The 121,896-nt window shown below is 44.4% G+C and overlaps 2 protein-coding genes across 6 annotated transcripts; both read right to left on the minus strand.

Annotated features, from left to right (window-relative positions):
* Window positions 1-70,577: 70,577 nt before the first annotated feature.
* tmem229b (transmembrane protein 229B) lies at window positions 70,578-81,049 on the minus strand. Of its 3 annotated transcripts, none has more exons than XM_069710686.1 (3): window positions 80,715-81,049; window positions 79,899-80,320; window positions 70,578-71,536 (listed from the first exon to the last, which is right to left on the minus strand). In XM_069710686.1, exon 3 carries the CDS (start codon window positions 71,493-71,495, stop codon window positions 70,590-70,592), a length of 906 nt encoding a protein of 301 aa, XP_069566787.1. In that variant the 5' UTR covers window positions 71,496-71,536; window positions 79,899-80,320; window positions 80,715-81,049; the 3' UTR covers window positions 70,578-70,589. The 3 variants fall into 3 exon arrangements, with proteins under 3 accessions (XP_069566787.1, XP_069566790.1, XP_069566788.1); XM_069710689.1 differs by having other exon boundaries at window positions 79,899-80,035; window positions 80,125-81,049; XM_069710687.1 differs by having other exon boundaries at window positions 79,899-80,038; window positions 80,125-81,049.
* Window positions 81,050-82,049: 1,000 nt separating this feature from the next.
* mta1 (metastasis associated 1) lies at window positions 82,050-118,438 on the minus strand. 3 transcript variants are annotated; one of them, XM_069710671.1, is made up of 19 exons: window positions 118,322-118,438; window positions 108,849-108,916; window positions 105,988-106,081; window positions 97,836-97,886; window positions 96,780-96,906; window positions 95,210-95,273; window positions 94,788-94,905; window positions 93,669-93,771; window positions 92,629-92,728; window positions 92,045-92,233; window positions 90,225-90,299; window positions 89,706-89,764; window positions 89,038-89,369; window positions 87,475-87,626; window positions 87,079-87,268; window positions 86,838-86,927; window positions 86,134-86,289; window positions 83,598-83,747; window positions 82,050-82,738 (listed from the first exon to the last, which is right to left on the minus strand). In XM_069710671.1, exons 1-18 carry the CDS (start codon window positions 118,347-118,349, stop codon window positions 83,638-83,640), a joined length of 2,106 nt encoding a protein of 701 aa, XP_069566772.1. In that variant the 5' UTR covers window positions 118,350-118,438; the 3' UTR covers window positions 82,050-82,738; window positions 83,598-83,637. The 3 variants fall into 3 exon arrangements, with proteins under 3 accessions (XP_069566772.1, XP_069566771.1, XP_069566773.1); XM_069710670.1 differs by having other exon boundaries at window positions 82,050-82,741; XM_069710672.1 differs by lacking the exon at window positions 97,836-97,886 and having other exon boundaries at window positions 82,050-82,741.
* Window positions 118,439-121,896: the final 3,458 nt, after the last annotated feature.

Genomic DNA, 121,896 nt, shown 5'->3' on the forward strand with positions numbered 1-121,896 from the left:
GCAGTCAAGGGTATTGACCTGGGGACAACCAAAGTCTGATTGAGCAGGTTTGGTTACACAAAGACTCGGCACCCCTGGTTTCAGTTGAAATATTGATTAGAGCGTGCTGTAACGTAAATTTTCCACGAATTTTGGGGGGGAAAAAGTGATTTGCCGAGGTTACGACCTGATCGGTGATCGCAAGGTTACATCGATAAGTGTGTGAGAGGATATTCCTAGTGAGAGCGGGATAAACAGTTGAGTCAGACATTGTTAGACTGTCGGATTATCAATTTATATAACAGTCCTCGGTCAGTTTTATATATTTTTCCATGGAGATTAAAAGTAGATACCGATCTCTATTTTGACCATACAAGCAGAGTGGTGTTTGATTTCAGTAACAACACATTGCAGCCTTCCCCTTCATACACTCCACTCAACATCCGCACTCTAGACACTTCCGTCCGTGTTTATATTCTCTCAGATTGCAAAAAAGAAAAAAAGGGAGCTGGGACAGGAACTCCCTTCCCTCCATACAATGGTGGGTGCTGACCCGTCACAGCTGACCCTTGTTGCTCTATTCTGGAGAACCTGGGCCTTGTACATTCTTGTCTTGTTCCTCTCGCTGCTTCCCTCCTTCCCTCACCACTCTACCCCCACCGACCCAGCTCATCTCTGAACAAGCTGCCAGCCTGCCGAGAACCTCGTTTCACTTCAACTACATCTGTGCGTTCCAGTAAGTTGGCGGGAAACGGCGGCGAACGATCGCTTCTCTTCATATTCTCAGGTTAACCCGCGACTTCATTCTGCCTCTTTTTTTTTTTTTTTAAAGTTAAACATCCCACAACATGTGCACAAGAAGAAACTGAAAATCAACAAACAGTCACAACATACCACTAATAAAAATAAAGCAACAATCAAACTTGGCAGCAGAAGCCACTTTAAAAAAGAAAAGGCATGTAGCTTTTAAGTAATTGCTGATGCAGGTCGCTCCTATATGTGCACTCGTGGTTTATGTTTCAGAGAGCAGAGATGCTCTGTTTGGGGTCGTCGAGACCACAGACCCTCTTTAATAGCTCAAAAACATAATAAACATTGTTTGTTTATCGCCCCGATACTTTTATGAGAATTGCTAATAAGCCTTGTACGCTTTATATTAACTGCTTTTATGCACTGCTACCCTTTCCAAAAAAGTAAATAAGTCCATTAGGATTAATGTTACCGGATGCTGGAGTTTGTTCATTATAAATCTCTCAGCGAGTGACCCCGAACATGATTAACATCACAACCTCCAATATATAGAATAACATATTGTATATTTCTTCGTCGGTCAATGACTTTTTGGCAAACAAAATTATTTGTATTTGTTCCTGCAGAGCCTGCATGACATAAAACATGAAATATTTTCCTTTTTTGGTGAATGCCAAGTTTAAAGGCAAAGGAAAGGGCTACCACTGAAAACTGCTCTCTGTTTTAATAGGATCAGAAAAGAAGAAAAACATATTTAAAGCAGAGACTTCTCAAGTTAAACCAGGTGAGTGTGACTCGCGTGCAGCTTTCTTTTCTTTCAGAGGAACTTAATGTACTTGGAGTTTGAAGCACATGAAAGAGGGCTGTTTCCTGTTTGTGTGGTGCGTGCATTGAGGCACCTTGAGATGAAGCACCAGGAAGTGGGTTTCTGAACCTCCGAAGGTGGCGGATGGAGGGGGTCGTCTGCTCTTTGATATGTGGCGAAAAAAGAAAAGAACAGAAAAGAGAAAACTTCCATTACTTCATCACATTTAACAGCAGGTTACTTTCCAATATGGAGACGGTGCAGTCAGTGACACGGGTCAAGTTTGCGGCTTTTTCGCTGCTTCCTGCACAACAGAATAAAAAAAAAATTAAAAAAAAAGAAGCATGTAGTTCTGCTCCCGGTGCCTAGTTTTTATTCAACTTTAACCTGTGAGGTTGAGCAAGAAATTGTCGCAGCATGTCCACTTTGTAATTGTGTTATGAAAGCAAGGTTTACCTCTGCGTTTGAGACAGAGGTGAGCAAATAGTGCTGATGTGCTAACTGTCCCCTTATCTAGTCACAGATGAGCGGTATACCCGTAGCCCTGCATGCATGCATGTGTGCGTGTGTTGCTGCAGTATGACAGGTGTTGTTGGCAGGATAATTAATCATCAAACAAAAGCTGAGATCAACATTGAGCAAGGAGGTTAAGTTAGGCGGGAGTCAGAGGTTGCTTTATCGGTGGAAAATAGTTACTTCACTCAGACACGCATACCAGAGCTCAGAGGAGATATCTTCTGTGTGTGTGTGGTGAGATTATAATTTAATGAGGACCAAAAGGCCGTGTTGGTCAGTTTAGGAAATGCTTTCTTGCAGCTTGGTACCACTGATGTGTCATATGAAGCTACAACCAGCAGCTAGTTAGCTTAGTTTAGCATAAAGATCGGAAACAAGGAGAAAAAGCTTGACTGAAGTCTGTCCAAAAGTAATAAAATATGCCTCGCAGCACCTCCGAAGCGCTAATCAACACATTATATATCAATCTTTTTAAAAAAAAAAAAAAAAGTGTAAAAAAAATAGTAACACTGACATTTGTTTTGCTAAAACCCGACTGGTGAGTCAAACACCAAACTGTGACAAACCAAATGTGACAGTAAAGAATGAAGTCCCATTCTGACATCTACCTTGATTTAAAGGTTTTTGACTTACAGCAGCATATGATCACTATGCAGGGTTGGCTTCGGTTTCTTGCTTCAAAAAAAAAAAAAAAAAAAGACCTGAAATAGACTCGTGTCTGTTACGGTGCTCCGACCTTTGACCTCGCGGTTACAGGACAGACTCATGACCCTGACACTGCTACTAAGGGTCCCTTCTTTGCTTATGTAGAGTGAAAATACACCTTCCTCCTCTCTGTCTGTACTCACTTCTAACTCTGCGTTTGATTTGTGGGGAGGTAGAGCTTTGTTTTCCTAAATACTGAAATTCTTAAGTTAATTATGGGGATGTGTTTCATAATTTGTGTTAACAAGGGGCCTCCTCACTCCAGCTCTAATCCCTTCCTGACTATTATCAGCCTGTAGCCTATGTATTTTCACTGTTTGGGAAGTTTACCGTCTGAATACAAAACAATACAGATTACTGGCATTGAGTGGCAGAGAAAGTGGAACACCCAGTACTTAAATCTTTGAAAAACAATTTTGTTAACTTTGCCTTGAGCCAAAATACAGTTAAATGGGCCTCTAAAACAATCGTACTGTAGTTTATCATTATCAATGACATCACATTTTTCCCCTGCATACATGTTTTGAGTAAAATATCCGGTCTGATAATCCTTACGCTGCTTCAATTTCCATGTATGTTACACTTCATGCAGTTTTCTCTGGGAGGACTTTATCTGTGTAGGTTTACGGCCATATGTGTCACTGACCGCAGATCATCAAAGACAACACTCGCAAACACACACTGTTCCAGTGGGTTTAATCCGGGCGCCATTATCTGGACGAGTGAGTGAGGCCGTGACACACTGCTTACCGAGTAATGACCACTAGCGCGGCCCGGATCCAGTGTCTTTTCTTCCCCCCCCCGTGCTAAGTGGCAACCCTTGACCTGCCAAAAGAAAGGAAGAGAAAACACACGTGTTGAGCAGAGGAGCAGAGAGGTGAGGAGGCTTCAGAGGAGAGCGCCGGTGACGGCCGTCTGACAGGTTGTGGAAACACACCCTTCCACTCCTCAGTGTGACAGAAAAACAAACACAAAGCCACTAAATTCTCTCGGAGCCCCGCGCTAATGGACAAGCGATGACTCTTTCCTAACGAGACGCGCCGGCCAATGGGAGAGCCCGTCCCGAACCCGACACTGTTGTGCTTTGGGTTTCTGGTCCACTGGGCCGAGTGAGTCACTGCCTCAGTTCTCCTGAGTGCTGAACCACTTAACTCTTCCCGTCTCGTGACTTCCAACATCGTGGCCCGACGGGAGGAAAGTGGCCTCCATTAGCGGAACAACGCCGGCGCTGCATTTTGACCCAACTGCACGAGCTGCGACCTTACAGAACAATTCCAGATTATTACAACTCTGTTCTTACTTTTCTAGTTTTGGCCTTCGTTTCCGTGAGCTAACATTGTGCTCACGAAAGCCACAGTAGAGATCTGGGAACATCACTGCGACACGGCTCATCAGGCAGGTTGGAAACAAGCCTACAGTAAAGCCTGATTATCTAAACCAGTGGTTCCCAAACTTCTCTGCTCATTACGCCTGAATACAAAGCTTACTTGTTACCCGTCGTCACAGCTCGGTGTCGATTTGTTAAGAGCAGTGCCCTTAAAGACTAAAACACTTAGATGCCTCTTCAGGTAAACTACACCATATTTCTGCAGAAAAAAGGTAAATAGTTGAGAAAAAGGTGTCTTATACTCCTGTACTGACAGCTTGTTGGAATAGACTGTCTTTATTTGGAGTTAAAAAAAAAAAACAGTAACTGTGACTGAGATGTTGATGATAAACCAATAGTGTGCTGAAAAAACTGTGTCAGCGTAATGAGCAGCATTCAAAGTTATATCTGTCCGTTTGCGTGGGTAGTTTGGGTAAAAAAAAAAAAAAAAAAAGTAAGATAACCCAGCTAACCAGGTTGTTATTTTACAACCCGTGTTATCGACTGTTTCCTGCTCTTCTTTTAATTTAAATGTCTTTTTGTTTAATAAACTGAGGGAGTAAAAACGCTAATATCCCTCGTTGCGGTAGAGAATATGACAACAACAATAAAACAAATTTTTTTTAAAAGTGTGATTTCCTTTGTGATTTCCAAGCGTTTCACACACACACACACACACACACACACACACACACACACACACACACACACACACACACACACACACACACACACACACACACACACACGCAGACTGAAACAGATGCTGCCGTACAGTACGTACAGTACTGTATCACACGGATGAGAGGCTACACGGGTTACTTGCATCAGCCTCAGTCTGTAATGCATATTAGTGAATGAGGCTAGATCTGAAGCTACCGAACCATGCTCAAGCTAAAAGCAGCACGCCCCCACCCCCTCCTCCCTCCTCCCACATGATTCTCAGTTGTGTTTTGCAGCATCTGTTTCCTCTGGTGGCGGCAGCCTTGGAAAACAATCTCATTTTCACTTCTTCAATTGCGGTTTTCAGTATCTTCACCAGCTCACTGCTGAATTATGTGACCCAGGCACACTGCAAACACCCATCGCACTCCTAGATATAAACACACTCGCACACCCTCGCCGCCTACAGACAGGCACTGGACAGTGATACAGCCCACACAGTTGACTAACCAGCTGCTCTGAGTCACTCAGGCCTTTTGGAGGTAAAAGCAGACAGAAGATGACATCAGTGATAGCTTTACAGGAAGTTCTCGCTCTCTTGTATCGAGGCCAAGTCTGCGCAACACACCGGCGATCATCTGCGCTCTAACACTCCACGCACTCGCATGTTGAAGAAAATGATGAAATAGTGACAAGATAAGGTACAGGTTACTTTGGGGTTACAAAAAGTTTTAAAAAAAACAAACAAAAAAAACAAAAACAAAAACAAACAAACAACAACAAAAAACAGAGTGGACTCAAGTCACCCTCTTGCAATATAACCATGGCTGTATCATTTTTCTGTTTGAGTTGTAAACAAGCCCTAGATATCTGGCCTTGGGAGGTTAGGGAATAGTTAAAAGTGAACTCTGTCTCTCTCTCTCTGGTTCTGTGTGTATTTCACAATGATCTGCTGGCTGAGGCTCAGAGAGACAAAGATAAGAACTGACTGTGAGAAACCACAGATCTCACACCCACTCACTAGGAAAGAGTACACACAGGGACATGCACGTACACATGTACACACACACACACACGCACGCGCACACACGCACGCGCACGCACGCACAGACAGAACGGTTGACACTGGGTTCCCTCAGGAACGTCCGTGGGGCTTCTCATGATTTGAGGAATTTTGCTGTAAAAACACGACACATTGTTTGGAAGTGTCTGACTGCCGCTCACATTTCTCCTGGCAAAGTCTTTCATCGCGATAAGGCCCGAGCTGAAACCTGTCAAGCTCGCTCCTGTCCCGTGCTCACCCTCGAGCCTCACCTGCTAACCTGCCGCGACACGCACTCGCACAGGTAGAGAGGAAAAAAGGATTAGAGCGTAACTCTACACGCAGGCCTTGAGTAATGGCGGTGTCAGGATATTACTACATCAACAGTGACAGACAGAGTGTGCCCACAGTGTGCCGTTTCTGTCTGAGACCGTTTGTCAAATCCGTCAGACAGTGACAAACACTTAAATCAAATGACATTTATTATTACTAAAGAGGTGAAATTAAGGTCCGAGATCTCTTTCACCTAAAAAAAAAAATATGGCATTAAACTTCAGAATTTAAAGCTCTGAGATTTCATCAAAAAAAAATGTCTTGGCTTCGACTAATGTTTGGAAACTTTTGCAAGACAGAATATTACATTGGAAAAGTTGAATTCATGAGCAGTAAAAACAGCCTTATTCAGGTCAGTACACCGGGGTTTTATATGCTGCTACTGCCTTACTTGTTTTGGTATGACTGCTCCATGACTGTTATCTAATGTTACCTAACGTGGATATTACTGTATAACTGACATTACTAAGCGAGACTGTTAACGGCGTTAAGACTCCTCCCTGCTCTTAACGACTCTCACACAATGTTTGGCATGATGCAGACGAACATCGCCGTGTATTTTTGTCACTCATCCTCAACTCGCACACATACATTCATCCACAATTTAACCTGCCACGTAATCACATAGAACTGCTCTACACGGCTTGCTAATGGGCTTTAGTGGCAAGCAGAGCGATATAATGGGCCAGAGGTGTGTTTTTTGGCACTTGACTTATGAGAAACTTGTTTACTTTTCCAAACAAGTAAGCTCGAGTCCTCTAGAGATTCAAATCGCACTTCAGTTTTTAAAGTCACAGTAACTTTTGAGTGATCGTGCATACGCATATTTTGTTTCCTGCAAAACGTCACATTACAGAAGCTAAACATCTCTACCTGCCTTTTCAATGTTACTTTAAAAGACGCTGACCGTTAAGTCTTAGCCTCATAAAATCCCAGAACAACAGGAGCATGCCCTCAAGGAGTTGAGTTAAAACTGGTTTTGACACAAAAACAGCTTGGCTTAGGTCGTCTTCTGCCCAAGAAGAAAACCCAAACCTCCTGCACAAAAGCTCTGCGCTGGGAAACAATAAATTTGTTCTCTGAAGGAAACCCATCTGGGTTTTACACTCCGAGAATCAGGCATCATTGTTATCAGAGACACAGAATAACAGGCGAGAAGTGGCGGGTGGGGGGGCATGATGAGGTAGAGCAGGCTGGAGGCCCAGAGGAAGGCCGCAGCACAATGCGAGGCAAAGGAGCTCTCGATAAATCACCGGCCCTAACTGATTCCCCACCTGTGTCCGCCGTCTTCCCAGAGACACGGAGTCACACCAGCAGCTGCCTCGCTGCGGAAAATCCTCATATTTTCAGACACGCAGTCACACAATCAGGAGATTTAGATATCAAACGCCAGCAATGAGTAGAAGAAGCCTTTGACGGAGAAATTCTTATTTTTTTTGCCCAGGAGTTTGCAGCTGGACAAACTCATGCTTTGCACACCAAGCGATCAAACAACACAGCCATTCTTTTTGATTAGAAGGCTCTGAACAATAGCTAGTCTTAAAAAGGGCATTGTGGTCAGAGCAAAACCAAAAGAAACCCCAATATCACATTTCACAGTAAGACTGTGCCATTCAGATTTGTAATGCTTCCTGGTAAAAGGTTGTAGAGTTTCTGGAGGTGACACATAGTGTCTGTGTGTGTGTGTGTGTGTGTGTGTGTGTGTGTGTGTGTGTGTGTGTGTGTGTGTGTGTGTGTGTGTGTGTGTGTGTGTGTGTGTGTGTGTGTGTGTGTGTGTGTGTGTGTGTGTGTGTGTGTGTGTGTATAAACACATCCGAATGTGTATGAGCATATATACACATACAAATCTGTATGTGCATGTGTGCTGAGGGGAGGGGAGGGAGGGAGGGCCGGGGGGTAGGGGGGATGTTTACTTGGGCAGCCTCTCAGAGAGCGTCTCCTGGCCGGTTCCCACTTCCTGCCCCTGCGCCTGGAGCAGCAGCCTGTCTAGTCAGCCACCTCGGGCTGACAGCGAGACCACATGCTAAAAGACTTATTGGCCTACTTTAGAAGACCTGTGTGTGTGGGGGGGGAGGGGGGGAGGAGGGAAGAGGGAGGGGGGGGGGGGACTATAGGCCTGCTCTGGGTGAGGCTGGAACAGTTTTTTGAAGGGAGAGATTGGGGGGTCTTATGGGGTGTCTGATTTTTTTTTTTTTTTTAATAAAGCTCTCAGGCCTGCCTCCCCTCTCTCCCTGCTTTTCCTCTGAGTGCTTACAGCTGCGAGGAGGACGGAGAAGGGGAGGGAGGGGGGGGAGGGGGCGGCACAGCGGAACAGAGCGAACAGGCTCAGCATAGAGAGGGCCCTTCATGAAGTCACATCTGGACCTTTCCCAGAGAACTCAATGGAGCGGAGAGGCTAATGAAAGTCTTAAGTTATGTAATTGAGCTCTTCCATGTGCACCAGACGGTAATGTTGGCTTGATCCGCGGCACAGGATGTTAGTGAAAAAAATCCTATGGACGTTTATGCCCCCCCCCCCCTCCCCCCTCACAAAGGCCCGACAAATTCGGCCGGGCTCATGTTGCTACTGTCATGCCTGTAGCAGCTCACGAAACACAGAATCTGGAAGTACTGGAGTTTGCAGGCCCATACATGGAGGCGCTGCAGTGAGAGACTTGGCCCGTGAGGCATAACAAACAGGGTTTGGCATTTACTGCTACTAAAAAGACCTACTTAGGGGTTGATTGGCCCGTGTTGTTTTGCTGCTAGTTAGGCCTCCACTGTCCAGCAGCAGTGGAAAAAAAAAAAAAAAAAAAAATTCACTGAATTATGAACATCGAGTACAACGCACAATTAAATGTGGTGTACAATGATTCCTTTTGAACCTTGTTCAAAGTGTAAATGACTGCGATGTAACTCTGAGCCTTACAGTTTATGACAAACACATGTCTGCTGGTGTATTGTTATGCTTCGCAGTGACTTGAGTAGAAAAGGCTGTAAAATAATAAGCTGCCTGGCTGTTTGTGAGCGGGACTGGGCAAGGAAAGAGCTGCACTGTGGGATTACATGGTGAGAGGTGGAGTGATGAATGTTAGAGGACACGCATACACGGCACGAGAAAAAGAAAAATGTATAAAATGTGTGTATGCTTGTGTGCGTTTCCATATGTCTGCTGGGCGTTACAGTCAGATTGAATGAGGGCTCCTGTATCAGTCGCAGCTTTGATTTACCTTCCGCAGCCTAAGGGGAGAAGAAAGAGAAGCAGCCGAAGCAGAGGAGACACTCCTGAAATGAACACCTTGGTAAAACCTGCCGCTGTATAAAGTGTCAGCTGGGCCTCTCCGTGGCGGGATGCCAAACCCGGAGCCTGCTATCACCTCCACCACCACACCAGTGCGCCCCCCATTAATAAAACGGAGAAGAATAACAGTGAGAGGGGAAGATCGTCCGGAGTGATGATACATTACCTGCCAATTAGACGAAGGGCGGAGGCAATGGGGGGAGGGGGGGGATGCCGACCATATGGGAGGCTATGCGAGAGGCCACCTGACCCAAAGGGGTGGGGGCCCCTACAACTCTCACATCAACACCCTTCGCCAGACTGGACCCGTTTGAAGTCTTACATAATGCTCCCACTACCAGCGTCTTTCTCCTCTCTCTCTCTCTCTCTCTGCAGTCTTTTCCTACATCGCCTCCTCTTGCCCTCCGCTTTCCACTCCGAGACCACAGCCACAACGACGGGGCTCCCGGCCAAGACAAACACAGCCCAGAATCAAATCAATTTGGAGAAGTTATGGTGCAACTATTACAGCGTCACGCGCCGCCGACAAGCCGCATGAGACGGTCGCCCTCCTGAGTGTGCGAAGGATGAAGACCGTTACACATCTGTAACTGAAGCGATCAGACACACGAGAGACATAACAGCGGCGGCCGCTGACAAAGTCCTTCTTCATGCATCTTTTATATAACATGCTTTGGTAATCCCGATGATTATTCCTTGGAAGCTTCTCAGTGGAATCAAGCATGCCGTGACGCAGATCTCTTATGCTCAGTTATTACGGGGGCCTTTCGTTGCGTTTCTCAACGCTTCAAAAGATTTCCAGACACTTCCTGTTGAGAAGGAGCAACGTTTTGTAGAATCACCTTTTGAGAAATACGTTTATATGCTTTCTTGGAATGATTTAGATGAGAAGATCAATATTACGAATATGTGTCCATAAAATATGAAGTTGCAGCCAGCAGGTAGTTAGCTTAGCATTAAGACAGGAAACGGGGGGGGGGCTAGCCTGTCTCTGTCCAGTAATAAAATCCCTACCAGCACCTCTAAAGCTCATTAATGAACACATTATATTTCCTTTGTTTAATCTACTGCTGTGTATTGAGTACTCTTGGCTGGGTACAGTGACTGAAGTCTCGAGTCAATAAAAAAACAGCTTGTCCTTTGTACACTGTTTTCATCAAGGATTTAACAAACCAGATATCACATGTTTGTTAGTGAGCTTTAGAGGCGCTGCACAGTTCTGAACTTTGGACGGAGCCGGGCTTTCTGTTTCTTGTCTTTAAGTGTGCCGACTTGTGCCGGACACAAAGATTAGTTTGACTGTACAAATGAATCGTGAACTTGACCTAATTCTAGCTGTGGGCCGTACATGATAACCAGCAAAGCATGCGGATGTGAGTGGTATTGAACTTCTCGTAGTAAAGTGAATACGATTATTTAACAAAATCTACTTCCTATACACACACACACACACACACACACACACACACACACACCGTGTCCACTGCCTCAACCTGGCCAGTGTATAGGAGCGGCTCCTGGCCAGGTCCACTCGGATCCAGCAGCAGCGGCTCGGTGGAAACACTGACTCACCTCAACTCTACCGCCTCACAGCTGGCTGATGGGGAAAATAAAAAAAATTAAAATGACATTTTATTTCTAAAACACCTTTATTGTTACCACATAAAACATAAAAGAGCTAAAACAAACTTGCGAGAACACCGATTTCGCAGTCCCAGAGGAATAAATCTTGCACCTTGCACAAACAAGGCCCAGAAAGTAACTACTGCCGCGGCACCCAAGTCTCCATAAAAGAGAAAGAAGGAGAGACGGAGAGCTGTATCGTTAACGTGGTTGGACCCCTGGGAGACTGCTGGCCCATCATAAGCCTCTTATTAGACGACTCTCCTCAGAACTTGTGGTCTAATCTTATAAAACTCTGAACACCCGCTCCCTGTGTGCTCTACCGCTGGCTTATTAGTCACCGCTCTGTTTTTGGTGCTCCGCTGTGGCAAATGGACTTCAACTTCAGACTCACTTAGAAAAAAAAAAAAAAAAACTGCTGCTTCAACAGAGCCCCTTCTGAATTATGGTGGAAAAGCACCGGGCGAGGAGGTGTTGAGGTGTTGTTAGAGTGACACAGATTTTTTCACACTGTTCTGTGCCGTTGCTGAAAGCTGAAATTTTCATCAGTCCCACCTTGCACCAAGTCATACACGCCACCGCGCTTAAAGTGAAGTCATACTCATCAAATAGACGTAGGATCTCGTACATTGACGTTTCTAAATCTCTGTAAATTGTGTGGTTTCTTATTCTTTGTGCATTCGCGTTACAGGTCAGAGGTCTCCAGCTTTGTACCATAATTTTTCTTTCAACCAGAAACAAATTGTAACAGAAGCTCATGATGCTTTTTATTACATTTTTCTTGCCTCTCCCAGAGAAACAGGAACGAGCAGTGCTAAAGGAAGTCAGCGAATGACACCAACAGCAATAGCTATGGTGAAAGAGGCCGCTCTCAAAATAAGAGAATTTAACTGTTAGTTTCAGATCCTGTAAGCAATGTCAAACAAACAATTTGAAAGCGCTGATGTTAGCATGAAGAAGTAAACAGAGGCAAAGGACCATAGAAGGATATGTAACTGTGTTTCCCTCTAATCATGATATTTTAGAGCATTTGCGGGGGCCAGTGCGGAGTGGGTATGAGCATGAAGGTTGTTTTGTTCTGCAGATGGCGCCTTTGTCTCAGCTCAGCATATACGTCAACATAAACTTCATCCATATCCATTTATTTACATTTTCACCTCATGCTGGAAGGCAGCAGGAGCGGTAAAGGGAAGTTTTGCACGACAAAAGGCTTTGCAAGATCACAAAATGCAGATTTGTTTCGTGTTACTTCAAGGAATGGTTTAGCATGTTGGGAGCAGAAGCGATTAGCCGAGCTTACCATAAAAGACGGGGGAAACGGCAGGAGAGAGAGCCTATCCCTCTCCAAAGTTATAAAAAAAAAAAAAAAAAAGAATCGGCTCACTAAATAACACACTGCCTTTTAAATGAACAGAACGATTATGTCCATCTTGGTGGTACGGGGAGGTTTCAGGCAAACCAGCAGAGATGCCGCACAGAAGAACAGGACAAACTGCTTTTTGTCTGAACTTGCCGCACACAACTGTATCTAAAAATCACAAACGGATATTCTTCATTGGGAATATTTTTTAAGCCTTTATTTTGATAACAGTGGAGCTCAACAGGAAATGCGGGGAAAGATAGCAGGGGGATGACACGGGTTTTCAACCAAGGGACTCACTAACCACTAGATATCTGGTCACCGACAAAAGGACATTCTTACTCGCACATAAGATACAAAATATTCATTGGTGAAGTTTATAAGGGCCTTTGGTCATGTTTGTGTACCATGGACCGAGTCAGACCAGCTGCATCTCCCTCCTTCCAGTCTTTTTGCTAAATTAAGCTAACCATGTAGCAGCTTTAGGCCCATAATAAACACATGGATACGAGTGGTATCGATCTTCTTCCCTTTTCTCAGAAACTTGTTGAATAAGCACATTTTCCTGAATGTCGAAATATGCCTCTAACTGGAGAAGATAAATTAACCTGTTTCATGTTGTTTTTGTGATCAAAAACTCAAAGTAGCTTGAGCTGTTCAATCACTGTTCACAATGTCGCTGTGCAGTGACAGCTATATAAGGCGAGACGCTTTAATATGCTGTGTAGCTAAAGGGGACTCCACACATAGAAACAGAAAGGACTTGATACAAGTCAGAAAAAGGATCATCAAGCCTCAGTGTCCCTGCAACCCCCCCCCCCCAACACACACACACCTCCCACCCCCCCGTGTTCGCTCTCCAGCCCAGGATTTGGTGTGAATCGGAGTTCCAGCAGCTGTGTCCAGGCCTGCAGAGACCTCTTGGTCTCCAGGCCAAGTTCCATGTCCGCTCTGATTGTAGCAGGAGAACAATGCAAGCCATTGTGGCACAGCGAGCGGAGTCTCGGCGGCAGTTTTCTCAATCATCTCTCTCGAACACTCTCATTCAGCACGCACACATATGGACACACAAAAAAGTGCTGGAACGGACTATTGCACTGAGAGAACCACGTAAAGGTAAAAATGTGTGCTGTTTTTTTTGTTGTTTTTTTTCTCTCTTTTGGAGCAAGTATGAAATATGGTTGACTGGGTCCCTGGTGCTCCGGCAGCCTGCCAAGACTTGAAGCAGGCAGTTGAAATTCATCACAGTTAGACAGATACACACACACACCCAGTCACATCGTCATTGCAGGAGACCTCAGGCCACAGGGGAAGAACAATCTGACATGCCACACAACGAGGCTCCCTGCAATTAGGCAGTCACTTCATCACACTACAAACTTCTCTCTTTCCATCTCTTTTTTTTCTCTCTCTCTCTCTCTCTCTCTCTTTCACACACACACACCCAAACAAACACACAAAGGTGTAATCAGTCACAAACACTCTGCCAAACTCAAAACTGTTATTATCTGTCATTAGGGACGGACACACACACACACACACACACACACACACACACACACACACACACACACACAGAGAGAGAGAGAGAGAGAGAGAGATAGAAACACGCTTCGTAGCCGTACGTTCTCCTAAGCAAACACAGCCGAGCCTCGTGCTACCAGACAGCAGGTTCCAGAAGAGAAGTGCAAGAATATGCCGAGTCCTCGCAAAGACAGTCGTAACTAGTTATAAATAGAGACGAGACGCCGTTATGTTGCGTCGCATACGTGCCGTGAGATGATCACTCATAACCTCGGCGACCCACGACCTTTGACCTCTTACCCTGGGGGTTCAGTGGACATGCTGAGAGTCAATGATGTCCAGAGGGCTACGAAGGAGTGTTACCTTTTATATGGTCTGTGTTAATGTCCCCCCCCTCCCCACCCTCCGACTTCCTTGAACTCATCTTGAGTTCCACTATTTTGCATGTGTTGAACATGCAAACTGATACACATAAGGACATTTCAACACACGCTTAAAGGCATGTAAGTATGTACTTAAGTATAGACAGACAGATCATGTCCCTTACATTTAGTGTAACCTTACAGTGTGACCAAAGCATTCAACGAGTCGCCGAGAAGACCGTTTATGGTCGCGGGAGCAAAACGTGTCAGTGATTAACTTGTTTCCATGAGTTGTTTATCATTTTTATTCCACAGACTACAAGATAAAATGTTTTTAGATTAGATCAGAGTCATTTTACAGATTTGTTTTGAATCCTTTTTTTAATTGGTGCCATCTGTTTCACTACAGCACAATACTTACCAAGGAAATGAGCTTGACTTTCTTCTTCCTTCTGTTTTTAGTTGTTGGTTTTCTTTTAGATATTGATAGATTAAAATAATTATAAAACAACTGCATTTTTTCAATTCAAAACTTTGTTTTTGTCCCCATTTGTGACTGGAGTCTCTGCTCCATCATCCACATGTGGCTACAACTGCACAACACATCAACCAAGAGGCTCACGGTGTGAACACGGGGTCAGAGCTCATGCGGTGATTGGCCAATAACGGGAATGCAATACGCAGGGCCTGAGCGTCACTGAAGATTTGTTACCCTTAAAGTCAGAGCATCCCCTACAAAACAGATCCCAGTTCTGCAGTGTGGCTGAGATAACTGAAAAGGAGTTCAACCCGGGTTTAGAGGATGTTTTCGGTTTCGTTGAAGTAGTATGAGGGTGGGATGGCGCAGGCGGGCCTGGTCAGACGTGGAATAAACGGATCAAAGATAACCGACACTGTGTAAGTGAATCACGCCGGTAACTGGATTTTGAGAGATGATTTGAGATTAGCTACACCATATGTCATTTTCCTCCGGAGCGTGGTGCGTGTGACATGCTGGAAGTAATTTGGGAGGGTGGGGGAGAGGGGGGGGGGGGCAACTGAGGCACAGGTCATGGCCAGGTGTCTAATAGTTGACTAACCTGACTGACAGTGAAATTAAGGAACTTTATCATATTATTTGATGCAGCTAATCAAGTTTTATTTGCATCTGAAGTACATATGAAGTTTATACTGCAGATGTAACATAACGTGGGATGTGTATGGGGGTCTCAAAATCTTGCTTGTCATGACCCCCAAAAGGGACCTAAAACTTACTAAGTCGACTGGAGTCTAAATATTGGCACTGTAATTCACTGTATCTCAACTTTAAACTGTACTCAAACTGTTTCACAACAAAATCGCGTTAAGGCTCACACACCACATTCGATCCAAGCTACGTTTGGATCTGTACAGCGCCGGAGTGCGAGTACTCTGACGCACCAAACATCTTAATTATAAATCAATCACAACTGAATTTATACAGCTCGCGGAATGTTTGGCGCCGGTAAAGGCCGCAGATGTTTTGCTCATCTGCTTCTTAAACGTCCTGTCTCAAAACAAACCATCTCGGTAGAACATAAGCAAAGTGGGGGAGAGTAAAGCCAGAGGAAGATGCCAGAAGAGATAAACAAATGCAATTCAACTTGACATCAGTTCTGTGTGTAGCGAGAGGTGTAAACATGCAGACGCAAACAGACAACACCGATTGATTTGCGAGAGCGAGAACAAGGTGTGAAAACTCACTATGTAAATTATAAGAGCGTGTGCGTGTGTGTGTGTGTGTGTGTGTGTGCGTGTGTGTGTGTGTGTGTAAGATACTGAGAATAATATGATGTTCAGAACTCACAGCCACACACTAAGTTCAGGCTGCAGTGTGTGTGTTTGTGTTTCCAACCTTAACACAACTGATTCCTTTCTATATAAATGTATCAAAGTTCTCCACTGTGAAACGGTATAAGAGGAAGTGACGGTAGGTTGAACCTGCCTGTGGGGTGTTCTCAACGACAACACCTCATGCCAGTGTCTCCTTTCACTCTTCTAATCTGTGTAGTTGCCATCAAAGAGACCGGAGCTGCCGGGCCGAGGCTGCTGGGACGGGCCCAGCCCTGCCTGCAGTGCATATACACCCTGAGCTATTTCTCCTGGCCTGGAAAAGGTGGTTTGGTTGCAGGCAGGCTGCTACAGGCCTGCATCTGGGATCAGGATGGTGGGAGACGTGGAGCAACTCCTGCCCGTGTGCTTTCGGTGCGTTATTGTATGTTTGCAGAGAGTGAAACAGATTTAAAAAGGGCAGACGTGTTGCGGCACGCCGCCGGGATCTGCCGTGTTCGTTTCGGTGTGTAAAGACTGTAAAGTAATCTTTATATAACACCTCTGGAAATAGAGCAGGACTTTACATAGAGAAAGAATGCGTCAACATGCAAAGAATAAAAGAAAAAGAAAAAATAATAGCATGTTGACACACAAACAAGAAAGTAAAAGCATATACAATACTTAAAAGTTAATAATAAATGTATAAACACATCTACAAGCCATTTCCGAAAATGTTTAGCCAAGTATATAACGTTTTGGGGAAATATGTGTCTCTAAAGGCTTAGAGACGAAGGAACTACTCATTAAGGATAGTTGGTAAAATAATGTAGCGGGGGAGCTAACGGTTAACCAGCCAGGCAGTCTTCACAGATTTGTGAAATGTAAAAATTTGTTTTAATATTCACTCTCCTCGTGTTAGTTTTCATGATTATTCTTCTTTTTCATAAAGACTTACTGAAGGAGGAAAAAAGGTTACAAGCTAACTAGCTCGCTAACTGACAGGACAATGAATTTATGCATCTTAGTTTTAAAAATGTGTTTATACCAATCAACTCGTGCAAACCATGTCTCTTTTATAAAACAGTTCATACTCAGAGGTCAACAGAGTTTAAATAAAGGTGGCTGGTAAAACGGAGCTATTAAACAACATTGGGGTCCACCATTTGGAGCTCACCACTGCAGAGAGAGAGAGATTGCCATTTGCTAACAGCACAAATCTGTGGGTCAAAGTTCAGCATTGTTGAACTCGAGGCAAGAAATTCACTTAACCATCGGACATGGATGGACCTCATTCTATCCATTCCATTCATCCATTATCTATACTCTGACCAGGGTCACAGTGGGACACCAGTATGAACTGAATGTAACCAGGCCTTAAGGATCCTTGGACTTGACCTACATCTTCAGCAATAATTTGTATATATTAAAGGACATGCTGTACTAGTAATGAATAAAATCTTAATATCTCTTCTGAAATAGATTAAATAGGTATCCAGTGGAAAGGTGTCACAGTCGGCGTGACAAGTGTTCCTCGTGGACTGATTTTGTACCACCTGAAGTCTTAAAGTTTTGCTTGGTTCCAACAGGAATGCAGTAAATTATAGCAGTCAAGAGGAAGATGATTTACATCAGGCTTTCTGGAGAAATTGGGTCAAAAGAGCTGAAGAATATTACAGGGCAGTGTTTTTCTTACCGAATACACCTTATCAGTAAAGCCATAACTTTCCCAGGATGACTCGGTGGCATGACACAGTGTAACCTCTGCCAAAAAAACAAAACAAAAAAACTAATAAAAAAACTTCACCACGAGGTGCATTTAGCAGCTCTTCTAATGTCACACAATCCTCCTCAGAGGTTTACAGTTGTCATGTTCAAATTTCCATTTTTCTTTTACGACTTCTCATTCATGCAGGCTTAAAAGTAGAATGTGGAAGTTGATCTTTGAAGTTGGAAACACAAGTTGACAAAATAGCTTCACCGCAAAGTCTATTTAGTAGCTGTGTTGGAGCTTTCAACCATATCATACAATCATGATTGGATAAAAAAAATAAAATTAAAATTGTAACTTCCATAGACAGCATTTCTCCCTTTTTGAACCACTATTGAAACATTACGCCTCAGTGTTTAAACTCAAAGATAACGAATAGAAGATCTGGAGTGTAGCTTTTAACATGTGAAGGGAAAGACTGATGATATTAACAACAACAAAAAATACAGTTTTGATACAAATTTTTGGAAACAACTGACGCAAATCTCTGTAAACAAGCTAAAAATAATTTGCAGTCAGAGTCAGAGCTTCCTGCCTTGCCTGGAGGTGATTTTGCAATGCGGCCTTGCATCACCCTGTGACAGGTTTGATGAGAGTTGATGGACGCGATTGCACTTTATGCTTCAGGTCCTCTTGGTGTGACAGGGCTATATACTCGGGTGTGACCAGACATGCTGAAGCTCATGAAAAATAACCTGGTGATTACTTTATTGGCCGTTTAACACAGCGGATAGGATTTGTAAATGCACACAACACAGCAATTCTTTCATAAAGGGCCCAACAGGGACTTCTAACCCTGCAGGTGTCTAAAACCAGATGATGAGTTCAAGTGCATACCGGTGGTAATCGACCTATTTACCACAGGTGCTGTACCTCAAAGAGAGTGAATTCAATTGTAGATACTGTGCATCAAAGCTCAATACTGTCACTTGTAGAAGTATGTGTAGCATGTTTACATTAGAAAAGAACATCATGTGCAGTTGGGTGTGTTGGTCTGTGTCATTTTCTCCCTTACAAAAGCATCTCTGATAACATTGAGACATTATTGAGTTACAGGTATCTGCACTTGATGCCAATTTTTTAGGACTCTTTTCTCAATGTGTGAAAGTTTAGCATGAAATCAAAATCTGTCACTCAAACAGTACTACCATGAATGACTCAAAACTAAAATAGTCTATTTAAAGGCTGGCAGATAACTACAAAATATTGTACATATGACTATCATTAATATACTACATTAATTTCTCATGTTTTGCAAACTCCATGGCACTATGTAACTTAGGTCGAGTGGGTATGTCACACATCAACGACTATGGTGTCTTCAGCTGGCTAGAAGAAGCAGCTAGTTCAGTAATCTGAGTACGAATATCACGGCAGAAGTGAAAAGACCAAAGAGGACGTTGATGGACGAAGAAAAAGACGGTGACCAAGCTGGAATGTAAATCTCGAGAGCTTTGCGGAATAAAAGAATGCAAGACAGATGCTGAGCCTGCTCAGCACCTTCTTACCGTCAGACAAATAAGAAATATTTAATGCCTTGTTACTTCAATGAAATGTATGCAAAGTATTGTATTATGACTATAATACAATATATGAAGTTATGGATTGAGGTTAAAAACAGCTCCCAAAATATCACCTTCCATTTTCTCGCTCTATTTACTCCCTTAAAAAGGTAAGTCTGAGTGATTCACTTATCTAGGTTACAGTTAATCACCCCGAGCTAGTTACGGGAGTTGTTCTCCGTTTTATTTTTGAGAGGGCGTTGCTCTTTTCAAAGAAATGATAACTCAAGCCATTACAAAGGTGTTTCAGTGCAGAAACAGGCCTGTGTGCGCTTCCTTTTATTTGGACATAATAGAAAAGTCAATCAACCGGTGAAGGCCACAAGGTTTTAGGGGAGGAGGAGCCTGCGAGGGTTTCTCCCAGGGGGTGGACATGTTCAGGCAGGGAGATTTTATGAGCTTGTCACATCTGACCTGATTGCTAAACAAAATAACAGTTTCCACGCCCAAGGGCTCCTATTGTACCTGGTGTGCCCTGTATCTGGTTGACAGTGTGTGTTGTGGATCTCTCTGGTGGCTACATTTTTTTTCAGTCAGGGTCAAGGGGGCTCTGAAAAGAGAAAGAAGCAGCAGCCCCCCCCCCTCTCTCTCTCACACACACACACACACACACACACACACACACACACACACACACACACACACACACACACACACACACACACACACACACACACACACACACACACACACACACACACCCCTTCTTCCACACCCCATTCCAGTTTCTTACAGTAAATGTGTGGTTAACCAGAAAAGCTGTTTGGAGGGGGCAGAGCAAATCTTGAGGGAAGTGTTTTTGGTAAGTTCGAGGGGCATTGTGGATTTGTTCAGGCCAAACCCGTGACTTGCCCGCTGATGGGATGATTATTATGATTGAGTTTTGTGCATTTGTGTCGGTATAATGCACACATGTTGCCTCTCTTATTTTTTTTATTTATTTATTTTTTTTTACCTTTGGCGATACACAAGCTCAGATATCCCTGGCCAAAAGTCAACTGCTGTGGTGAGACTGAAGAGAGAAGAGAGAAGAGAGAAGGGAAAAAAGGGAAGGAGGTGGGTGGAAAAAGATAGAAGGCCAAAAAAAACGAGTCTGTGAATGAAAGAAACAGATAGGGAGAGAAGAGGAGCGAATGACAGAAACAGCACAAGAGAGCAGGGGAGGGGGGAGGGGGAAGGGAGGGGAGGAGAGGAGAGGAGGAGGGAGTGACTGAGCATTGCTTTTCAAGAGCAGAGAGAACAAAGGCTCCTTTGTGTGCAGTGCTGAGAGAGTGAAGTGGAGCCAGGGCTTAGGGAGTGTTTAACAGTGTACACCGACTGCATTCCTGCAATGTGATTACAAGACGCTTTTAATTTATACTCAGGAAATGGACTTAACTCTTCCCTCTCCTTGCATTTCCTTACACTCTACCTGTCTCTGGTTCCCTTCTGTTGTGCTTATTTAAGTGTTTTAATGAGCTCAGTTGGATCCAGTCCTTTAAACTGTACAGTATGTGTGCTTTTCATTTGTTTTTAGTAACTCTGCACATTATATTTCATTTTATGTGCATACAAGTGCACCAATACAGAATATATTGTGTTTTAAACAGTGATACAGGAGTAAGTGAGGTGATTTTAACAACCTTAAAGTTATTGAAGGTGCCCTGTGCAGTTATGCTGACAATCAGTACTACTCATCTTATTTTGGGGTCTAAAAAGTATCTAGAACACATTCCCTTTCTCGTAGCACATTTGCAGAGTCATTTTTTTCACATTGTTTATGTTCAATGTTTTCAGTCTGTAGCAGTCCTGCTGCGTGCGAGAATGGAGCAGGGGGATGCTTTAACCCCACGAGTAAATATTCTAAGCTACAATGCTTAATCATAAACAGCACCTGAGTAACACATGTTTTTGTGAGCAGTGTTACTGGTGCATATGCAATTTCCTGACAGACCTGAAACTTGAGCAGAGAGCACATCAAATTTTATGTCAAATTTCTTGGAAGGAGAAAAAAGTCTCAGGCAGCCAAATCTGGTGAGAAGAGGTGGTGGGGAGCTACGATTGTGCTGTTGAGGGCGAGAAACTTGTGCAGAAGCCTCAGAACTTCAAGGTAGAGCTCGGTATTGATAGTCTGACCCTGGGGGACGAATTCACTGAGCTCAAAATCGCAAATATCAAAGAAAAGCCGTGGTTTTGCTCCTGATACGCCCCCTGTAGCCTCAGACAGTGACATTCAGCCTTTCTTGGAACATGAATGAAAACCGGGCTCTATTCTACTTTCTGAATTTTTTTCAAGGGTCTCCATTTGGCAATTTTCCAAGTCTGACCAGTGCAGTCTGCTCATGTCAATGGCGAAAACGCACCTGTACCTCAGGTGCCGTTTTAGATCAAGCAACATAAAATAAAATTCTCACTCATGTGAGAGTTATAGCTTCCCCCTGCGCCGCCGCACTGCACATGACAGTGTTGTGCTCACTTTGGCGAAACAACAGAAGCAGTCTCAGAACTTTTTGATTACTTTTTTTTTTAGATATGTCAAAGAGCTGAAAAACAACCTTTTCTGCTCCAGACCTAAAAAATACCAAGGCATTGTTTTCAACCACAGTGCCTCTAACATACCTCCATTATCCAATTTAGCAAATGACATTTGGGCCTCACAGTCTCCTGACTTGGCTTGCCCAGTCAGAAGGACCTGCTGAAAAAAGGTGGAACAAGAGTGGGGGAAGGAGAACCCGGAGGATCTGGAGGCCATGGGTCAGGGCACATGGACGCCAACCTCTGGCCAACTGCTGAACGAGATCCAGTCTGTGTCTGGAAGTGATCATCACAGCTGCTTGTTATCAGGAGGAAACATCTGATCTCAGGTCATCTGCTCCACTCCTCCTCCTCCTCCTCATCCTCCCCAACTCTCCTTCTCCGACTTGCAGTGAAGTGAAGACAAAAGTGCAGTCTCAGTGTGTCCTCCTTACATGAGCCTGGCCACTAACTGCTTCTTTTACAGCACACTTCCTCTCCTTTGTTTTTGTTATTCCACCCCTTACCCCTAACTCCATCACACCCACCACCCAACTGTATTCACACATTCAAATGTAAGATAAAACTCCTGCTCTGCAACCTCACATTTTCTCCCTGCTCTAAATCCTCCTCCTCACTGTGTGATTTACTTCTCTCTCTCTCTCTCTCTCTCTCTCTCTCTCTCTCTCTCTCTCTCTCTCTCTCTCTCTCTCTCTCTCTCTCTCGACATCTTTCCTCAGACCTCCTTCCAGTAATGAGGCTCAGCATTGTCCACCTCGCTCTCAATCTTCCATCAAACGCAGTAAGAAAAAAAATATATATTTCACTGAGGGTAAAGAAAACCAGGGGTGGGCTGAGAAATAGAATGCATGAAACAAGAAAAGAAAAGTTTTTGAAAACTCTCTTAAAAGCAGGACAGGCCAGCTCCCACCCACCACCAGATTAGCTTCTTAGAAAGACGATATAAAGATTTAATTAGCCAACCGTTTCTGCATGGCTCACTCTTCGCTCTCCTTTTTTTTTTTCTTTTATCTGTATTTCAATATGCCCACTCTGCATTTTCCAGACCACCTCGAAACCTTAACTCCATAGTTTGTGTGTGTGTGTGTGTGTGTGTGTGTGTGTGTGTGTGTGTGTGTGTGTGTGTGTGTGTGTGTGTGTGTGTGTTCTTTTCTTTTCCTTAATCAGAAATGCAGGTCTGCAGTGAAAGGAAGGGCGAAAGGGTGAGACGGGTGAGGAGGGAAAGCGTTTCGAATTGGGACGGAGGGTGACGGGTGTTACAGTATATTGTCCGTCAAAAACACGACATTGTTTTATATTCAGCAGGGATTAAGCAGCCTATCAACAAGTCTTGAGTGCATGAAGAACCACATGCGGAGCTTATGCTTGTGCCGTGAGGCGCATGAGCAGTTTTATGCGTTTGTAGCCTGTATACTTGCATACAAATGCAGATATATTAGAAAATGCATCCGTTTCTATCCGTTTTTCTTAATCCATTCAACCTCACTGATGTTTAACATGGAACTCCTGTGCTAGTCTTGGGGAGTCCGTCGTATATAGATTATTGCTCACAGTTTCAGTTGTGATTATAGTCATAGCATTAAGGTTCACGAGGTCCGCTCCGAAGGGCGGACCAATCGACGACCAGTGGAGGTGGAGGTGCGATGACACTGAAGTTAAGTGTCTGAAAATGTTCAGCCAACAATGATCTTGGCGGTAGTCGAGTTTCGGCACTTACGGTAGTAAATGGTCTGAGTCCATAACAATGCAGTGACTGGAAACACTCCTCAAATGGAGCCAGTCCCATAGATTCAGTGAATTGGAAGTTTGAACATTCTGTGAGAGAGGAGTTAGAACTAAGTGAACCTCTGCAGCTTACTCCTCATCTTTTCTTGGGGCTAATGGCTCGAGGTTACACTGTCCGCTACTGGCAAAACGCGCCACAATCAAGCAATCAAGTTGAATTGTGGGAAATATAGGCACCAGGTTTTGACAAGAAAGAACAACGTACCATGACAACGGTTTACTTCATGATGATCTCGAGCCCCGGTGGAGTTTTAACTTATATGAACATAAGAGGGTATCGTTCAAGATTTTTGACCATATTACGAGCGTTTTTCCTCGCTGGGAAAATCTCTGGAAAGCCTCTAATATAGGCAATAAAGTACATTTTAATCATCTTAGTTCTCAGTTTTGGTGCCAGCTGGAGAGCGCACAACTTCCCGGCAAAATCTGAAATGCTGCCGAGGTTGGAGGTGATGGAGGAGAAAAGAGTGGAGTGCAAAAACAGAGCGCCAAAAAAAAGAGCTGGACAAGTGTGGAGGAAAAGCTCAGTGAGCCCGAGGGCTTGTTTTGTCAGTTGAAGAGAGACAGAGTGAGGGAGAAAGAAGAGCAAAGCAGTGGGTGACTAAAGGCGGGAGGAAGGCGGAGAGGAGGGAGGTATGGGGAAAGTTAGTCTGTATGAAATCCTTTTTTTTTTTTTTTTTTTCTTTTCCACTTTACATCAAAGCTGAGCCTGGCAATAGAATTAAAAGAGGCAATCTGCATTTCCATAGGCTCCTCCTGACCCTGTCACCTCCCTTCAGCACCACCTCTTCTTCCTCCTCCTCCTCCAGCCCACCTTCATTATCCTCCCTGTACCTCTCCGCCAACCACCAACCACTCACACAGCAGGACCATTGTCACCCACTCGCACCGCTCTGCCCAACCGTAACCTCGTCCTGAACCACATCTTCGCCGACCTTCTCCTCCTCTGCCGCCCTTCACAAGTTTTCCAAAGAACTAACGTAATATTAATGATTCTCATAAGATCCCCCCAAAAAAACGGATTAAAAAAAAAAAAAAAAAGTATACGGCTGTGTGTAATGAAGTGGATATTGCTGTTCATTAAACTCTGGAGAAAAGTTCCTTTTTTCTGCTTGATGCCTCCAGGAAGGTCATGGGTCAAGTTCAGTTACAGAACAGTCTCTCTGCAGCTGGAGGAAACTTGCACACAAGGGCACATGAGCAATACCGGCACATCATGTGCGTCAACGCCATTCTCCTATTCGCCACCGATGAGTGTATTTACTGGAACATGAACACACTAAGTACATAATGGAAGGATTTTCCCCCCAGTACCTCGTCTAATACGTCAGTTAATGACCAAATTTCTGCAAAACTGATTTCCCAATCAAACTGACCTGTACTTTGTGTATAGTGCTAATTAGAAAATGTCAGCAAGCTCAATTGCAAGCCTATAATGATCATATCATACAACATTATACATGCCAAAGATCCACCTGTTAGCATTGTTGTTGTCAACATGGTAGCATGTCGCTAAAAACCATTCTGCAGAGCCTAGATTTGGGTTGAAATAGAAGACTTTCGTCACCACAATTACAATAGTAAACAAGGCCCTAAGGAAATAGTCAAGAGTTAAAAGTCAATTTGAAAAAGGAAACCAACAACAGTTTCACATTTTAAAGTCCAATGTTTTGTTGACCCATCCATCCACTCCGACCGCCTACCTGTGCAGACTAAATTCTACTCATCTCTCTGTTGGTTCCATAATAACTAGTACAGCCAGTCCAGGGCAATGTCACAATGAAACGTAAATAATACATTGCAAAATACAATTGAACCCTTTTTAAATGGTAAAATTTGTCAACGTCTGTAAAATGCTTTCTCCTTTGTCTAACAGCTTTAACACTAGATCATCTAGCTGATAATATCTAGAATCCTTATCTGTTTAAGTTTAAGATTAACTTCATTTGGAGTCGCTCCCATCAGGCACTCAGAATAACTGTTTTAACAGTTAAGCTCTCTTATTGTGCCGCATGCAAATAATTTGTTTTTGAAGTTTGACAACACTGGAACAGTTGGACAGGTTCGTCAGGTTAGGGAACCTGATCGACACTGTTCAATAGGAGCAGTCTCTACAACAACACACAGTCCTCTATACCAGTAAATATAATAACAATTGTACTCACTCCTCTGAATATATGAAAGACTTCAGCTTTAAAGGGGGTGTTTTGTTGCTTCTGAGGGAAAAGAAATCACTATGAAATTATATATTTTTGCTTGTTTATTGGCCAAACATATACTACACGTGTTTGTTTTGACTACCGTTGGATGGTATTGTTTTGTTTGTTTTGTTGTAGTTGATACAGTGGTTTCTATGGATCCAGGTCATTATTTTTGCTCCTCTGCCAGCTGTGCAGTGCCAATGAGTTTAGTTGCATGTTAGTGTTTTTCTGATCAAAATCAGTTCCAATTTTCTGACTCAAAATCCTCTGAGAAGAATCTCTTGGCCACAGATTCACCTGCAGTGGCCAATGAGACATCTACATCAAAGTTAATTTTATAATGTAGCAGAAACACAATTAGAGTGACTAAGAGTCCTTCTGTAGATGGTATAATATATTGCATAAGTGTCACAAATGTTTTAGCCAGAGCCCAAATTAAACTTTAAGATTTGAATGCATACACAAGTACTTTATTATTCAGCTACTATACACTATTACTGCAATCTTTTAATTTAACTTTCCACAGACATAATGTAGGGTATGATACAAAAACACAGCTACTATCTTTGTTTGCACCTTTGTTCCGGAAGCAGTGGGCCTCCCACACACCACACGTCTATCACTGTCTGCTCTTTCGTTGTCTATAGGTGAAGTAAACCCACTGGCACATCTAAAAAGGTCAAACCACTAATGGAGAACATTTTTTAGAAGCTGATGGTCACAGCCAAAATAAAAGGTTTCCATGCTCACCGCTGGTGAGCTGAACCTTGAAGGAACTTTCCCTTAAAAGACGGGCCAGACTAGCCGTGATGCGTGGGGTATACCCTACGCTGTGGTCGGCTAGTGTGGTGTGGTCGGAAAAATTGAGGACAAATAGGCATCCTGCTTTACGGTGAGCTGTAAATGGACAATAATTGTGTCATCACCTGACAAACCAGTGAGCCCAGATCCTATGTTTACAGAATGGCACAGAGCAGCTGTTTATGACTCAGTTTGGCACCTCATGGTCCAATTATCCATCTTTCACCTTTATATTGACAAGGTAAGCAGCTAATTGGCACAATGCGATTGTACCGTGTTTTAAGCGGTATGGGAACATATTGTTTAATTACTTTAGTGACTTTATTGACAGATGATGAGTCATCTCAAAAAACAAGGCTGTTATAGCTTATTTGTCATGCCATATTGCAACATTGTCCTTTTATCACCAGCTGAATTCTACTCCAGCCCCTTTTAACTGCTCGTATATTTTAAAAATCATATTTTGTATGTTTTGTTCTGAATAAACAATCATAAATGAACTACTTTTGAAATGCTTTGTGATAAAAAAAATCGAAGGCACTTCTCCAAGTTCCTGGCCAAACAACTTGGTAGGAAAAGCATGAGACCTTTAACCCAATTAAAAGTATTTTTTCAATTATATTTTGGTTCCAGATTTACATCTTTAAATCTCTTATCGTCTTCCTTTGAAATCCGGAGGAACACAGCTTACACACATTAAACCCACCCTCCCCGTAACCACCTCTCTGTTTAGACAATAGCAGGATTTGGAAGATACGGGTGCACTCGTCCAGATTTCACGCTTCCTCGGTCACAGTGGAGAGGTGCTGACCCCGGCACTGCTGCGCAAGCACTCGAGATACTGCGCCCAGTTCAACACGGCCCTAAAGATATGAAACACCCTGCTGTGTACAAGACTTCTGTTCCCCCCCCCCCTTGTCTTTCTGTTCGTCCTGGTTTCTTTCTTTTCTCCCTATATTTACAGTGTATTCAATTCTCAGCCATCGCTCAAGCTACTGACACTGGAATGTGTTGGTTGACATCAATCTGACTTCAGGTAAAATGCTATTCAAATTCATCTAGGCGAAGTTTTAATTTGGCACCAACAATATGCATGTGGTTATGGTTATGGTTATTATTAGCTAGAAGAAAAAAAAGGTCAACCGTTGTTTTGTTTCCCCTTGTATGCAATCATGAATTAGAAATAACCACTTTGTACATTTCCACACGAGCAGTCCACCACCATAACAGGCTTAAAGGACAGTTAGAATGGTTTAAAATGACATGAAATACTGGTGTCTTCAATAAAACCACCGCAGTTGTTGAGTTGCCTTTTAGCAATTCAGCATTTGGAGCCTTTGTTTATTTACCACAACACTGATCACAGCTCTAATGACAAAAAAAAAATCAAGAGCGACGGAGGTTTTACCAACAGAGCAAAATGGGGGATTGCCAAAGCTCACATAAACCAGAAGTCTTTTGTAACATAAGACTCAAAAGCTCATGTTTATTTCTTCGTCGCAACAAAAGCCCAAAATACAAATTGTCCCCTTCCAAAGAGACAAAACAGCCACATGCATTGTATTTAGGGAAATCTGAGGGAACTGGGAATGAATAATGGATCATTTTAAAGTACCCTCATGCGACCCAGATGAAGAAAATAGGACATTTTTACTTGTTGTTTAGATGAGACTGCATCTAAACTACATGAATACCTGACAGCTCAGGTGCCAGATGAGCTCTAAGAATAGAACTTGTCTTAATAAATACGAGAGCATTCTGGGTGTGTCCCGTTTTGACCTTGGCTTTGACTCCATTGGTTGAAGTGTTCCAATCCCCTTTATCGTACGAGCCCAGACAGAGGCCCGGAAGTTTAATGGTAGAGTCACATCAAAACAAGGCTGAACTTGAAGTCTAATTCACGCCTCCCTCACACCACCACACACACACCTCATGTTTATAATTTCTCTCGAGTGATGAGACACGAAAAACCTTTTTCTATTTTGACTCTAAGGCACGTGATTGTGGTCATTAAGTAGTTGAAGCAATTTTACAAAATGCAGACAGAGCCCCAGATGGGATTTTACTCGCTAAAATTTAAAGTAAACTGAAATATGAAGAACATGCTCACAATATTTGACATTGTACTGGTAAGCTTGACAATGTGATGCTTAATCACTTTAAAGCAAATTCATATCACAAAATGGGTCAAATGACCCTGTAAAAAGTGAAAAATTTCACTCTTAGTCATAAATTCACACTTTATTTTCACCTGACTGAAGTTCCTGAGTGGTTTAGCCTCATTTAGCTCATTGTTTTGGTTTGGTGGCCCACAGCTTTACTTTAACAAAGTTAAAAGAACAGTTAACACAGGGTTTACATTCAACATGGGGCCAGAAACATAACTCCAAATCAATTCTTCTGTTGGTCCGAGTGTGATGTGGTCGGAAAAAATATAATCTTTAGACTTTATATAGCTACATGCTATGATATTAATAACTACTTGGTAAACATTAGAGCATTAAGCAGGTGCAAAGACAGATATTCGCCTCAGAAATTGGTGAAAACAAAGCTAAAAGGAAGTGAATACTGAATTTACATTCATTAAGTCCATATGCTAATATTGCTGTTTGCTACCATGTAACCACAACAACTATATTTAATAGCTCATTTTGCTGCAGCCCAGTGGACAAAAACATTCAGGTAATGCATGCTTAAGGTCTTAAAAGTTATAAAATTAGTTCTGCTTGTGACCTTAAATGGAAAGTCAAAAAGCAAATATATAATACCACACGGTTCCAAGGCGGTACTGAAACTACTCCCACTCGTTCTCACTTTACTCTTTTGTCCTTTTCTTATTTCTCAGTTTCACTAGACACGTTTTCATCAAAAGGCCACACCACAGGAGACAATATGTTACTGTCCCCGTGAAAGCCACCACAGTGGTAGCACCAGCATCCTTCAAACACTCCCTCCAATACTGTCATCTCTTCAGGAAATAGACGAGGCATCGGATTGTCCGGTGGATGATAAATGTATTAATAGTTACTGGTTTTTTTTTCTAAAAGTTTCAAACTCAACCCGACCCAGAATTATTTCTATCCACCAGAGAACACAAAAATCATCAGACTGGAGTGATGTTAGTTTCAGCCTGTAGCAACACTGTATAAATCAATGTCCTCGGCACACCTGGGAGTAATTTGCAAGCAATGTGGGCTCTGATGAATCCGGAACACAGATTTAGATTTAATAATCTAAATTGGAGGGATTACACGAGTGGAAAGACAAGTGCGCCTCCTCGCCTGGCTTCGCCCCATCTTTGTTTAACCGCCCCACTGCTGCCACCTTCATCATCGCCGTCCCCTTCCTCCCCACACTCTGCTGACCCGGTGACCTCTCCCCCACATCACTCACGGGTCATCAGTAAGAAGAAAGAGGGATTTAACGGCTAACTTGGCCCGGGAAGGCCCGTGGAGGCGGGGGCCGAGCACGTCTCAGAAAAATTCCAATCTTCAGCTGACCCCCTTCCCCCTCCCCCCCACCCCCCTTTCCCTCTCCAACTGCGCTTTTCTGTTCCCAATGAGCAGCAGAGAGAAAACATCTCCCCTCGTTTTTTTGGGGTTGATTATCGGGGCTGGAGAGCACGTCTGTCAGGACTCCACTGATGAGGAACAGAGACGCCAGCTCTCTCAACGCACGATCTGGTAGAGGCATGGCAAATGATCTGTGAGGAAAAAAATAACTTCAAGGAACAGTTTGACGTTTTGGAAAAAAATATGCTTATTCACTTTCTTGCTGAGAGTAAGATTAGAAGATTGATACCAGTCTCATGTCTGTTCGGTGGACATGTAAGTGGAGCCAGAGGCTGGTTTGCTTAGCAAAAAGACTGGAGACAGGGGGAGCAGCCAGACTGGCTCTGTCCATTGGTAGCAAAAACCTACCAGCAACTCTGTAGCTCAACAAGCACAATGGTATACTGTATCTTGTTTCATGAATATGTACATAAACAGCATTCAGTATCCATCAGATTCCTTAAACTGATTATGTCTGGGTGTCAATATTCAATACATTTATGGCACCAAGGATCCTATTGCAAAATGTCTTGACATCCGATAAAAAAATTTGAGATTTAGGCTCACCCAAAGTCAAATTTCATTGTTTTAAAATGCATAACTTTTGCTATATTTACACACGAGTACAATTCATTACCGTCAGTGAGCTAATTTAGCATTTCCAGCATTTCGTGTCTCCTCTGCTCACAGCACGCTGGCTGGCGTCTACCACTACCCTGCATGTGAGGCGTTTAGGTGACATTGGTAAATTGTAGCTACAGGAATCAACCTAGGTTTCACTTTTCCCCTCGAAACTGCATCAAATCTTAAAATTTGTGCAGTAATGTGTAATAATTTAAAATGGATATTAAGAAATTGGTCTTAAAGTCAAAGTGTTTGTACTGGAATCTAAAATCTTAAATTTTTTTTTTTTAAATACTCTGCCCTACACCAGAAAACTAATTTCATCTGCTTTGCCAGTCTCGGCAAACATGGCGCAACAGTATTCTGACACAACACAAACACTTTTGTAAGTAATAACAGAATTCATAGGATCACAATATTCGGTCGACTACGGCCAAAAAGTCTATGTAAGCTCCCTGTAAAACCACAACTTGTTGTTTTTACGCTTCATGTTATGTGTAGGTGAAACAGAGAAGATACACAAGAGTGAACTTTGGAAGTATTGCTATACATGGATAGACCGGTTAGCTACATCCTCCTGTTAGTTTTACCATGGAGACATGAGGGAGGGTTATTTATCTATTCGTCTAACTCTCAGCAAGAAAGTAAATAAGCCTATTTCAAATCAACAAGTGACTTTACAATGCTGCCTGCGCAAAATAAGGATTTAAGGAGTGAAATTATGTTTTGTTTTCTACGAAAAGGGACTAAAAGATTAAAGGATCAAGCAGGAAATCACAAATGCAATCCCATCTTTTCTCTAAAGAGCCCCATATCGTCCATTGAGAGGGAAAGTCATTGGAGGGTGTTTGTTCCCATCCAGGGCTCCTCAACTCACTGCTTCACTTCTGAAGCGGTTTTGGCGAGGCCAAGGGTGTGTGTGTGTGGGGGGGGGGGTTTGCCTCGAGGCAGGGGAGGGATGGAGAAAGGGGCTAGTAGAATTATTCCAGCTTGATCAATAACGCTATTAAACACTAATGCATTCGGTGGAGGCAGACTCAATTTGATTGTGAAGCTTTATTTGAACATGGCAGGAAGCAGCAGCAGCAGAATCACATCAAAGAGAGGCTTTGTGAGGAGAGGACCAGATTAGGGCCTCTGACGCAAAGATGGGCCCAGCCAAGAGGAGGCCATGAATACGTGCACGCACGCACGCACGCACGCACACATCAAGCAAAACGGCCACAGCACACAAGCCAACACACTGCGAAGGCATTCAATTCGGTTCCACATTTTCCGTTCGCTTTCATTGGAAGTCTACACGCACAGCGATGCAGAAGCACATGCGCACGCACATTCAGCTGCACACCAACACACACAACAGCCATGTTTGTTACAAAAGATGGAGAACGGAGTCAGAAATTACGGCTAAAGAACTAGTTTGACATTTTGTCAAATGCGCTTGTCTTTCTTCAAGTTAGATGAGAGGATCAATACGACTCTCTGCCGCCAGCGGCAGCTAATTTGAATTTAGCATAAAGACTGGAAGGAGGAGGAAACCGCGAGCCTTGCTCTGTCAAAAAGTTAAAAAGAATCCTCTAAAGCTCACAAATTGCATCTTTTGCACATAACTCATTTCAGCTGTCAATCTCTTGGCTCAAGCGTCACATAAACGGTATATAAGATAGAGAGAGCAGCAGCGATGTTCTTATTTAACTCGCAGAAAAACATATTGAACTGTTTATTTTATTTCAGGGCCAACATTTACGGTAAGATTAATGATTCCAATTAAGCTGCCAATTAATCATTTAGTCTATGAAATGTCAGAAAACTATATATATAAAAAGTAAAATAAAAAAATGCAATAAGTAATTCTCCAGAGCCTAAGGGGACGTCTTCAAACGTCGTGTCATTCTCACTTTTAAGAACCATGAAACAAGCAAATGTTTGGCTTTCGCGCTACGAAGAATCATTAAAACAATTATGCCATTATCAAAATAGTTACAAATTGCTGAATCAACAGATATCTTCTCTCGTAAAAGTCATGGCAATAACTGCAAAGTTCTCGCCCAAAACGACACAAACGTCGCTCCGCAGCGCCCCCCCCTACTTGCAAAATGTGTCTCCCTGTGACTTCTTTAAAAATGAAGTTCAAGCTAAAAGGTTTTGACCCCGTGGATGAGATCGAGTGCAAAACGCAGATTGATGCTTCACGCACGTCCAGAGCAAAACTCCCAGGAAGAGTTGTGAGCGTGGCGTCTCTAAAGCTGTTGCCCACTGCCATCTGTTCTAAGAATCACGGCAGCAAAGCTGCGTGGGCGAGATGTACTGTAACATGGAGGCATTCAGCCACGCCAAGTTCTCAAAATTGGGAAATACCTTTCGGTACCAAAACGTTCAGTCTGGCAGTGACGGGTACATTTCTGTAGAATCTGGCAGATTGTTGTCATTTGATTTGCATCCGTCGCGCCAGCGAAACTGCGCGGGGAGAAATAGAAAAGGTCGACTGGAGAGGTCTAGAAAGCGCCCAGCAGGGCTAAAAATACAAAATGTTAATGTGACTAAAAACGAATCTTCAACAAAAACAAAACATTAACTATCCGCTCCCCCCCCTCCCTCCCCCAACCTCCTTCTTTTACGATGCCCTGCTTCCTAATAAACTTTTGTGGTGTTTGGAATCCATTAGGAGCAATATCCCACTTCTCAAAACATCCTGGCTCATTCTGGAGGAGACGGGGAGCCTCGGGAGGGGAGGGCCTCAAATTTCCATTTCTATTGAAGGCAGACTGAGGGGGATTTGAGCGGGGCTGCAGAGACACAGAGGGCACGGTCCGATAGTGAAGAGAAAGAATGTCATAAGAGAGGATCTCCAGTGGTGGGGACACGCTGCTAGCATAAAATGTTCTTTGAAAAGAAGCTATTTTGTACAATAGAATAGTTTTTCAGTAAACTGATGCCATATTTATTTGATTGTTTGGGTTTTCTCCCTTTGAAAACACGTAAAATTACTAAATTCGAAACACACTAGGCTGATCTAAACTATTAAAGGACCAGATTGAGCTTTTGACATGTTTTTTAACTCCTACATACGAGGCCGTACTGTTTTATTGACAAGCTTGTTGCAAAGAGAGACACTTGGATCACACAAACGCCAAACTGCGAGAAGTCTTAGAGCCTAAAAAGCAAAAGATCAAACTAACAGGAGCCACATGGAACTTTGAAATGTTCCTCAAATAAAACAAATGAACCATGGAGGTGTTGAAGCAGTCGTTCAGTTGGTGGTCATAAATCTGTTTCGCACCAGTTAGCTGAGGAGCTTTTTGTTTTTGAAGTGTCGTGGCTGTTGTGTTTCTTTGGTAAAAGGACATTGAAAAGTGTCTGATTTCTTTCCTCACGTGATGATTTGGGTTTTTATCAGAACAAAAACAACTATAACTCGGTGCTAAGGTCACGGCATTAAATAAAGCTGCTCCCTCCGAACAATCGAACAATGCTTGAAAGAACTCTTACTTTCCATTCTTCCCTTCATTACCCCCCTCCCTCCCCCGGCCTTTAAATTTACAGGTATTGTGAGGTACTGTCTTAGCTGCTCTTAGTCATATGTATTCCCATCGTATCAGTTCTCGTGGGTGTTATCCAGCTCCAAACAAACCTTTAATCCAATTCAGATAGCAGGCACTCAAGTGTCGCAACAATTGTTCCTACTGTGTGAAAGTAAGCCACTATCTAAAAAAACACAAGAGCTGCAAGACAAATGAGTGGCGGAGTGCCAGCGGTGGGAGGTGCAGGGGCGACGGGCCTGAGATTACAGACAAAGCCGGAGTAAACAGTGCCGTCAGATAAAAAGCACTGCCGGGTACTCTTAACAATAGTTCTTTCCTGGCAGGGAGCGACAACAAAGCGCCTTCCTGTATGCGCGCCCTCCTTGCATGCGCCCTCACTTCCTGTGGATGCTGGGACATGTGGCCCGCCGCAGACGCAGCAGCACCGGCCGACCCTACATGCCATCGACCTTTGACCCCTGCGCCGCCGCTTTCTCACACACGACATTGGAAACGGTGGTAGAAGTACGAGTAATAGTAAACTGTTGTGGTGGCAACATTCAGAAGAATCTTTTTTTTTTTTTCAGTAAATAAAGCATTATGTACATTTATGTGTCCTCTGTTTGGTTAGTTTTAGATTAAGAAAAGCATTTTGGTGAAGGATTACACTAAACGTTAAATACTACTTAAAGTTTTTCTTTTTCAAACTAAGACCATGAGCTTTCTCTTACCTTTACCAACTGCTGTGATTAAACATAAACCATAGACTATATAAAAATGGACATAGCTTGCGAAGGAGCTTAACCTGCAATACCACTTACAGTCACCAGGGGCTGGCCCCCAACAACAACAAAAAAAAAAACATTTCAAAAATGGACAAATTCTCTCATGAAATACAAAGTTCTGGTGGTCCTTCTGAAAATAATTCCATCATTACTTGATGAGGCCAATATCATCAGACGTTGTTCTCATTCCCACTTCCACTCACTGAATCCCGCTTCGCTCAGCTCCCTTCAAAACAGCACAAACATCTCAAGGAGCAAACAGCTATCTAGAGAAGAACTTAAGAGTTCAAAGTGGTTAACCGATTCATCATGTTTGCCTTGCTTTCATAAGTTCTGGCAGCACACAGTCAGCTGGAGAAAAAGCATATTTCTGTATGGCACATCTCTATGGACACCAGAAAGCCTCTTTCCCTCTAAAGCATGACTATAAATGACGTTTGTGTGCTCCGCGCTTTTATGATTTGAGCCGGGAAGGGGGCTGAGGATCATAAAAAGAAAAGAGAAAAGGAGAACACAGGACTTGTGGGTAATTGCGGCGCAGAGTGGTGGGAGAGGGAGCGTATGGGAAAGACTCGGAGGCCAGATGTGTGAGGAATGTTCTGGCTGCTGCTGCAGCGTGCAGAGGTGGGTGGATGGATGGATGGATGGATGGATGGTGGTGGTGGGGGGGGGGGGGAAGGGTACCAGTCGAATTACACAGCCTGCAGATCGTTAAGGAGCTGTCAAGCCTCCAGCGCTCTACTGTGAATTTCACATCATCTCCCAACCAGCTCCACCCTCACCTCTCTGCCTGGCAGTGGAAAGTAAGCACATTTACTCAGCCTCTGCCGGTATGAGGAATTGAACCGGCGACCTTTTTTGGTCTCAACCTTCAGGCCGTGGCTGCCCCCGTTTTGGTCAAATTGCTCCTGCACGATGGATTACCCTGAAACTTTGACCTCGCGTTCATGACCCCAAAGGATGAATCCTAGGTCGTGGTCATCTCCCGCCACCACGAGCTTGATACTTGAAATGTCTCAACAGGTACGGATAGCTGTGTTATTGTGCACATGTTAACACGCTAACCTAAAGCAGTGATGACTGTGCCTGCTAATCCTCAGCATGGTAGCATTGTCATTGTGAGTACGCTAGCATGCTGACGCTAGTATTTAGCTCAAAGCATCACTGTGTCCAACTCCCATCGATCATGATCCCTCGGATATATTTTGTGAACCCTCGGAAGGGGGGCCCGACCTTTAGGTTGGGAACCACTGGAGTAAACTACCTAGTTAGCAACTAACAGGGGCATATTTGTCTGCAGAAAGGGGCACTTTGTCTTTTGTTAATTGAAATACATTTAGCTGATAATACATCTGCACTTCTCCTCCAGTGGGATTTTGTACTTTTACTTCAATAAACGATCCAAATGCTTCTTCCACCGCCGCAGACAGCTGCATCACCGCAGGCAGTCCCACCGTGATCAATCTGGAGCCACAAGAAGCTGGGCATGTACTCACACGGGCTACCCACAATGCACCTGGAGAGCTCAACCTGCGTCACAGGCAGATAGTCTCTTTAAGAAAATAAAATAAAAAGCACGCCCTCCATCTGCTTCTCATCATCCTCATCCATCTCCTCTTCCTCCTCCTCCTCCCCCCGCCCCCACTACTCCTGTCATCCAGACTCTTTTCTTCTCCCTCCTCTCCGTTTCATGCTCTGCCTCACCAACTCATCCAACCCTTCCATACCACTGTAACCTCTGGAGCTGTGGCATGAATAAATAGGCCACAACAGCTGGGTCTGCCTCCTGACCAGGACCACCCCTCCAGACTTGACCGACAACACTCCCCCCCCCCCCCGCGGCGGCAACCACCGCCACCTCTCCGAGTCTGTGCCCACATGTGTAACAGACAGAGCTCCTTATGACTGGCTTTGTTTACGTAAATGGTATATTAGGGTGCGGATAGTTTTTTGTTTTAATTCTTTGAAATTAATTACCTGAGCTTTTGATAAACGAGAGCAAAGTCTGAGCTTGTAAAAGATTTGTTTACAGCTGCAGAGTTTAAACAAAACAACAACAAAAAAAGATCCGGGTTTTGAGTTATGACGGCTCTACAAAAATCTATTTTCCATGTTCCTTCTCGAGAGCTTCAGGACCATACACAAATATACCCAAAACGTACATGGTTCCAATAAATTCCTGATTACGCCTTTAAGTCGAGAGCGTGTTGTTTGTTCAGCTGCCGAGGGCCTCGGAGAGAAACCCGGGGAGGCCGCGGAGAATTCATACCTTCCATTCATCACAGAGGACGGGGGAGTGGTGGTGGGGGGGGGAGGCTGCGGGTGTGTGAGGGGGTCGTAAGGGGGGCCGTGGAAGGTAAAGAAAGAGCGAGGAAATGAAGAGACAAGAGTGTGTGTTTTTTTTTCTGCTCTGCTGAGTAAGGAGAGAGGTGAGCTCAGCTTTCTGACAGCTGGGCTGTGAAACCTCTGCTCGGATGATCGACGGCTCGGGCCTCCTTCGTGTGACCGTTCTGCTGCGAGTCACCTTTGCGGCAGCCGGCGAGTTCAGTTGTTCACTCAGGAGAGAACCATTTGTGTCATTTCTATTTCTAAGAAACTATTCAGCGATCCACTACTTACAACAAATACAAACAATTCTGGTTTCAACACAGCTTCAAAAGAAGACTTCCACATTTTGGCGAATATCCTTAAGTAAATACGAAACCTCAGTGTGCAGGCCGTTTCCCCTCGTTTCCCGTCCTTATGCTAAGCTAAGCTAACCAGCTGCTACGGCAGTAGCTTCATATTCACCTGACTTCGCGTGACAATTGTATCAATCTTCTCAACAAACTCTCGGCCAGAAAGCAAACAAAAGTGCGGCGCTGAAGGCGCTTGGAGTTTAAAGACAAGAAGCACGTGCGCAACGGCCAGCTTTACTCGCAATGTTGGTCAAAACGACAGCTTCCAGCACCTCCTCCTCAGAACCGGTTTGTTCTAAATGGACAAATGCAACTACCTAACCTTAAAAAAATTTGCAATTGTAAGTTTATTTTCCGTCAATGAATTTCCATTTTTTTCACCAGTAGCTAAAGTTAAATATCAAAACAAATGTCCCCGGCCTCTTTTGACAGATTCCACCAGAACTGACAGGAACCAGAAACCTGCGCGGCCTGAGTAACGTCTGGTCATGCAGTCATATTAATGTGAAGACATGCATGGGCCGTCTGGGTATTAATGGAAAAAACACGTAGTGACCTTTACAGCCTCTCTTTCAGCTGTTATCACCTCCTAGTGTGGTATGTTGCTGTCAAAGATGTCGGCCAATAAAAAAAAACAATAAAGTAGGTGAAAATGCACAGGAGAGGAAGATGACTAAATATTAATAAACCTCACGTAACTGTATCCTTACTGTCACTTTGAGTCAACCTGAGATGCATCTCCACTCCCACTTCCCCAGTCATGTCCGATCCTTGCTTCATCCTGTCGTTACTCACTCCTCTTGCGCCAGGGCCGCTACATAACTCGTCTCATCAGCACTTCTCACTTCCTCAAAACCTTGGCAACGAAAAACACGGCGGGATGGCTGACTTCGGATCAGGAAGAGCACAACCACTGCGGTCAAGGAATAATCCCAACCTCGTGAACCACGCTGTGCACAGAACAGCTGTGAGCCCTGCTGATTCAACATAATACTAACACTTTTTTTTTTTTTTTTTCGTCCTTTTTACCATCTGACCACGTTTGGAGTAAAAATATTTTGACATAATCACATTTTCTATCACACCAGCGCCGGTCGGAGCCGAGCCGAGGCCGAGGACGAAGGAACCGGGACAGGAAAAATAAGGAAAGGGCGGGAAAACAAAAAAAAAAACACGCGGTCGAGGTTGTTTTGAGAGCCCCAATCGTTTATTACCCTCGATTTTCAGGAGCTGAAATTTCAGCCTCTCTGTGAGGAGAAACTTGAACCGGTGGTCCAGCTGTCCACAGCCTGCCAACATTGAGTAAAACCTCCACCGCACACGCTCTCCCAGACCCATTCTCCCACCCTCAATCCTCCTCCCCTCGCCCGGCCAGGTAATCAATGGGCAGCGCACACCCAAACACAACACGGCTGTGAGAGGGCTCAGGACGAGCTGTTGTGACAAGGAGGCCTCACAAACAAATCTGTCACTTGGCGGGGCGCTCATGTTCCCGGCTGTATGTTTTATGTTGTATATCCTGTTCTCGCTCTGAAGCAAAAAAAAACACACACAGGAGGTCAAACGGTTTCAAGCATTTCCTTTCTTTCCGTTCTGGTTGCTGTCCTGTGAAACAGACCAATAAATGTATTCTTCTTCTTCTTCTAAAACAAAGCAGAACAACAAAGTTCCAACTTGCAGATTGTTAAACTCTTTCTGGAAAAGATCTACATAAAACCAGCTTTGTTTAATAAGGTGATCGTGATCTGCTCGCCCAGAAACAACTTTCTTTTCTCCCCTGTATCTACCAGACAGCGAAGGAAGGCCACTCCGACCGCAGAGTGACTCATTATCGAAGCCTCTGTCACACACTGGGAATTAGTGACCTTGGGCACCGGACAATGAGGAGTTGTCTTCACTACTTGTCTTATCAGTCTCCTTTGGCAGGCAGTCTGTATCTAGGAGACTTATCAGGCTAAACTCTCCCACAGCCTCCTACAACTCGCCTCAGCTCAGACACAAGGAAAAATATGCTGCCATGGCAACGTGGAGCTTAGCGTTGATCTGGGATCTTAAATTTATGGTACAGTAAATCAGATCAACTACACCCTTTCATGTGTTACTGTATTTATCTTCCAACACCTTCCAACAATACTTCTTTTTTTTTTTTTTAACTAGTAAAGGTTACTCAAAACTGCACCTGTATGTGCTCTGTCTTTTTAATTTACAGATGAATTTTGTCATGCAGGTGGTGTTTTGGTCTTCCTGAGAACAGCATGTACTTTCCTTCAAACCAAACGTTACGGAGATGAAGGACGTATGTGCAATTGGCTTATGAATGTGAATATGCCCAAGATTAAGGCCGCGTTTGCTGATTTATTTGGCCCATAGGGGGCAGCGCAGCAATTTAGAAACTCAACACTGTTTTCTTATAGCTTTAAAAGTTGTTACGATAAACATATGCCTCGTCACACATTCATAAAGTATTAATTTAAAGTTTTTGAGTTGTCATTTTGTCCAATTCAGAGTTTATTTTTAGATTTGGATGGGTCTTCACTAACTCCTAATGGAAATGCGTAACTCTTTGCTGTAAGCGGCAACCAACAGTGACGTCACCCATTGGTTTGTGAACGGCCTTTATGAACCCTTGAGTTCGGATATTAGCCGATGCCATCTTGGTAGCTTGGAGCGGTTTGAAGCCAGAAGTGACCATATTAGGACGAGCCGTGTCGGAAGCGAGAATGACGGGATTATTTACAGATTGACCCCCAGAAAACTAATAACAAATTGTGACTTTAGCTAATAACACCCTGAGAACAACCTCTACTGGCACTCGGTGGTATTGCAGCTTAATGCACTTCCGCATCGGCCGAATTTTTCAGACCCGGAAGCTACGTCCCCTTTTAAACAGTTTATGTGTTAATCAGCTAGTTGCAAAGTTTTGTTTGGTCTGGGCTGCTCGCTGACAGAGTGGAAGTATCACATTACTCAACAAACCCAAATGTTTCATTTGTAAGGAGATACATTCAAAAGCTTTGTCCTGCTTATGAGATACACAATTTTAATTAGAAACATATCTAAAACTAACTGTGAAACAACCTTTAAGACATACAATGAAGGTGTTCTCACAAAAATATGCTGCTGTCATTTGCCCAACTAAGAGCATTATGGTATCATCAACACAATGGTATTTAATGCTGTATGTGATATATTACGCATATGTCCCGGGTGTTGTTGTTAGTGACGCTTGTATCGAGTGATCAACAAGTGCCAGAACAGGGTGAGGGGCGGAAGAGGGCACCGGGGAGGAGGAACAGGGTTCATGGGCCAGCAGATGTTTCAGCTTTTGGGTTTTGGCTAGAAAAGGGCAATTAAGAGCTGCTCTTAATGAGGCTGGCAGCCACCCCATAAACTGTCTGGTTCAGCGAAAGAGTTGCTCATTAGACGGAACTGCCCAGAAAAACGCCCCCATCGCCTCCAACCCCACTGGAACAGGAAGTAATGGCTCAGACATTTGAAAAATTGTATACGAGCATCGAACAAAGTTGCATTATGTTACATTTGGCTTTTGGCTTACCAGCTGACACTAAGTGTGTGTGTGTGTGTGTGTGTGTGTGTGTGTGTGTGTGTGTGTGTGTGTGTGTGTGTGTGTGTGTGTGTGTGTGTGTGTGTGTGTGTGTGTGTGTGTGTGTGTGTGTGTGTGTGTGTCCTTGTGTGCCGGCATGTTTGTTGTGCGCCAGGCCAAGTGTGGTAATGATGCACATTTTCCATGAGGTAGCGGCATACTGCGTACCTCCAGCATAAAACGCCCAGAACATTACCGATGAGAGCGGCAACATTAAATACCGAGCGACCCAAAAATAGTCCCAAGCCATGATCCTCGCATCTTGTTTTCCCACCCTCAATTTCTGTGCAACATAAATTTCTAATTTAACTAATAAAGAGTAAAAAACCAGAACAAGGACTCCGGAGACTCGCACAGAGCTCACAGCTGCTTTCATCAGTCAGACACAAATACAGACACCGAGTCTGTTTCCTCCAGTACACAGACAGACAGACAGACAGACAGACAGAGACAGACAGACAGACAGACAGACAGACAGACAGACACACACACACACACACACACACACACACACACACACACACACACACACACACACACACACACACACACACTTAAAAATCATTGCTTGAAAGTACATCTACTTAAGTACTGTTGCAAGTACAAATTGTAGGTTCCTTATTTGAGTTCATTTCATGCTCCTTTGTACTTCCAAACCATCAAAATTATGGGGGAAATATTGTCGTTAGTTTACCAGTGTAGATTTTGGACTGCTTATATACAATGATGCATTCTTATATATATATATATATATAAACTACTCTAAAGGGTATAAAAAATAAAGCTGAATTGACAGAAATTTGACCTGATTAACTGTCAATTTGATCCAAAAAGGTTAAACATCTCATTGTTCCACCTTCTCAAAAGTGAGGATTTGATGTTTTCCTTTGATTTAAATTACAGTACAAACAAAACAAGCAATGAAGGTGTCACTTTAATTCTTTGCAGTAGTCGTGCACAGTTCTCCTTACTTTCTAAAGTTTTATAAACCGAACAATCAACTGATTAATTGAGAAAATAATCAGTAGGTTAATCTTCCCCTTCCACCACTGAGGGATTCTCCACTCTCACGCTATCTGGCGTGGCCAGTCCCCGGACCGGTCTGGCACCAGGAGCACTTGGCACAACGCTCCCTATTGAGTCTTGACAAAAACTAGGTCATTTGCAAAGCTCTCGCTGGACACGTGCAGAGGAAAGAAAATAAACGGGGGAGATGAATGGGAGCTCGACTGGAGGTGGACGAGCTTCCTGCGCAGGGCCACGGAGGGATGCTGACGGAGAGGTTAAGATAATGCAAGGCTGTGATAACGCATTGCTGTTTTCGGTTATTCGCTATCGAGATTCCCATCCTTCCGATATACAGAATATCTATATCTGATATACTGTTTTCATTGCTCCACGTTGTGCATGTGATGTGGCTGTTCCACGTTTCCTCCGGCTGGGTTCAATATACATTTAGCTCACCCTATAAATAATGCAGGAATTCCAAATCCCATATATTTAATGCACCCTCCCTTCATCTCTACTGTCATTGCAAGCAGGCCCCGCTCAATGTCTGATAGCAATTAAGCTTTAAAGAACTTTGTAAACAAAAAAAAGTCACATCGCACATGACCTATTGTTCGCATCACATCTCTGAAGTCCACAACAAGTTTGCGGCACACATGTTGTTGTCGTCACCGTGAAGACGGGGCTTCTAGAACTGTCTGGTGAAAACCAGCCGTGCAGGAAGTGAGAACAAAAACACTCAGATGTGAGACAGGAAATCAGGTGACTGCAGTTTTAATTGCCCCACGCCCCACCACCACCAGATTCATTAGCGCCAAACCAAGCAGCACAAAAATGCTCACATTCACACCTGAAGGAGGCATATTTCCCCTCAGTGAGAACGCAGAAGTTCTCAGTCAACGGTCCGTAGAAGTTCTAGAATCGATCCCTGCCCCCCCACATCCTTTCTTCAACGTGAGCCCGAAGCGTATGTCTGCCAGATGTCCGAAGCAAAAGAGGAGGGATATGAAAGGGTTGAAGACTGCCAGAGGTGTCTTATATCGGAGGAATTATTATCCTAACGATATAACATAACACATGCCGTCAGTCAGTCCCTCCAGGAGCAACAGCCCTGATCTGTATTAGAGCCTCGTCCCTTTCACTGAGCTGACCTTTTGGATAAGTGGGAGGGAAAAAGGCGACGAGAACGGTTTTCCCTTTTTCCCATTCTGGTTTACCTTTAGACTGTACTAGGAAGTAGAAAGAGTCACATCTGTCTTATTTCTTCACGTACACAGTAGTATCTATAATTGGGCCTCCAGACAGCTCTCTACCTGAATAGGTGGTTGGATGCAAGCTATTTAGATGCATATTGATTTATTTTCTATTTTAACTGTACTTAGTTCAATTTCAGCCATTTTATTTGTTTATATTATTGTTCAATGTTCCTTTATATGTGAAACGCTGCATTTAATGTTCTTGCTTTAAAGCACTTTGTGCTGCATTTCTTGTGTGAAAGGTGCTATACAATTCAAGTTTATTATTATTATTATTATTATTATTATAGATAGATGTAGACAGAGAGGCAGACAAATAGACAGATCAGCACAGTGGCTCGAGAAAAGGCTTCCATTAATACCCCACCGAGCTAACATGGGCAGGTGAAGTCAAATAAAAACGCCTGAAATCTGGTCTCCAGCTTTTGTAAGTTCTTGTAAACTATATACATGTAGGAGAAACTCGATCCGGCGACTCGGCTGGAGTTGTACCATGTAGCACACATGTATACAGACCCTGCTAGATGGATATCTACCCCTCAGCCCCTGGAGCATTGCAGTGAATAGATGAGGAGGAGGGTAGACAGTACCTGACATTTACTTAGTACCACGGGATAGACAGGCCATTGTCTTTGCTGAAATGAGAAACTCGGCCGCAGAAGGGTGAGCGCGGGAGAAAGAGGGCGGTGTCAGACAACCTGATATCAATCTAAATGAAATAATAGCAAGTGCTCTGATGTGGATATCTGGGATATCGAGACTTTTATACCCCCATTGTCAAACTCTTTTCCCGACCTTGGGAAGGGTAGAGACACAAAGAGGGTGAACTCCGGTGCGCACACTCACTTTCTCTGCCTCGGAAAGGAGATGACACATGTCAAGGTACACAAAACTCTCTCGAACCTGAAACGCCTGTGGATGTGACCACAGACGGAGATTTCAGAAATGGGTTGCACTTCTGATTGTCTGTTGATGGCCAATACGAAGGTGAACAGCCAAGAAAGAGACAAACAGCACATATGGCAGGCAGAAACAAACACACACAAGTTGAAGTCCAAGCCAACAGCACAAGCTGTCTCTGGATTACTTCTCCCGCGTCTGTGCAGTCGGCCAGACCAACCGGGCTTCCACAAAAACAACGCGAAGCACTCAGCATCCATCAGACCAAAAAGAGGAAGGGAAAGAAGAAGTCGAGTGCTGGTGAAAGGAAGTGAGACTGAGGCCAGCGAAACATCTGCTCCAGATCCTTTTTAGTGGAGGCCGTCCTCCTTCTTGCGTAGCGTTTTGTTTGTCCGTGAGTCGGGAACACATGCCAAACACACACGTACAAAGAGATGTGCGCACACAGAGGGAGAAGTTCGTAAGTCAATAGAACATGGCTCCATATCTTATTGGGCCTCGTTTTAGCAGCTTCGTCCGGCTGAATAATAAACAGCTCCTACGCAAATCAATGTTATCTTTTCACTCATGAGGGTGGAAGGAGCGAGCCGAAAGAGCCAAAAAGAACAAAAAGGAAGAGAGGAACAAAAAGGAGGAGAGAGGGGGGAAAAAAACACAAAAAAAAAAAAAGGAGGGAAGAGGAGAATGAAAAGCCCCCTTCTGACTCGCAGTGACCCACATACATTTGCCCAGCTTTTCTGGGGCTCGCTCTCTCTTGGCAACCGGCAGCCGCTGAGAAAGAATCCCAGCGTTCAGCCAAAGGCAAAGCCCATGTGAGGGGAGGGGAGGGGTGGATGGCAGAGGGAAAGGGAGAGAGATGTGGACGGGTGGACACAGACCCCTCCCTCTCCTCCTCCTCCTCCTCCTCCTCCTCTTGAATGCCTGTTGCTCCTGGCGACCGGCGCTCAATGGATTCCTCTAGATTCAAGAGGCTGAACACGCACAGACTGCAGCAGTGGAAGATAGAGCCACAGTAAAAGCGTAAAAACACTAATACAACCAAGTAGATATCCTCCAAGTGAACACAAAGAAACTCCGTTGAAGAATTAAAGAGTTATTATCAGCAAAATGTACTTCAAGGTTAAAAAGTGAAAACGAGCTATCTAGTAAACTGCTTCTCAAGACGGACACATTATTACATAGATTGTTAAATTGCTAATTGTTTCACCACCCGACAGGATATACTGGCAGGTAATGTAATTCAAATAGAGCCCAATATAGGGGTCGGGCCCCTTTTAGTGATCAGAAGATAAATCTTGAGAGGTTGTGAGATGGTACCGAGGCAGGAAAGAATTAAAATCTAAAGTTATGCCACACAAATTTACATCTAGATACGAGCACCTGAGAATACATAACTTGGCATGGCTGCTGCTGATTGGTTAACCTGATTAACTCAGAATATAGTAAACTGGAAATTATATTTGTATTGATTTCATTTGATTTATCTACTCTACCATTTAATGTTTGTCTGACATTTAATATTAGTGTTTTTTTTCTTTTGTTAGGTTGATGGGGGGTGATAACTGTTCAATGTGTTATTTTCCATTCAAATTCAAGTAGTTCATATCAAACTGTTCTCTTGGCTTTCTTTGTGATAATAATCTTCATGTTTAAGCTTTGATTATGTAGTGTATTTTATGAAATTATCATATATGTTCCTAATAAATCTTGATTTGCAAAGTAATTACAGCTGTCGGGTAAATATAGTGAAGTATAAACACAATATTTCTCTCTGAGTGGAAGGAAAAAGTAGCATAAAATGGAAATACTCGAGTAAAATGCATCAAATTTGTATTCGAGTACAATACTTGAGTAAAGTGAGAGAGATGAACTCTTTCAATCCATTGACGGGTGGAAAAGTGAACCTCAAGCTCTAGTTTCATAATTTATAAACAGTTGTGGAGCAGCTTTCGACACCTACAGTAAATTTGTCTGTCTCCAGATTTTTCTGATCCAAAGAGTGTAAAAAGAGACACGACTGAATTATTTTGGCACACTGGTTTTTCTCGGTGCAGAGCAGCAGCTGCAATCAGCGACCCCACTGAAAGGAGACCAGTAGAAGGTTTTAATAGGGCGTTTGATTGGGGCGTCCAGGCTTGTAGCCTAATGATGGATGAATGCGGAGCCTTCTAAGCAACAGTGACATAATCAGAGAGCTGTAGGTCAGCTAGTGACAGCTGAGTGACTGTGGCCGAGCGGGAGAAAGAGCCCTTTCAGCCCCAAAGCTCACGGTCGCCGATCCAAGTTCATTAGCAGTCAGACCGGCTGCGCGGCCTGCTGCAGGCTTCTCCTAGCGACACATGACTGACGCGCACACGCACACATCGGCAAAGCACTGACACACTGAACGTCACATAACAGGCAGCTTTTTCTTCTCGATAGTGAATCCGTTTTTGTTCTTAACGGTCCACGGCTGTGATTTCTCTCCCCTCCGCTCGCCTTTTTAACGGCTCTGGCAGAGCGTTTTATCTATAAACAATAAAAGGTTGGGGCTAAAACATTTCTCTCTGGTTTGGCCCCCTTCACTACTAATCATCTATACACTCTCCCCCTCTTTTCCTGCCATTAAGCTACGACGGAGCCAAACCCGCAGCCCAGCCAAAGAACCTGATAGTCGTGGAACCCATGCAGCCCCCCCCTCCTTCCCCCTCCTCCCCCCCGCCCCTACCTTGGAATGCATTTCTGCTGCTCTGCACTTTTCACCATCCAGCAGGGAATGGATGCACCCCCCCCCCCCGCCCCCCTCAAAAAAAAAAAAAAAGAAACACCCGTACCCACCCTCTCAGACACAAACACACCACCACTTGCTTTTTTGGAGCAATTACCCTACAAATCTGGTCGGGCCTCCAGTGTACTTGCCTACACAAACTCACTGACACAGTCGGGGAGAGCAAATAAGTACATTTTACTCATTTATATTCATCCGACAGCGGTAATTATTTAGTTTGCGGATTCAATTTTTATTTATTTATTTCATTTATATTAAAGATTAAAGCAGTTATTTCCAACCTTTTCTGACCCTTTACAAAATCACTGAGACACCTAATCTTGTTTGCAAAAGACTTTTCCAACTGCTCAAACAATGCAATATTTCCAAAAAGAGAAAAGAGTTTCCTCTCCCATGAATCATCTCCCGCGCTGTCAGATTCATGTCATGACCTACAGACGGGCTTGACCCACTGCAGTTTTAAAAACACTGGGTTGAACTACTTATTTTCCACAATAATATATTAATACTTATATTTAAGTCGAGGACCCCGAGTGCTTTTCCCACTAATACTGACTCCAAATATCAGGCTTTGGTAGCTCACATTTAACATCAACAGGCTCGCACAAACACGCACGGAGAGCCACAAACACTCACACCCTTCTCCTCATAAACCACCACAACTGAACAGAGACAAATTCCTCCCTCATCACACTGTTTCGGCTTCTCTAAACCGCTGCGGCAATCAGGGAGAGAATGAAAGAAAGAAAAAATAATGACCGCTTGGGCCCAAACAGTCGTCCCGGCCCGTTCAACCTCGGCATGTGATCTTGTGTTTCTAAGTCAACACGACGTGAAGACCACTCCACCTCGCCAACAACCCACACAGACACGCATGTACAGTCGCACATCCTCCTCTGGTGTATTTTTTCACCCCCTGGTTTGATTCATCGCTCCTAAACGTGCTGTGCTCGAGTCACTTCTTCCATGCCGACCCCACACCTTTCACCAGTGGGCCCGCAAACACGTTCAGCAATTTGGTTTGCAGTGGAGGCGTTTGTGCTGAAAGTAATTCAGCTGTGCAATCTGTCTGTGCTCTGAGACTAAAGAACGAGAAAGCAGAGGATGAAGCAAAATGACAGTGAAGCCCCCCCCCCCCCACCAGTTCCTGTGGGAACTATTCTACTGCCCCCTGGTGGCGTAAACACACAATCCTCGTCTCTTATTGACCCCACAAATACAAAGCACACACCTCTTCCCCACGTGACGGTCCCACCGTGCCCGTTTCACTCATTCCCTCTGTGATGGCTCAAATTATACACCGCTGTACACATTCTGTAATTACAGAGACCCTAACGTGGACACCTCACACAGAAAGACAAGCTTGCCCACGTAGTCAAGGGAGCCTCCGTGTCCTCGTGTGACGAAGGCCCTCCACACCCTGCCACGCTATACTCTTCACATGTACTCGCCTGCAGCGCAGCAGACTATTTCGTAAAGGCATCAACTGGGTTACGACCTGATTTAGAGACATCATGAATGTGGAGGCAAAGAAAAATGACACCTGAGACTGCTCCCCCACCCCGGGGCCCGCCATTGTCCTCTGTGTGTGTGTGTGTGTGTGTGTGTGTGTGTGTGTGTGTGTGTGCGCGCAAAAATGTCAAGACTTTGCCTAGAAATGTTTTCAATATTCACAGCTTCAGTTTGTCACATTCTTGACGTCACTGTGGCTCAACCCAACTTTTATTTTGCAAAGGTGAGATGGTAAGTTTCATCCACTCCCTGTGTTGCAGACAGTCCCAAATAAGGCCGATGTCTTTCTCAAATCTTTTTATTGATTTTACAAATATACTGAACAACAAACAAAACTACCTCCAGGAAGCTGGGATAGACAATACAATTAGTTGACAGAATCTGGCCTCTCATTAATCTGCAGCACATCATTTAGATTCTCTGCTCTGAGTGGACAGCGGTTTATGGACCTACCTGCGTACAACATGTAGTAGTTTGTAGCTCATTTGTTGGCCCGTTAGCCGTAGGTATATAACTTTCAATATTAACTTATCTCACTATTGGTCATTCATACAACATTTTTCCTGCACTGCAGTTGCACAGGGCCTCCAGCATGACTATATACTTTCAGACATAACTCACAAAACACTGGAAAGGACTGTTTGAGTCTCCATGCATAGGTGTATGTCTGTCCACGTGCCAACGCTTCCAGGCTTAAACAATGATAAAATGAGCCACATGGGTGTGTGGGTTTTTATACTCTGCTGATTTTTTTTCTGTGGGCCCATAACCACTGTGGGGTCTGCAGTTGACTGTGTTATGGGCTCTGGCTGCAGTACCGGGAACATAATAGTCTCATTGACTCAATCAGCAGCTCGGACCTGCCAGCCTGCCAAGCTTTGTGAGCAGAGCTGCGGAGTGAGCGTTATTGTAAAAAAGCCTTTTAAAAGTGCTATTAAGCCACATTAGGTGTGTGTGAGAGGTGATGGTGGTTTTTTTTTTTGTATAAGAGGGATGTTGTTTTTACACATTGGAAAGGAGGTGGTACATTGTGAAGTATTTTAGTTGTTTTATAAAGGCAAGACAATTCTCAGCAATTTTGCTGACAGACTCGATGGAAAAATAAATCACGGCATTTCATGGTTCCCTTTCCTGTGTGGTCGTTTGGTTTCTGCTGATGTTTCTCACGAAGAAAAAAATAAATCAAAGCAACAGCCATTCCTTACTATGCGAATCAATGTCTTAAATCTGTTGCTGCCTGGTCACATGTTAGGTGCATTTACATCTCTCATGTAAAAACATGTTTACACTAGTTTGTGCATCCACATCAGCTAATATTTGCTCATCTTCATCTGCCTGATAGGTGTGTTTTAGATTATTACAATAAAAGTAGGAAAGGAAATCAAGTAATTGTCCTGAACTATGGTTTAATGTAGCTACAATATCAGTTTAACTTGAGATCAGGGTAAACCACACCCATCTGATGGCGGTGAGACACCAAGCCGAGAGCAAAGAACGAGTTGATTAAAACGGTTCCGTCATCTCATGTTTTCTATTAAAAGCTGCTCTTAAACACACCCAGTAAGGCTGCTGCCAACATGCACTGCCAAACCAGTCAGTACTCAAATCAGGTGCGTACTGTGACTTTTTGCTCTATGTTTTCCCCTCAGTAACCTATTTAGTGATGACATACAAGAGGAAATTTACAGGTGTTAGCAAAAAAAAAAAAAATTAAGGAGAAATTAAACTAGCTGGTTGAAATCAATGAAGAAAACAGAGTCCTCTCTGCTCAATAAAATGGTATTCAATCTCATGGCCTTTGCCAATCAAAGACGCACCTTCATTGCGGATTACTCTTTTATTTTTACCTCTCGAGTGTCCTAATGTGGCATCAAAAATCATCAGTTGTAAAATGTCCCTGACAATGTCAACTGTAATGAAGTGTTTATCATAGTTCTGACCAACAAGTAGCGATGATGCAATCAAAAGAAAATCCATCAATCTAGATGTCCCGTTATTCATTAGCATGAATGTAAAATGATTTAAGTATGTGCACTTACAGTATCCGTGAGCTTGTTGTGTTTATGTGGGTCACATTCTGAGAGACTGATAAGATGGTCCGACACACACACTATGACTCAAAAAGCACAGCCACAACAAAACTATCAGGACAAAACATCAAGCACATCGTACCAGACTTTACATGAGAATGACCTATGATTCATATCATCACACTCATAAAACGTCTAGTAGTTAATGTGAGGGAGATAATACACTCATATATTGTTCTTTCCGAGACCTGCTGTTGCTTTGTGGCAGTAAGGTCGGACAAATATACTCTAAGCTGGTGGAGATCAAAGAATAATGACCAAAACTGAAACTGATCATCTCTTTGAAAGTACTTTGTGACAACAATTTGTGTGGCACCAGAGTGACAAAGACAGATTGAACTCAATCAAAGAGAGAGACATTCACATCAAAGGGAGCTTATAACAGAGCAGCTCTGAGTTAAGTTGGCAGGTGCCATTCAAAAAGTGTGTAGCAAATACATCAACCAGTACTACAATCAAAAACTGTACATGATGTAAACTCCTGATTTATTTGGAGTTAATCATTTACTAGTACTTTGTAGACCTTTTATAAGCCATCATTGTAGCTGTGAATAACCTTTTCATATCGGACATCCGATAAAAGTCCTTCAATTAATTTATTAACTACGGCACATACAGGCTTTGTAAATTGACAATAATAATGTCTAACTGTAGAATTGGTGGTTTTTAGACTTTTTAAATGAGTTGTTAACATTTAACAGCACAGAAGCAGGGTTTTTAATGAAGGAAAAGATCCCAAACTATTCAGAATGACTGAACAGCATCAGAGATTTTTACCATACTAGCAATCCAAAGGTTGTTTCTTATTAATGAATTATAGCTGATCAATAAAGCATTTCCAAATGATTGATAAACCATTAATAAAGCCACTAGTTAAAATGCTTAAACCATTTACAGAGGTCTGGCTCGAAGGCATGTAGTAGGACAGTTGTCATTAATCGACGTACGTGGTCAAATGCTGCAGGTAACCATGGCAACCATAGTACTTTTTCTTAACATAAAGCTACATTTATAATTAACTACCAACTGGATTAGTGCCTACATGTTTTCTCAATTAGAGGATTAACAGAAAAATAGTAAATAACAATTTTAATAATGATTGTGTTCAAGTCAATAAACAAAAACAAATTCCAAACATTTGATGTTTCCAACTTGGAAAATGGGGAACCAAGACGTCATCTCATAGGCTCAAGAAATGTACGAGAGCATGTGATGCGATGTTTTGCTATTTTATAAACTAAACAAGGAATGAATTAAATTGCAAAAATGGGAAAGACAGAAGAAAGACATTTTAAGGGGATTATTCTGCAAACTGCCTGAAAGAAACTAAATGGGACCACAAGCAGAACATAAGTTACATGTCTCCTTATAGGACACGATGTGTTTCACCGTTTCCCTGTTTTGCTTGTGTAAGTAAAAATATATCAAAATGTTTATCTGCGCTGTATTTACCTGATGATGTAACATTAGCCATCATAAATTACAGGTCTTATCAAACAAAGTATATCTGCAGCAGCAAAACCCCATGGTATACTGAAGTGATTAATGGCGCGCGTCATTTATGAATTGAATCTTTCAACTTGTAGGCAGATGGAAGTGTGTTATGTCTTTGAAAAATTTATACTCTCAATTAATCACAAATATACTAAAGCACATTCTTAAATTAATAATTTTCTGTCAACTGGAAACCACATTTTGCTTCTTTGTTATCTGGAGTTTAAAGATAACGAAGAAGCCGACTACCTGCCACTCAGTCCACTTCACAAAAACTGTCGTGTCACAAGACACCGGCGATTTCTCACACATCCAGCGGCCACCTTGACAAGGACAGGTGCAGCTTTTAGTCCCCAGACCCAGACATGTGGCCGGTTATGTCAGACAAGCGTCTTTTCTCTCCCTCTTCACCTTATCTGCTCAAACAGTCACTTCACCGTTTATCTGCATCTTTAACAGCCCTTAACATTTCACATCTGCTCCGACAAACTCCCATAAACACTATCGAAGGCTTTCCAGATCAAAGTCAAACCCCTGCCGTTGGTCTGAATAAACAGTGCGAGAAGACTTTGGCCTGAATGAGTTAACGGTGAACTGAGGTTAAAGTACGCCAGACTAAAGTACCTGGAATATCAGAGGGAAAAAAAAACTTCCAACCCACGGAAACTAATGTATCATCAACCTCTATTAACCCAGTCTTTGTTGTCAGCGGGAAGCGTTTGTGCCGGGTTTGAAACAAGGAAAAGAGATCTTCCTGAGGGAGCGTATACGAGACGGCTTGAGTTGCATGAATTCTGCACGAGTGTAAACTGATCACTGAAACATTTATCGACGCTATACGGTCCGGCCCGAGTGAGCACATGTGAATTTCTTTAGATGATACTGAGACTTTGGAATTAACTTACAGAGGCTCTCGCTCGTCCCCACTGATGAGGCCACACACTCAGAGCACGCCACACACCGAACACACGGACAGCGATCATCGCAGGGGTTCCCAGGTTCAGGAGGGGTCCAGATGGGCCGGAGGGGTGGGGGGGGAGAGGGTTGAACGCTCAGATGGACCACATTCTTGAGAAAATGTAAACCTGCCAGGGGACATTTTTTTCAGATATGGGTGGTCTGCGTCCGAGTAATGTGGAACAGGCGAGGACGCGGAGAAGCACCAACTGTCGGCGGGCTGCGGTGAGCGGACATCAAAGGGCGTCGGGCGTCCTGTGGAAAGCGACCCGCGGACCAGTCTGTCGCCCTCGGCCGCCCCCGGCCCCCCAGGATCACAGCCGCGCTGTCAAAAGATCTGCTTCACATCGTCCCAGAGGACGAGCGCTCCGAAACACGCACATTCCCAGCATCCCACATTCCCAGTCAAGGTCGCATTGTGACACAAGCTGGACAGGACTCACAGTCTGTTCCGAGAGAGTGTGAACTCCCCTCACACTGTGACCCCGTGACCTTTGTAGCACCAGTCTGGCCTTGTCCTTTAACAGCTGCAGGGGACCAATCAAATCCTCCTCCAACGTCTAACAGTTATAGAGCTAATCGTCATTAAAAAAAAACAAAAAAAACGACTTAAAGGATAGGTTCACGTAATTTCAAGTATTTCTTAAAACACAGCTGACATGCGTTTTAAGCCGTTTTTGGTTGTTATTGTTGGAAGACTCCAGCAAGTTCAAGAAAAGGTGAATAAACTGTCTGCTCATATCGCGGTGACAGAAAAGGCCTTCGCACTTTAAGAACGAGACAAGAGGAACCTTCCCTCCGTCACTCGTATCTCAAAGTGAATGAAAGACAGTGAAACACGCATATACGAGGGTGAGCAGAATTAAACAGCCTGATCGTGGGCGTCGGTCATCAGTTTGTCCAATTCTTTGCAGTGTTTTCTACAGGATGCGAATTTACCTGTGGCTGTAGGTGGCGCGGCGTGTGACCGATGTGCACGCAGAGATTCAAGCACTTTAAAGGGGAGAGTGTAACTGCTTTTTTTTTTTTTTGGAGCTACAATTGGAAGATTTCTGCTAAACGCCTCACAATGAGGCCATCGGTTGACGGTGCTAGCTTGGCGGCGGCGCACAGAGAAGCTCCTCTTACCTATTCAGTTACAGTGTGGCTAAAAGTTAGTTAGCTTGAAAAAGAGTGAAATACAGCGTTCTAATTTAAGATTTGAAACCAATTGATTTTATCTACCTGGAGAAATGGGAGAAATATTGCATTGCGAAATCTAATGGCATTCCCGTAAACCTCAGCTGTTCTTTGGTTAGAGCTTACGAGCAAATGTTGGCGTGCAAAACTGAGATGGTGAACATGGTAAATAAACCTGCCCAGCAAAAAGAGTTGTCAATCTTTTTTTTCTTAACGAAAAACAAAAAAGAAAAGATCAATTAATCAACTTCAATTTTTGCAAAAAAAGTATAATATCGTACTGTGTCTGAATTGCATCACTAAATCAAACACTCAGTCAATTGGGGGATTTTGTCGAAACAAAAAGACAGCCGCCTTATCTTTTATAGTTAAGCAGAAGGATTGGAATTAAAATAATAAATCAATGGGAGCTTCTTCTCACTGACACAAGTTTTACTCTCTACTGAGGTTCCATTGACAATTTGTGGCCGACATGAGAACAGGATTCCCCGCAATCAGCATTACCGCTTGGTCCTGCTGGTTTTTTTCAGTCATTGTCTAGACCTGGTAGTCTTGGCTCCATGTGAGCCTGACCAAGTTGTTTTCCAGGGAAATTAAAGAATGAGGTCAGTTGATGAACTCACAGACAATGAGACAGACCTGCTTACTCATGCCGGCCTTCGACAGGCATTCACACAACTCACTCGGTGCTGCTGCTGCTGCTGCTGCTGCTGCTAAAAGCCCCAAACCTGCAAATCCAGTTTGCACAACCTATTTTCCATCTGTATCACTTGAAAGGCGTGCGCGTGCGTGTTTTGTGTGTTTGTGTGCGCGCTGTTTGCCTGTGTGTGTGTGTCTCCGCCTGCTTCTATGATTGACAGCCTGAGCAAACATTAAAAGGCTCCTTGTGAGAGCTAATGAAAGGTTACAGGGTGTGTGTTTGTGTGTCTACAGACAGATATCAATCACTAACCTGAAGCATGCTGACTAAGAGAGGTGGAAAACAGCTCAGGAGAAACAAAAGGGGAGCCCTCAGGTAGAATTGCCACTGTTACATCACAATAACGGTGAACTCGGTGTACTGTCTGGCCACTGGGTCTCAACCAATTAGTGAGCTGGATGGAGTGAAGGGCCTGCCAAGATGATGGATGAGGATTAAAGACTATTAGGAACTGGCATCGCTTTAGGGAAGAAAAAAAAAAAAAAAAAAAAAAGAACTACACCACATGCTCACCTCACAGGTCAGATCATGCCTCACTTATTTCTGTTTGCTGTGAGCTCTGAGATTTACTAGCATTTCCCACTCTTACTCTGCAGTATGTGTAAGATAAAATGTCAGTGCTAAAATGAATTATCCAAGATTACTAAGTAATTTTCCCAATTCTAATAAGAAATATATTTTTATGGCATTGAACCTTTAATGGTTGTGGTAGCAGGGGGAAGCAAAGAGCGTCCTCGTCTTTTTAGTATGCTGTATTTATATAATGTCACCTGTAACACCAGAAATAGTAAAAGTACTGTCGTGAAGTTATGCTGGGATGTCCGACTTATGTTTGCTCTGAATTCCTGGGGTACGGATAAATACAGACATCATACAAATTTGAATAGTTTAAAAAGATATGTTTTCCCTTGTTTTTACCGGTGCCTGGGAGTGATGCAATGTCACTGCCAGAAAGTGGCGCTAATGCACCTGGGAGCTGTTTTCCAATTAAGCATCAAAAGAAGGAGAAGACGAACGCGTTTCAACAACGTGTTGGCAAAGCAACGACTACACGAGCGTTCAAAAAGTTCTCCGTGTGGAAATGAGGTGCAGCGCAAACTCTACCAGGTAAAACCAGCACATCGTACGTCTTCCGCCATGAGAGCAAAGCACAATCAACATGTCATAAGAAGTAAAAAAATAAATAAATAACTCTCGTTTTGTCGACCAACAGTCCAAAACCCAAAGATCATCAAATTGACATCGACGGCAGAGTACATGAAACATAACGCTACGACCAAGGGATGTTAAGGGGAGGGGGTGCCACGGTGTAAAGCCGATGTGCATGCGGAGACTCGCGCGCTTTAGAGGGGCAGAGTGTGTAACTCATCTGTCTGCAGCTGCAGTTTACCGACGTCTAAATTGTTCCCAAAACACCTCGCATGCAAGCCATCCGTCGACGCCAGCTGAGCAGCGCGCAGAGGCCAAAAGTGAGATGGCGTGAAGGCTGGGTAGGCAGCCCAAATAAGGCCTCCGTACTGAAAACGCTGCGGCGCGCAGAGCCGACGCCGAGCAGCCGTTTTCGCAGCCGTTCCCGTTTTTCATTAGGTCGCGGAGCCGTTTGTCAAGATTACGCCACTTACAGAGGACTTCGATTAGCCGCTGCGAGAATCTGCGCTCGTGTCCGTTTCGACTTTGCACGCGCTTCATTTCGCGCTCCGGATGTGATCCGGGCGGCGCCCGACGTCTCGCGTTCCGATCCGACGACGCCGAGTGCAACCCGTTCGAGGGCTCTTTACGAGGACACCTGAGCTCGGGCCATTCGTCATAATTACACCTGACATTGGAAACTTCTCCCGTCACACAGAAACCGGCTCCTATCGGGCAGCTCGTGCGCCGGTCACCTGCGAGCAATCACTCATCCGCCTTCTCCTATTCCACGAAACACACACTTTTAGACGCAGAGTGCCCGGGTCCCCGGTCCACAGAGGGGCCATTCTAATCGCCAGATGCTGGCGTGCAAAGCAGCAAGCCGAGGACTGTTTTCATAATGACAAGAGAGATTTGTAGAACGGGGAGGGGGGGGGGGGTTGTTGTGGAGAGTAGACATGATGTAAAATAACTTAACTGCTTCATAAAATGCAGGGGAGGAGGAGGAGGAGGGAGGAGGTCAAGGCGAGGAGTGGGGACGAGGGGGGTTGTGGGGGGGGCAGGGGTTTATAGGAAGGAGAAGCTCCCATGAGGAGAGCTGAGGACCACAGTCGGACTACACAAACCACGCCGAGCTCTGCGCCAAAGTCAACACGAGCAGACCAAACAGACCGAACAGGTCGAGCAGATGCTGTTTTAGCTGTTGCCAAATTCTGCAATTTTCTTTTTCTTTTTTGCTGCTTGACCCTCTTTGGTTTTTGGACTTTGCATTTTTCACCCTTATACTTTAACCTCCTATTTCACATTTACAGGCAGTATAACATATGACAGAAAGGGTTTAGTACAAGACATTACAACGTAGTTAGAAACACGAGTGTTTATTATCGTACGAAGCAGCTACGATTTATTAAATCTACAATGCATGCATCCCCGGTGAATAAAAATTTTACAATAGCAAATCATGACCGTAATCATACTTAATGACACATAAACGCTTCAGGTTAACAGTTCCATTCAAACATACTTAAAAATGTTCTTCTCACAACTATATTAATGTGCAATGAAACTGTTTTCAATTGCTCGTAAATGCTAATGTTTGGCGGGGGTGGGGTGGGGTGGGGGTGGTGGTGGTGGGAGGGGGAGGAGGGCTACAATAAAAGATTGCCCGCTTTCGGGTTCCTACGGGGAGGTACAGTCATTACACGAGCATTAAGCCCCACAGCGTTGCAAGTTGCATGTCAAATAAAGTCGTGCTCTCTCGTGAAGAACATTTGTACCGACAAGCTCAGCGCTGGCCCGGTGCCAGGCGGAGTACGAGCTCTCCGTCCGCGGCTCCAATCGCCGTGAGAGGAGGAATAATCCGCAGCGGGGGCAGCGGAGCTCACGGGTGGCTCTCCGCAGAGGTCACCGGGTCGCCCGCAGCTTTACGTCGCACCTTGGAAATATCAGCCGCGAGTCCACACATCAAAGCGGCTCTATAAATAAACGCTGACTGTGCCCTCTCTCTGCTTTCCGCCTCGGAGAGGCTCGGAGAGGGTGAACGCGGGGGTACGGCTGGCGGAGGAGCGGTCGGGTGGGGGGGTGGTGGGGTGTCTGCGCCACAGAATTGACCCGGGCCGGAAATCGGCCTGTTTTTCTTGGCTCTCTAATGGTGTGTGTACGTGTGTGTGTGTGTGTGTGTGTGTGGTGGAGGGGGGTGGGGGGGGGGGGGGGGAGCTTTTTCAAAACGGAGCAAATGGTTGAAAAAACAAAAGCTATGAATGTGCAGCATATTTCGTAGTCACACGTCATCGCGCAGCACACCTGCACAAACAGCAGCCGCACCGAGGCCGCCTATCAGCAGTTCGTTTCAGCACGCAGTTATTTATAGTTGGGCTAGCGCACGTTCGCGTGTAAAAAGAAAAATAAAGCTTCAACACGGGGCAAAAACGAAAAGAAGACGCTGGTCCGGGCGAGAGACGCTGCGCTCGCCTTCGCGGATGAAGGCGTGAGCCGAGGTGTCAGGAATAGCGCGGTCGACGTGTTGATGCACAGCGAGGGGCTACTCAGTGTCAAAGTGGGATGGGAAGGATCGCTGGGAATAAGCACAATGCACGGAATAGTTTGTCCAAGAAATGGCTCCAAATGACTCGTACAGTTACGGCATGATTGTTTACAGATATATCGGCATAACCAAACATCAAAGTTCATCTTTACCGTAATGATTGTTTGGTGACGGGTCTCAAAACAAAAAAGTCTGGCAAACCCCGGTCTCGGGTTTAAGATCGCACGGTGACAAAACAATCGCGGTTTTAATGTAAATGTTAATGGTTCTTGTTGCTGAATAATTATTTTTAATACTGTGGTTTTATGGATATTCATTTTCAGGATGGGAGCACTGTAATTTTCATGCTTTTATGATTAAATTAAAATCAACTTTAAGCCTTGAATCTTGATTTAAAATGTAACCACAGCTGTCAAATGAATGTAGTTCAATTAAAAAAAATTTTTTTTTAAATTTAAAAAAAAAATGTTGAATATATTCCTGTAAAACGTAGTAGAGTTGAAGTAGCATGACACCGAGACATTCATGTAGGGTTAAAGTGCCTCAACATGGAATTCAAGCACTTCATTAAATGGACTGAGCTGCCCTTCATCACTGTGCCTGTACTGTCTCCACAGCTGGAGCAATACAACTATAAGTTCTATATCAAAAGCCCCATCAGGGGTTATTACACCTGGGGAGTAAAAAAAAAAAAAAAAAAAAAAACAAGCCATGGCTGCTTAGAGCCATTTTGGAGGCAACAAGCCAACAAGAGGAAACAGAAAACCAAAAACACAGCAGCATGCACACGCACACACTCAGCCACGGTCACTCAGCCTAATGGCACCCTGGAGCGCCTCAAGAGGCCTGTCGGACCCGGCCGCCGCCGCCACCACCGCCGCTTGGAACCTCCGCACGGAAAACACAAACACTTCCTTCTGCAGGCGAGTCATTCTCCCACCGTTGGGAAAGCATGATGGGGCGGATTAAGACGCTGCTTACGCAACACGAAGCCCTTGCGACACAGCCCCGGGGGATGAGTAGTGCCTGTTAAGATTCTTATCTTGGGCCAGTTTGAATTTTAAAATATTATGTATGCAGAAAGACACGCGAGTGTTTGTTGGTTTAAACAGGCAGGTGATGTGACGGTAATGTCGTTAAATACAGTTAAGTTGTAACTAGGAAATGGCAGTTTGCTTGTACCTGAAGCTAATTTCTTACCGGCACTAAGGCCCGACCTTCATCACACACACACACACACACACACACACACACACACACACACACACACACACACACACACACACACACACACACACACACACACACACACACACACACACACGGAGACAGGGAAGAGCGGGAAGAAGGGAACTGTACACCTCTTCCACCATTTCCTTTCAATAATAGTTCACGCTATAATTGTAATCACCTATAGCCTCAACAATGTGTCATTCTTCACTCAGTTTGGACTATTATTCAAACTTGAATAGTCTATACAGCAACGCTAGCAGGTCTGAGAGGCTGCCAAGATAAGAGTATTTCCTAAAAAGCAAAAAAAAAACAAAAAAAACATTCAACCTTATGCTGTGGCAAAAGGAAAAGATGGAAGGGATCACAAAGTCAATGGGATTCCTCTTTCTGGGAACTATGAATGTTTGAACCAAATTCCGTGCCAGTCCATCAAGTATATGTTGAGATATTTCACTGGATAAATTGAATGGTATGCCAAGACTTTTGGCTTCAGAACACACACATGCAGGAAAGAATTACACAAAAATGACTTCACGTAAACATTAAATCATTGAGTTTGTCCAATGATTGGTCTCAAAACATTCTCTTGGAAGGAAATGGAAAATGCCAACGCTCCAGAACTGTTAGAGGGTCGATCACAGTTAAAAGTACCACATCTGAAGTGCCATCTTTTAATGCTAACAGGCATAAAGAAACCAGTTGCTGCATCCTAAGTGGCCAAATAAGTGTCTACGGTCACGTTTGATGGGGAGAAGAAGTGAGAATAAAACGCTCAATTCAAAAGGAGCCAGCATAACAGAGCCAGGCTCTCCAGTTGGATCCCATCAAAAACCAAACTATGATGACGTTAGAATGTGCTAAGTGCATGGATACCACTTCAAAGTCGGGAACCGGGACGGGCCGGAGCGCCAGTACAGTGCGGCGTCTGTTTGAAGCTTAGCGGACCATGTTAAGACACAACGCAGACTGGGGCCCTTGGGCCTGCTGGACTGAAGGCAAGCTGGCATCGGTTATGTTGGACAAATAAGACACTGATCAGTGCCCAAGAACCTGGTTCTAAAAAGGCCAAATGGAAAACGAAGCTGAACTTGAGATTAAGCAGGGATGACACGCGCGCGCGCGCGCACACACACACACACACACACACACACAAAGTAAAGGAGCATACTCACAGAGGCAAGGATGGATGTTGAACGCGCACCCGAACGAAGTTCACGCTCCTTCTGCAACCGTATCCCCCGGACCACATAAGAGGCAGCGGCAGCATTCATTTTAATAACCGCTGTTATTTTCTCTCCTTCCAGCAGCTGTTACCATAATTCATGCTCTGCTGCGTACCTGGAGAGAAGAGCTGCTGTTGACAGGCCCGGACACACCGAACAGAGGAGCAACACAAGGGAAGGGTCAAGAGGGATAATCAGTGGGACACAAAGTCTTCCTGGTTTTTTTTTTTTAGGTTTTGTTTTTTTTACTTTAGTGCCAATTAAGAGACACTCTGCGTTAACTCCTAGATTCAAACTGCTGCTGATGTGAATGTTTAAAGTATCACCAGCAAAATGCACTGATCGTCAGTGTGCGAGAAGCATTTTACCGGACTGGTTGAAGGAGAACTCGTTTGGTAGTTTCCAACCGGTGTTAAAAGAACTGACGCGAAGTAGAAATACGCAACTCTAAAAAATAAAATACTGTTCGTAAAGTTCAGCACTCAAACTACTGCACAAGAAAGATTATGTAGCTCCTGTTACATTATCAACAATACATTGCAAGACAGATTATTTATGTTGTAATGTTCTAGACTTTGCGCAGTAATGCTTTTTGTTCAATAGAAAACACCTGCATCGCATTTCAACACTTGTGTTTTATACGTGAACCCTTAATCTGAAAAATAACTCTCAAGATTTGTCAAATGAATGGAAATACAGTACCGAAAAATACGATATCCGTTACTGAAATGTGATGGAGTAGAAGAATTACGAAGCATAAAATCATAATAATGCAAACTGTGCTTTTACACAGTACTCGAGGAGGAGTTTTTAAGCTCCTTTTCATTTCTGTTCTCAACTTGACTTCAGGGGATAAATGCAAGATGAATTATTCATATCCTGCCTTTTTTTTAAAAGGATTATAAAAACTTAAGACGTTGTAAACCACCGCTTTTAATCACTAACAATCCACTGTTTGTTTGTTTTTTTGTTTGTTTGTTGTTTTTTTTTATAAGATTCTCATTGCTATTTGATATGAGAGTAATGAAAGTCTTCTTTGAAGAGTGGGAATAACAGCAAAGGTACGGGGACCGGACGCGTTTAATTGTGGATTCGTTGTTTTCTACCGTTGTGTCGTTGTAACGCGCCGCCGCTCTGCTGGCGCTGACGTAGGTGGGAAGCACGTGGGGTCGGAAAGTTTGGTTGCGCTCATAGAAAGTGGCGCTTTCAACTGCGCAAGTTTCTGTCGAAGTCAATGAACTGAAAGCCTCGTCGCGAAGCGCACGTTTGTGTTAAGCGAGTGCGGGTATCATGTTCAGTTTCGTACCTCTGTTTGAGTATTTCCTCCTCAAGGTGTTCGGGCTACAGGTGTCGCGGACGCGCGCAGGTCGGACCGCCGAATTGAACGTTCTGGGAGGAACCAAGTGGCTTGAGTGAGGAGGGGTGAGCTGTTTATTCAAAGTTCAAATTTGAGACGTTTGGCGTTGTATGCGGAGTCTGAAACCAAACTCTGATAAGATTGTACATTTATTGAGAAATATGTTCATGTAAATATTTGTATGTATGCCATTGGCTTGTTCGTTTTTATCAAGTTTTGTGGCTCAGGCTACCCTGTGGAGTGACAGGTGTTGGTTTTTTTTTTTTTTTTTTGGGGGGGGGGGGGGGGGGTTAGTCAAGAGCAGTCTATAACAAGTTGCCAAGTAAAGTTAGGAATCATGAGTGATTCATTTAGTTTCTTTATTGTTTTGTTTGTTTGTTGGTTGATCAAGTCCCGTGTTTTTCCTGAGCGTTGCATTGTGGGTGAATAAACACCCCCATCCCCTCTCTGCCTCCAGCCTCCTACTTTAATCTAGCTGCTGTCCGAACCAATGAGCTTTGAGTAACCGCAGTAGGTGAAAAGGAAAATACACCAGAGTACAAGTATGAAGTAGCACAAAATGGAAACACTCGAGTAAAGCAAAGTTATTCCAAATTGTTAAGTAAATTAAAAAAATTTTTTTAAAAAACAACCTATCAACACTATAAAGGAGCATGGTAATACAGATGCAAACATTTGACTATTATCTGATACACTGAAATACAGGCTGTTATCAAATGAATTTATAAGAGTTGGTTTAGATATGAAAAACAGTGTGCAGAGAACTGGGCAGGGCAGCGGAACAATTGTTCTTCTTGGCAGGTTCTCCCTTGACCCGAGGCCTCGAGCCGTTGTGGTTGAATGCTGCCTGGTTATGAAAACACTTTTCACCGGAGCGCTCCGCTGATAGGTTGCGTAAATCGGATCGACCTGCAACAGGTTCAAGGAGCAGCTTTGTAGCCGTGAAGTTGTTTACGTTGCATATCCCTCCTAACTCCTCTGAATCAGAGTTTTAGCGTGCAACAATGCTCGGCAACACCTCACCGAAAGGGTTCGGTAATAACACTTTATCTTCGGTGGTTAAAACTGCAGATTTATATTGCCTTGGAGTCAGCCACGATAGCTCCACCTTTAACACACTTCCAACAATTACTCCTGAAATAAAATACATGTAAAGCACCGTGGGAAAGCGGTGTTCCTCCGCGTTATGCAAAGCCTGGCAGGAGTTAAGCCGTGACGGTTAACAAAACGGCGTGTTTCTCGGGCGCTTTCAGACGGCCACAGGTTCAAACTGTCAACATCAAATATGCACAAACCTGCTGCCTGTTGTGGTTTTACACGGGACCACTGCCAGATCTAATTTTACTAACTGGCAAGCCGAGAGGCGAGAACGAGGTCTCTCCCAAACATGGACGGTTTTCATTCAGGATCTGTCATCTCATAGCTCCTCTGAAGCTGCATCTCCAGGACTCAGGAGTGTCTCATTTCACATGCCGTGAGACAGGAAACGGATCACGAGGAGCTCTGTTTTAAAAGTGACCTCGAGAGAATATACCCGGGAAGAAGGAAGGGTTGCTTTCTGGGGCGAGTAAAGGCCATTCTGGACCAAAAAAAATAAAATAAAAACAGTCGCCTAAAGTGAGACTATGTCTTCGACTGCCTGTCTGGTGACAGTACAGTCGGGTCGAGAAGAAGAAGAAGAAGAAGAAGGAGAAGAGTGAGTGATCAACAAGCTGTTCTTCCTGCCCCTGCCGCTCTAAGCTTGACTGCAGGACGACCCGACTGCCAAGCTGCCTACACGGGAGGAAAAAGTGACTAAAAAAGGCCCGAGGTTTTCCAGCAGGATCTCAGCTAAAGACGGAGACTCTGTCCAAAGCTGTGAAGGCATGAATGTGCTTCGGCAAAGGCCTGACGCATTCGCTCATTCACACGTCAAACAAGTTTCCCCTCAATGGAGAGCTCTTTCTTCGCTGGCTCGGACTCAGTGGAAATGCAAATGTTAAAGTCTTGCCGTGATTTGATGGAACTGTTCGTTTTGTCAGCTCGCCCTCCTGACCAAACCTCCGCACCACCTCCGCCGCCGCCGCCGCCGCCCTCACTGACGCTCAGTAAACGCACCATGACGCTGTCGTTCGCCCAGTGCCAACCTTACCTCCGGCTTCAAAAAACACAATATCATCACCTCGCATATGCGCGCGCGCGCGCGCGCACGCACACACACACACACACACACAGTCAGGTTACATAATTCAGTATCACAAATCAAACGACTGCCGGGTCACATGGAAGAGAACCTAACGAACAGATGTCTACTTTAGATCGGCAGCTGCAATCTGAGAAATGTGGCAACCTTCATTTATCTAGACTCACTTTTCACACTAATTATTATGCACACTTTTATCGTGCACAATCAACAATAAATCCCCTTGGGATCTTGGACATGAAGCCGATAAAATCACATCAGCGTTACAACCTCGAGCAGTCACACGAGTTAATATTTGATAATGTCACTTCATGATATTGAACTCCCCCATAAACGCTCATATAGCCGGGCTCGGTGACCTCGTGGTTCCTCTCAGGGTGAATTGTAAGAAGCCCTTTTGTAAAACCTCACTTGGACATCTTTATCTGTTTCAGGGGAATCTTAATCCCAGAACATAAAAGTATATTTATGACCGGGATCATTTACATCTCTAGATGAATCCCTTGTGGGTTTTTTTTTTTTTTTTTTGGATCACTGTTTGTTTCTTGTACAGTTATGTACATACTTTCTTGAGTTTTGTGTAATTCAAAGTCCCATCTAGCTATATATACCGTGCCTTATGGCATATTACAAATAAACAATAACAATAATATATATACACAGGCTTTCCCCCAGCCATTTCGATATCTCAATACATTTTAAATAAACTTGAAATCAGCCCACACAGAGCAGAAGAAGAGGAAGCAGCTTCCAAAACGTCCTTTTTATGCCAAATGTTGCGTCACAATTTTTGATTTTTAAAAAGATTATCAGTCTATTTAAAGTGTTTTGGTTTCCCCCTCCACATGGAGTTCCAGTGTGGCTAAGGCATTTGAAGCTGCTGAGGATATTCCACATTAATCCCGGGACTTTAATCCATTTATACTTCCTGTTAAGCAAACTCTAAACCTGAGAACAATGAAGTCACACAAGAAATTGCCGGTGAAACTCAAGCTCGACAAACAGTCGGCCGTGCGCATGTGAGCGACGCGACACGCTCTCCAAACAGGCCCCTTCAAAATCTGCCCCAGGGAGGACACTCGTCATCCGCCGTGCACAGATTGCAGGTTGCGAAGCTCCATATTTGGAGTGCGAGTGACTTGATTGGAGGAAGCGGGATGAAGCCACATTGCCGAAGGGTGCCAAATGAGGCCGGGCCGGCGGACACACCCGCACACAGGTAGGTATGGGTTGCCGCTTAGTGGCCTGGCCCGGGGGCCGCCGGGGGACCCGCAGCTGATTAATGGGATCTGACGAGACACGTCGAGGACCCAGATTCTCACTACCTGCTGAAGGTGTGGCAGCGAGAGAGGAGGAGGTGGAACATTCTGGCTTCAGGCCTTTTTTTTTCTTTTTTTTTTTACAAGCTAATAGACATCTTTCACCGCTGAGTTATATAAATGTAAAAAAAAAAAAAAAAAAAAAAGTAATTTTATACTAAATTTATATAATCCTCAACTCACAGTCAGACCTAAGTACGTGACAGGTTCAAACTAAAGAAGGAGCGAACTCTTTATGTTGACTGGAAGGGGGGCATGTTATTTCATATAAAAATCTTGCAACTGTGCAGCATACAAAGTTATATTTTAAGCCAATCTTTGTCCTGTTGCCTGGAAAGCTCAGTCATAAAAACAAGGCGCTCGACCAAACTAATCTTCAAATGCCGACTGCTGTCTCAGGTTCGACCCGTGTTGTCAAAACTGTGTCTTTGTTGGTGAAATGGAGCCATCGTGTGGTTGAATTCGTGTACAGCAGGCTGAGGAGCCGAGACCGATGACGTCCTTTTTGTGTACCAACAAACAACACATCCGCCACATTGCCTATCGGGAATCTTTTAAACAAGCAGGAGGATTACATTCACATATAAATGGGTCCAAAGCATAATGTTGGTCCTCATAGTGTTAGTATTAGTAGAAATGTTTTTGGTCATGAGGTTCCGTTGGTGGAAATGTTTGCTGATTCATCACTCCCGATTCAGATAGAAATATTTCAACAGCTCTTGATGTATTGTCGTGAACTTTTGCACTGACTTCGGTAATCACCTGACTTTTTCACGACCGTAACCAGTTGATATATTTGATTTATAAAGTTGATATTTGTGTTTATGGTTAGTTATTGTTGATTAGCCGTTTGAAGAAACCAAGAGGGTTGCTTAAAAATACTCAAACGTTATTCTGATGGTATTTTAGTATCATCAGAGACTTTCTTAAATCATCTGGATTGAAAGCAAAAACAGGTTAAAGGGACAGACCAGGAAACAAATTCAACTGTCTTTTAACTTAATTTTCAAAATGATCTTTTTGTGAAAGTTATTACCTACATGTGAGGAAATTGGGCTATTTCATCATACAGATACACAATGTGAAAGTTATAACTATGAAAAATACCAGTATCGGTTCAGTGATATTATTTCTTTGGGTAAAATATATGTGAGTACCAAATTAAAAAAAAAATTCTTGCTTCCAAAAGTAATGCAGGTTTGTCAAAGCTGACGTACTGCTCCCAGTAAAGAACTAATGTGGCTGACTTAAAAAAAAAAAAATCCAATACAAAAATAATTTCACTTAACAAAAACACACAAACGGAAACGGATGGGATTATTTTTAGAGTTTTATCCGTAGACAGAAATATTTTTTTTTTAAAAAGACCTCCATACACATTTCAAATAAATACATTTAATCCAAAAAAATGTATAAGTCATACGCAAACATAATCAAAGTGAGTGATATACAGTACAGTCAGTTCACTAAAAACCTGTACATTTTTTATTAAAAAAATAAATAAAAATAAAAAAAACACTACGGTAAGGAGGGGATAATAATCATCAGGAGAAAAAAAAAAAAAAAAAAACTGAGTTTGGAGGAGAGGGTTTTTTTTAAAAATTTTTTAACATGCACACTCAAGGTAAAAATACCAGAGAATCATTTCTTGTTTTAACATACTGTACATGCACATACACATACAGAGCCCCTCGTCTCTGTACAACACGCAATACACACTCACCTAATACTCGGTCGCTCACATATTGCAGTAGAATACATTTAGTTTTGCATGTTCTTTGTGTCATCGAAGCAGTAGAATTGGATAAAGACATTAGCTGCATACCAGTTTCATGTAGTTTAGTGGAATTTTTTTTTCTTTCTTTTTTAAGAGCAAAAGGTCGTCATTGTCGGGTCGGAAAGCCTCTATTGCTTTTAAAGCCTGTTAGTGCATGTATGAAATTGTAATTCAAATTAAAAAAAAAAAATGTTGGGAGGGAAAACCCACACAACAGTGTTGTTTTTCCTCGACCTTCGTGAGTTTGTGTACAGTTGTATACTTGGGACGTATTCGCCACTGTTCAAAGTATCCACTGGGTGGCAGCACTGCGTCTGTGATTGTTGAACAGCCTCTGGACGTGCAGGGGGGAAGGGCGGGGGAGACGGGAGGTGGGGGGGGGGGGCGCCGCATTTCACCCCGCAGCCACACCGGTGAAGGTCACACCTTTACTCAGTCCTGCAAAGTCATCGAAACACGGATTTGTGTGTAATTTTGTGCTTTTTAAAAATAAAAATAAAACTTTTTTTCATTTTTTTATATTAATTGCGAAAATTCATCTATCGTCGGCACAAAAATGGAAACTTCTCAGCGACCGTGTTTGCATTTCACGTGTGCTTCCTAATCCTCCGGTACATTCACCGATGTGGAAAGAAGGGACGCGTCCGGCCTGTTTCGCGGTCGAACCAGAAAGCACCGCATCTGCCGAGTCAGGCTGGAAACACTGCTGTCGCCTCATTGATGTGTTCCAGTATAGTCCTTCGTCTTTCAGCCGCCACATAAAAGGACTCAAAAGGATCCATACAGAGAGTCGCAACGGGGTTATTCTGGGCGTTGCCCCTCGCTCGGAGAACCGCGTGTCCGGATGTTGACCTGACAATACCTGAAGTTTTGGTTTGGAGCATTTTAGACCGCTTTGCATCCCTGTCTGTCTCACAGGGCAAAAGTTCAGTATAACAACATAGAGATCGTCATTTGTAACTCACAGATCATTAACGTAGGAAAAAAAAAACAACCAAAAAAACAACAACAACAACAAAAAAACAGCATCAAGTTCCATTTTGGCTAAAATGTGTAAATGTGCTGCACACTTCCTCTCCTTCACTTCTCAAAACAAAACACAAGCCAGCAGGGTGAAGAAAAATAAACCGAAACGGGAATAATCCTTGAGAAAATAGTCTCTTGTGGACAAACTGTGCCGTGTGAATTTTGAAGTTTGTTCGTGGAAATGTATTTTCATGTAAAAAAAAACAACAACAACAAAAAAACTCACATTTGCAAGCCCCGGCTACTTCCGATTCACCTCTCGCTGAAAAATGGCTCCTGCTGTAAAACCCTTTTTTAATTTTTTTTTTTTTATTATTGTGTGGCAACACTTTCACAGCAGAAAAAAAACCAAAAACAAAACCCAGATAGAAAATACAACAAAACTGTGTTCCCGCAGGTAAATCACGTCATTTGAGTGAGAATTAAAGAAACGAGGCTTGCGTGACCTTGGCATATCCGAGACTACATCGAAGCACACAGATGGACATGCAGACAGTGATTCACAATTATTATTATTATCATCATTTTTTTTTGATACGTCATTAACTCCATGTTGACGGTCACGACTAATAATCATGACCGTCAACACAAAGGTGTCCCTGCTATCACGGTAAATGGACTGCATTTATTTAGCGCCCCATAAACACACACGCGCTCACACACCGACGGCGGAGAAGCTAACCATGCAAGGCCACGACCTGCTCACCGGGAGCAGCTCGGGTTCCCACGTCTTTGCTCAAAAGGACACTTCGACGTGCTTTTTCAAGGAGGAGAAAAAAAAACGGCCATCGACCCTGAAATCCAGCCGACCGATTCAGGAGACGCCCGCGGCGTGGCCGCCGGACGAGCTCGGTAACAATCTACAGTATACCGGAAGACGATTTTATTTTAATCATGCATTATTATTATTATTATTATTATTTTTTTCAGGCATTGTGGGTATTCACTAACCGCAGAGAAGAAACATTCTTCGTGACGCGAGCGGACACGCGGCGCTTCGCTTCTGGGTGGACGGTTTGATCTGAAAGAGCCTTTTGTAGCTACCTTACTACAGTACTTGGAATAATATTAAAGGACACTATGTACAGTTTAAAATTTCATAACCGCAGCTACTTTTTTTTTATTTTTATTTTTTTTATTATGACTTCTATGCAGCAAGCGTTCTGCTTTCCTATTGACTGATGTGCCCTTGAACAGAGACGCTGCTCTGAATGTTCAATCATAAGACAATAACACCGGTCGTTGCAATTGTTTTTTTTTTTTTTTTTTTTTTTTTAAATCCCCAGGTGTTTGAAGTCTGTGGGACAGGAGAGACGGAAAGTCTAATCCTGGTCATTCGAGACCTCCTTTAAGGTCCTGTCCCACGAGGGAATGGGTGAGTGCGTTATGAGATGCGGTAAAACAGCAGTGGCGTGGAGTTACCGTCCCCCCCCCCCCCCGGTGTTAACGGCGGAGGACACGGCGAGCGATTTGAAGCCCAAAAGTCGGGCGTTTTGCTTTTTTCCGGCCGTTCTGACACCCGTTACAACCTCTGCGCGCCGACCCGGTCGACAACGGGAAGGACCGGCGCGGCGTGACGAGTCGGCTCGGTGGAGGGTCGGAGAGGCGCGAAGCGGGGGCGCGATCGGGCCGGTTCCGGATCGCGTCCCCGCCGCCCGCGCCCGGACCCGCTCCTTCCTTCAGAGGTAGCCGTTGGCGTCGTTTCCCGCCCACGTGCTCCTCTCCCGCCTCCTCGCGCCACCCAAAGTCCCCCGGCGGCGGCGCGGCGGAAGAGGAAGAGGAAGAGGAGGCGGCGCCGCCGCCGCCTCCTCCCCCGCCCGCCCGATGGTTGGTCCGGCCGTCCTCGGGCCCCTCGTGGAAGCGCAGCCGCAGCGTCTTGCGGATGACCAGGCGCTCCACGATGAAGGAGGCGCAGAACCAGGGCACGGCGTACTCGGCCGTGATCAGCCCCATGAAGTTGTAGCGGAACCCGGAGTAGTCCCAGGGGCAGGCGTCGAACTGCCGCAGCAGCAGCCCCGTGCCCAGCTCCCACAGGTACGTCCACAGCGTGTAGATGGTGCAGCGCAGCAGCACGGGGCAGCGGCCGCGCAGCGCCAGGTACATGCGCTCCACGGTGAGGATGCAGGTGCCGTAGATGAAGAGCGCCCACACGCTGGTCACGCCGGGGAACTTCCAGTTGCGGTGGACCGCGAACTCCCAGGCGGCGGTGAACATCACCTCGCAGAAGTAGCCGTGGATGGCGTAGAGGTACCAGCGCGACAGCGCCGTCAGCGGGAGGGGTGCGGGGGGGAGGAGGAGGAGGAGGGGGGCGGAGGGGGCCCCCTCCTCCGGGGATCCCGAGCTGACCATCCCGCTCGCCGATTTGACGTCCGAAGGAGCACGATGCGGATCTGCGGCGAGACACAGAGAAAGGAACGTGCGGGGGGGGTGGGGGGGGGGGGGGGTGGACACACACGTTTAGCAGCTCGTCGGCTACTGAAGGATCGATCGAACGCCGTTTCGTGAAGTGTCGGCAATTTTTGTTACGAGACCCCCGACAACTCGGCTGCGTTGACACCGGCCCCCCCCCCCCCCACCCCAAACGGACCTTTAACTTAACAGCTAATGCGAGCTGAACGTCCGTCCCCCACCCCGCTTCACCTTTAAAGCGTCCGGGGCTGAACGAAGCGCCTGGTGGCGCTTTCATTGCAGAAGAAGAAGAAGAAGAAGCCAGTGGGAAGCGTGTTTTGTCACCGTTAGCGCTAACCGCAGCCGCCGGTCAGTCGGTCTCTGCGTCTTTGTCAGCAGATCCGTTTTCAAACAGCCGTCCATTCATCCATTATCTATACCGGCTTTATCCCGAACGGGGTCGAAGCGGGTGGGGTGAGGGAGGGGCGGGGGGGTTGGAGCCCGTCCCAGCTGACTTCGGGCGATTTAGAATCGCCAATCAATCTAACGCGCGTGTGTTTTTGTTGTTGCTGTTGTTGTTTTTGTTTTGGATGGCGGGAGGAAGCCGGCACGGGGAGAACGCGCGAGGGTCGTTTTTTGTCCCCCCCCCCCCCCCGAACCTCGGCGGGGCGCTGGCTTCAAGCGAAATCATTTAGACCCAGAGCGAGATGGCAGTCGAAGAGGTGCAACGTCAACACGCTCGCGCATCTCCCGAGTACGCAACGAGGTTAAAAAAAGAAAAAAGAAAAAAAAAAAAAAGAAGACGACCGGCACGTTCCCGCGACGTGAAAAGGAGAGCTCCCGCTCCAGCGTCGCGACGGGCTTATTCCTCCGAGCGGCGTACGATCGTTCGGCACTAAATCCCCCGGGACCGAAAATCTCGGAAGCATTACCAACTTTAATTGCAAATACGGCGCCGGAGCCGTAGTTGAATTGAGGACGAGGCGGCGAACCGCTCGAATGGCAGCGGAAAGATTAAATTGGGGACACCGGCGGGCTGCGGAGCGCTTATGGCTCGAAGGCCTTCCCTCCTCCGGTCGGTGCCGTTTACCGACCGACCGACCGACCGAGGGGGGGGTTTTCTTATGTAAGGTATAGCTTTATCATCTGACTGCCTACATCATGTGCTTTCTTTTTTTTCCAAATCCTGCAGCTTGACAAAACACACACACACACACACACCGGCAACGATTTACACAATGGATCGTAACCGCCGTGTAAAAACACCAGTGCGGAGAGAGGTTAGGAGTACAAAAGCTCGTTTGAAGAACAAAAGCCGATTTTTTTTTTTTTTTTTTTTTTGGGGGGGGGGGCTCTTTTTTTGTCTTCAAAAGGCTGGCTGGGGGCCCAGAGTGGGTCCACGGGGATTAGCACATTTCTCCCAAAACAAGGAACAAGGGTTTCATGTGAGGAACTGGGCCACAGCGATGGACCAGCTGACCTCCCTCAAACCCCCCCTGTACCAACTCTTCACCGTCGCCTCGGGGAAACTCTCCTTCTCGCGTATCCAAGCAGGACTGGGTCAAACGCTTTTTAAAAAAAAAAATTTTGAATACTGTGAGGGAAATGCTTCAACGTTCAGCCGGAACATCGAAGATTTCTGCGGGGCCAAATCGCAACATGACGGGTCAGTTCAGGGCCCTCGACGCGGTCCCGACAGCGGAGCTTTACAACATCATACAGGAGAACCCGACGATCCCCACGTGAGCGACAGCTGGAAGGGGAAAAAAAAACAACAACAAAACAAACAACAACAAAAAACTCCCCTTTAACGGGAAGAAACCTTCGACAGAACCGGGCCGTTAAGAAAAAGATGGCCGTTACGAGAGAGCGAGCTCAACCGACTCTCCCCGGTGACATTTATGATTGTAAAAAAAAAAAAAAAAGTAATAACATTCATGAGAAAATGAAGGAACGTGGAAAATCTCGGGTTCCTCCTCGCGGCTGAAGCTTAACAGCCTGCGTACCAACGTGAGAGTGCGGGTGATCTTCTCATCGGACTCTCCGCACGATGAAACGGTTCTCCCAAAACATCGAACTGTTCCTTTAAATGGACCGCAAAAGAATATTTTGGGTTTGTATTTTTTTCCCCCCTCTCGCCCGAGGATCACATGCCTTCCTTCTCTCCCCACACCTCTTTTTTTTTTCTTCTTTTCTTTCTTTCACTGTTTCCATATTGTATAGATTTCCGTTTTTACTACGCTCAATATGCATCTTGTTTTTTTTTGTGTTTTTTTGTGTGTGGTATTTTCAGAGCGTACATCAGAAACCACATCACCCCTCCCCCCTTCCTCCCTGAGAAGTTTGACAGCCTGATCTTTACAATGTGTTTTACATTGTCGACGCACACTTAGAAAATCCCTTTTATTGACTTTAATCGAAGTGACTTGGCGCGTAAAGTGTCAGGCGTGTTTTCAGAGCCGTTGCGAGAGAGAAAAGTGATAAATGAGATTCTATCAAAAACAGACGGAGAGAGGGAAGTAGGGGAGGCTGTGGCTCAGACGGTAGAGCGGGTTGCGCGCCCGTCGGAAGGTTGGCGGTTCGATCCCCAGCTGTGCCCGCCCGAGCGTCCTCGAGCAAGACACTGAACCCTTAAAAAAAAAAAAAAAAATGCTCCCGATGGTGAACCGTCAGTGTTGTAAGTCGCTTTGGATAAAAGCGTCAGCTAAATGTAATATAATAATTATCGTTCAATAAAGTGAACACAGGGGAGGATTTAAAACCAAAAGCTGACGCCCTCTTTTCTACAGAAATAAGTGAGGTTTTGAAATTTGACATCAAAGCACAGGAGCAAACAACGAAAACGAGTCTTTTAATAATCCCGACCATTTACGGTATTTAGAAATTGTTCTGGGAATGAACGCCACAATTTTGTCCAACGTTTATGTGACTGAAGATTTACTTCGGTCAATGTTAAACTTGACGACACGAAGCCAACATTAAACATTAACAGCTGCTCTGCTGTGGCAAGCTAAAGCTGCTCATTGCTCGTCACAGCGGTTGCTACGCCGTAGTTACCAACCCATTGTGACAAGTCACCAACAATTATTTTCATTTCCCACTAGTCTGCCAATTCATTTCTTGATTAATAAGTTTGTCCTTCGGACTTTTAAAATGGCAAAATAGTGAATGATTCGCATCCCGATTTCCTAAAACCCCAAAGTATGACATCTCGAAAGCTCCTTGACGAGTCAAATCGGCTGAATCAGACTTCTGTTGTAAAACTGTCAGCACGGTGATCATTTTGCATTTTTTTGCACGTTTGTCCCTTTTTGTCCGCCCGCGGGAAGCTGACAGGAAGTCAGATCTGCGATATTGGTGATGACGCGTGCAAAGGTCCCCCGGCTTTGGAATTGGATGGGTTTCGGGTTTACACAGTCAGCATCTGAAAAGCCCTTCGCTGACAGGGCACCTCTGCTTAACCTTTGGACGCGCGTATTATTATTATTATTATTATTATTATTATTAGGGCATATCTATTGACACAGTTCGCACACCGGGCGGTTACGTGATCCCGCTGCTGTGGGATATCGCGCCAGGTCGCTCATCGGCCCGGCGGATCGATCGGCGAGGTTCTCCTGCGGCGACCCGCTTCGCCGGCGCAGTCTATTGGAAACTCCGCCCCCCCCCGGACCGGCTGATTGCGATAGAGCCGTCCCTGCTTTGTTAAAACGGGATGACCGCGGGGAGACGCGGTGGAGGGGAAATGGGGGGGGGGGGTTGTCTGAGGACACAGCGGGGAGACACCAGCTCTCTGTTTGCTTTTAAAGAAACAGGAAAGGAGAAGGGGGGGGGGGGAGAGCAGGTGTGCAAGGGGCGCTCTGGTTGAAGACAAAGGCCGACAGGTCTGTCTGACTTTTACTCCGACCGCAGGTAAACAAAGGCGAGCACGAAGTAAACACGTGGACGCGCGAGTCGGCCAAGGTCGAATAAAACCAAAAAAAAAAGACAAAAGAGAAGGTGACTTCATACCGTGCTGCCGACAGCTGTGAACTCCGACACCGACATGATATGGGGGGGGGGGGGGAAAGAAAAAAAAACACCTCGGCACGACGGGGAGACACCGGCTCCGTGGCTCCGATCCAGAGGGCCGCGCAGACTTTTCAGAAGGTCACACTTTGGGAGGCGGCGGCGCAGCGAATAGAAACCAGCAGCATCCGACGCAGCTAAAGTGCCGGTGACCAAGGTGACCCCGCCGTCGCAGCATCAGCAACAAAGACGCCCCTCGTCGTCGTGAAAGCGCTTTTGGATTTACGGTTTGTTATTTCTGTTGATGTCCAGAAATACACAAGATTATATTCTATCAAATATCCCCCCCCCCCCCCAAAAAAAAAAAAAAAAAAAAAAAAATTCATTTATAAAGTTAGAAAGGCAAAAAAAAATGTCTCCGTTTTACATCCTAGTAAATTGCGTGTCTTTAGATTTCACTTACTGGCGGGGCAAAAGCAACCGAACGGCGCACTGACGAGACGACACTTTACAACAATTCAGGCCGGCGGCTCAATTCAGGCCTTCGTAAGTCGTCGCTGATCGATCACATTTGCTTCTCGCCGCGCGTGACGAGCGAATGATTGAGTTTGTGATGAGAGGTGTGGAAGAAAGATGGACAAGGGGTGAGGGTGGTGATGGTGGGAGGGAGGGGGTGGTGACGGGAGAGAGGAGCGAGAAAACCTTCCGAGGCGGCACAAAATAAACTGATCCTGATCAATTGCAAAGAACGGTCGGATTACCCCTGAAACGGCAGGCTGGGAATCGGCCTTTAAGGTCATCACTTTTTCCCCACTTAGAGCGAGTCTTTGGAGGGTAAAAAAATAAAAAAATAAATCAAAAATAAATAAATAAAAGGAGCTAAAACGCCAGAATGTGCTCGAAGTGAAAGATCAGGACACATCTAGGCGGACATAACTATTCAGGAGCTGCACTTGGGAGGCAGGGAAAGAGGTGATGAAACATTTTAAATGCGAGACTTGCTTCACGGTCTTAAAAGCAGTGTGAACTCGAAAGGGGTGTTATATTCTATCCTCCCCCACCCCCCACAAAGTTTTCATCCTGTATCCCCCGATTCATCTCCTCACCACCGCTCGCGGTTTGAATTGTTACTTCTTCTTTTTTTTCCTTTTTTTAAAGGAGGTCGATCTCGCGTTAAACAACACTTTAACCTTTCTTCACTTTCCAGTTGGGCAGATTGTTACCGGTCCTTAAAACACGCCTGCAGCTCCACTCAGCTGAGCGAGACACGACGCAGTCCCACCGCGCTACGCGCACAAAAGACGACCGCGGAGCGTGCCGCTGTCCACCGGCCCAGTACGGCAGGTGCGGGGCGGGGCGGGGAACCCCTCCACCGGTGCTCAGGAAAAAGTGACAGAAATAGCTGAGGAGCGGTCAAGAATGAAATCGGGAGAGCTTGGGTTCAAAACCCCGAGCTCCCTTTCTCACCTCGGACCAATCAGGGCGTGACGTGGGATTTCCAAAGCTTTTCCACCAAAACGCGAAACGAAACATCTCCTTGGTCCCCTTCAACTTCTTAAGATTACACAGGCCGATGTTACAAATGAGGAGCGTGGTCAGTTATCACGCTGCGCTGCAGCATACTCTTGACTTTTAATCTTTTCTGTATAAGCTGCACGGGGGAGGTGGGGGGGGGGGAGGTGGAGGGAAGGATGATCTTCTGTGTTTTAATATGACCCTCAGACATGGGGGGAGCTAAACCCTCTGTCCTGAATAGCATGTGGATCATGCCCCCCCCCCCCCACCCGCTAGATTAGAACTCTTGGGATCGGCCACAGAGAAAGCAGGAGATTTACCGACATGGTCATCAGGGTGCAGCGGAGAGTAATGCCTCTAATGGGGGGGGGGGGGATGCATGCATGCGCATGTTTAATCTGCCAAAAACAAAGAAGCTTTATAACCAATCCTTGTCAATGCATAATTGATGCGGGTGGCGGGGCGGAAGGTTGGAGAGCAAAAGATTCTTTTGAACATAATGAAATATCAACAACAATCAACTATAATTACAATTATAATACAATTAACATAAATTCAAATGAGTTCCAAGAAGAATGCCTTATATTTGGTGACTGATGGGAAACAAAAAGAAAAAAGATTCGTCTCTTCCTCTTGTTTGCACTGGGGCTGTCTCTTCTGTTGTCTGTCTTATTTGCAAGTGATTCCTTTTTGTTTTACTTTCCGCATCTAATTGACGACTCCCCTTGTGTCCTTATCTTGTGACCTACAACCGACTCAGTATTACCGTACGAAAGCAGATACAAAGGGAATGGGGGGGGGGGGGTGACTTGTCAACTATTTGTCACACTGTATAAAAGCTGCTGGAGATCTTGGGAGCACCGCTGGACACCTCTCTTTGCATTTGCTCCTTCTTGCAAGAATAAATGTCCGACATGTTTGATTTTGAACCAAGCCTCTAACAGTTACAAAAAAGAAACGTGACACCCCCCCCCCCCCCGAGACATGTACTAATCAGAACATTGAACAGTTGGAAAAACAGTTCAGGAATAAAGTTTTATCATTGTTGTGACCAAGATTGATACCGCAAATCTTTTAATCTGGAAAAAAAATAACATCTTTTCTCATTTAGAGACGAGTTTTAACTTGAACTAATTATTTGTCAAAAAAAAAAAGGCCACATTAACTAAAAAAAAAAACCTTCAAAGACTAATACAAATTTCTTCGAGGCTTTCTTTTTTTTCCATCTTACTATTTCAGGGGTGACCGAGGATCTTTAAAGGGGAGATGTTTACAGTATATACCAAACAGAAGTGTTATATCCAACCTTGAAAGCTGGGATCTTGAAGATTATTTTGAGACGCAGCTCAGCCCTACAGTATGTAACAAGTTATTTGGCTCCTCCAACGAGCCGGCATGACCCGGTTGGTACCAATGGATGCCTCTAGTTTCATACGATACCAGTATTTCCACTCTAAGGTGTAAAGCTGAACCACGGCAGCCTCTGGAAGTGCACGTCAGCCGAGGTCGAAGACGTGTCCTCTGAAGGTTAAATCTACACTGACTCAGTGCTGTGAGGCCAGAAAACGTCAGGTTTTCGATGTCCGTTGGGCGGAAATGATAAGAAGAAGAAGAAGAACAGGTTCATTTGTAAGATTACAAAAACTCTGAGCTACTGTCCACACAGCTGAGGAATATTATCCTTTTTTTTTTTTAGCAGTGTTTTCTATCCTGGGTTCATTTTGGGATTCCTGCAGTTGGGGCAGCTGAAGTGGATTATAAATAGGTCCAAAATGTCAATACAGTCAGTCAAAGGCTTTTGGGGGGAGGGGGGCGGGTAGGGGGTTACAGGCTACAGAGGCTGCAGCAGCAGGGATTATCTCACCTCGAATGATAGTGAACTGCAGGCCTTATATGGGATCAAATCGACGAGGGATTTTTTTTTTTTTTTTTTTTTGGAAACCTCCAGCTCACCATATATATATATATATTTTTTTCCCCTCCTGCAAAACGCTTCCAATAAATGTGGCCATGCTGCGGAAGTGAAATCATGACGGGGTTTGAATCGTCTCTGTAGACAAAACTTCACGGGTTGTAATTACGCTAGAGTGGCCAAAGTCATCGTATTTTGTCCCTCGGAAACTACGGCGCCAGTGCGCAGGCCCAGACCGGCTGCTGCTGGGACTCCGCTGCAGCATCACGCCTCCTTCCTACCGAGCAGTGCGGTACGCTTATCCTTCACGAGTAACAGTCCTAAATCTCACCTCAAATACAACACGGGGAGGCTTGAAAGCACTTTTATATATATATATATATATATATATAAATATATATATATATATATATATATATATACAACCGAGGAGTCAATATTTAGACCAAGAAGCTGCTGCTATAATGACCTCATCTCACCTTCCGTCGCCAGTTATCCATATTTTAACAGGTGTAAGAGGCTCACTGTGCGCAAAACACGCCGAATGAAGAGACGTGCAGCTTCTTTTCAAACTAAATCTTTTTTTCTTCTTCTTCCGTTTCCTCTGCGTTAATTACAGTTTACTGGATTTGGGACACAGTTTAAAAAAAAAAAAAGAAAAAAAAAGAAACACACTTTGCACAACTGCCAACTTGCAACAAAGCACTCGGATAACGTGATGAAATTCCCCGATAAGGTTAAATAAATAAAAGAAAACCCCGCAGCACGCATTGCTAAAAAAGCGTCACGCACACGCGTTCTTCCCAAAACATCCTCTCAAGTCCCAACATGTTGGCTACGTCTCGCTGTCCGCAGGCTACAACAGACCGACATGAATCATCCTCAGTGCAGTGATTATTATCATCATCATGTTATTTTTTTTTTTGTACCTCCAGACTGCGGTGTCTCCCTCAGCACACAGGACGGCGGATCAAGCGCATCCCCCGGTCAGGGTGTGCTGGAGGTGTCGGCGCTTCGTCTGGAGCTCGTCTGCTGTCCCCGCGGCTTCCCCCTTCCACGGCCGTCTCTGCTGTCCGGTGGAAATTGACACATTTTACTTCACTGCAGCAGCGGCGGCGGCGGCGGCACCAGCAGCACATGCTCAGACAGACTCACGCAGTTCTTGCATCTTTGGTTAACCATTTGTTGGCCGCAGCTCAGTGCGCAGAGCAGAAAACCTTCCGGACTGCAGGTGTCGTTAGCTGGACTGGTAGCGACATGTGCACCGGGGCGAAGTCTGCAAACCTGCCGTGGGCACTACGGCACGGTCGCCCCGTGGAGGGTTTACGGTTTCAGTTGCACCCTGTCCAGCCTGATTTACGCAAGAACACGAGGCGCACTGTGTAAAATCATTACACCAGATGATATCCTGTCATGCAATCTGGGATTTCACTGAAATCCAAACTAACATCCCACTCTAAATGGTCTTTTAAAGTCCCTTATAACAAGACTCCAATGGTCAATCAGTGATTTGGAAAACATATTCTAGAAATGTTATCTGCATGCTCGGGTACATCAGCAAACAAATACGATTTCAACTGGACATTAATGGCAAATTTTCCAGGAGGCCTCGTAAAGACTGGAGGAAAGCTTTCTCGGCATCGACCTCGTCCTCCGGATGACCGCGACTGACCGCTCCTCTGTGATAAGTAGGAGTTATACCTGCAGGTACAATAAATATCGAGTTTCTCCAATGCACGAGCTACCTCAAGAGACGCGAGGAGCGCGGTGACCCCATCAAGACGAGCTGAAAGGCTCCAAAACAAGAGCTCCTAGCAGACAGAAGTGGCCCCGGGACCTCCATGGAAACCTGCGGAGGGGTTGTGGATCGAAGTTCACAAGCGGTCCACGTTCCTCGCTCAACAGCTTGAAGGGATCTGCGAGGAAAACTGAAAGAAACTGCCCAAAATACACATGTGAAGTTGGCAAATCCGACACGATATGAAGCTCGCACAGCTGCCAGTGATACATCTGCAAAGTGCTAAATAAAATGTGTCAGGACTTGATGTTCTAGCAAATAACATGTTCTTCTCAGCTTTTATTTCTGTTTTCTGCAAAAAAAATAAAAATAAAAACAACCAAATCCCCGCCCCCCCCGCCGCCCCATCATTTCAGTTTTGAAACATGTCAAATACATCAGCTCAGGGTAACTTTTGATACCAAGAATTAAATTGATACCAGGGATTTGTGTTTCTCAAATTTCAAAAAAAAAAAAAAGATATCTCACCGCATACAACTCGCTGGGATTACTGTACAGTTCGGGATTCGGAGATTTCTGCGGCCGTGCGTTTGATCGTGGAACCACCGAATGCCGACACGACGACAAAAGAAACTGATCGCTTTTGTGTCCGACAGCTGCGCTTAATTAAGTCCGTATCGGGTGTCGGTACCGCTCCGGTAAACAATAGGGGCTGTGCACGTTTTCGGTCTCCACAACGTCGAGTTAAAGCGGCAATCAACGTGGAGTTATGTTTTAAGAGACACGGAAAACGGCAGAAATGGTTGCGACGCGTCGAGAGAGCTGACCGCTCGGGGGGGGGGGGGGGGGGGGACTGAGAACGCGTGCCGACCGGCTGTTCTTTTTCAGCCGATCTAACCGCCGTGACTGGCGTTTATATCCGTCGCGCAGTCGTAGAGATGTTTTTTTTTGGGGTGTGTTTTTTTTTTTTTTTTTCCTCCCACGAAGACAAAAGCCACGAATGAACGTAAAAGAAACACACCGACAAACGACTGCACATGAAAGCAGAGCGCATTCCTGCTTTTTAGTTGGTTTCAGGTGTTCGCTTACAAAACGTGTTTCCGTTCGCGTGTTAAATTCTTTTCAAATACCGATAACACAACATGTAAAGCAAGTAGGAATGAAAAGTTTCCGTTGTTTTTGCATATACCCTGTTTGCATACCTGTGAAAGTTTAAAAAAAAAAAAACCAAAAAAAAAACCCCAACAACAACAACAGGTAAACACCAGCGTAGAAACCGGGACATTCAGTGGAAGTGTTGACACCCTTCACCTCCGTGCACAGACACCAAAAGAAGAGGGGGGGAAATCAATTATCTTTTTTTAATTACATCTTCGAAGCATAGATGCATTACTTGTGAAAAAGGTAGAAAAAACACCAAGTCTTTCTCAATAAGTTAAACCTCTCTGGCCGAAGAGCGCGGGCCGGCTCACACAACAGAAAGTTTCCTGCAAAGCAATCGGATTCAAATGAAACGAAAGACAAGCTGAACTCGTGTCGCTGAAAATAAAAGTGCGCCTCCTTTCACGACTTTTAACTTGTTTATAAAAGAAAAACAAAACGCAAAACACAGAAGATGCAAAGTGGCTTACGTTTATGTTCCTTCCACCCTTTTCCACAGGGCTCTGCAAGCATTTTTCGTGAAACTTCTCAAGTTCCATCGTTTGATCGACAAACAATAAGCCGAGTTATAGTTGGTACAAAAAAAAAAAAAAAAAAAAAAAAAAAAATTATAATAACAATAACAATAATTACAAAGACAGTAATAACGAGAAATGTAAGTAATAAACACAGTCCTGTACAGTCAGGCTCATCTTTTTGATTGACCACAGCCAAACTCATGGATTATGGATCGGTCTTCAGCAGCCTGACAGTCCCGCGCTGACTGAAGAAAGGTGGCCAATGCTGTCGTCTCCTTTCAGCTTCAACTTCCCCTCAGCTGCCCTCAGCTATGGTTTAGTGGAAAAAGCCTTTTCCATTTCATGTCCCCCTCTGCTGTTAAAAAAAAAAAAAAACACAAGAAAAAAAAAGCTATCATCAATAGTTAAATACGAGACATTGACTGTATATAAAAGTGGACGGAGCTTCAGGGTCTGAAAAATGAGGCCGACGCGGAAGTGCCTTGAGCCGCGATACCACCGAGCGCCACTAGGGGCTGGCTTCAAAAAGCCTCCAGCTCCGTAGACTCCCATTCAACGTCTCTCGTGAAATTTAAAGTCAATACACTTTTTCCACGAGTTATAATCCATCATTTATTAGAAAATAAGCTTCAAAAAAGCGGGGGGGGGTTGGGGGGGGCGTGTCCGTTTGATTGACAGGCCTGTGGTGCAGTCTGGTTTCAGCTATCGGCGGGCGGGACGTAAATATCGCCGGGGTTCCACTCAGATCGAGTCAGATCCGCTGCTCGTCCAAATATGGTCACCTCCGGCTCCAAACCGCTCCGATGGCGCCGGCCAAAATCCAAACTCGATCTTCATGACGGCCGTTCACAGACCAACGGGTGACATCACTGTCGATAACACTTAAATAACAGCTAATAGATGAGCTCTTTATTAGTTTGCGTGTTATATTTGTTTTAGCTCAACAATTTGAGTTTCGCTGAGATTTCATTTATTAACTATTTACTCTATTTTATTTAGACTTTGAGAAAATTGGATGACGCCACGGGTCCATCCGGTTATATGGGTGTAATGGATACACCACATTCCCATGATGCATCAGTGGCCATTTGACGTTTTGATAAGAGGTTCGATTTTTTTGGATAAATGACCACTAAGTGACGGAAGAGACAAATAAATTAAAAAAAACAAAGATCATCTTGAGAGAAAGCCCGCCGTGCTGCATGTCTCACCTCACTGGGGTTCGCAGTAGAGGTCGTTCCCGCAGAGCGTTCAGTCCAGTTCGTGTACCTCATCCTGCATGGAGACCGAGGGCCGCCCGGTGTCACTCATCCGCTTGGCCATGATGTCCCACTGAGGAGCCAGGATTTTTGATTTGGTACCTACAGATCAAAAAGAAAAAAAGCATGAGAGATACTGAAGCAGAAATCACACAGACACTCTAGTCTGCAGTCAGTTCACTGCCACCAAACTAAAGGATAACTTTCTTCTGCCCCCTGGTGGCTTCATGAAGTACTCATTTCTTTAATAAATCTACAAACCTCATTCATTCACATGTTTTGTCTCATTCTTTGATTACTTTGATCTTCCCACACTTTTTCCACAAAACAAATGCCATCAGACTTTTCTTCATTTTTTTTTTTATTTCACCCGAGCCCGTGAGATCTCATTATTCAAGCGATATGCGACGAACAGAAATGAATGCAGAATTTAGTTTTGAATCTTTCACTCAATTTTCTCAGTCGAAACGCGACCTGATTCAAAGACATATTTTTCGAATACACAGAGGAAGTTCGATAAGGTCTGTTGGTAACAACCCCAGCGTGCTTTGCTTCACCTGTGACCTTGACAAATAACAAAAAAACACTAATTCAGAAAAAAAACTGACATCGATCCAAACACGGGGTGCAAAATGAAATTCAAATGCTCCACAGACACACTACAAACCCATCCACAGCCAAAAAAGTGATTTATTTTTTTTGTTTGTTTGTTATTAAAACAACAGTCACAGCACAAAAATGTACCTTAAAAACCTCAAATCACTCTTTTTATATTTACGAGTAGTAGTTTTTGTGAATTTAAACAAACACGACAAAACGCAGCACCTTTTGAGAGAAACTCAAACGTGCAGTTTGCAACGAGTCGAGAACTTTCTTTCACCACCGGGGGGCAACAAACACACCGCCGACATATCATTATCACCGGCGATATGGCGGACTTGTTAACACGTAAACAGCCAGCAGATACAGAGCGGGATTATTCATCCTTCATTTGTTTCATGCGAGTCCAATATTCAGTCCAACATCTCAGCTTTTTTTTTTTTTTTGGGTCTCTAAACAACATGTGAGGCAAATATCTGCCTCTTCAACGGCTACATGCTCCAACTGTGTTCACCGGCTCGTCGCTGACCGTCTGTTTGCAGCCAGACGTGTCGCTCCGAGAGTGAGAGAGTGAACCAACACGAGCGGGACACCTGCACAATTCGCGGAAACTCGCTACGAAGCTGTGAGTGATACAAACCCTTTTCACGTTGGGAAAAAAAAAAAAAATTCATTAGAGCTGCTTTTACTTTCAGCGCCCGTCTGCAGAGTTGGTATAAAATATGGAGGAGGCTGGTATTGATAAAGATGATGTCAGAACGAAATAATGATGCCCACAGGAACCCTTTTCCTATCCGATAATTACCAGGAGACAAGTTACTAAGTCAAGTAAATTGGTGGTGAAAATAATAAATAAAATAAAAAAATAAATATAAAAATAAGAAACTAATCCCTAATCCTTGAGCCTGGCCGATTTCCAACCCAAATCTCCTCCTGGTGGTGTTATCCCAGCCGGGGGGCCTGAGGTGGGCTCACAGACCAGTGGAGATGCTCTCCCTCAGGATACACTTACCGAGCCCTCCTATTCCTCCTCCTCCTCCTCCTCTCTGCTGTTACCATGACAACATAGACCGTAGCCTCCAGCTAGAGCAGCAAGGCCGATCCGATCCCCCTCGCAATCTCTCTCTCTTCTCTCTATGGCATACTCGCGCTCTCTTGATCTCCCAGTCTGTCTCTACCCCTCTCTCGTTTCACAGGGGAGAGGGAAAGTGGGACATAACCCAAAAAAATAAGAGCCCCGCACCAACTCCTAACCCCGTCGGCAGTGGATCTTAACCGCGCGCCGTAGCCATCGAGTGGAGCTCAGATGTGCCTTTATATTCCCCTTAAATATTCAAGAAATCTCTGCTAAATATTATTTAGCAGAGATATTAAAGTTTCAACATCTATGCATAATGTAGCGCACCTCAGTGTGGGTTCATACATTTCAAAATCGTTAAAGTCGTGCGGCAACCATTTCAAAAAGGTAATAGAAAATAGCTCATAAAATAAGTACTGTTCAACTTGAATATTTCAAAAACACGAGAAGAAGGATCTTATTGGTCCAAGGTGCACACAAACAAACTACCACTGAAGCTAATTCAAGCGCTTTACGAGGGGAAATCCCATCTCTCGTTAAAAAATAATCAGTAAATCGACTAGGTGATCATCATTTGCATTGTTCAGTGTATTTAAAAAAAAAAAAAAATTAAAAAAAAAATTGTTTTTACATCTGTTATGTTCATTTTCACATTAATTAGAATAACGATATAAGATATTGACTCCCAGAAAGCTGAATAATAATGATGCAAAAAAAAAAGCTCCGGAGAAGAAGTTCAGTGAAAGTGGAGTAGAAGCTGAGAAAGGAAGACACGGGGACTGGAAACGTGTCCAAGTCGGTCTCGCTCACCATCCAGTCCGTTGTGCTGTTCATAGGTGCGTTTGCCCAGGATGGTGGGGGAGCCATTGTTGAGGATGGGAGAGGACTTTATGGGCGTCAGGCTGCCCGTCGAGATGGACGCTCCGCGAATCGGGGGGTCGGGCTTGGATGGACGGGGATGTGCTTCTGAAACGTGAACGGAGACGGACGGAAAAAAAAGCGAGAGAGAGAGAGAGAGAGGCAAAGTAGAGAGAGAGAGAGAAAAAAAAAGGCGTCTTTATTAAGTCTTCATAAGCGACGCGTTACTTAAAACTACTGAGATGGAACAAGAGGTCAGATTAATGCCACCGCCGTAGCGCGGGGCCATTTGACCAAATGTGTGACTTCGAGATAATTTCCTTTCACAATGATTTTACTTTATGAAAACGAACGCCATTTTTTTCAAGATTCTCTTGGATGGTCCGGACCCACAAATGTGTCTGCAAATTACAAGCAATAAACAAAACTGGAAAAAGATTCCCTCTTCAAGCTGTTTTTGGAAAACTGTCCGCAGGTCTTTTTACACTACCATACATATTTCAGTAAGGTTTCACCCCTCTGCAAAACAAAAAGTAGATTGTTTCCCCTCAAAACTAATGCGTGTCCATTTTAAGCAACGAGAGTCACGACAGAAGCGACCGAGTGACTGCAGACGTGAACTCGGTTCCTGACGCCGGGGACGGTCTTCTTCTTACCTAAATACCGAACCACGGACTCCAGAGGTTTACGTTCCACAGGCTTCAATGGCGAAGGCTTGTTTGGCCCATCTGGTAACCGCAGGGCGCCTGAAGAAATTCAGTGACAGAATACAGTCACGAATGATGTAATGGGTGGGGAAAGAAAAAAAAAAAAGTTTTTTGTTTTTGTTTTTCTTTTAAACACAAAATGTCAAAAATCCAATATATGAGCATCGTACAAGTTCAGTGTAGTCCTTACATTCTGCTTTGATGGCTGCTGTGTTGACGGGGAGGTAGGGGTGCCGGGCCAGATACCGAGGCCGGATGATGTCCTGGCAGATGCGGCGGGCCATCCGCGTCAGGCCGGTGGTCTGCAGGTAGAAAGCCTGTCGGGTCTTCACGGCGAACTTGGGGCTGCCGCTGTGCCGCATGGGCAGACCGTGGGGGCTCTGGGGGAGAAGGGGGGGATGGACGACGAGTAAAAACATGAGCTATTCCTTTAAGGCTAGGGTCAAGCTATAGGCGGACAGGAAGGCTGTTGTTTGGGGATTCCAGAATAAGTAAACTCAATGTTCAGTGAAGTGTGTGTGTGTGTGTGTGTGTGTGTGTGTGTGTGTGTGTGTGTGTGTGTGTGTGTGTGTGTGAGAGCTCCCACCATGTTGTTGCGGTTGGGTCCAGGCCTCTCGCCGTCCAGTCTTGTGGGCATCTTCAGCCCTCCGTACTTCTTCCAGTAGGTCCAGCACGAAGCGCACAGGCGACACTGCATGTTGGGAGGTCCCCACGAGTACCACTGGTAGGAGCTGCTGGCTACACACACACACACACACACACACACACACACGCACGCACACACGCACGCACACACACACACACGGGGGGGAGGGGGGGGAGAGAGAGAGAGAGAAAGTGAGTGTCGTGTGGCAGAGTAATAAACACGCATAATATTAAGGACATGAATGCATCCGAGAATCCTCCATCAGTGAATTCAGTGGAGCCACTAAAATGATTCAAACAATCCTCTGGCACGTGAAGCCATCTTCTCTTCTCCCCATTAGGTAAATACAAAATCAAATGCGTGCCAAATAAAGAGAGTATGGAGGGCATCTGTGCCCTTTAAATAATCTGTGTTCGAATGAAAATGTGCAAACAGATAAGGAAGATGCCGCTCCGAAGATTTTGTTCGGTAGTTGGAAAATTCAGTTGAATGTTAGCTTGATATTAGATCAGTGAAACTGGTGCAAAATGATGCTGTAATCATGCACACTGAATCGCAAGCTGTATCGATCTACTGTGATGGCTTTATTCTTGTGTTTGTAACTGATGATGTAAACCAGCCGTTAGTCGTCCACATTGAGCTGGTGAAAGTAAATAAACACTCGAAACCTTCAATTTTCTTCTCGAAACCCACCAAAAGTTTCCAAAATCAAAAGAACGCCTCGTTGTCTGTACTTTTCTCTGACATGTTAAATGTTATTACAGCCCATAATACAGCACGACTGTTGTCATTAATCGGGCCGGTATTGCCGCCGATTTCCCAAATCGATTCAATTCCGATTCGCGAGCTCTCAATTCGATATCAGTTCGGGATAGTGTGTCGGGACATTCAAGTTACGATACCACTTTAGTTTTGGCGTGAAACAGAATCTCAGGGAACTCTCGAACATGGCGCATAATAAAAAAAAAAATATCAACATTAAGAATGGACCTCAAAGCAGTTACGTTCATGCACCTTTTTTTTTTTCCAACAGCAACAAGATACTCTTCCTTTCTGGTATAAACCCCGCCTACCGATATAACACACGTACTCCTATTATTGGCTATAAAAGGGCGTCAATCATAGCCCACGTGACTTCTGACTCTGGTACGTTATGTGGCTAAAAGATCGGTCTCTGGATTTATGAATTACTCGAGTGAAGATCAATTTGAATCAGAATTTATTTATTATTTTTTTTTTTTAAAACCCAGCCCGACTCATTAGGCCGTATTTATGTTAGTTGTTCCGTCTAGTGAATCTATAGGATCTTACGTTGCACCCGTCAGCAAGACGAGGCTCGTATATTAACAGACGGACGTGTAAATCAGTTCTTTTAAGGTTCAGCTTTTATTATTCTAAATCCATCATGAGCAGTTTAACAGGATTTAGTGAAATCTTCACTTATGAATTCTACTTTCAGGAAAACAAAGTCACAGAGCAGTGTTACACGAGTGAATGACTTACTGTAGCAGCTTTCACAGGCTCTGCCCAGGCCGGGGGTCGGCACCGAGCCTGGAGCCCCGGGGACACCGGGCACCCCTGGGACCCCTGGAACCCCTGGAACCCCTGGGACCCCAGGGACCCCTGGGACCCCTGGGACCCCTGGCCCTGGGACCCCTGGAACCCCTGGGATCCCTGCGACCCCTGGAACTCCTGGGACCCCTGGAACCCCTGGGACCCCTTGGGCCCCTGCTCCTGCTGCTCCCACTGGTCCCACAGCTCCCACTGAGCCCGCTGCTCCATTCACCAGAGCTGGCTTTACATTGTTACTCAGCTGGTTGGGGTTTGGTTTGTTACTGGAAGGGCACACGAACAGAGACGGGGTCAGACCAGGAAAGATAAGACAGGCTCACTCAGTGTGCGCTCGCTAAGAGAATAGATAACATTCATCAGGCTGCCAGAGACAGCAGTTATACTGATACTGGGAGAGCTGTCACGAATACTAAAACAGTGACGCGAGAGCTTTTTCTTCATAAACAGCAGTAAATGTCTCAATTTACGATATCGGCGACGTGGCCGCGACCTTCTCAGCAACATGCAATCGTTTGATATTTCAGAAGAAGTACATAAAAGCCAATGAATTTAACACAATTACTTCACATTAAAAAAAAAAAAAACATGTCTGTACTCACTAGTTTGGGATGTAGACCTGCTTCAACTTGCTTTCTGCCTCGGCTGCTTTTAATCGTTTCTGGAGCAGAGACAGAGAGACGGGGATGTGATTGGACTCGGTTCCTTCCTGACCCTCAAACGAGCTCAGTGTGAAACGGTACGAATGCGAAGTTCAACAGGTTTCAGTTCAGAAGCCCACACGGATCTCGGTTCAGGATCGTAGTTAAATATCGTTTTTTTTTAAGATAAATTATTTCGAATGTTTTGACAAAAAAGTTCTTCAAACTGACATCAACAAAATTCTATGAAAAGGGGAAGAAAGCCAAACGAGAGGCCTGAAATGGGGTCATCACGGAGCAGAAAAGCTCGAGACACTCGACAGTAAATTGTAAATCAATGAAGATGAATAATACTCCTTATTTATTAGATTTGAAAAAAAAAAAAAAAAAATCACATGCAAATAACAAATAAATCAATTTGTGACTGTAATTGGGCGACAAAAGAAGTAAATTAATGAGGATAAAACAGGAAGTTGTTACCTGCTGTACATATCTATCTGTGGTCTTCCACATGTAGTAATACTCAATAATACTCGTCAGGGACTTCCAGGGCAGCTGCAGAGGAAGAGAAAAAATAGAATCATTATCATTTTAGTATAAGGGTTATTAAAAGGTTTTTGACTGACAGACTGTCGGTCTCGATCACCAGACTGGCGAAGAAAATCTTGATGAAGAAAGAGGAGATAAATTTAGATTCAAAAGAACAAGTATTTGCAGCCAATTTTAATATTTGACTGATGGTTTTAATCAGTGGTGAAAAAAAAAAAAGGTTCCACGATCTCACACGGAGCGATTTGCTGCTTTTCTCTGTTGTGCGGGACATAATTTACACACAGAGTAATCGATAGTGAAAATAATTGTTGAGTCGCGGCTCTACATGAAATGTTTTCACACATTCTTCCCGCCTTGTAGCGTTGCGTTTCAGCAGGAACACTTTCAGCGCAGCAGCTACGGAGGACTTTTTCCACGACCCGAGCAGGACGCATCACTCCGAACAGAAAACGTAAATATATTGACTTAAGCTCCCTGTGAGAAGTCAGAAAGGAAAATGAGCTGTCAAGCAGAGGCCCCACCCATAATGGTGGTGGAGTCGTTTGTTTGAGGGAAGGGAAAAAAAAAAAAAAAAGAGAGAAGGCCTGAGTGGAAACGAGACCGAGCGGCACTGACGGCAACCGGCCACCAGGTGGTGGAGTGATGCTCACGGCGAGAGCTCATGATGTGAAGTCCATTCTTCTCAGGCTGAAAGCACACAGGGAGGGGCGGGGGGAGAGAGAGAGAGAGAGAGCAACAGGGGGAGAGAGAGTGGGTGAGTGAGAGAGAGAGAGAGAGAGAGAGAGAGAGAGAGAGAGAGAGAGAGAGAGAGAGAGAGTGAGAGAGAAAGAGAGAGAGAGGCGGCGTTCTCCCGGCTTTTAACCAACACTCGGTACTTCTCTGAACCGCTCGGAGGGCCGAACGGCCACGGAGCGTTGCAGACGACGGTTTCCCTCTTCACCATGAAATGAAGCCGGCTTCCGGTTTTTATGAGACCGCGCTTCCGAAGTCGTGTGAAAAGCTCAATCGGTGGAGTGAAATCCAAATGTCCGGCGCAGACGTTCGGCTCCGTTTCTTCGGTTTCCGCGCTCAGAAGGAGCGAAAACAGACCGAACACATCTCTAAATTCCATTTTGTGCATCCGACGTTCTCATTATGTCTTCCTTTCATAACAGGACACTGTTGGATTAAGCCAAAATGCCTTTGAAAACATATTTTGCGAGACCCACCGGAAACAGGGATATGGTGCGCAAAATGGAGCGCCAACGTCTATCAAGTTAAAGGAACAGTTCAACATCAGGAAATATTCACCTTCGTAATGACATCGATGACCCCTGGTGCGAAGAAACCCAGAGTTCTGTTTCTCCATATTTTTCTCAACTCATCTAGCCTGATGATCATGATCACCTTAAGTCACAACTAAATAATTAATAGCCAGTTCTCAAATTAGATTTTTTTTTTAATGGCTTCTAAGATATTATGAAGCAAATTCCTTGAATTAGCCCCCCGGTGTAATGTATACTTTTTTAGAAACACACCTATCAGCACCTCTAATGTGTAAAAAAAAAAAAAAAAAAAAAAAAAAAAAAAAAAAAAAAAACACCCATTCCTTGCAACTTTGTAAAATCCTCATCACGAGGTTACCAGGCAACCGAACCGAACAAACACATACGGAGAGCGTCATTTACTTCTCATCTATTCTTCTGGCAAGAAAGCAAAACAGGCATCTTTCTGAAAACGTTGAACCTCCTCATTGTTCCGCCACTCACAAAATCCTGCTGGATGTCGGTGAAGTCTTTGCCGTATTTCTCCAGCGCCTCCTCGAACAGGTTGGCCTCGGAGGCGCTCCACTCCTCCATCTCGTCCCTGCAGAGGACGGGCCCGCCCTGAGGCACCAGCGCTGCGATGGCTCGAGTCATGTCGTAGCCTGTAGCGTGGAGGGTGTCCATCGCGTGAAACTGAGCACCAGAAAGAAAAGCGTATTAGTTGGAACCAATTATGCTGTTAATTTAAGCGATATTCAGCGGACGAGTTCGGACGAGAATGAAGATTATTTTCTTTCTTTCTTTCTTTTTTTTTTTTTTTTTTTGGGTGTTTAGACGCAGCCTTTTGCGCGAGGCTTTAAGCTGTGTTTGTGTGTGTGTGTGTGTGTGTGTGTGTGGGCTGCTAGAAGGCCTTTCTCATCTATGTTTTATATATGAGGATAAGATCTAGGGCAGAATAGACCCGCTCCAGGCTTCTGGGGGCCAAGTGCTTGTTGAGGATAACCAGACGGAGGCCCGAACAATCATTAACAGACTCACAAACATACACACACACCCCCCCCCCCACACACACACACGTAATATCTCACCAAGGTGATGTCTCTGGAGGCTGCGGCGGCGCTCATATGGAGGCTGGGCTGCCGGACAGAACTGCTGCAGTCCAAAGCTCTGGCGAACGTCCCTACGGACCTACGGGACAAGGACATGACGTGAGGGATGTGTGAAAAATAAAAATAAAAAAAAATATATATATATATATATATACACACACACAAAGAGACAGAAAACAAACTCGGGGAGTTTGGTGTTTGACACGCGGTCGTTCCACCGGAGGTTATTTTATGCCGAATAAAAACTGAAAGCTAAATCAGCAAAAGTCGTCACTTTGGTGTTTCCTGATTGAATATTCAATTAGGTTGAGAGGCCAAGCAAATAATAAACCTCAGGCAATTTAGCACTGAACAGGCTAAAACTGCTAAGCAACCAGATCTGGCTCCAAAAACAGCAGGCGTTACAAGAAGTTTGATGCACTTTAACAGGAAGACTTCCGCTGAAGCCACATATTCGCTCTCCTGCTGAGAAGATCGATACCGCTGTAATTAATCTTGATTAAATATGAAGCCATTTAACCTAGCTTAGCATAATGGGTGTAATTGTGTTCATATTGCCTCTAAATGAGTTTTCAGAAACTTTATACTTCCTGTTGCGACTGTACAAACTCCTGCTCACTGTGCCTTCATGTACATCTGACTATATCTGTACTCCTTTTAAGTGCATGTATCTTTTGCCACAATTGACTGTGTTCAAACAAACTAAACCAAGTCTCATCCTTCACCGTGAGGTTAAACATGAGATCATAACTCGAGGAAGTCTCTGATTAGCTCAAACTTAAATGATGCACTTTGTTCATCTGGGATTTATTTGTTAACCACGAACCAAGCCAAGCTTGTGGTTTCCCTGTTTTCAATCTTATTGCTCAGCTAAGCTAACTGCGTTTTAGCTAAAAGGTTCAATCTTCCCAACTAATTCTTTAAAAGTGCATTTCCCAAAAGGTGGAACGATTCATTCGATGCAGATTTTTTTTGTTTTACTTTTGAATTATTTTTTTTGCTGGTCCATGTTAACTTACCGAGCTACAACTAAAAACTGGTCGATCTGTTTCTCCGTCAACGAGCTGTTGGGGTCCCAGATCTTCTCCTCTAGTTTCTCCAGGTCTCTGCCGTCTCCCTCTCCTGAAGACACACAGATACAGATAACTCTCCGATGCTGTCCGGGACCGCCACGGCTCCCTCGCGTACAACGAGAGTTTCTAAAAACCACAATTGAATGGGATTCTTGTCCCGATTTTCCTTTTTTAAAATTAGTGCTTTGTGTGAAGCTTTAATGAATCCCAGAGTCGGAGACGCTGCCAGCCCGGTTACCAACCAGCCAACCCGCCTGAGCTTCGAACACATGTAGAAGAATTTCATTAACATGGGTTTAATTAGAGAGCTTAGTGTCCCATGGTGCGTTAATTGCAATTCCAGAGGTTTTCCCACCTGCTAAGAATAAAACTATGGCAAAACACAGAAACCTCAATCTGGCAGAAAAGAAGTCGCATTTGGAAACAATTGTCTGCACAAACTTCTGGCACAAAATGTCTAGAAAATATACTTCAGACTGTTAAAAAAAACAAAAATTTATGGATTTCAATATTATAAACAATTGCAAAAGTAAAAAAATGTTGACACGGTGTAAAATGTTAGGAAATAAGATAGGAAATGAAAGTGAAATGTGTTATGAACATGACTGTAAAGCAGGCGTCTTCTCTGCAGGTGACTGGAATATCATCACTTCTGCAGCACGCAAAGAATAGTCTGTTCTCTTAAATGCTCTGATTATGTATAATCATGCTGCCCCACTGAGGTTGCTATGGAAACCTTAGTTGTTGTCTTTTAATTTGTTAAAAAATACAAAAAAAATAAAAATGGGTTAAATGGTTGCTTTGGGGCAGGAAAGTCTGGAAAGTTCATGAAATGTCTCTGAGATTTGAGCAGTTATGAAAACATGAAATATTGAACAGTATGGTTCACGCTGCCTCGCGAATGCAGAAATATTGCTCAGAAATAATCAGTACACAGCAGTGTAAAAAAAAAAAAAAAGAGAAGAAAAGTCCCCTGCAGGAAAACAGTAATGTGTCTCTCTGCGAATAAGTTCTTCGAGAAAAACGGTGTCAATTAAAACCGGCCGAGATTTAAGTACAACGTACCTTCGTTCAGGAGGTCGGTGATGTCGGCCTGGTACTTGTTCCCAACGCGGATCTCCCCCTTATCAGCCAGCAGGGTCTTTTGCTGAGGGTCGTACACCAGCGAGTAGAAGAAGGCATCCTGGGAAATATAAATGGCAGGAAGGTGTGAGGATGGAAATGAAAGGAACAGGAAGCGAGATGGGCAAGCGGAGAGGCGAGTGTATCTGTACGTGTGTGTGTGTGTGTGTGCGTTTTCCCTCTACAAGTCTCTTGTCTCCTCATTACTGTACGTGAAAAGAACATTCTGGGTCAACACGTTGAATAATTCATCTGGAAACAGGAATCTTTAAACTCATAAGACTCTTCTCACACACACACAAACACACACAGTTTAAGAGACCCCATCATGCGACTGGGCCCAAGTACCTGGTTTGTACACGTACCTCTCTCTCCAAGTAGGACTTCAGGGCTTCTGTCTCATTCAGCAGCGTCACGCAGCATTTTCCTCTGGAGCCGGGATCACAGGATGCGAGGAGGAGGAGGTGAGGAAGGAGAGGAGGCGAGGGAGGAGAGGGCCGAAGGAAGGGAGGACCAAAGATGGGTAAAGAGGGAGAAGACGGAGAGGCGAGAAAGAGCGGATGTTTAACATGTGAAACACAGAAAGGCAGACGGGGCTTAAAAGTCCAGGGGATAACTGGTTACATAAGTGTGAGATGAAAGCAGCTCGCCTGGCCCGAACTCCTCTGCAGGAGAAACAAGGAGATATTTTCTGCGCGATGCAGCTCAGAATCTCCAGTGATGATATTGATTTAGTTCCAGTTGCTTGTTACTTTGACGAATCCCCGTCCGGTGTATCGACACGGACGCAGCTCGTCTCCGCTGTGTGAAATTCAGATTATTTACCGGCTAATTAGTCATACCTCTCCTGCTTGAAGCGAACGCGGTTTTGGCGCGGGCGATAAACGCGGACGCCCCCCGTAACCTCGCCCGCACGCCGGTGTTAAAGTTGGAAAACTTAATCGAGCTCGAAGTCGCTCTAAACAAACCGCTCATCAGAGTGCTTTTTTTTGTTGTTGTTGTTGTTTTTTCTTTCTTTAATCGAAGCAGATGTCGCTTCGCTCTTCCTGCGACTCTTCAGAAATGTCAAGTAATAATGTGGTAATGATTAGGTGGGTTTGCCTGGAGCTTACTGATGAGCGAAGGGCAGGTCTATACGTAGAGACGGCTTTCAGGTGACATTTAGTGCTCAGCGTGCACGCTGCATACGAGTGGATTATTTTGTGCCTGCGTTATTTAGATTCAACCGTCTTAACATCTCGCAGTCATCGCGGCAATCAATAAAATGGTCACGTCGTCGTCGCTCACCAAATGATTCTTTTCTTCTTTTTTTTTTTTACGGCCACGTACACAAAAGGTGCAGCTTAAATGTCATATTATTTACTGACTGACGATCCAAACCCAACATTTCCAGCCATCACCAAATCCTATTCAAAGCAAAACTTGGGGAAAGCGTTTTATTCTGAAAGTCTTCGCAGGAAACACAGTGGATTTGTCCCTTTGGTTGGCTGCAAATATGAACCCAAAACAAGTCGACTAAACATGACGTGCAGTAAATTTTTGCCATTTTATTTATTTTTGTTAATCAGCAGATCTGAAATCATAAGTTTATATTTCATCTTAAAAAGACAGAAATTAGAACTTCTTTTTAAAACAATACAATCGGTCTTCTTTTGACTTCCCTCGAAAATTCCATCAGAAATATTCTTGTTTTGAGAAAATTGGGATGTTTTTTTTTGGGGGGTGGGGGACCCCAACTTAGACCCCAAAAGACTCGTTAAGGTGAAAACAGTCGGCGAAGGCGGCTTCATTCCCAGCTCGATACGGGTGTTTGAAATCCAAATGGTTCCTTAAAAAGTTACAAAAGGGAAAGTCCCGCAAAAAAGAAAGAGAAAGCTTCAAATCAAAAGTGAGACTTGACGGAGTGGAAAGAGATGACGTGGCGCTGCGGTGTACCTGATGTGTGTGGCTGGTAAGGACTCCAGCTGGCGGGACAGGAACAGCTCTCTGTGCCGCAGCTGGTGTTTCTGTTTCTCGGGGAGATCCGCCATCTCCGGATTCTCCATCTCTTCCTCCAGCTCTCCTAGGTAGAGAGGGGGCCGGGGGTCAAAGGTCAACCACATGCTCATCAGATGAGGCGGAACAATGGCGTCCACAGGGGGGGAAGGGGGGGGGGGACACCGTAAATGTATGTGCTGCAGCCTCACACTCACGCGTGCGCGCACACACACACACACACACACACACACACACACACACACACACACACACACACACACACACACACACACTAAGCGGGACATACAACACAAGGATGCACACTTGATGAGGCGGAACAATGAAGTCCCGAGGGAGAGAGCGAGTTGTGTACATGCATACGAGAGTATTGTATATTCGAAAATGAAAGAAAATAAAAAAAACAAATCTCACCGATTTTCTCTACCCGAGAGATGTAAAAGGTTTTCACTTCTACCCAGACAAACCCTGTTTCACATTCCTCTTTGTTTAATTAGGATTTTCCATCCTTTTAAAGTCCTCCCACTGTGTTTTCATTTCTGCGTTATCTGTCGTATCTTAAGCATAAAAACAACAATAAGAAGCTTAATGGGAGGTAAAAAAAACAAAAAAAACATCAGCGGAGAGTTTATTATTTGATGTTATTACACACACACACACATATATATAAAAAGAAAAACACACAGTAGGCGACTCCACGATGAAGGTTTTGGAAAACTCACTGGTTTCAAATTTCATTCGTAAATGAAAAATATACAAAAATGTAACAACTTCTCAGCAGAGTTTATTCCTTGCGGAGTCTGGACAACCGTCGTCATGCGGAGAACTTCTAAATAACAAACCTGGCTGTCAAAAGTTTGAGCTACTTTCTTCTAACTGTTCAGTGCATTATTAAAAAAAGCAGGAGGGACGCAGCTTTTAGAAAGACAGGTTGGGCTTATTTTTTATTTTCTTTACACTTTTTTTTTAAACTGAGGACAACAAAACTATATTCACCTTCATCGACACGCGTTGGTGGCAGAAATCTCAGAGACGGTCTCCTAAATACTTGTGAAAAGTGTACAAAGATCACATTAAAAAGGTGATGAACCTCGTGTTTAGGATTAAAAGATTGGGGATGGAAAACAGGGAAAAATGCAGAGGACATGTCATAAAAAAAAAATTTAAAAAAAAGAATATGTGGGTTGCTGTGATTTGGGACTGCATGTTCATAGAGATGGGGGATTCAAGAAAGTCACGTTTGAAAAGAAAAAGGTCAAAAATAAGCAGTCAGCTTCGGAATGTCCTCATTTTTAAGTCCTAGTATGGATAAGGTGCTCGAGTCTCCGTTTCCAATTACACAACCAGCGAGATCGTTTCATTTGTCAGGCTGAATACTACTCGTGCTGTAACGATAACACACCACCAGTCTTATTTTCTCAGACTTGACAAAACTCCTCCGGCACCGCAGCGGACGTTATACAACCGTCTTCCCGGGCTGAGTCGGACATCGATCGGCTGGTAAACTGACCTTTGTGTGCAAAACTTGGGGAGTTTGGATTTAGTCGCGTGTTGGGATTGAGCTAATTTCTCTCCAGTCGGAGGCTGAGATTCTGCCTGCTACTTTAGATATGAAGAATCACTGCACCGGGACACACACACACACACACACACACACACACACACACACACACAGTTTACGTCTAGAAAAAGGCATCAGGTGGAAAACGGCGCAGGAGAAAAAGGTCCGAGGATGAAGCGGACAGAGCGACTGTTGAAGGGGATGTCTGTCTGTCTGTCTGTCTGTCTGTAGCAGGTCATGTGACTGAGTCATTGTTTAAGAATAGATTTAGCTGCAACGTCTCCACCGCAAAGTCCTCTCCTCATCCGCGGATGAGCGGAGGAAGCCGAACGTCGGAGAGTCGGGGGACGACGAGGAAGGAGGAGAAGGCGAGACGGACGGGGGAAAAAAAGAAAAGATGAAACGGCCGGGAAGAAGAAGGAACAAGGACAGTGTGACAAGAAGTGAGACAAGAGAGACGTGAAGACGACCGACGAGAAGGTGAGGGAGAAGGGGAGCGATGGAGAAATCAGCAGGGAGAGCGGGGGGGGGAGAGACAAAGACAGGCGGAGAGGGCGAGAGAGAGAGAGGGAGAGAGCGAGAGAAAGAGAGTGAGGAAGGAGGCCGGCGAGAGAGCAGACGTGAAAACGCAGAGAGAGAGGAAGGAGGCCGGCAAGAGAGCAGAAGTGAAAACGCAGAGCGAGAGAGAGAGCGCAGTCAGTACGTGCTCCAATTCATTTGGAGTTTCATTAGAGGAAGCGAGAGAGAACGAGGGAGACGGGGAGCAGAACAAAAGCAATCAAGGGATTTTCAGGAGAAGAGATGTGTGGCCAAAATCAATAAGTACTCCTTCACTCGCTCACTCTGCCCAACGCTCAGCACCCCAGCAGACACACTATCGATGCCCGGGCCGACCAGCACAAAGACGTGCGCGCGCACGCACGCACGCACGCACGCACGCACACACACACACACACACACCATGGATCTCACTCCATCTTCTTCCATGTGAAAGCAGCAAAATATGAACTGAGATCCACACAAAAGACTCAATAAGCTATATATATATATATATATATATATATATAACTGAAAAATACACTTGGACCTCTGAATGACCATAGAAGGGAGGTGTTCTTCAATTGAAGCATAAATGGAAGTTAACAGGGTGTTATTTTAACGCCATCATCAAGGAGACGAAAAGATGCAATCAAGATGTAGATAAGATTCAGTCGCTCTTTTGTCAACTCACAAAAAAAGAAAAAGAAAGAAGAACGGTTCCGTTAGAAGCTAAAAACCTAAATGAGTTGTTTTTTTTTAACACATCAGGGTGGATCAATACGTTCCGGGACCGCTGCCGGTGCACGGAGAGTAACTTGATCACGATCAGTTCCTGAGTTACACACGTTTTTTTTTGTGAACAATGTTCGTATCTATTGCGCAACTGTATATTGTGAAAACAGGATTCACTGCGTTATGTTTTGTTTTTTTGATGACGCTTTTTGGCCCCTCAAAAGGGGTTTTTTTTGGAGAGTTTTTTTTTCCTCATGTTGCACAGATTGCAAAACTCTCTGAGGCCCGAGAATGATTCGGGATTTTGTGCCATAATGTGGCATCATTATTTATTATTCTACATTATAAATAATATCGACTTGACTTCAGAGCCGAGTCTCAGTATGCTGGTTGTGAGCGCTTGAACAACTCTCACACACACACACACACACACACGCGCGCACACGCACACACGCGCGCACACACACACACACACACACACACACACACACACACACACACACACAGACAGAGTCCGCACACATGCACCTTGGCAGGATTATGTAGTGGTCCATCAGCGGGCTGGCCCTTCCAGCTGCCCCCTGGCTGTGAGTCCTTGAGCAGCAACTTAACCCCCCTCCCTCCTCCTCCTCCTGCCCCCTCCTCCTCCACCTCAGTCCTTCTCCTCTCCTCCTCCGAGCCAATCTCCTGGCAGCGCACCCGCACCATACTCTCGACAAATTGCCTCTCCATCTCACCTGTCCCGGCCAATTATCAATTATTGATGAATGGGTCGCCTTACTGGGTTGAGAGACGGCGAGCGGGTGGGTGGGGTGGGGGAGGGTAAGGGAGAGAGGAGGTAGCAGGCCCGAGGGCGAGGGGAGGAGGTGAGGAGAGCGCAGCAGACTGTTGTTACCTTAACAAACTGACTACACCTCTGTGATGCGGCGCGTGTTTCCGTGGTGGCGGGAGGCGTAGACGGAAGCAGACAGAGAGCGTCGCGCTTCTTCTCAAATATCAGCCGTCTGAAGGATAAAGGACAGTTTACTCACGACTACTAAACCTGTCGATGGAAAGTCAATACTGCGAAGTGAAACTCTACATTACAGTGAAGCGAGGGGATTTTCTGAACTCGCCCCCACCGCTCGGCCGACCGGCGACTTTATAAGCGCAACCCGCTTTTTAACTAAAATGCGAAATAAATCTTCTGATCTGGCAGCCAGTCGTGAAAGAGTTAAAAAAAAAAAACCAAAACAAACCAAAAAAAATCCATTTGAAAAGTCTTTCCACCTCATTCGATTGTCAACATATTTTGGGGTTTTTGTTTGTTTCATTCGCAACACATTCCAAACAGGAGTAAGAACAAGAAAAGCAGTCAGTAGAAAACAAAACAAGACACCGTGGTGCCGGAGTGCTGATCTTTTTTTTTTTGTGTCAGTTGCATTATGGGTACAATGGGACTCCAGCTCCGGTCTGCAGTCGCTGGAGTTTCTTTTCTTTCTTTCTTTTTTTTTTTGGTTGTGCAGCCACAGAGTCACCCTGCAGGGTGCTCAGTTGTTGGAGAAGACAACGTTTCATGCCTGGATGCACAGCTCCGTGAGGAAAGTGTACGACGGGAAGTGCAACAAGTAGTCCCACGGTAAAATAAGTCCCCTGTATCGAGCGGACATATCTGGGAATTCAAGTCCATGGAAATAATGAGAGGTGGGAGAAGCAGCCGCCTCGTGTATTTCTGTATTAGCAGAATTGCACTGTGTGGTTTGACTGAGTTTGTAGCTTTTATTTTGCTCTTTAAGTTTGTGCAATTAATCAGAAAAGCCTCTATAGTCTCAAAATAAATCATCACGGTTGACTAAAAGATTCCGTGACTGAAATGAGTACACTTCCATCCCATAATGTACAAGCTACACGTTCGTGTGAGCAGAGGATGTGACATCCGAGTGAGCTTTGCTCCACACAGGTGAATTATTAGAGTCACATAAAAGTTATAGGCCTTTTATATGATTCAATTCAGATCCTTCACTCAAAACCGTCAGGGAAGCACCTGATGTTTGTAAGTCATGTGTCTTCTATGTCACGTTAACAAGAAACAAACACACGTCCAAGTCATGTGCACACATTACAACAGTGCATGTTCACATGTTTACATACGCATGTGAAGTTGTGAACTTGACATCATTTGATTTCTCCTACTGATCTAGTTTCTTCAGTGTGTTTAAACACAGACAAGGTCATTCAAAAACAATTCAAGTTACATTTACAAAAAGAAATATTATATATATATTAAAAAAATATATATAAAAAAAACTGCAGGACTTAGCATAATTTTCTCTTACAGCTCGCAGAGATACTGTTGGCATCAATTTACCCTTCCTCCCTCTGACAAACAGTACACCTAATCATATATTTATAAAACAAGAATGAATACAATTCTTGTGTCATGTTCTTGTCTACTACAACGTGAAAATCTATGCTTCATAACGGGGGACGACGATGTGTCAAAACAAGGCGAGGACGCTGCCTTCACTCCCTCCATCGCAGCCGATAAGGTTTCCTGATGCTCCACAGTCTGGGAGGCAAAGAGACAAATGTATCCTCTCGCTGTGGCACATAAAAAAACACATCATGCCTTTGTCAAACGGCGAGCCGGTACCGGCAGGTTGAGTGGGTCGTTTCCACGTGGGGACGCTGCTGTGAACGTATTCACTTTACAGTAGAACAGCATCCAACGGAGCACAAAAGAGATGTGACGAGACGTTTACGACCCTCCCTGTAAGCCTCAAAGACACCGGTAGCTAAAACACACAACCGGCTCCAACTTCAGCCGAACTGGGTCGACTTCAACACGTCGATTCACTGGCAACGTTGTTGTCTATTGTTTTATGGGAGCGAAGAGCCACAATCTCAAAATGTAGAAAAAAAAAAAAAAAAAAAAAAGTTTGAGTCATGGCAAATTCAAATGTCTGACAAGGAAGGGCCGGGGAGGTAAGATGCCAAGTCCGCCGCAGAAGCTGACCACTCAGGAGCCTGCTTCGCTCACAGGGGAGGGGCTTAATGCTCGGGGTTGGAGGCCCCATTGAGGGAGTGCTCAGAATCTTTGCAAGCAAAATATTTGATCAGTGACTCACAGCAGACACACATCAAGACACACAGGCTCATATGCGCGCACGCACGCACGCACACGCACACACACACACACACACACCATTCTCCGCTGATCCATAGTGAAGTTGAATTAAAAGTACCCCTCCAGCAATTCCTCTGAGAGGGCCCAGAGCTAAGAACTCAAATCCATGATGCATAAACACACACAAACATGCAAAATGCGCACGCGCGCGCACACACACACACACACACACACACACACACACACACACACACACACAGAGAAAGTGAGGCTGCAGCTACAGAAATGCAGACAGGATGCAGCCCACACCCATGCGGTGCGCAGCCATTCCTGCCATGCATTTTTTTTTTTTTTTTTTTTACATACTGCAAATGTCTGGAAGCCCCCTCTCCCTGAACTGCAGCTGGCAGAGCTCAGCAGAAACCGGGAGGCCTGTATGGGAGCAGCCGTCAGTCCACTCCGAGATACAGCACCCGGCAACATCTATCAGATGATGCCATCATCAGATTTGTTGTACCTGCTTTTTGTTTCACCAATAGTGCAACCTTGATTATAAATGACATTCATATTTCCTTACCAAGCAACAAGAAAGAGGAGACACCAAATCAATAAAATATCCAAATGTCTTGGTTCCACAGAGTCATAATGCTTCATCCCTCTCTCTCTCTCTCAGACACACCAGAATAACCACATTTCTTCCTCGGTCGAAAGCAAAGTAAACCAGAAATCCTGCAAGAAACTACCATGCTGATAAAGTAGCACGTTTGAATGCGTGCACACAAACGCAGCTCAAAAATAATCACAGACTTTCTTAAAGAAACACACACACAAAAAGACACACGCACCCGCGCGCGCACACACACACACACGCACCCGCGCGCGCACACACACACACACACACACACACACACACACACACACACACACACACACACACACACACACACACACACACACACACACACACACACACACACACAGACACAGACGAGTTGATGCTGTGTGGTCCAGCAGAACAAACAATCCTGTTCTGCCATGGAGACAACCCCCCCAGGCCTCCTGTGTGGACCCTGCGGTTAGGAGACACACACACAAAGACAAAGACAAAGACACACAAAGACACACATGGACTTTCACACCCCAAGAGCCAACACTTAGCCTGCCACACCCAGTCAAAGACTAGTGGTTGGTTCTGCTCGCCTCGACTACATGATGGCAGCGTTTCTCCTCCTGCAGCTCTGCACGGTAGATTAAATTAAGACTACTTTAAAATGATTTGATTGGCCCGATCGGCATGTTTAATGTAAATCTTAAGCCAGAGTGGGTGTTTTCTCGACGCGAGCGTGTAAACAAGCAGATGGCCAGACGGCACCGGACACCAAACAGTGTGTAAAGCCTACATCCTCAAAACCACAACCTGCGTCTGTCAGCGGGGTTGATATTTCTCAAACAGCGCCACGCTACGCAGAGACGGAGCCAAGCGGGCCACCTCGCAGTCCACCGGGGCCTTTGATCATGTCTCCATATTAATGTGTTTCTACTCAACCATACTGTCTTTTTTTTTTTTTAAACAGACATAGCAGAAATTAGCAGAGTATGTTGCATTCGAACACCTCCGTGGCTCGTGTATGGTAAAAAAAAAAAAAAATCTTGTGATTCCCAACCGGGGAAACTTCACCAGGAAGTACCTGGAACGACTGTGGAGGAGCTAAACGCAGCTCACAGAAGTTGCAATGGCTGAAAGATATCTCGACCTGCTGAAATGTTCAAAATGTAGCCGTTATATGTCTTTGTAAAGCAGGGAAATCAACGCACCAATACGGCCAAATACTGGTGGGACACGGAGACAACCGTCACTCATGATTATCAGCCCTACATGCACAATTTAGATTAAAAAAAAAAAAAAAGAAGATTCAAACAAAAATGTAAAAAAATAAAAATAATAATAATAATAATTTCAAAAAAAGAAGATTCAAACAAAAATGTTAAAAAAAAAATGTGACTGGTGGTGAGGATGACGAATTTAACAACTACTGCAAAAAAAGAATAAAAATCCTCCGGCATGTGTGTAGTGGGTGTTGGTATTTTCCCACCAGGATAGATAGAGATAACCAACAATGACAATGAAAACGACTGCTGCACAGTCGGGTCTTTTTAAAAAAAAAATCAAACGAGAGGTCCGTACCAACTCATTTCAAATAAATGTCATCTTCCAGGACGCAGACTAAATTTACAAACCTAACAAACCAAACTGTGGTTTTATGCGAGCATACAAATATGACATGACATGGTGAGACCCCGGTAGTCGGCGGCAGTGTGGCAAAATTGACCATTTTCACACGGTGAATGGAGGCGATACGAGACAGGTGGGCCGCGCCGTGAAAAAGCAATATCCTGAGGAGCGAAGAAATCCCGTGTCCTTCTCCTGCTTCTTTACTCTTTGAATTCAGACACTCTGGAAAAGTGTCCCTGAAGGCACCATTTCTAACTGACCAGTAAGGAGATGACTCAACGTTTTGAATGGCACCGGCTGTTACCCGTGACTCAAGGTTTTTTTTTTTTCCCACAGATCTTTCTTTTACTACTAACCATCTTAGACTCGCCATATCGGCCCGTCGGAGCTTCTGTATTCACCTCCTTCGCCGTTTCTTTTTTAAAATCACTGTTTGACAGCCCTGCTCTCTGAAAAGCAAATATTGAAAGGGCCCCACGAGTCTGATCGAGATTGAGCTCCTTCAACGTCTGCCACAAAAGGTTCCAGATATTAAGGAGGACAGCATCACATTGAAGTACACCGCTACACACACACTTTCATAGGAAGAGCGCACATGCGCGCGCGCGCGCACACACAGGTGTCACAATATTGATATACACAGCAGATTAAATGCTGTCTGCAATCAAATCAGTCGGAGGAGCTGCTGCAATCTGGACAGGCTCAGTAAAAGCACACAAACTGCAGTTTTGCATCAGCCCTCGATAAAAACTCCCAGATGCAAACGAGCCTCACGATCGAGCCACATAACTGGCAGAGATGTGGGTTTTTTTTTTTTTTCAGTTCAGGCAAATCTCGTTTTATTGGATGCGAAGGCTCTACAACTTTGTTGTGGAAAATAACTGCAGAGGGTTGCCAACAAGAACAGTTTTATGGCCTGGCTGGCACGTTTTTGGATGCCTGATGTTTGCTGGGTGGGTTACGGTCGGTCACTCACTTGCATGTTTGTCTGCCAGAGCGATGAGTGTGCTGGAGATGTCCCTGCGCCGGTAAAAACACACCACTTTGGCCTCCACGTTCCCATTGGCTGTCTGCGAACCAGAGACAATCGGCGTTACCACGGCAACAGGTGGTGTGCGCACAGAGCACCGACACATGCGCACACAGACAGACGGACAGACACACACACACACACATATATATATATATATATAAAAACATAGCTGAGGTTAGTTTTTTAACTTTGCCTGAAAACAAAGTGTGAGGCTGCAGAAATCCTCCACGATGATGTGCAGCAGGACGGTGAGGTGTGCTGGGGGCTTTTTAGTGAAGTCCGAAGATCTGTTTCAACCTCGTAACACTGCAGTGATATGTTGATGCAACACAGTTTTAAAATTACATGCAGCATGATAATGTTTTTTTGGTTTTTTTGGATAGCACCTGAAAAAGAAAAATGACCACTAAAATCGATTAGCAATTAGCATCATTTTGAATTTTTGGTTTGTAGCTTTTGCCTCCTTTTAAACTCCTTAAACATATAATAAATATAAACAGAAATTTGGATAAAGTTGTTTTAAGTGTTACTTATAATTGACAATCACATTTGTGCGCCGTTACAAGCCATGCTTATTGGATATGAACTCTTGAGTCTGACCAGTGAGGTCAAATCTGAACGATGACAAATAATATTCAGCCGGAGCGAACACATTTTATATCTTTACATTCTGCAGTGACTTTGGCAATTAGCAAAGAATTCAAATCCAATTTTCCACTATCACATTTGAATGATGAGCGTGTGTGTGTGTAAGAAAAACAAACATCAGGCCTGGCTATAATCTTAATGGAAACATTTGGCAGCTCAGCAGCAGAACCTATTTAAGCGAGCTGAAGTCATTCTTTTACACGTCAGTAAAATTATAAAGAAATCGAACAAAACACAGCAACATTAGGAGGGTGATTCCCCGTGGTATTCCCTTTAGAAATCTATAAATAAAATAATACGTGGAGATGACGACGAGAGGAAGTGGCGAGACCAAATAGAAAGAGGACGTGCTCGTGGGAAACAAAGACAACATTAATGTATAGTTTCAGCATACGGCAGAATTATTTCTAAGCCATTTTTTTTCCCCCACTTTGAGTAAGTTACTGTCACAGTTTCTCATATAGATTGTAATATTATACATTATTCTATTCAGTTTGGTTTGGTTTTAGTATATAATGCCTAATATTCCATAAATTCAACTTAACATCTGGTTTTGATTGGTCGGACAAAACCAGCTATGTCGTATCGTCCTTTTGTGACACTGTGATGCGCAACTATTATTTGCTCCCTTGAAATAAAACCTTTTTGTTTAGATTAACATTTTCACCGCGATGTAACTTTGAGCTGAAGCCTCACATCAAGGCTTTCAGACTGGATCGTGAATTTTTCCGTTTTTGGTTTTTAGAGCTGGGAAGGTTTTCTTCATTTCTTCTTCTTTTTTTTTCCCCTCTCCCTCACGGCTTTATTTTCTAAACCTGCATCGCAGACCCTGTTGGAGGAGAAAGCCCGCAGATCCCCGAGGAGCAGAGAGACTGACAGTGACGGGCAGAATGGAGGGCCGAGTCGGAGCTCTGTGTCAGTCACATTAAACAGCCTCCATATTATCCGGGCCGGGCCGGGAACAGGGGGACGGACGGCGGGGCACCTGTAACTAGTCTGCAGGGACACCGCTCTTCTTCTGACTGAAACGTGTGAGAGCTAGCGGGCCGGGATTCACCCGTCACCTTCCGCGGCGGCGACATCATCATCATCATCCTCGTGACATATCTATTCCATTGTTTTTACGGCTTCTGGTGCAATAAACAGGAACAGTATTGGAAACGCATATTATCTACATTTCAAAAAGGGTAGTCTGGAATAACGATTGTTATTAATAAGTTATTGCATAGTAATTACTTTCAGCTCTGACTGGGCATCAATCATGAGGTACAAGATACAAAAAAGACATTTGTATCTCAGGCAAATAAAAAAAACCTCTAAGTTATAAAATATTGATAATAGAGTTTTCATTTTAACCATATATAAAAAAATCTGTTCCCGGATTGGAGCAGCAACTAACTAATTATTTTTTACTTGTGTTGATGATTTTCTTTCATTAATCAATATTCATTTGGTTTTATAAAATGTCAGAAAATGGTCCAAAAATAACCGTTAAAACTTCATATAGACCAAAGTCACATCTTCAAAGTGTTTATTTTTGTCAGACCAGCTTGATGATATCTCATTTATGGTCACGTATGATATTAAAATCTGCCAATGCACTCATGTCAGAAGCAGAAACAGTGGAATATTGAATTTTTGTAAATAAATTAATGAAAATAGTTGAAGATGTTGTTTCTGACAATAAACAAATCAGCTAATCATTTTCTGTTTAAACTGGATTACATCTGGAATCTTTTAAACAGTCTAAACTAGAATTTGCACTTGACAAAATGTTTGTTTTAGTGTATTATAAAGCCATAAACTGGACAAAAATAAGAGTGTTACACAGTTTTAGTATTTTCCTCTCACCTAATAGGATGTGAGTATTTTTAACTGAACACCCCAGGGTGTAAGAATATAAAGTAGCTTCCATTTATCACAAATAAAGCCCCAAAAAAACATTTATCAAACACATAATGGAGGGAGCTATTCTACATTTTAGATTATTTTTTTTTGCATTAGAGGTGCATGAAAGACACAAAGGCAGAACAGCCTCGCCTTAATAAGAGTGCATTAGTAGGGTTGAGACGTCAGCGTGAGCAGCTGATGTACAGCGGTGAGATATGTGCTGCGTTCAAGGGTACCAATGCAACGTCGGACACCCACTCACTCACCTTGTTCAACTCCTCTATCCTCCTGATCAGCAGTGGGTTACTGGACGAGTTCTCAAAATAAACATAATCTGCAGAGGAACAGCGAGAAGGAGGAGGAACAGAAGGAGAAAGAGAGAGTGGAGAATGGAAAGAAAGAAAGAAAGAAAGAAAGAAAGAAAGAAAGAAAGAAAGAAAGAAAGAAAGAAAGAAAGAAAGAAAGAGAGAGAGAGAGAGAGAGAGAGAGAGAAACGAAAGAAAAAAAAAAAAAAGACATGTCAGTCAGCAACTCGAGGTCATTCAAATATTCAAGGTGATTTCCAGTTGGACCGCACCATGACAGCTCAATTAGTCACCAGGAAAGTGCAGCGGAGACGTTCACAAAATGTTGATTTAACTCGATTAGGCTGATTTCATACACAGATCCTCTTGTAGTTGGGAGGTCTGACTTGAATGAGATGTTGACGCGCCGATGCACACTCACGACAAATTGGGCTCTCCAAACCCTCCATTCAGACGGGAAACCTCGTATTTCCTCGGCCATCGCTTTTTCTTTTTTTCCCCCCCTTCCTTGTCTTATTGCTCCATTCATTCTCCGCGTGTGTGCGTGTGTGCGCGTTTGTGTGGGTGTGTATGAGACACCCCACAAGCTTTACCAATGCGTGTGACTTTACTATGCATTATTGTGTGTGTGTGTGTGTATGTGTGCGTGCGTGTGTGTGCCTCCTGGCGCCACTCCAGGCCCATTGGAGGCTTAGCTCTCACCAGGATGTCCCCGCAGGCCTCAGTCTTGGTAGGGTGCCTGGTCTTAGCCCTGCATGTGTCTTGGCTGAGTGCTGTCAGATTATACCCCACACTTGGTAGGTTGCCTGGAGTTGGCGCTATCCTCCCCTTACCCTGGATCTGCCCCCCCTCCCCCTCCCCCCTCATTACCCCTCTCCCTCCCTAAAATGTCAAAAAAAAATATATGCTGATTTCATCATTTTATATCCTCGTAAATCAAGTGTATTTGGGTTTTGGACAGAGCTATAGCAAATTCATGGTTAATAACAATAATAACAAATCCTTTTGAATGTCACGGGTCATAAAACAGTGAAAAAAATAAAAAATAAAATACTCATTATATTCACAGCCCAAGGCAACTATTTAGAGATATTTTTATTTAAAAGATACAAAACAAAAAAACTCTAGATTTGAGCGAATTTAAAAAAAAATTGGGCAGAATTAGATTTCTGTGGGTTACCAGAGGAACATGCTGAGTGATTCTCATGATGACAAATAGCAGTATTATCATATGGAGAAAGTTAAATGGCATTTTTTTTTTTTTTTTGTGGTCTCAGTGCAGCCCTGCTCTGACTCGGCTTAGTCGTTCCTCCGGTTTTGGACTGTGTTCAGAGACAACAAGTATTTGAGGACCCCGTTGTTGGCCCTGAGAACATGTATGTGCCGTTTCAACATGTCAACTATTTCCTGAAAATGTATAGATTCGACAATTGATTTAAAAAAAAAAAAAAAAAAAAAAAAATTTTTTTTAAAAACTTCAAATACAGACGATATCAAAAGTTAAAAAAAATTAAATTAAATTTTAAAAAAAAAGAAGTTTTAAAGCAATATTATCTTCACATTCGACCTGCAAATATTATGTCTGCTGACCTCAGCATTTTCAACAGTCAACGGTGGAAGTGTGAGAAATCTGCTATCTCGGACACGGAGGCGGCAGATACAATCTCTCCGCCCACGCCGATCTTCAGCAGACTAAACCGCGAAGCAGCCACTGCATCCCAGTAAGGGGCACACCTCCACTTCTCCGACTGGAAAACCTTTCGCTCCGCTATCCCAATTGGTATTCCTCTCTCCACCCACACATACACAAACGGAATAAAAGAGGCTCACGCCCAATCTCGGGAGCTTTCCAACAGAAATCGGGAGTGGAAGATCTCTCGGCGCCGACAGCGGGTAAACGTGCGGTATGAACCCGAACCAAAATAAATCCTAAATATGTTCCTCTGCATTAAACCGGTGAATGATCCTCATCTGTTTGAAGACATAAAGAATCTAACACCTCCTCGCGGGTGGGGGTGGGTGAACCAAAGGCAGCAGGGGACACGACGAGGGTAATTTCCGTGACAGTTTCCACCGAGCGAACTACGGGCACCCCTTCGCCGCCGAACATCGCGAACGAGACGGAGGAGAGATCGTCACATCGCGCCCGGCTTCCCTCCGACCCGTAGCAGCTTGTTACTCGACTCCGCTGCCACGGTGACAACTTCGTCCCGCGGCTGAATATCAAACGGGCCTGGTTTCAAAATTGAGACAGAAAATGAAGACGACACATCCTGACGGGCTCGTTTTCAGACAGGCGAGAGGGCGGAGGGAGGGTGGAGGGTGGGGGGGGGGTAAGACGCCTGGAGGTCCGGGACGGGAGAAGCTGGCCCACGAAGCTGCGGGAAAGTGATCGGTCTTTGAGCAACGAACTTGTTTAGCGCCAACACAAACAAGGAACTGATTACATCCTTCTAGAGCCGTTTTAATAGATTACCAATCTCGTGTCGAATTTCAAGCGAAAATGCCCAAATTTGCCCCGAAGTTCAAACAAAAAATGCCCTTGTTCAAAGAGCACTCTCATTAAAAAGTTTCAAAACCGGGGATGGGTCCCGTGACAAACGGTGACATTCAACTCGGGCCTTCAAATGTTCACCGGCTCTGAGGGACCCATTAATCGGGAGCCAAAATACGTCACGACCATTTCAAAATAAAGCACGACCGCATGTCCGACATTGAGTTTTGATGTGGTGGAGGGTGTGAACCGCCGTCCCACACTACCACGTTCTCTTGGTCGGTGACAGCACGTCTCCCGCTGCATTTAGAGAAGGTGGGACGTTGGGCACGGCTCGCCGCCTTCCTTTTTTTTTTTTTTTTTCCTGGCTCGGGAACTTAAAAGTTACAGAGAATGGAATCGCTTTTTAAGTTCAACCCCGTGTCCCTTCCTGCCGCCTTCCAGCGAGGAAAAAAAACAAAAACGGGAAGAAAAATGGTGAAGGGACTGTCAAGGGTGGGCTGGTGGGAGTGTTGGAGTTTCCACCATGTGAGGAGCTGAAGGCTGGTCGAGAGAGAGCTGGAGAGGAACTCAAAATGAGAGCGAGAGAGAGAGAGAGAGAGAGAGAGAGAGAGAGAGAGAGAGAGCAACAGGGGGAGAGTGAGTGAGTGAGTGAGTGAGTGTGAGAGAGAGAGAGAGAGAGAGGGCCTGTAGGCACCGAGCAGCGTCACTCAGTCTCTCCGTTTTCCCATCAGCCCTCCCGCCACCTCAGCCCGCGTACAGCCGCCCCACTCTCCATCCCCCACTCCCAGCGCCAGCCAATCGGCAGGCTTCCGCCGGCCGTGATGTCACAGTGCAGTCAAATTTTGCGCGAGCCAATGAAGGCACGTTACCGAGCCCCAAAAGAGAGAGTCTGCTGGGCTGATTCAAACCAGGCCAGCGAGAGACAGACAGGCAGAGAGACGCGATGATGAGAGAGGGAAAAACATGAGATAATGGATAAGTACTCGGCCAGAAAAGGGATTCTGACGGGTGAACGAGTCGGTCTGACAATTAAAAGAAAAGGCAAAATGGGAAACAAAGGAGGAAAAAGGCCCGGTGATGAACACGAGAGCGGAGGGCTACTTAGGAAAAAAAAAAAAAATCCCACCGACGTGGTACACGCCAAGCTCATCCAAACAGCGTCCGCACGTTATCTGTGTTGACCAGGATAATCCCAGACGCCAAACAGCCCACCGAACAATTAACAACCCAAACACGGCCGTTTCCACGGTGTTTCTGTTCAACGCGCAACACGGCTCGCGACACCTGCGCCAAAATACCTGAAGTGAGAGCGACGGCGGAGGCCGCTGAGACACACTCGCACACATCTGGGCGAAGTTGTCCAGATGTACTCGGTGTGTTACGTTATTCGGTCATATCCGACACTGATATTTCCATTTTTCTGCTACAGCTTAATAACGCAGCCGTCCGGCAGCCAAGCGGTCGGGAAATCACACGAGGAGTTGATCGTCTTTAGGGTTCTAAGGACATGCTACAAATCTGATCGCGGCCTCTCCGGACGTGTGCGGGGGATTATTATTGGGCTCTGCTTCTTTTTTTTTTTTACCTTCTTCAGACCGAATGATGAACCGAGAAGATAACGAACTTAACTGATCGGTCGCACGCACACACACACACACACACACACACACACACACTCTCTCGGGGTTCTCGGTGAACTCTTTGTGAGTCTGGCGGCGACGGTGTTGCAGCGTTATTCAACAGCGCAACTTCCTGTGGGCGGAACCTGTGACTTTGCAGCCCTCATGGTTTGGGTCATTTTTGTCCAGCAGCAACTCCATTAATGTTGTTGTTGTTGTTTTTATTTTTAAACAAGATGTTCTCAAGGTTGTCAGAAAGAGAGGAAAGCAGCACTACTTTGTGCAATTTGTAAACATGATATTGCACCATTTAAAAAAAAAAAAATTATACACAAGAGCATACAACTCTCTTATTGAGCAGGATGCAGTCTTTGAGTGCCTGTTAAGAACAGTAATAATTATGGCCAATTAAAGACTTCATTTTTTATTGAAAATGAAAGAAGTTATGCATTTGCAAAATGAAGTCTTTGGGTGGTGCAGTCGTTAGCACTGTCACCTCACAGCAAAAAAGGTTCCGGGTTCGAATCCGGTCCTGGGCCTTTCTGTGCGGAGTTTGCATGTTCTCCCTGTGCTTGCGTGGGTTCTCTCCGGGTTCTCCGGCTTCCTCCCATCACCCAAAAACATGCACCTCAGGTCAGGTTACCTGGCGCCGCGCTAGTGGCAGCCTGCTGCAGCATCTCCCCCCTGAGAGCCCCCCTGCTGTAGTGAAGAAATTTCCCCTCGGGGATTAATAAAGTGTATAAAATCAAAATAAATCAAAAATTTGTTGTTTTCTCTGTGGTACCGAAAACATACCGAACCGTTCATTTTGTGTGCCGCTGAACCTCAGCGCAGTCCGACAAACCGGGTAAATATTCAACAACAGTGGGGAGGGTTTGAAAATTTCCAGTTTGATGAAGGGATTTTTATTCAAATGAATTTCTAGTCATTTGGGATTCAAAAGAAACAATTCGAGCTCCACACACACACACACACACACACACACACCTCATGAGGAAGCGGAGTCTGTATAGATGTACAGTACGCTGTGACCATGATGAACAGGGCTGGGCTCGAGCTGGGAAGGGAGACGGGAGAAGCAGGAAACGAAGAGCGTGAAACATCTGCCCACGCTTGCCCATGCACACAGACCCCCCCCCCCCACACACACACGCACACACACACACCACCACCAACACCCCATCCAGCGCACACACACACACACACACACACACACACACACACACACACACACACACACACACACACACACACACACACACACACACACACACACACACACACACACACACACACACACACACACACACACGTCGTCGTCGTCGTTCAGCAGCAGCAGCAGCCATGAAAGATATCACCGCTCGGGCTGTCACACTATGGACGGACGTTTCTATGGTAATGGGCAGGTAATTTTAATATTCCAAAATCAAACTAACACCTTATTTTTTCACACTTCGAGAACACCCACATTCCCTCCGGGCAGCACCGATCAACAGCTGCACACATCTGCATCCGTCTACGGCATCTACCAATAACTCGAAGGGTTCCTGGCTCAAGCAGGAAAAAAAAAAAAAAAAGAGCATTGAAATATGTCCCATCTGAGCTGAGAATATTTTGCATTCAAGACCAAAATATGAAAACATTTAATTTCCCATAAATGTCAACGGCGGTGTTTCGATGCAATATGATCTTATAAAAAGTAATAGCAACTCCAATCACTCCGCTCCAACACCGTTTATTACGACGGACGTATGCGCCGCTCGGGCCTCTTACGGGGGAGAAGAAAAAAAAAAAAAAATGGGGGCACTTTGTTTTGAACGGATGTAATAGCCGTCGCGCATCTGTCCAACTGGCTGTCCTGAACTTGGCAGGACGGGTGCGACGAAAGAAGCCTCAGATCTTCGCCCCGGCGAGTCCGCCCGCGAGAGAGACAACTGCCAGCGTGGGAAATTAAACGCCAGCCGTCGGCCAAACAAAGTGTGGGCGCTCTCGAAGTTTGCGAGTTGGTAAGTTTGGAGATTAGTAAACAGTACGACACCTCGGAGCGCGGGTCTGAATCATCGCTGGCAGGACGGAGAGCACGTCCTCGCCGGCCAAAAAAGAAAGAGGTGGGCACCGACACCCGAGTTTGTCACTTTTTAAAGTTAGTAAACACGACAAGCGCATCTGGCGCATTCAGTACGAGCACTTATTCGACGGATAGGTTCAAGATCGTCTTAAAATAGCACGCCACTTCCCGTATGAAGATTGTAACAGCTTTTGCGTACTGTAATCGTTCCTTATGTCCGTACTAGTGCATCTCCGATGCGGACGATGGGAGTGCAAAAAAAAACAAAAACAACCCCACAGCCGTCATTCTGTGCAAAAGTACATGAGAAAGCTTATCTGGAGCCAATATCGGGCTTTAGCAGGCTTAGTCTCACATCAAGCGAGTATCTCTTTGTGTTACCGTCCCCTCCACAGACACTCTTAGTGGAAACACCAAAAGGGATGATTTACACACAAAAAAAAAAAGGTGTGAAACTTTGGAAGATATGTCAAACTAAGACCACGTTCAGATCGACTTTAGGATATAACAAATATATATATATATATAAATTAAAAAAAAGCAGCCTCCTCATTTATTTGAATGAAGGCAGTGCGGTGGCTCAACACACACACACACAAAAAACACACATGCACACAGGGTCGTCCAAAAAAAAAAACGCTGCACTTGGCTCAACTACTGCTGCAACACAAGATTATCTAGCGAGGAGCTGCCAATCACATTCAAGCAAGCACACATTCCTGTTGAATTACTTACAATACTGTGAACACCATTGTAGCACTTTACCTCACAATCACAGTTCAATGTCTGTAAAAAAAAAAAAAAAATCCCGTATTTCTGTTTTCACGCCGGGCTGAGCTTAAATCTGAATACCCGCTCGGACCGATGCAAGCCACGAGGAGTAACCAAGCAAAAACCCATTTCAATACCCAAACGAACACGTCACGACCGCTTCCGAGACCGAGAGACGTTTTCATCCGAGCGACAAATCTGCAGCGCGTCGGGTTTTTTTTTTTTTTCTCCCCCCAACTCTGGACTCGCGTCTCCTCCCGTCCCACCATCAGGATGATAGAACTTATGGTACGGGCTATACTTTGTCATCCGCATTTTTGCTGCGTGGTGGAGGTGTGTGTGTGTGGGGGGGGGGGGGGGGGTTATAGGAAGAAGCGCTGCAGGCGGCGGAAGCGGGGCTTGTGGCCTGCACAGTAAAAAAAACAAAAAACAAAAAAACAAAGACATCAAGGCCCACAGAGGCAGCTTTTGTCCACTGTTCATTCAAGGGAAGTCATTGCTTTTCCAAGATGATCCTGCATTGTCTTGCAAAGTGGCAGCCATCTTTTCAAGGGTTCTGCTTTGTTTGTGGGGCTGAATTGGTCTCAGGAGAAGCTTCAGTCAATTACGAGGCCCATTTTTGGCCGAAATTGTGATCGTTTTTGATTTAAATCGGTACTTTAACTGGGAAAGAATGGTTATAATAATGTTTGTTCATCAATGTGATTTTTACGCTTTGTGATTTCAGCTCAATTTGGGTCAAATCGGCCAATTAGACCTACTTGTAGTGCGTATTGTTTTCCTACAGAAGGGCAAGCAATCATCGAAATTGCGGTCGTCACGAAGAACAACTTTTATGTTTTTAGTGTGAATAGTTTAATCCATTTTGATTCATCGAATTTCATTCGAGTGCTCCAACATGAGGGGAGGGGGAGGGGAGGGGGGGCAAAATATACCATCTAACAACTACAAGGTAAGGAACTAAATAGCCTAAACCAATCCATTTTACTGCAAATTATTTTGCTGGGGACAACGCATGCAAGGATAACTGGGCAATATCTCCATCCAAGTGGCTGACAAGAGTGAAGAGACAAATTAAGCAACATTATGGCTGGTGAACTTAACTGGGTCTGTGCCCTGGACATAATCCTGTCCTCACTCAGGTAGGCCTCGTTTCATTTGACTAAACACGAAGGCCATGACGTTCACTACAGGCTATTTTAGATGCGCGTAGCGAGCCGAGGAGAGAAAACAATCCCACATTCTCGTTTCACTAAACCGTCCGTCGTTGCATGTAAATACTATCACACACACTTGTAAACAGAAGTACAGAGAGACGACTACTCAACCAGAACAACAGAACAACAACACACCACAATCACATCCGAACAAGTCTCCAGCTCTGAAAGGATCAAAGGAAATGTCCTGCGAATCTGTGAATTCTTTCACCTGCGTCCTGCATTACACACACTTTTATGTGGTGCTAATTTGAAGTGACTTTTGTTTGTTTGTTTGTCTTTCTTTCCCCGAATTGCATTTGCATCACATCCAACTGCTCCAATCCTTCCTCACAGCCGGTGATACAGGAAGACAACCCCCTCCCCATCAAAATGCAGCCACTACTGTGTTTACACTACAATTACAGTAACTTTCATGCACATAGCACCTACAGAGTGGGAAACAAGAGGAACACAAGCACAAAAGGAGTGGGAGGGGAAATCAGGAATCTTATTTTGGTGTTAACTTAAGTTGCCTGTACAAAAAGAAGAAAAAAAAAAAAAAAAAGAAAGAAGCAAAACATACTCCGGCTATAAATGTGTAAAATAGACTACTTTAAAAAAAAAATTTTTTAGCTACATTATGAGATTTATTTTTTTTAATGCAAATTTTCACATTTTATTTTTTTTGTAAATAAGTGGAGCCTTTAACTTTTGGTCTCAGCTCCTTTCCCTGCACTTTAAAAAAAAAAGAAGCATGAACTGCTTGCTTTGCTTTACCGTGAGTCTTAAGCGGTTTCTGCAGGTCACTGAAGTATCTCCGGTGCTTACTTATTGTTATGAACGAGCAGACCCGGGCAATAGTTGAATGGCACGCCAAACTTTTACAATTCGTTCGCCATGCCACCTTAAAATATACATAAACACAATGCAACGCTAGTTTAGGTGCATCTTTACACTGGAGTAGTTGTGTCGGGTTCGTGCTAAGTTCCGAGAGAAAAAAAAAACACAAAAGAAGCGAGGAAAACCCGGGGAGCAGTTTTGTGAGAGAACCACTACTCTTCATCACCATCCTCCTCTTCACACAGTCACCATCATCATCATCTGTGAAGCACAAGGCTCTTTAGCTTTAGGGAAATAAAAAGAAGGGAAGGAAAGACGGACCGCGCTCTGTAAATACGTAAAAGAGCGGCGGTGAATCGTGGCGAGACCGCCGTAAAACATTCACGGGAAGGTTGTTTTTTTGTTTTTTTTGTTTAAATGTTCTCCCCGCTCGACCTTACCTCCAACCCGGTACATGTTCGCTGCCATGACTGCCCCCGGTCCCTGGCTTCCTCTCCAGGTAGAGGGGTGGCTCTCTTCTCTCTCGCGCTGCCGGAGCTGTGTTAGCACTGCCGCCGCTGTGTGTTGGAAAATGGTGGATTGATCAATACGAAGCAGAGTGGCCGCGAGACCTTAAAGAGACAGTGCACTTCTTTTTTTTTCAAACCCAACTTTGGCGGCAGTAGATGTTGACGAGTGGGCTGGTGTGACACGGTATCGCTATAATTCTGCTAATTACGCGCATTTAACCTGCCGCGAACGTCAAAAGCGTAACCATTATTTGTAAACGTCCCTTAAAAGAAACGTGGAAGTGACGTCACTGGCTCGTCCAAAACCAATGGCAGAGGCCTACTTACTAAGATAGAAAAAAAAAAAAATGTCAATTACAAGTAGAAGTCTTGCATTCAAAAGTAAAAGTACATACTAGGCTTAGTACTCCAAGCTAAAAGGCAATAAAGTATCAAAAGTAAAACTACTCATGATACAAAAGGGTCCTATTTTCAGTTATTTATCATACAGCCTATGAATTATTGCACTATTGCCTCGTTCACATGTAGCTTCATGTGAGCAGTCTGCACAACCTATATAACAATCTGATTTTACATATAAAATATTGATCTGAAAAGTAACTAGTAACTGTTGCTGTGAAATAAATACAGAGGAGCAGAAAGTACAATATTTCCCTCTGAAATGTAGTAGAGTAAAAGTAGGTTATTAAACAGCAAAATATGGAAATACTTGAGTAAAGTACAAGTACCTGTAAACTGTAGCTACTTCAGTACAGTACTGGAGTAAATAGGCCTATTCTTAGTTACATTCCACTGCTGTTCAAAACCAACCATTGTGCTCTTTATTTTATTAGTTAATGCTATTTCAGTATTTATTTTCTGACGCAACTGCCAGTTTAGATGATAAACGTTGGAAAGATCCCAGTTTTCAAGAGCAAATACCCCCATTTTCTCTTAAGCGCCGGCAACTATCCTCCTGTCTTCAATCAATTGTGGTTACAACAATAAACTATCATAATATTTTACAGGGAAACTCCTGGGAACACTTGTGAGGTAAGTACTCATCAGTGTTTGAAACGTCCAGAATCGGTTGGTTGGATGAGACAGAGTCGTACAAAGGGGACAGAGTTGGTATTAAAATAAGCCATTTGCTCGGAACTGAAGTGTACCTGAAAATTCATCATCCCTAAAATAAGCCTGTGCTGCAATCCCAAATCCCTCAGCTCAGTGATGTAAAGGGAGGCCCGTGGAGCAGCAGGGGAGGACCCCATGGGGATTGTTGCAAAGATGAAGAGGCTCTTCCGTTAAATTTAATTAATGTATGTAAGAATGGCAGAGGTTCATCTCTCCAGTTCAATCGTTGGTTGGCACGAATTATAATGCTGGCATGTGTGGGATACTTCATGGTATTTGCTTTTAGGGTATGTAAGACATAATATTTTGTATAGTGTTCTTTAAGTACAATCTTTTTTTCTTTTTTTTTATTGGTGTATAAATGTTAAACATTTATCAAACTTTAGTTGCCTATTTTCCTCTCCAATAAATTCATGTTATTCATGTTACGCCTTCTGCAACAAGATCCGGGACTATTGAGCTTATTAACACCACCTACTTGGTTAAAAATTGCACATTGGTTCCGTAACATAGACTGACAGCACTTGTTTCATTCTTTAAAACCAGCCACAAACACTGTTGTTCTCACTGCATATTGGCAGTTTATCATAATCAAAACATAAAACCCTTAAGAGCTTTTGTTCTCATGGAAATCAGTCTTTTGTGAAAGGTGTATAATACGTGGGATACTGGCAGAATATATAGCGCAGTCTTCCACAGATAGTTGTTTGATTAGCTCAGTTTTCATTGTGGATACAAGCGCAGAGGTTCTCTGCAGGAGGAATGCTGTGGTGAAGGCTTCGTCTGATCTATACCATATGGAAGCCTCAATTACTGTGGCCTAACACAGGGGACTACAGCCTGCAGTCACATGACTGCTACAGGCCAATCGCGTGTACTTACAGTACGCACTCCTACTCAAGTGTGCAGTCTCAGTGTTGGAACTGAGCTGCAATGAAGGGATCCTGTATTGTATGCCGGGGCTCTTTTATGAAAAAGAACGAGAGGCATACAATGTGTTTATGTAAGATGTGTGTGTACAACCATTTACATGCACACGGTGTCATTCAGATTCAATTATGTTGAATTTGAGAATGTGTTTTTAGTGTCACTGCATCGTCGAAACTACACAGTATTTGGATGTGTTAAACAACGTGAGAGCTTTATTATCCAATGATTATCTTTACATAATGCCTTTTTATTGCACACAATGCTATGTGCAACATACAGTGCATCACAGCATAAAAAAACAGCCATTATCCAACTGAATATTGCTGCTTATTGTTTAAAACATTTATCACTGTAGTATACTATATATATATATATATATATATAGCTTCCTTTGCTAATTGAATGCACTGTGAAAGAATGAAGGTGTGCAGTATTGCAGGAAATCCTTGAGCGATTTGTGTTATTCGTCATGCATACACTGAGCTGTCGTTTAAGCTGCTGTAATGTTCCCCAATAATCTGGGAGGAAAACAGTGCCAACGCTTAATATGGTCTCAATTAAAGGAAAATGGGTGGTCAACAATGTAGCCTTGTATTTTGGGAACCGTTACTGCGTTCATTAGGACTGTTTGTTTACTTGGCTGCGTGCTGCTGTGCAGATGTTCTTTTTGAATCAACTCGCTCCTCTGCCAGATGTTGCTGCAGTCAGGAAGACAAGCGGGTGAGCATGCAGGCAAGAACTCCATACGGAGCAGAGCGGTGCAGGTGTTCTCCCAGATGAATCTCCGTCTGTGGAGATGGATTGGCTCGAGACACGGAGCGTCTGCAGAAACTCCCCTCGGTTTGGTTTGCAGTCCTGCAGGATGACCTCTGATGGCCCCCTTTTTTTTTTTTTTTTTCTTTCTCCTTCACTTTCTCCTCCTCTCTTGTCTTCTTTTTTTCCCCTCCATGTTGCAGATAAATGCACAGGAGAGACAAAGACACAGAGGAAGTCAATTAGGCCTGTTTCCAGGCAGAAAGCATTCCATATCTTTAATTGTGCTTGTGTTGGTTCTCTCATTAGGGTCTGTGCATGCATCCAGACACTATGGGAGGTAAAGCAATAAAGGGACTATTGTTATCTTTCCTCCACACATTACTATTAACAGTGAAAAAACTCACGTACTTTTATAAAGGAACAACCGATGACACTGGTCTCTAGATGATGCCTGAACATTGTAAAGGGGTGATGCCTAAACCCACGTAGGTGTCTAATAACATAGGCAAATTAGTGACAGTGATTTTAAGGCTTCACCACAGTAACAACAAGCGACACACCTTCTGCTCCAGGTCATACTATCTACATGAAGCACATTGGCTGAAATAAACATTACTTGTTCAAATAATATTAGCTAATACCATGTATATGTAACCATTACAAATGCCTACATTTTTGAGCCCATACATAAAACAACTAATGCCTAC

This window comes from Brachyistius frenatus, unplaced genomic scaffold, assembly GCF_029030835.1.
Source record: "Brachyistius frenatus isolate BFR_SWC_R1_liver_20210118 unplaced genomic scaffold, ASM2903083v1 Contig_93, whole genome shotgun sequence".
Classification (NCBI taxonomy): domain Eukaryota; kingdom Metazoa; phylum Chordata; class Actinopteri; family Embiotocidae; genus Brachyistius; species Brachyistius frenatus.

Coding starts and splice junctions, on each gene's coding strand:
- tmem229b (XM_069710686.1), bottom strand. CDS start 71,495: ATGGTCAGCTCGGGATCCCCGGAGGAGGGGGCCCCCTCCGCCCCCCTC.
- mta1 (XM_069710671.1), bottom strand. CDS start 118,349: ATGGCAGCGAACATGTACCGGGTTGGAG. Junction 106,082..108,848: donor GGATAGAGGAGTTGAACAAG/GTGAGTGAGTGG, acceptor TCTGGTTCGCAG/ACAGCCAATGGGAACGTGGA. Junction 92,729..93,668: donor CAGTTTTTAGTTGTAGCTCG/GTAAGTTAACAT, acceptor CTTGTCCCGTAG/GTCCGTAGGGACGTTCGCCA.